The sequence below is a fragment of the Panthera tigris genome, chromosome X (assembly GCF_018350195.1).
Source record: "Panthera tigris isolate Pti1 chromosome X, P.tigris_Pti1_mat1.1, whole genome shotgun sequence".
Lineage (NCBI taxonomy): Eukaryota > Metazoa > Chordata > Mammalia > Carnivora > Felidae > Panthera > Panthera tigris.
In genome coordinates this window covers 26,361,474-26,479,729 of record NC_056677.1, presented here as the reverse complement: position 1 = coordinate 26,479,729, position 118,256 = coordinate 26,361,474, and the positions used below count along the sequence as shown (strand labels likewise).

The 118,256-nt window shown below is 46.7% G+C and overlaps 1 protein-coding gene and 1 long non-coding RNA gene across 2 annotated transcripts; one reads left to right on the top strand and one right to left on the bottom strand.

Moving 5' to 3' along the window:
• Positions 1–31,125: 31,125 nt before the first annotated feature.
• LOC102970612 lies at positions 31,126–109,100 on the bottom strand. The gene is made up of 5 exons (XR_006213434.1): positions 109,039–109,100; positions 107,478–107,648; positions 105,435–105,552; positions 53,749–53,949; positions 31,126–31,704 (listed from the first exon to the last, which is right to left on the bottom strand). It is a non-coding gene; the product is annotated as an uncharacterized LOC102970612 (long non-coding RNA).
• LOC122235368 (ferritin heavy chain-like) lies at positions 44,938–45,812 on the top strand. Its single transcript, XM_042974468.1, has one exon. It carries the CDS (start codon positions 45,104–45,106, stop codon positions 45,650–45,652), a length of 549 nt encoding a protein of 182 aa, XP_042830402.1. The 5' UTR covers positions 44,938–45,103; the 3' UTR covers positions 45,653–45,812.
• Positions 109,101–118,256: the final 9,156 nt, after the last annotated feature.

Sequence of the window (118,256 nt, the reverse complement as noted above, 5' to 3'; positions counted from 1 at the left end):
ATCCACCCACACGCCCATGAACTTGGTTGCCCTACTTCACATTTCTCTACAAGCAGTTCCACACAGGTTTGTAAGGGGGAACGGAGACGGATTCGCGCGTTCCGAAAAGTACTCCAAACCCTTGGCTGGTGGACGAGGAAGGTTAACGATACAAAGATTGTTCAAAAAGAATAACCCAAGAGGACTAACTGGTAGGAACAAGCTTTACTCTTTCGTGTTCTTAGCCTTTCATTTTTTTTTAATCATTCATTCAATAGAAATCACCGTGTGACCTATTATTTTGCAAATCTGTTACCTCTTAGGTCAAGTGTTAACTTCTGGGGAGTGGGTTTTGTGTATTATTTTATTAATGATGATTAACATCCAACATGGCTTCTCATGCTATTTCTACCTCACTTTGGTTTTGGGGTGTTCCTAATAATCGTGCACACATGCTTTCACCCACTTGTCTCCTGCGTCAACATTTTTCTCGATTTTTTCCCCCCGTTGTAATTTCCACAAGAAAACCCAAAGCTCTAAGGTAACAAAACGACCTGAAGATTCGGTTTTAGTCTTGCATTTTTTTCCTTTCTGTGACACCGGACTTTTTCCTTTACCCACAAGTTTGGTTTTTTTGTTTGTGTGTTTGTTTGTTTAACCATGATTAAACACAAGGGGTTGTGTTACTTCCTACTAAGCGGTTTTGAGTTTCCTTCTAAAAGCAGAGGTAAATAGAGTGCATAATTTTAATCTTTTTGTTTTATCTTTTAGACATTAGTTCTGGAGTGAGTCTGTCAAAATATTTGAATAAAAATTGAGAGCTTTACTGCTGCATTTTAAGCATAATTTGGACATTACTTCGTGTTCTTTATAACCACCAAGTATTAAACTGTAAATCATAATGTAACTGAAGCATAAACATCATGTGGCATGTTCTGTCATTGTTTTCAGGTACTGGGTTCTTACTTGAGTATCATGATAGATTGTGTTTTAACACCAACACTGTAACATTTACTAATTATTTTTTTAAACTTCAGTTTTACTGCATTTTCACAACATATCAGACTTCACCAAATATATGCCTTACTATTGTATTATATTACTGCTTTACTGTGTATCTCAATAAAGCACGCAGTTATGTTACAAAAAAAAAAAAGTGTTGAGTGTGGTGCTTTGTTTTTCATTGTTAAATATGTAATACAGTCACATGGTTGAAGAGTGAAAAATCAAGAAAGCCAAATGGTGAAAATCCCCTATTCCCATGCCATCCACACTGGCCTGTGAGTGAATGTCGCTTTCTTGTGTATCCTTCCACACTACCATTATTGAGAAAGCAGTTAGCAAAGATCTGTGCCTCCTTTTGTTCTTTTACTACACCTAAGATCGCTTTCTATGCACCCAGTTATATACCTTGCTTTTATGGGCTCAAGAGAGCCACATTCTTAATTATATTGAAACATTTTTTTCCGTTTCAATATATCAAATGCTTTCTCGTTGTTGTTGTTTTTTTTTATAGCTAATAATATCCCAGTGTATGTTAGTGGGATAGTATTTAGGCTGTCCTCTTTGGTAGGATGTGTGGGTTGTTTCCAGTCTTTTCCTGTGACACGGAGTCCTCCACATCTTCCATTTCATCAGGACACCTGTGCCAAACTTGGGCCGGGGGACACATTCCTATAGCTGAGATTTCTCGATCAAAGGCGGCATTTGCTTCTCACGACACTTCCTCACAGCTGAAGGGCAGTCTGAGCGACGAGGGTCCCACCTAAAAGGGTATACCTCAGAACTGGTTCTGGGGAGGATAGCCCTCCTACGCCCAAGTCACGATCACCACAGAAGGAGATCCCCTCACCCCTGCCCCAACTGCAGAGGAGGCTAGCGAAAGGAGTAGCCCATCGGCTCCCCTTAGGACGGGTCCTTTTTGCCTCTGGCCAAGATTCCTGGAGCGGAGTTCCCCAGCAGTGTTCACATGGCAGACAGAGGTCCAAAGACGTTGCGAAGCACGCTCTGGACGTAACAGGAGATGGTCAAGCTTATTAAGAATGATACCAAGAGAGGGGCGCCTGGGTGGCCCAGTTGGTTGAGCGTCTGACCCTTGATCTTGGCTCAGGTCACGATCTCACAGGTTGTGGGTTGAAGCCCCACGTCAGGCTCTGCACTAACAGCACAGAGCCTGCCTGGGGTTCTGCCTCTCCCTTGCTCTCTGCCCCTCCTCCGCTCGCAAGTGCTCCGTCTCTCTCAAAGTACGTAAATAAACTTTAAAAAATAAAAGGGACCATACCGAGTACGTATGGCATCTCTGATAGGAATCGCTGCTCAGTTTCTTCAGGTGGGCCTGAAGGCCACATACACCGAGACTAATTTTCACCATATTGCCATCAATCATTTAATCCCTCCCACCATAACCTCCCCAGACCTGCGTTGGTTTCGGAGACTGGCTGTTTTGATGGACGACTGCACGGGGAGGACTGTGAGGAGGGCGTTTGGCTCTCCGCTCTCCCCTGGGCACAGGCCGGCGGGGAGGGAATCGTTTCGCTTACAACGTAGAATGGATCACGCTGGTGCAGGTTGTGCGCGAGCAAGCAAAATGCGTGTTTGGGGGAAAGTACCAAGACGAGTGGCTGTCTTCTGCGGAGCCGAGCTGGGATCTCCCTGAATTTGCAATCCTCTGACGGGGGAACGAATACAAAAACCGGCGCGGTGCACGTGCAAAGACTTCCCTTCCGATGAAGGGTGGCAAGGACGTGCCTCGGATTCTTTCCCACGGTAGCAAAGCCCCCAGACTGGGAACCACAAACACACTCTCCATCACTCCTTGGGCAGCAGGGTGCCGGGAGCTCATGAACTCCCTTGATGACCTGCGAGCAGCAACACATCTGACTTTCCATACGAAACAATATTCTGTGAGTGTGGGAAGGGGGGGGGGGGGGGATGTCCGAGCGTGGCTTTCATAGGCAGCAAAGATTATGTAGAGTAACACACACACACACACACACACACACACACGCACAGGATCAAGTTTCAGCTCTTCCAGGACTATTCTAACTCAAGCTAAAAGAAACATGACGAGAATAGCGCCAAGAACCCCTATCTCCCCTTTATCCCAATTCGACAACTGTTTACACATGGCACCATTGCCCTTCTCCTTCCATATATAGTCTATTTGCCTCCTGAACCATTTTGAGAGTTACGTTTCAAGCATCATGCCCCTTTATGCTTAAATACTTCATGTGAAGTTTCTGAGAACTAGAACATGCTCTTGCATAAGCACCTTATCATTATCAGAATAAAGACACTTCACACATTCAACAAAGATACCATCTACACGGCCATATTCAACTGCTGTCAGTTTGCAGTGTCTTTTGTAGTTCTGCGTGTTTCCCTGATCTGGTCTAGGATCTAAGTCACGATCTTGTGACATTTAGTCAGGTCTCCTTAATCTTTGATGGGGAACGGTTTCTCCGCCTTTCTTTGGTTTTTGGTGTTTTGTTTTTTTTTTAATTTTTATTATGTTTATGTATTTATTTTTTGAGAGAGGGAGGGAGAGAGAGAGAGAGAGAGAGAGAAAGCAAGAGACCGAGCCAGGGAGGGGTAGAGACAGACCGAGAGAGAGAGAATCCCAAGCAGGCTCCGTGCTGTCAGTGCCGACCCCCAGGCGGGACTCGAACCCACAAACTGTGGCATTATGACCTGAGCCAAAACCAACAGTCAGATGCTTAACCAACCCAGCCACCATGTTTTTTTTTTTTTTAATGTTTATTTCTTTTTGAGAGGAAGAGCAAGCATGTGAGCAGCTGAGGGGCAGATGCGGGGGGGGGGGGGGGGGGCGGGGCACAGAGGGAGACAGAGACCAAAAGCGAGCTCTACACTGGAAGACCTTGATTTTTTTTTTTTTTTTTTAAGAGTACAATCCAGTCACGCTGTAGGATGTGCCTCAATTTTGATTTGTCTTTTGCGCCCTTCACGATCAGATCCAGGGTGTGTGTTTTAGCAGGACCAGGACATGAGGCATGATGTGCCCTCAGCACACCGTAGCAGGAGGCACGTTATGGTGGTCGGTGCCATTCTCTGTGATGTTCACTTTATCCCCTGGTGAACGTGGGATCTCCAGGTTTCTCCGCTTGGCATACATTTTGAAACCTCATTACGCTTAAACCTTTGGGTTCACCTGGGAAATCGCAGTGTTTTCCTAGGTGTTCGTGGACACGATCTGTGTCAAATAAGCACAGTCACTTGCAGAGAGACAATGCAGACTTGCAGAGATGGCAAGAGAGCAGCCTTCCGAATTCACCTGCTCCCACGGACACAGCGCATCCACAGCTACACGCAGGACAAGTCCCCCTCAAAGAAACCCGGAAACTAGCCTAGCGGCTCCTATACGCGTCAGGCCAACGAGAAAAACGACAGGAGAGGCTAACACACGATCTCGCCACAAAGCCCCATCCCTCAACGTGGCGAGACACACAACCAGGAGGAAACTCCCAACCCCCGGCTTCTCCCTGGGGGGGGGGGGACGGGTGGGGACCCCACATCTGGCACCCCAACTTCCTTGAGAGCTATGGGACCCCAAGACATCTGGGTTTGAGAGCCAACGGGGCTGATAGCCGGGAGACGCACAAGGCTATGGGGAACTAGGAGACAGGTGTGAAAGGGTTCTAGCACACCCGGCACGGCCGATCCCCTTGAAAGAGGCCCCGGTGCTTATATTAATAGCTGTGGCCCAAGGGGCACGCTTCTAATTTAACGCACATCCAGGGACTGACTGGATGACACTCCCTGGAGAGCCGGGAGGGCGGCCGATGCGATTCCCGTGCTCGTCCCCGGCCTGGCTCCAGCCGGCCGGGATCTCCCAGCAAGAGCTCCTGCTCATGCGTGGCACTCCGCTTGCCGCGGCCACTGGCCAGGGGACGCCCCTCCGTCCTCTGGCCCGCGGGCCCAATGGGGCCCCCCTTCGTGGGTGCCACGGGCCCGTGACAGACAGAGAAGTGGCTCTTCACCAGCTGTCCTCCCGGGGTGAGGCACAGAGGCGGCATACAGAAACATCTGGTCCTTCCTTAAAAGAGGCCCATTTGTTTATCGTAATGGCCCCACGTGGCCTGAGAGACCGGCTGCTAATTTCACGGACGTGCGGGGGCAGACGGTGATACTCTAGAGAAACCAGAGGATGCCATCTCTGTGCTGTCCCTCTGTTTCACTCCAGCTCACCGGTGTCTCCCATAAGTCCCAGGGCTTAAGAATACCATAACTGGGGGCACCTGGGTGGCTGGGTGCAGCATCTGACTCTTGATTTCGGCCCGGGTCACGACCTCGTGGTTCCCGGATTCAAGGGCCACATCCGGCTCTGTGCAGACACTGCTTGGGATTCTCTGTCTCCCTCTCTCTCTCTGTCCCTACCCCACTTGCTCTATGTCTCTGCCTCCGTCTCTCTCTCTCTCTCTCTCAATAAATAAATAAACTTTTTTAAAAATTTAAAAAAGAATGCAATAACTGAACTGAAACACTCAATAGTGTTCAACAGGGTCGATGAAGTGTAAAAAGACCCCCACGAACTTGGCAACAGGGCAGTGGAATTGATCCAGAGGAGCATGAACAAAAAACATAGAAAAGTCAAGATCACTCGAGAGACTTATGGGACACGGCAAGTATTAGGAGGGTCCTGGAGGAGGAGAGAGAAAGGGGCAGAAAACTACCCCAACCTCAGGAAGAGAGAGAGAGACCTCCAAATCCAGGACACCCAGAGAGTTCCAAAGAAGATGAGTTAAAGACAAGAGAACTCTTAAAACTGCAAGGGAAAAATAAATTGTTACATTCAAGGAAACGCCCGTAAGACCATTAGCAGATTTTTTTTTAGCAGAAATTCACAGGCCAGAAGGGAGTTTCATGTTATATTCAAAGTGCTGAAAGAAAAAAATTGCCAACCAGAATACTCTATCCAACAAAGTTGTCCTTCAGAAGTGAAAGACAGAGTTTTCCAGAGAAGCAAAAGCTGAAGGAGTGTAGCCCCAGACGGGCCTTCTAAGACACGTTAAATGGACTGCATAAAGCTCAAACAAAAGGGCACAGATGAGCAACAGGAAAACCTGAAAGTATAAATCTCACCGGTAAATGGTAAATAGTGAAGAGTTGAATTCCGAGTAATCTAATGTAACAGCGGTGGGTTAATCACTTACAAATGGGTATACAAGACAGATGTAAATTGTGACATGAATAATATAAACTGGGGGGGTGAAGGTAAAAACGTGGAGCTTTAGAATGCATGTGAACGTAAGTTGGTAACGACTGAGAATAGACTGCTATAAATGTAAGATGCCTTATGGAGGCCTCCTGCTGACCAGGAAGCAAAAACCCGTAGTCAATACACAAAAGATAAAAAATAACGAAGTTAAGCATACTGCTACAGAAAAGCATCATATCACAAAGGCAGAGAACATGCGAAGAAATGAACAAAGGAATTCCAAAACAACCAAAAAACAATGAGCCAAGTGGCATTAAGTCCATACCTATTAACAAGTACTTTAAATGTTAGGGGACTAAATTCTCTAGCTGAAAGACAAAGAGTGCCTGAAAAGATTAAAAAAAAAAAAAAAAAAAAAAAAGATGGGGCACCTGGGTGGTTCAGTTGGTTGAGCGTCCGACTTCGGCTCAGGTCATGATCTCGCGGTCTGTGAGTTCAAGCCCCGCATCGGGCTCTGTGCTGACGGCTCAGAGCCTGGAGCCTGTTTCAGATTCTGTGTCTCCCTCTCTCTCTGACCCTCCCCCATTCATGCTCTGTCTCTGTCTCAAAAATAAATAAATGTTAAAAAAAAAAAAAAAAAAGACAAGACCCAATGTTATGCTGCCTACAGGAGACTCACCTCAGCATTAAGATACACAGAGGCTCAAAAAGGAATGGACAAAAGTGTTCCACGTCAACGAAAACCAAAAGAAAGCTTGGGTGGTTATACAGGTAATGAACACAACAGACTTTACACCAAAGACTGTAGTAAGAGACAGAGGTCATCGCATAATGATAAAGGGGTCAATCCGACCAGATACAGTATTTGTTTCTATTTATGCACCCAACATAGGAACGCTGAAACATATGAGGCAAGTATTAACAGACTTAAAGGGAGAAACAGCGATACATTAAGAGGAGGGGATTTCAATCCCCCCCTTTTACCAACAGATAGATCGTACAGACAGAAAATCAATACGGAAACATTGAGCTTACACGTATATTAACAAAACATCCCATCCAAAAGCAGCTGAATACCCTTTCTTTTCAAGTGTACATGTAACATTCTCCAGGATAGAGCATACATTAGTCAATAAGACAAGTCTTAATAAATTTAAGACTGAAATCATACCAAGCATGTTTCCTAAACACAGTGTTATTAAACTAGAAATCAGTCATGAGAAAAAAACCTGGAAAATTCACAATTATGTGGAGATTACACAACATAGCAAATTCAGGAAAAAACTCACTACTAATAAGAAGATGAATCAGTAATCAAAAACCTCACAATAAGTAACAGTGCAGGACCACATACCTTCAAAGGTGAATTCTACCAAACATTTAAAGAAAATTAATACCAATCTTTCTTAAACTCTTCCAAAAAAATAAAAGGGGAGGGGCGCCTGGGTGGCTCAGTCGGTTGAGCGTCCGACTTCAGCCCAGGTCATGATCTCGCGTTCCGTGAGTTTGAGCCCCGTGTCGGGTTCTGTGCTGACAGCTCGGAGCCCGGAGCCTGTTTCAGATTCTGTGTCTCCCTCTCTCTCTGACCCTCCCCCGTTCATGCTCTGTCTCTCTCTGTCTCAAAAATAAATAAACACTAAAAAAAAATTTTTTTTTAAATAAAAAAAAAATAAAAGGGGAAATACTTCCAAACTCATTTTACAAAGCCAACATTCACCGGACCCAAAAACCATACAGTGACCCCGCAAGAAAAATCAATTATAGACCAATATCCCTCATGAACACAGATGCAAAAATCAACAGCAAGATATTAGCAAACCAAATTGAGTAATACGTTAAAGGATCATATACCATGATCCAGTGGGATTTATTTCAGGTCCGCAACCACGGTTCACCATCCACAAATCAATGTGATAGACCACATGAACAAAATGAATGATAAAAAACCATCTGACAATCTCAAAAGATGAAGAAAACACATTGACAAAATTCAACCACCATTTATGATAAAAACTCTAGGGAGCAGGTGCTATGGACAGAACATACCTCAACATGACAAAGGCCAATATCACACTCAGTGATTGAAAAAAAAAAAACAATAAAAAACTCTTCCTCGAAGATCAGAAACATGGCAAGGAGGTCCACTCTCACTACTTTTATTCAACATAGTATCGAAAATCCCAGGCAGAGCAGTAGGTCAGAAAAAACAAAATTCAAGGCATCCCCATCAGAAAGGAAGAAGTGCGGCTGTTTCTATTGGCAGATGACATATGTAGAGAGAGCACTAAAAAACCTGAAAAAGCCCACCAAAAACTATAGGAAAAACCCCCAAATTCAGTCAAGTTGCAAGAACAAAATCAGCGTACACAAATCCGTTGTGCTTAGCAGAAAGAGAGATCAGAAAACAATCCCCCTGACAAGAAATAACAAGTGTTGGCAAGGAAGCGAAGGGCAACTGCGTGCACTGTGGTGGGAATGTAAATTTATACAGCCACTATGGAAAACAGTATGAGGTTTCTCAAAACCTTAAAAAGAAAACTACCAGGGTGTCTGGGTGGCTCAGTCAGTTCAGCGTCCAACTCTTGATCTCAACTCAGATCATGATCTCACGGTTGGCGGGATGGAGCCCCGTGTTGGGCTCTGTGCTGACAGCATGGAGCCCGCTGAAGATTCTCATTCTCCATCTTTCTCTCTCTCTCTGCCCCTCAGCCACTCACACATACGCTCTCCCTCTCTCTCGAAATGAACAAACCTTAAAAAAAAAAAAAAAGTAAAAAGAGAACTCCCTTATGATCGACCAACTCTACTTTTGTGTATTTATCTGAACAAGATGAAAACAACCAACTTAACGTTTATTTATTTTTGAGACAGAGAGAGACAGAGCATGAACAGGGGAGGGGCAGAGAGGGAGGGAGACACAGAATCTGAAACAGGCTCCAGGCTCTGAGCGGTCAGCACAGGGCCCGACGCGGGGCTCGAAATCACGGACCGCGAGATCATGACCTGAGCCGAAGTCGGACGCTTAACCGACCCAGCCACCCAGGCGCCCCGAAAACAACCAACTTAAAAAGCTATCTGGACCACCATATACGCACCCTCCTTGTGGCATTATTTCTAACAGCCAAGATACGGAAATAACCTAAGTGCCCCTCGATAGACGAACGGATAAAAAAAAGAATGAAATCTTGCCATTTGCAACAACGTAGGTGAAACTTGAGGGCATTATGCTAAGTCAGTCACGCAGAAAAAGACAAATACTGTATGATCTCACTTATAGGTGGAATCTAAAAAGAAGCCCGGTGCTCATAGATACAAAGATAGATACACAGAACAGACGTGTGGTTGGGGGGGCAGAGAGTGGTGAAGGGGGTCAAATTTTCATTTATAAAATAAGTTGCGGGGATGTAATGTACAGCACAGTGACTATAGTTAATACTACCGTGTTGCATATTTGAAATCGCTAAGAGATACATCTTCAAAGGTTTCATCGCAAGGGGAAAAAAACCTTTGAACTATATAGGGCAACGGATGTTAAGTACACTTACTGTGGCGACCATGTATTTTGTGTTCTTGGACTGGAAGAACTAACGTCCTTAAAATGTCCATACTTCCCAAAGAAATCTGCAGATCTTTTGAAAAAAATTTTATGTGTATTCATTTTTGAGCAAGACAGAGCATAAGTGGGGGAGGGGCAGGGAGAGAAGGAGACACAGAATCCAAAGCAGGCTCCAAGCTCCGAGCTGTCAGCCCAGAGCCCGACACGGGGCTCGGACTCATGAACTGTGAGATCGTGACCTGAGCCAAAGTCAGCCGTTTAACCGACTGAGCCACGCAGGTGCCCCAGAAAGCTCCAGATTTAATGCAACTAAATTCCAAAAACATTTTCACAGAAATAGAACAAACAATCCTAAAATTTATATGGAACCACAAAAGACCCTGAAGAGTCAAAGCTATTTTTGGAAAGAAGAACAAAGCTGGAGGCATCACACGCCCTCATTTCAAACTAGATTATGAAGCTACAGTAGTCAAAACAATATGGTACTGGCATAAACACAGACATATAGATCGACGGAGCCGAACAGAGAGCCCAGAAATAAGCCCACACATATATGGTCATTTACAACAAAGGTGCCAGGAACAGAGAGTGGGGTAAGAGCAGTCTCTTCGGCAAATGGTGCTGGAAAAAATGGACAGCCGCGTGCAAGAAACGGGACTGTTATCTTACAGCATATTCATCTATTAAGTCAAAATGGATTAACGGTTTGAACCTAAGACCTGAAACCACAAAACTCCTAGAAGAACATACAGGGAGATGATATCCTTGACATCAGTCTCAGCAGTGATTTTTCAGATTTAACACCAAAAGCAACGCCAACCAAAGCAAAAATAAACCAGCGGGACGGCAAACGAAACCGCTTCTGCACGGGAAAGGCAACCATTAACAAAATTACAGGGCCACCTATGGAAGGGGAGAATTTTTTGCAAATTATACATCAGATAAGAGGTTAATATCCAAAATATATAAAGAATTCATGCAATTCAATGGCAAATATATACATACATACATACATATATATCTATATCTATATCTATCTATATGTATCCCCAACAATCCTACTTAAAAATGGGCAGAACATCTAAATAGACACGTTTCCAAACATGCCACAGAGATGGTCAACGCATACATGAAACGGTTTTGAACATCACTAAGCATCAGGGAAACGCAAGTCAAAAAATCACAATGAGCTATCACCTCACACCTGTTAGCGTCGTATTAACAAAAAGACAAGCAGTCGGGCTGGGTCAGAAAGCCAGCAATACCCGTGACTGTTGCTCAGGGGAGAGGTCTGAGAAACAGGAGTGATACTCTCCTAGAATTCCAGACACCTCAGACATTCCCCTGCTGCTAGGATAAACACGGGCCCTGAGACTAACGGGACCGTGAATTTGGGTTGCTGTGGCTTTAAATCTTGGCAGACAGCAGATGCGGGGGGAGGGGGGGGAGGGGGGTTCACCCCCACCCCCACCCCAGGGGACCACGCCAGAAGCCTGGCTGCCCAAGGTCCTTTCGCCTCCTGGAAGGCACCAGACTTTGGGCTGGCGCAGCTCAGTCCTCCTTTTTGGCTTTGGGTGTTCGCACCCCTGCAGGGCCTTTGGGCCACATTCCGGTCTCTCACACCTGGTGGGGCCTCCGGAGCGGGTCGCCTCCACTGTGACTCCGATGGGGCGTCAAGGGAGGGTGACTGGAGTTTGCCTTTTAAGTGGCATGAGCCACATTCCTTACGAATGAATCTGGGAGAAAGGCCTTCCAGGCCGGAGGCCCTCGGGCGTTTCTCCCCCCCCAGAACTCTCTTGCTGTTCGCATGGGGTCCCAGATGCCAAGAGATTTGACTGCCTCTGAAAACAACGCCCCGGGCAGCGGCGCCTGCAGCTTGACTCCACCCTGCTCTGAAGCTCAGGGAGCCCCAGGCCATCCTCTCCCTGCCCCCCTCTCTGGACCCGTATTTACTGCCTGACGCCCCGTCACGCCCCGCCCTGCACCCATTAGCCAACTGGTGGAGTGTGCGTCGCACACGGGGACGGGGAGCGTCTCGAAAATATTTTGGTACCGTACAGCGTATAACACGAGGCCGTGTCTTCATACCGTTCGCTGCGCAACCCAATTTTAAAAAGACACATTTTTTTCCATGGGACCCTAAAGCCAATCTCGCCAAACTGCCACAAACATTTTAAGCACTTGAACAAGTTGTCGCTAAACTCGACAAAGCATTAAAACCGTGGATTAGGTATCCTTCACCCGTGTGTTTTATCCTTACCTTCTGAGGCTTCCAAGACTGACTTGGTAAGGCAGAGCTCCCCAGTGGTGCACGCCAACACGTCCCCGGTGTGGCGACGTCTTAAACCTTGAAGGCTTGAGGGTGGCCAGATGGAGCCTGTAACCTTCAGCCTCCCGCAGTTAACCCAGGACGCCCTGCAATTAACAAGCAATCTCTCGGTAAGCCGTGCAAACACTTGGGACGTGCACTTGCGACGTGCAAGCACTTGGGAAATACTGCACTGGGGGAATACGTGAACCCCCACGAGTCGAGGTTACCGGTTCGCCAATTCCCGTCCGTACTACAACTGAACATCCGAGGCATGCTGACAATTTTCATGAGTCAGGTGTCTGTGGCTAAGACGGGTAACTCTTCTTAAGCCAGAAGACGATCAACCTTCAACCCGTTTTCACAGTCAAGACAGCAACAGGGGACTCCAATCCATCAAGGAAGTTTCTGCATACATCCTTCACACCCCGGGGTCCCGGGTTTGATTTCGCCTTTAACTTGCCTGCATAACCGCAAGCCCCTATACTAGGGCTCCGATTAAGTCCTAGCTCACCAGCCTCATTCATGGTTTATGCTGGTTGTCTTTACAGATTTTTTTTTTTTTAGTTTAGTTTTTGAGAGAGAGAGAGAGAGAGAGAGAGCGAGCGCAAGCAGGGGAGGGGCCGAGACAGAGGGAGAGAGAGAGAGAATCCCGAGCAGGCTCTGCCCTGTCACTGCAGAGCCCAGCGTGGGGCTGAAACTCACAAACCGTGAGATCACGACCTGAGCGGAAGCCGGGAGGCAGACGCTTAACCAACTGAGCCACCCAGGCGCCCTTGAGAGAATTATTAGTGAAACCTTTTCACTCCCAACAATGTCCTGGTTAGTGGAATCAACTGCCTGGCCACCTACCTGTAATCAGGCTGCACCTAAATTGTTTCAACCACAAGAGTTTCTCAGTAGACATGGTTTTAGCCTTTGGGGAAGGACCATTCATCACACACGACTCTCCCCCACTTAGCAGTCCCCCGGTCATTGGGATGACACAGTCTCCTCAAGCCATTTCCAGGGGCCTCTTAGGAAAGAGGCAGGGAATTACCAGTTCTCTTTCCAACCCCGATACAGGCTGTATTCTTTGCATATTCTCCCGCACGGGCGGTCTCCAGCTCCTGGAGACATTTTAACGGCGTTAGTTCCTGCATACTTTTCCTACTTTGTCCAACCCTGTAGTCACTTCTCTAAAGTAATTTCATGACACTACCCCAGATAGAAACGCTGACGATCTGAGAAAAGCCGCGTAACAGAGATGGTTTCCGAGGGTGGAGAAAGAAGTTATCCCCATTCCTTTGCATTCACTGAAATGTAACCTCTGACCTCAGTGCATTTACAACTTGTAGCTACTTACAGCGCAGACCTCAGTGCTCTGGCCGCTTTCCCCCTTGTCTTCAGGGCCAGCACTCCCACACCCCAGCTTCAGAGGAGGCCGGCGGGCCGGTGATGGCTCACAGCCGCGTCCCTCTCTGGGCATCGCCTTCGGCCACAGGGAACGGCCTTGTGCAAGGTAACACCGCCTCTCTTGGAGCGACAGCCTGGGCCAGTGACTGGCTGATGGGATGACACAAAAATCTAGTCCCCCGGTTTCAATTTGGGACAATGTTGACGGGCCACCCCAGCTCCAGAGCACCCCGCGGGATCCGCTGGGGCCTCAGTGGCAGACACACCTCGATTGACCTCCTCGGCGCCCCCTGCCTGCCTCACTTCCTTCACTGTTTCTCCCACCAGCTCGCCCAGGAAACCCGCGCGTGAACAATCCCAGCAAACTTCCTGCAGCTGAGTACTCCGTCCGCGAAGACACTCCATCTCAGAGATCGATTCCAGGGAGGGCGGCCCCAAACCCTGCCCTTAGCTTTCCTGGGAAACAGCCTTGCAAACCGAGAGTAACTTAAAACCATTCTACCTGTCTCTCCATCAGCGGACCGTCAGCCGCTCCGTCCCTCTGCTCCTAGCCCTCAGCCTGGCCTGCAGTCACTGCTGCCTTCCTACCCCGCAAGGTTTCCTGTCGCCGCTCGGGCTCTGCACATCAGTGTCCCTCCCTTCCTCCGTACTGAGCGGAATCACCCTCCTCCTCCAGAGTTTACTCACTCGTGGTTGCTCCCACCAAAACGCTTCTGTGTGATGTGAATGTCCGTGCGCTTCTATTTTTACAGTCCGTCCCCCCTGTGGTACGCCCCCGGGCTCACTCTTTGAGCCACTTGTCTTTAACGTGAATGCCAGCTTGGTAAACTCATTCAGTCTCAGGGCTATAAATACCTTCAATATGATGATGTCTCGGGTTGACGTCTCCAGCCGGAATTTCGTCCGTGAACTCCTTCCTTGCAGGTAGATTCAGCTGCTTCCTCAACATCCCTACCTGGAGGTCTCCTGGTCGGGCTTCTCTAACTTCCCACGTCTGAAACTGAGCTCCTGAGGTACCCACCACAACCACCCCCGGCCACCATCTAGAACGTTCTCTTCCCCAGCCGTTAATGGCAACTCCATCCTTCCAGTTTCTCAGGCCAAAAAGCATCATGGTCCTCGACTGTTTTTCTTTCTCATTCACATTAGCAAATGCCGTGGGCCCTGCCTTCATCATATATCTAGAATCTGGTTACTTCTCCCCACGCCTGCTTCCCCTGCTCTGATCGGAAACGTCATCATCACGCTACTGGATCATTACAATAGTCTTCAGCTGGTCTCCCAGCTGCTACCTTTCCTCCTTCACCCTCTGCTTCACACAGAGTGATCCTTTTTGTTTATTTATTTTTTTGAGAGAGAAAGAAACAGAGCACGAGCAGGGGAGGGGCAGAGAGAGGGAGACACAGAATCCGAAGCAGGCTCCGGGCTCTGAGCTGTCAGCACAGAGCCCGACGCGGGGCTCGAACTCACGGACCGTGGGATCATGACCTGAGCCGAAGTCGGATGCTTAACTGACTGAGCCACCCGGGGCCTCCTGCAGAGGGATCCTTTTAAGGCATGATCAGATCTGGCCAGTTTGGGGCTTAAAGCCCACCAACGGCTCCCCCAACCCAGAACAAAAGCTCAAGTCCTTGTAGCCATCTGCAAGGTTCTAACACAGTCTGACCTGTGCCTCTGTCCCCAGCCCTGCTACCTGTCCCCTCGTCCACTCTGCTACATGCACCTTACTGCCACCTTACCGTTTCTGAAACCACCAGTTCTGACCTCAGGGCCTCTGTGCTGGCTGTTTGCTCTGCCCCGGAGGCCTGTTTTGCTGGCTTCCTCACTTCCGTGGGGTCTTTACTCAAAACTCACGTTGTTGCAACAAACGTCTGGGCCCAACATGGAGCCACTTCTGCTCGGGAGCCACGTCAGCAGACTGAAACTTAGATCAAGTTTTGTGCTCCTTCAAATGCTCTGCTTGGCCAGAAACACAGTATATCCGGTCAGCCAGTCCCCACCTGCCAAGCCAACTCTGGGCTCTATACTTGGTTCCTCACTCCTTTCTCTTTATCCTATAAAGTTTCCTGCCTTCTGCCCGATTCTGCTCTTCTCTGGACCCTTGGAAATGGGGGCCACCCACTTCATAAAGGGTAATGGTTTGTCTGTTTCACCTAAATTGTCTTCGTGAATCATCTTCTTAAGTGTATTTATTTATTTTGAGAGAGACAGTGCGAGTCGGGGAGGGGCAGAGAGAGAGGAGACAGAATCCCAAGCGGGCTCCGGCACCGTCAGCGTAGAGCCTGACGCGGGGCTCAAACCCACGAAACGACGAGATCATGACCCGAGCCGAAACCAAGAGTTGGGCGCTTAACCGACTGAGCCACCCAGGCGCCCCTTTCTTTCACCATCTGTTAACAACCTTCTCAGTCGCACCTATCCTGGCCACTGTTAGAATCGCAAACCCCAGGGCATCTGGGTGGCTCAGTAGGCTGGGCATCTGACTTCGGCTCAGGTCGTGACCTCGGGGGTCATGAGCTCACGCCCCGCACGGGGCTCTGCTGACAGCTCAGGGCCTAGAACCTGTTTCGGGGGCTGCGTCTCCCTCTCTCTCGCTCTCTGCCCCTCCCCCACACTCACTCTGTCTCTCAAAAATAAACGTTAGAAACCATTTTAAGAACTGCAACCCCCAAACACTGTCTGCACCCTGTCCCCACTTCAGTTGACTACATCACATTTATTACCAGCTGGCATACTATAATTCTTTACTTCTATATTTGTGTGTTCTCTGTCTCCCCTAGCTAGAAGGTAAAGTTTGTGAGGGTAGGGATTTGGGTCGTTTTTGTCCACTATGATACGCCAGAGCATCTAGACCTCCCGGCCCATAGAACGTGCTCGGAGTGGATGAAGCTACTAGGGAGGAGAGAGAGTACAGGTTGAAAAGTCACATTTAGGGATCTCATCTCTAGCTTTTCTTTCCCAGGCATTTGTCATGTTCTTTTCATGGAGTGGTGTTCAGGGCTTCAGGACGAAAGAGACAGCCGCAGCCACGTTCCGGCAGTCACAGTCGTGACTGCTCAGGAAGTAAGATCCTAAGAGGAATCAGTAAGGGAAGTGGAATTTCGTACAGAAGGGGAAAAAAAAAACTAACGAGGGTGATTTAACGTCCTACATTAAAGACGATGACGAGTTGTTCTCCAGCCCTGCTGAGGAGAGAACCACCCCCCCCCCTCCAACCCCCAAAAGAGTTTCAGTGAGAACTTAAAGAATTTGGGAAGATATACGAGGAAGAATTCAGTAACACCCACCCTGGCCAAATACTGGTTGCAGTGGATTCATCTTCCGTTGGAAGTTGTTACAGGAGAAAGGATTCCCCTTCAAGTCTGGTCCTACTCGATAGCAACGTGGGTAAAAGCTAAAACCAGAATGTCTGATGGCCTCAGAACAAATCTTTCCCTCCTCCGCCTTCTTTGGCCGGACGTCTTCTCTAAGCCTGGCCTTTTCCGCATATGACAACACTTCACAGCCCACCTCGCAACTTAGCACCCTGCAGCCCATTCTGGCATTTTGATCAAACACAGCTCCGTAAGTAATGTTCAAGTCTTCCTTGAATCTTCCCTCCACCTCCTCCCATCCTCCCACCATGTTTCACTTTAACATGTTTGGCATCCCAGCTCCTAGATACAGAAAACAGATCGGCGGTTGCCAGAGGTGGGGGCTGGGGGGGGGTGGGCAAATGGGTGAAGGGGGACAAAAGGTACAAACGTCCACTTATAAAATAAGTAAGTCCTGGGGATGTAATGTACAGCCTGGTGACTGTAGTTAACAAGATTTCAAAGTTACTAGGAGAGATCTTTTTTTATTTTTGGAGAGATACAGAGAGGGAAAGCAGGGGAGGGGCAGAGAGAGAGAGAGAGAGAGGGAGAGAGAGAGAATCCCAAGCAGGGTCCACGCCGTCAGCACAGAGTCCGATGCACGGCTCGAACTCATGAACCATGAGTTTGTGACCTGAGCCGAAATCGAGAGTTGGACGCTTAACCGACTGGGCCAGAGATCTTAAATGTTCTCATCATAAGAAAAAAATGCATAATTATGGTGACAGATGGTAATGACACTTATTGTGGTGATCATTTGGCAGTGTATACAAATGTCGAATCATTATGTTGTACATCTGAAACTAACATGATGTTACAGGTCAATTATGCCTCAATAAATAAATATTTTCAGTATCCGCAAACTGTATATAATACCCTGATGTACTGATGCAAAACTCAGCCTATTTATATATGTACAACATACAAAAATTTTTGTAAACGGTTGTAACTGTAAAGTAGGGGTTCGTTTATTTTAAAGGGGTTTTTTCTAACTCCGAAAATACAACAGTCTAAACAATTATGTCAATATTCATAAAATACGCATTTACTGGGTTTGTACTTCACGCCAGGCACTTAGGATATGAAGTTCAAAGGCGGTTGGTGTGTAATTTCCAGTCTACTAGAGGATAGAGGTAAGAAGTACTTGCTCTAGGGGCGCCCGCGTGGCTCAGGCGGTTAAGCCTCCGACTTCGGCTCAGGGCACGATCTCACGGTCCGTGAGTTCGAGCCCCGCGTCGGGCTCTGTGCTGACGGCTCGGAGCCGGGAGCCTGTTTCGGATTCTGTGTCTTCCTCCCTCTCTGCCCCTCCCCCGCCACAGGCTCTGTCTCCGTCTCTCTCAAAAATAAACATTAAAAAAAAATTCTTAACAATAGTTTAAAAAGGAAGTAATTGCTGTAGGTCATGATTAAGCTCACACGAGCTAGGAGTGGCAGTACCAGGATCGTTCGCTAAGGAAATACGGAGAATCGGGCAAAATTCCATAGGGAGGACCCCTGCACCGGGTCAGACACTTACATTTGCCAGCACTATGATAATATCCTTTCCTGCGTTTTGTTTGGAAAAGCCCCTTTTCCATTAATTTGATCTTTAGAGTGAATGAGCGTTCCCTGCAGTATCCGATGGTCATGAAAAGATCCTGCGTGGAATTGGCACCAGATGTCTAACAGAGTACATGCAGCCCAAGGATCGTCATTGCCAACACAGAATTCCCCATTTCTGGTCACATCTAGCAAGGATTATTTAACAGAAAAGCAGCTTGAATCCAGCAACGACCCTATCTGAATACCAGCCCAAGAGCATTGCTGTACAACAAAACACACATAGTAGGTCCTCACTAATTTTTGGTTGGATTTCATTCTTACATAAGTGAATCAACAAATTAAACACATAACGTATGCCTGTATTTGATAAATTGATACAACCCCTCTTTCATCAAAAAGGCCGGGTATTTGGAGCTTTCGGTCAGACGTTGCAGATTTCTAAACGATAAAAAAATTAGAGAAGAAATGAATGATTCATATTAATAGCAAGAATTGTTATGCTAATTGTGAGTTATTTGTGCTCTGTACTATTTTTTGCTTTCTACTGAATAGTCATTATCTTACTCCATGTCTCTCTTTCAAATCATTTGGAAAACAAAAATGAAGACGCTGAATAAGGAGATAGGATCCGACATCTGCATTCTGACGTGTCAAATCAAAGGGACCACGGAAGTCCTGCCCAACTTAAAAACAAGCGGAGTGACAAAAGTTTCTCTGGAAAACGGTGCAGTCAGGAGAAGCCAGGCTGGGCTGCAGTAACAAATAGACCCCACTATCTCAGTTGCTAACCTCAACAAAGATTTCTTTCTAGGCCACATCACAGGTCGGGGACCAGTCTCCCAACATCTTGCAACTCCACCATTTCAGAAGCCTTTGAGTCCAGCCACACGGAGCAGAAAATGAGGATATGTAGAAAGCACATTTGTGGGAGGCACAGATCACTTCTGTTCATATTCCCATTGGCCGGAATTCAGTCACAATTTCCCAAACCCACCGCAAGGAAGGAAGCCTAAGAAATATAGTCTTTCTGGGTGCCCAGGGAAAGAAAATGGACTGGTGAAGAGGTAGCCAGTCTTTGATACAAAGGGAAAGAACTTAAAACACACTTTGTATGCAAGCAGCGTTGTATACTGTGATGAGGTTCCCGAGTTAACCCACCCAAAATGCAACTGAAAATCAGTGCTGATAGAGTAACACCCCGGTGACACGAATGTCACCTCTCTGGCCATCTTGTCTACCGAGGCCCAAGTTGAAAACTCGTTAACATAATAGAGGTTCTGCATTCTGTACCTTCAGTCATCTTTTCTTCCACATTTACTGCACCTTCCTGCGGCAGGCGCTGATCTGGGCACTGAAAACGGGAGATAAGATCCGGTCTTTGCTCCCAGCGGCGATCACAAAACCAACCCCCGTCAGACCGAGATAAGAGCCAAGGTGTTTTCAGAAATTGCACGTACATCGGTAGGGCTGGAACAGAGTGGGCAAGACAAGCGCAGCAAGGTCCATGGAACGAGACGCTGTGTGTCATGCTGACAGTTTGGGCCTTAAATGGGAATCCACTGAAAGAAGTGAGGCAATCAGATGGGTACTTTTGAAAGACCACTCAGACCGCCTGCTGTATGGAAAATGAACTAGGAGGACACGGTGGAGAGGGATGTGGCCGCTAGGCAGCTGCCACTGTTTTGCCATCAAGGACGTTTTGATGTGGACACCTTTGTGCAGGGGGTATTTTCCACGGGGTGATTTTGAGGCAGAATGAAAAACAAATCATTAGACATTCTCTTTCTCTTTTCAGAATGAAAATTGCTTTGTTGCTTTTCCCTCTGATTATGTGCCCATTGTGAAATATTCAGACAATACGAGGAGGTAGAGAGGAAAAGTAAAAATCACTCATAACCCAGTGCCTGGTGAAGACCACTGTTGACATGTTCAGTGTATATATTTTTATTACTTTCCCCAAGCATACTTTTTCTAATAGAAATGTGATAACACCGTAAACACAGATATAACCTGCTTTCTTTGTTTAGCAAGCAATTCGGAACATTTTCTCAAAGCACTAAGTCTGGCTATCATAATTTTTAATGGCCACAGAGAATTCCATGGGTTGGATGTCCGTGTATGGTGGTGGCTAAGAGTATAAGCTCCACATCTGAATTGTCTGGGTTCTTTTTTTTTTTTTTAATGTTTATTTATTTTTGAGAGAGAGAGAGAGAGAGAGAGGCAGGGGCAGAGAAAGAGGGAGACACAGAATCCAAAACAGGCTCCAGGATCTGAGCTGTCAGCACAGAGCCCAATGTGGGGCTCAGGGTCACAGACCACAAGACCATGACCTGAGCCAAAGTCGGATGCTTCACCGACTGAGTCGCCAGGGTGCCCTGAATTGTCTGAATTGCAATCCCGGCTCCAAGCTAAGGGTCGGCAAACGAAATCTGTAAAGGGCCAAATAAATGTTAGAGATTTTGTGGGCTATATTGATCAGGGTCCTCCAGAGAAAGAGAACCAACAAGATATACAGATAGATAGAGACGCAGAGATACAGATCTATGTAGATATCTACAGAAAGATAGATCTGTATCTCAATGTCTCTACCTATAGATATCTATAACTTTGTGTCTATAGATAGATACTTCTATTTCTGTCTCTGTCTCCTTATCTATATATTTCTATATGAAGAAGAGAGATATTTTAAGGAATTAGACCACATGATGGTGAAGGTGCAGAATATACAGAGTGGGCCAGCATGCTAGAAACCCAGGGAACTGTTGCAATCTGAAGGCTGTCTGCTGGCAGAATTCCCTCTTTCTCTATGAATTGATTGTAGGAGGCCTACCCATTCCACGAAGGGTAACCTGCTTTACTCAAAGTCTAGCGATTTAACTGTCAATCTCATCTGAAAAACGCCTTCACGGAAACATCTAGAATAACGTCTGACCAAATATCTAGAGACCGTGGCCTACCCAAGGTGACACATACAATTAACCATCCCATGAGCCACGTGATTTCCGTGGCGATCTACTCACCTCTTTCATTGTGGTGTGAGGGCAGGTATATACCATACGTAAACAAAAGGGCATGGCTGTGTCTCAACAAAACTTTATTTAGAGAAACAGGTGGCAGGCTGGCTTTGGCCCATGAGCTGTAGTTCGTTGAGTCCTACTCTTGGCTACTTTCTAACCGCGCAACCTTGGACGGGTCCTATCCGTCCTTTAAACCTCAGTTTTCTCATCTGTGGGAACCGGGGATGATCATAGTTCTGAGTTCAAAGGGCTCACGTGCGAATCAAGAGACAGTACCTGTCGAACACCTGGCCCAAGACCAGGCACGTGTTAAGTGCCCAACGAATCTTCCCCTCATTGTCATTTGTGCATGATCTACTGACAGAAGTTTTTAAACACCTTCATTAGGATATAATTGACATACAATAAACTGCGTATATTTAAAGTATACAACTTGAAGAGCTTTAACAGATCTATACTCTCATGAAATCATGACCACAGTCAAAGACGGTGAATCCGTCCATCACCCCAAAAGCCTCATCCGCCCCTGGGACTCCTGCCTATGTGTTCAATTACTTCCTTAGGATAAAATGCCACATGTAGGATCCCTGATTTGTAGGGTACGTTCACTTCGTACTGTTATACATGTTGACAGGTTGCCTTTCAGAAAGGTACCGGTCGGCAATGACTGTCTCTCCTCGCTTATTTTCACTTGTTACGTTGACGCCGTTTCCGGATGGACCCAAGGTAAGGCCACGTGCTCAAGTCGCGAGTGTCGAGTGTGGGCTCGCATTTGACACATCCGGAGACGCTTACACAGCAGGTGATGGGCACTAGATGACGACAACGGACATCCACGGAGGTGGTGCTCCCTTGAGGGAACAAGGTCTGAAATTCCAGCCCAGGTGCGTGATCCACTGAAGGAGCATCCTCGCTCGGATTCTGCCAGACGCTGACTCGGCTGCACAACCAGCCAGTCACGTGATCAGGAGTAGAGGCGCATCCAGCAGGGAACAAGCCTTCCTACCTCTTAAGGACTTGCTTGCTAATAACTGTTTGTACGCTTGCGGGAATTTGGAGAAGTGGGTTTAAAATTTAATTTCATAGTTGATCCACCAGCCACTCCCAAGGTGGTGAGGACAGGTACGTACGGCCACCACCCAGCTTTAATATGTTCACTAAAGGACCTTGACATTTGCTGGACTGCCCAATTGGTTAAGATCTGTTCGCAACATCTTTCTTGTCCCTGCCAGTCTGAAAGGGAGATTATGCCTTATTGTTTTCACTTGCATTTTTATTACTAGTTAGGTCGAGTGTCTTTCATATGGCTGGTGCCTTCTTTTGTGAATTACTTGTACATATCTTCTGACCATTTTTATACTATGGTGTTAAAAGCTTTCTTATCGGTTTGTAAGAGATCTTATTATATTAAGGACATTAGTCTTCTGTCATAGGAGTTGCACATGTTTGCCCGTTTGTCAAATGTTTTAACATTGTTTATAGTGGGTTTTTTTTTTTTCTGAAGTAGCAAAGGTTACCAATATTTTTCTTTATGGTCTCTGGCTTTGGTGTCACGGCTTAGACGTTTCTCCCCCAAGAATATATAAATAATCACATAAATTTTCTTCTAAGGGTAAGAAGGACTGTTTTACACATTCCTTGGGAAAAAACATGTAACAGCTGAAAGTTTAATGGTTTGTAAAAAGTAGTACTCAGAGGTTTAAAATTGCCTTTCTGATGGGACGATAAAGTAGCAAAAATGGGTTTTGGCGTAATTTCTGAAATTTGGCCTTCTTGCTCTGCAGACACTCCCTCTCTCTCCCTCCCTCTCTCTCTCTCTCTCTTTCTCTCTCTCTCCCTTCTAACTAACTAATTCAAAATAGAAGGGGAGGTAAATTGGGGAGGCAGAAGACTCAAGAATATAGACATAGGACCCTAACCTTCACCAATGAGACACATCTAGGCCAGCCTTTGAATCAGAAATCGGTGACCCTTTCAACCAAGTATTGGGCTGTAAAATAAAAAATAAGTTTACAAATAACATAAACAAAATGTCTAGAGAGAGAGAGAGGTTGGTGGTCTAGAGAAGCAGACACTGCCCGAGTCACTGCGACAAGGTCGCAGCAGATAAACCCAGTTTCCAGAAGCATCAGTGGCAGAGTCGCCTGCAGCTGTGCCCACGCCCAGCATTAGTGATGTGATCAGGGCAGCCTGTCCCCAGGAATGGCGGCGACGTGGCCTCCACCAGAGCAGTTCTGCTGGGTGATTGCAGCCCCACTGGAAAGCATGTGAACCTTCAGATGTCTCTCCTGGCTGAAACTAACAAGAGGGGTGACGTTGTTTGCAACGAAGAAAACTGAAGGGTGTGGAAGCAAGGGCAGGAGTGGCTACGGAAAATAGAACCTCAGGGCACTGGGTGCCTAGGTTGGTCTTGCTGGCCTGGTGGGCCTGGGGGCGGTGAGAATTCACCCAGCCTCGGCCCCTGTCAGGGGCTCTCACCTAGCGGTCCTTACTGGGCATCGATTACGAACAAGAGCTAGATTGGCTCTACCAAGCCATACCTCCCATCCCCCAAGACCAACCCACTCACGAGTAGTCGAATACTGTGAGACGCTTACCAGTCACATATTAGCGGGAAGGAGAAATCCCCACCCTCTGTAGTGAAGCAGCAGCAGGCCAGAGTCACAGCGATCAGATATACTTCTAACCAGCTTTTTAAAACATTTGGCCATCGTGGTGACGTTACGCATCAGAATATTCTATGCGTACCAGAAAGTGACTCAGTGTTTATGACCGTCTTTTGCCTGAGATCCTGGAGGACATTCAGGGCTATTTGTATCCCGGGAATTGGGATTCTAACATGGAACTTGCGAAAACTTGCATACACACATATAATTAAGACATCTGGCTACATTATGTTGGAAATGTGGTTCTTTGAGCCCGAAAGTGTTCATTTAAATGTGGGCTGCACCGAGGTATAATTTTTTTAGAACGCAAATCATAATCCAGTCTTAAAAGACAGTATATAAAAATGTGTAAAAATGTGTAAAAAAACAATGGTCTTGCCTCGACAAGTAGACCCTCACCCCAAACTGCTAACGATAATACGTATTAGATGTTCGAAAAGCTCGTGAGATTATTTTCTAATAGAAACTGTTCAGCCCATCCTACCTCTAGGAAATTGACTTAAGGATGAGGTAATACTTTAAGTAAACAATTTAGGAAGTCGATCCAAATTGCTCAGAGTGCTTTGCAGACGTGAGCTAATTCCGCCTTGTAAAGAAGCTTGTGTAATGGGATTCATGTCTATGGTTCCCTTTGAAACTGTTTCTGGCAGGTGGTGGTTTGCTGAGGGAAAGGTATCTGTGGTAAGGCACGGCCCTCCCCAACCTCAGGGCATCTTTAGGGATCCCGAGACGATCCTCAACTTTTGCGGACAGACTTCCTGATTATATCATAACACCTTCCTGCCTCCGTCTCTTGGGCCCTCAACTCGAGGAAACAGCTGTGGAGGGACGCGTATGGGGGAAAACACCTTGAGGGAAAGGAGGCTGGTGATTGCTATGGTTTAAAAAACACGCAAACAAACAATATCCTGAGACCACACAAACTTGAGCTATTTTGGCCATTACCTCCTCTGAAGCTCACGGCTCAGTCCCTCCCTGGGAACTGCTCTGTTGAGAGTCGCTTTCTCATCCAAAGCTGTGCCCGCTTCCCGGCCGCAGCCTGCATCCAACGCCTGGCCAATGCGGGGTAGGCCTGAGGGCCCTGTTCCCTCGCCTCAATTTAGGAGGGCTCTGAAGGGCCACCCGAGGCCTACAACTCCCCATGGAGGTGGCTGAGGGGTCTGCATCACAGTTTAACTTCTCCCTCTGCCCGGCCCTGCTGCCCTCATTCCCCCCACAAGTGTATCTCCCTAGATAATTCCTCAGGGAAGTTCCGGTCCACTCATCTCCATCCTACAGCCTGTTTCCAGGGAACCTGACCTAAGACACACCCATTTGAAGGACAAGGTGCGCGAGGAAGAGTCGAAAAGATAATCTTACGGGTCTAACTAATTCTTTTACATTTTTATTGCCTATAATTAACTCATCTCTGAGGGAAATACTGACTGGCCTTGAACTTTGACTCATGGTTACTGCAGGCCTGGCCTGGTGCCAGATAAAGGTTTCGTTCAGGATTTGCAATTATCGAACCACAGCAAAGCCAACAGGGTGGGGGCAGGACACTAAGGGTTGGGCCTGTATTAATTCCCGAGGGAATTAATGTCAATTCCACTAGGAAAAAAAGAAGGAAAAGAAAGAGAAATAGATCGTTGGATAAATCCATAACCACATGGTGAGCACCTACAGTATAAGCAATTGGTTACCAAGAAAGAGGGAAAAACAACACGCCTCCCCACCCGCCCCAGAAGCCCACAGTCGAACTGGGAAAACAAGCAAATACACTACTAGAGAAAATGTGGTAGGTTAGTAATGGGGGGGACGTAGGGTGTCATGACAGAACAAGAACACCTAACCCTGTCAAGTGTAGGGTTAGGACAGGAGACAGAAGAAAAGAAGTGTCCCCGTGGAACAAAAGAGACGAGTCACGGACGGGGAAAAAGAGGACTTCAAGAAAGCGAATCCAAGGAAATAGTACTATCTACAAGGCAAGAGGAGGAATTTGCAGGAAGCCATTCTATTTATAAAGTTGCAAAACTGGAAATAACCCAAACGCTCAACAATAGGGGAAGGATAATAATAGAATATTGCAAAGTAGTCTAAATGGAAGTAATGCACATTCCACCCATTTGTGGAAATGTGATGTGAAGTAATATTAAATGAGTAACGCGGAAATGGTGCCCGCTCACTGGGCTCTGACTCTATGAAAACGTGTGCCTTGATAAACAATGACCAAGAAAACTCTGCGTACCAGAGGAACAAGAATTTAATGTGTCATGTGTCCTTTCTGCCCCTTTTCCCCTATTTGAGTGTGTCACCTTTCTGGCCTGATTTTTAAAAATATCCTCCTTTCCCCGTTATGAAAGCCTTATCCATGCATGCACCAGCCTAGAAATATTTTGGAAGCCTTTTAGAAATATTCAGAAACTCCTGCTCTTAACTACAACGAGAAAAAATAGCAGTATCACCCTGAGGAAAGACCAGCATTTTAGACTCTGTGGATCTTTGACTTGGAGTTGAACACTTTGAAATGACATAAAGGACATACGTATTTTAATAAACAAGAAAGTGACAACCTTTGTAGAAAGCCTCCTCGGTAACATATCAACAGCTTTTTTAAAAGTGTACATTCTTCGATTCAGAAATTGCAATTCTAGGCTGTACCTAGTGCTGTGGTGGCAAATGTTCAACAATCAGATCTCTGGCGGAAAAGCCTTGGATCTGTAGTGCTTGCCAATTTCTATGGTGCAAATACCCCTCTCGTGGCCAATTCCAAATTACCAATGTGATGTCAAGAGATATGCACACATGCGTCCACACAAAGACTCGTACACAAATGTTCACAGCAGCATCATTCAAAATGGCCAAAAGGTAGACGCAATCCAAATACTCATCAACCAGTCAATGGATAAGCGAATTGTGATATTACAGCAGGATTCTCGCACAGAGAGACGGGACCGCGAGGCTCTCTTCGTCCAGGAAGCAACAAAGACTGAGTCCCGGATGCAGCAGGGTGTAGCCTTTTATGCAATGTCTACCTCTTTGTCTCCCATATACGGTGACACATGTCGTCTGAGTAGACACGGTCCAAGTCAGGGTTGTGTCGGAGTTACGCCATCGTGTGTAGGAGTTGATGGGGCCAAGTGCACGTTGCCTTCCTTTGTGCTGAGAAGGCCTCCGCCACGTTCCTTAGGGAGGGGCTCGACCACAATATATGCAATCAATGCAGTACTACTCAGCAGCAAAAAGATAGGAACTATTGATGCAGGCAACAACCTGGATGAACACCGAATGGAAGAAAGAGGCAAAATAAAAGTACGTATCGTACGATTCCACTTACATACAATTCGACACAATGCAAATTATTGTGACCGAAAACTGATCAGTGTTTGTGTGGGGCGTGGGAAGGAGGCAGAGGGAGGGACTGCCAAAGAGCAAGAGAGAACTTTTGGAGGTGACGCCTCTGTTCATTATCTTGCCTGTGGCGATAGTTTCCTGGGGATACACCGATGTCAAAATTTAACAATCAATCCACTTGAAATGGATGCAGTTTACTGCATGTCAGTTACACCACAATAAAACTGGTTCAAGGAAAAAGACCACTCAGGGTCTTCTGTACTCCTATCCCTTGCGATCTCCTTAAACTTCTCATGCGCCCAGCCTAACTTCCAATGGCTAACACCCCCATCTTTGTGGGAAGTCTGCCCTCGGGCTGCCTGAACCCACATTGTTCTACAAACTAGGTGAAAGTGCCCAGGAGTTAGCGACTCCCACCTCTCCCACCTCTTTGCCCCCCGTACCCTGGGCAGCCTTAAATGGCTGACAAGTACAAGGGCATAAATGCCCAGCACCCTTGAGCCTTGGCCAGGATAATTCTGGGGTGGACTGTTAATCCAATTGGGGTTAAATTCTAGAACCTCCTCACGGTAGCTGGCCTCATAAGGACCCCAATGACGGGCTGTCTTCTATTCCCTTTATCACTTCTCCACTGCCCTACCCGGGTCCATGCACCCAAATAAATTACATGCACTCCAGTCCTTATCCCAAGGTCAGCTTCTGGGAAAGGCCAATCTAGACAGGGTCAAAGGTCTCGTGAGGATTTCCCCCTGGAAACTAGAGGAAGATTGATTTGAGGATTTGAGTTTGAAGGACCTTTGAAGATCCCTTTGAGTTAAAGCACAGTTTCTAAAGCTAACGTCTGGCACAAAAAGGTTTTCGCAACAATGGATGGGTAACAAAAACAAAGCATTAAAGGGAGGTCATTGTGATCTCTCTTATGTTTCTGAAAGATAATACTGGAAGAGACAGAGAAATTCTAGGAAGAGGAACCACTGATTTAAAATATCAAGATATTTGGGGGCGCCTGGCTGGCTCAGTCACTGGAGTATGCGACTCTCGATCTCAGGGTTGCGGGTTCGAGCCCCACTTTGGGTGTAGAGATTACTTTAAGATAAGATTTTTTTTTTTTTTAAAGATACTTATGTAAGTTAGGTTTGGAAAAAAAATAAGTGGCTTTCAAGGTCCTTCTCCCCAAACGAATACCTGCAACTAACATTCGTTCTTACCAGGCCCCTTGTCTCAGCCAGAAACTGTTCCAAGGGGTGGGGGAATAGGGCATTGAAGAAGACACATAATATCTTTGCTTTCGTAGCACACGTGATCTAACAAAGGAAGACAGGCAATAATAATATTAATATTAATGCAATATTAATACAATATACAAGACAGGCAATAATAAATAACCGCAAAAAATATCAGAGTGATCAATTATTTGCAGAGAATTAAAATCGGGTGAAATGAAGGTAAGGGCTGATGGTGTGCCTGCTTTAGGTTTGACAATATCACACATTTGATTGTTGTTGTGCAAACATCTCCCTCATGGGAAGAGTACTTCCCCTCTCCAGTGATGTTGGCCGTGTGAAGCGATCTGAACCATGTGGAGGGAGCAGTGTGCGAGTTCTGAGTTGGGGCCGTGGAGGCTTGAGGGTTTTCAACTGCTCACCTGGGAGGCAATGCGGACCGTAGCCCGAGACAGCGCGGACGGCCGCCCCAACCGCCACACGGGCCTGCGAAGCAGAGATTCATGCTTGTGCATTTTGAGGTGGTCTGTGACCGATCGTCACAGTCAGGGAAGCTTCTCTGAGGAGGTGACGTTTCAGCTGAGATCTGAATGGTAAGAAGCCAGTCCCGTGACGGCTGTTCCAGGCAGGAAGAACATCTAACGTGGGTAAAAAGATGCAAAGGTGGGCACCAGCTTGGCATGCTCAGGGACTTGGAAGGCCACGTGTGAGGCTGGACTGTGCACGTGGTGGAGTGGAGGGAGGGTGGCACGAGACGAGAACGAAGGGGAATCAAGCACAGGCCAGAGGGACCTGCAAACGGGAATAAGGAATTCGGTTTTCCTTACAGGTGCAGAGGAAAGCGCCGAAGGATATAAGCAATGTAGTGACCCAATCGCACTGATTTTTAAAAGATCACGTGGGCTGGTGGGTGGAGAATCGACAGAATAAGGGACTTGCATACCTTTCTGCTAAACCAGGATGCAGTCTCGGAACCTCCCTCGACCCAGAGTTCCTGAACTACGAAACAGTTACGATCTTCATGCCAACGTAAATTTAGGGGTTGATAGACAACTAGATACAATCCATACATAAAATAGCTTAGGTACCATTTCACGCGTACGTAACAAGGTACCCCAAAACTCAACGGCTCAAAACAACCACCACCATTCACTGACTCACACATCTGCAATTTGGCCAGGACTTGATGGGGAAAGCTCATCTCTGTTCCGTGTGGAATCAGCTGGGGGGGGGGCTCCACCGGGGGTTGGAGGATCCATTTCCACGGTGGCCCCATTCACAGAGCCGGCAAGTTGGGGCTAACTGTTGGCCGGGGGCCTTTGTTGTCGTCCACCTAAGACTCTCCAGGTGGCCACTTGGACTTTCTCACAGCTTGGTGGCCGGGTTCTAAGAGCAAGCTTTATAAGAGGACAAGCCCCAGTGTGTAAATGCTTACCAAGCCTCTGCGTGCATCGCACTTGCGAGTTTCCCACTGGCCGCATGTAGTCACAGGCCAACCCCAGAGGCAACGTTGGGGGTGGGGAATATCCAAGGGCATGAATACCGGGTGGGTGCAATCTCTTGGGGGTCAATGATGTCACAAAACGAAAGCCAGACCAAATCAAACTTCAAATGAATCGGTTTTTTGAGAGAGAGAGACAGAGACAGAGAAAGGGTGCAAATGAGCAAAGGGCAGAGAGAGAGAGAGACAGAGGGAGAGAGAGAGAGAGAATTCCACAAGGGGCAGAGAGAGAAAGAGAGCAAGAGGGAGAGAGAGGTGGGGCTCACCCAGAGCGGGACTCATGTTCACCCAAAGCAGGACTCGAACTCACGACCATCAGATCATGACCTGAGCCAAAGTCAGATGCTTACCAGACTGAGCCACCCAGGCTCCCATAAGTGAACTTTTAAAAGGAACCCACAGATGGGGTGCCTCGGTGGCTCGGTCCATTAAGCATCTGACTCTTGATTTCGCCTCCAGTCATGACCTTACAGTTTGTGAGTTCGAGCCCTGAGTCGAGCCCTGAGTCGAGCCCAGCCTTGGGATCCCGGCTTGGGATTCTCAATACCTCGCTCTCTGCCCCTCCCTCACTCCCTCTCTCCCTCTTTCTCAAAATAAAGAAATGAACTTTAAAAAAATAATAAAATAAAATAAACCCACTGGTTTTCACACTCGCTCTAATAGTCAAGGGGAAGGTTTGTGGTACAAAAAAACAGGTTCATTTTTCAAAATCTCTTTGCTATAAATAACTGCCTAGACTTCTTTTCAGCACCTATGGCATTCACCTTTTTTATATGTATCTCATTCATGGTTGCAAATACATAAAAATGTAAATACTTAACACGATATAAAAAGACAACAGGTCATAACGGTGGTTGTTCATTTTCAGAAAGTTAGAAAGCACGAAGGGAGGAAAGAAAAACAAAAAAAAGACGTAGTTCTTGTTTTTTTTTTTAAAGTTTATTTATTTTTGAGACAGAGAGAGACACAGCATGAATGGGGGAGGGGCAGAGAGAGAGGGAAACACAGAATCGGAAGCAGGCTCCAGGCTCTGAGCCATCAGCCCAGAGCCCGACACGGGGCTCGAACTCGCGGACCGCGAGATCGTGACCTGAGCTGAAGTCGGACGCTTAACCGACTGAGCCACCCAGGCGCCCCAAAAAGACGTAGTTCTTAACAGCGTTCCAAGGCAGAATATCAGACGGTGGGGGGATTTTTCCTCCTCTTCGCGTGGAAGTTTCACATTTCAGTCAATGCAGACTAGATAGCGATCCAGCGCCTCTGCAAGCTTATAATGCCATCCTTTGTGGCGTTCAAAGGGAACATACTGGTCACCCTTGCTTCCCTTCTGTCCTCTTTCTGCACATGTCTGTCTGCAGTCACCGCAGCTTTCCGTACCTGACGCAGCTCCTTTCACCTGCCAGAACCACGCTTGACACGCGGAAGACCAAGGACCGTAGTGCGTTCCATTCTCAACCCCTGGAGGACCGGCGGTTTGGCTTTAATCTTTCGCGACATCAAGGATTTCTATTGAGCCTGAGCAGAGGAAGAGGGAGCTTTTCTGTAACCGTGCCCTGCCACTATTTTGACCATGAGCTGTTAACAGGAGATGAGCGAAGTCAAGGCCGGCCAACCCCGCGTGGTGAGTCAAACCCCACTCTCGCTCTCACGCTCCTCCTGGAAGAAAGTAAAGTTGGGACAGTGAAAATCGATTTCCTCTGACTCAATTGACCAGAGAGCGATCTGGTCTAGGGTCTAGGGTCTAGGACCTACCTCTTCAACATTTCTGCAATATTCCCTGAGGGAAATAAGCGGCAACAACTGCAGGGAGTACAAGTTAGGTCGGGGGTCCCTGAAATCTGATACCTTGAATTGATCTTGTATTTTTTTTAATCAAAGCATAATTTACATACTGTAAAAGGACAGATTTTAAATATACAGCTTGATGAGGCTTTAACACCACAGTAACTACCATCCTCATTAAATCGATGAATGTTTCCCTCATCCTGGAAAGTTCTCTTACGCTCCTTGCTAGTCAACCCCCCTGCCAAAGACAACCACTTCCTAACTTTTATAGCCATAGCTTAGTTTGGCCAGCTCCTGAACGTCACCTAAGTCGAAATATCTAGTATTTTGCGTGTCTTAGACTTCTTTTGCTCAACACAGTCTGTTAGAGAGTCATACGTATTGTTGAGCGCATCTGTGGCTCGTTCCTTTTTATCGTTCAGTATTATATAACTGTATGAATATACCACAATTTACTTATCCATTCACTTACTGATGGACATTTGAGTTATGTCCGGGGTGAGGATATTCTGAATGAAGCTGCCATGAACATTCTTTTATCATTCTTGGTTTTCTTAGATATTACTGCTTTCTTTTTTTTTTGTTTTTTAAGTTTATTTTTATCTATATTGAGAGAGAGAGAGCACAAGCTGGCGAGGGGCAGAGAGAGCGGGAGAGAGAGAATCCCAAGCAGGTTCCGTGCTGTCAGAGCAGAGCCTGATATCAGGCTCCAACTCCCAAACGGGGAGATCACGGCCCGGGCCAAAGTCAGGAATCCGATGCTTGGGGCGCTTGGGTGGCTCAGTCATTTAAGCGTCCAACTCTTGGTTTCTGCTCAGGTCATGATCTCACGGTTTGTGGGTTCAAGCCCCACATTGGGCTCTGTGCTGACAGTGCAGAGCCTGCTTGGGATTCTCTCTCTCTCTCTCTCTGCCTCCCCTGCTCTTGCTTCGTCTCTCTCTTTCTGTCAAAATCAATAAATAAACGTAAGAAAGAAAAAAAAGTCAGACACTTAACTGACCGAGCCACCTAGGCTCCCCCTACGGTCCTTCCAGTGTACGTGTGGTTCTATTTCACATCCTACATACTTAGGAGTAGAATTTCTGGGTCGTGGGGTAGGTCCCCACGTAACTTTATAAGAAACTGCCATACCATTTGCCAAAGCGGTTGTACCACTTCACGTCCTCACCGCTTACTCACCAATACTTGGCGTTGTGTTTTAAAAATTCTAACGCTAGGGGCGCCTGGGTGGCGCAGTCGGTTAAGCGTCCGACTTCAGTCAGGTCACGATCTCGCGGTCTGTGAGTTCGAGCCCCGCGTCAGGCTCTGGGCTGATGGCTCGGAGCCTGGAGCCTGTTTCCGATTCTGTGTGTCTCCCTCTCTCTCTGCCCCTCCCCCGTTCATGCTCTGTCTCTCTCTGTCCCAAAAATAAATAAAAAACGTTGAAAAAAAAATTTTTTAAAAATAAAAAAAATAAAAAAAAAAATTCTAACGCTAAAATAGGGGGCACCCTAGGTGGCTCAGTCGGCTGAGCACCCGACTTCAGCTCAGGTTATGATCTCTCAGTTCAGGAGTTCAAGCCCCGCATCGGGCTGTCAGCCTGCCAGCACAGAGCCCACTTCGGATCCCCTGTCTCCCTCTCGCTCTGCCCCTCCCCCGCTCTCTCACGCACGCTCGCTTGCTCTCAAAAATAAATAAACATACAAAAAAATAAAGCTAAAATAGCATCTCGTTGTTGACACACTGGACCGTTACCTTGAAAATCTGGGGAGCCCGAAAGTTGGAAGTAGAAAAATGTCAGCCCAAGCCCTTCCCGGTCAACCCGGATGTAGGGGCAGATGTACGGCCACACTCAACTCCCACTCTGCCTGGGTAAGCATACACTTGGCGTTTCAGAAGCAAAGGGCTCTGAAAAGTTGACATCACACTATATTCAGTAGAACTGAGCTACCTTCCATCTTCCATTGCCCCTTTCCCTCTAAATCTCAACGCGAGTATTCAACCAAATATATGACGGGTAACTGATCACTACTCTGACCGAAACGGGCTGAAATCGCACTTTCCACGTATTGCCTCTTCCACCCAAAACCACGTCCAAATTCACCGCTGAAATGAAACCCATGGATTTATTGCCACAGGAAAGCCGGAGGCTAAGTTGTAAACCCTAAAAGACAGCCGTCCTGAAACGACTTTGCACCTTCACCGGCCAGCGCTCCCGAGTACTCATCTATAAAACGGGTGTGCCCAACCTGGGAGTCGCTGTATCGGCTGAGAATGGATTAATTATGAAGAAAAAAAAAAAAAAAACCTTCAAACTTTCTGGAAAAAGGTTTCCTACAAAATACAAGATTTTTTTTTCTTTTGCTTCACAACTATGCTTTACTTTGCGTTTAACGAAGAGGAAAAGATAACGATAAAAAGGCAAAGGCAGGGTCCCGTGGCTTTGGTCTTCCCTCGTTATTTTATATTTTGTCCTTTCTGTCTGGCTGTGTCTACTCCTACGTCACGCCCGTGGACTGACCTTCACTTCCCTCAAGTGGGACAGATAGCAGCTCTCTTTAGGATAATATCTTCTTTGCAGAATAGATCCCAAAGGGTCCGTGAGCTGAATAAATAAGCAATGAAAAAGAGATCGCACGAGAGATGAAGAGGCAGAGAGAGAGAGGAGCGGTGCCCTCTCTTCAGCTGAGGTGTGACAAGCCTTGGGAACTAGAGCCTATGCACGTGGCACTGCGACAAGGGAAGAGCTCGGCGCCGGGGCCGCTGCTGTCCTGGCACATTTCGAACGCCTTCCTCGGCAGAGCGGACGACACCAAGGTGCACAGCCTATCCCCCTACCGGGCCTCCCTGTGCATCCAGTCCCGATCAGCTACCTACCCCGGGAATTCATGACACTCCCGGGGGGCAAGTCCGGAGAGCTACGGGCCCAGGGCAAGGAGCTCAGGGTGCCGGTGGCCTCTATGCTAGAGAACTTGGGAAATAAAACTACGGAAACCGTTTGGAGTGTTCGCCAAATGCTCTCGGGTCACCCCTCCCCAGGCATGTGATGAGGTGGCATTTCTCTGTCGCCTCGGAAACCAGAGCACGTGATGGTCTTTGGCCAATGAAACGTAACCACAAGTGACACGTGTCACTCTAACGGCCCCTGTGCAATCCGCCATGTTTTTGTTCCACCACTGCGGTGACACCGCCGTCATCAGTCTGGATCTCTGCGTGGCAGTAACGAGCGGGTCCTGGTCACTGACGCGCCACGGAGACCTAGCAAAAGCAAGACCCTGTGCTTTCAGGACCCTGACGGTAGGCGCCTCCTTACGTTTTGTGTCCCAGGCACTTCTCTGGCCTCACTGGTCCTGAGTGAGAATTAAGCTCGTATCGAGTTACCACGCTGAGATCGAGGGTGTAGCTCACGCTGCCTGATGACACATCCCTGGTCGGGACTAGAAAGAGGAGAGAGACACTAGCACTGGGCCTGGGCTTTCCGTGACCTGGAGGCCCCAGCTCGAAAATCAGGTCTGTTTTTGCTCGTAAGTAAGCCTTGACGTTTGGGAAAATACAATCACGTGAAGTAATCGGATTAAGTGAATTTACAGGGATTCCTGTATGGGATAGGCACGGCCAGGGGGAAGAAAAATGAGCAACTTAACAACATCATTGAAGATGGTCCCAGGGTAGATTGTACAGAAATAGAAACGAATAAGCAAACAGCCTGGTCCAGATTCAGATCGAATGCCTGCGGTGCTCTTCTCAGGACTCGTTAAAAGCAGTCAAATTCCAGGGCGCCTGGGTGGCTCAGTCGGTGAAGCGTCCGACTTTGGCTCAGGTCATGATCTCGTGGTTCGTGAGTTGGAGCCCCACGTGGGGCTCTGTGCTGACAGCTCAGAGCCCGGAGCCCGCTTTGGATTCTGCGTCTCCCTCTCTCTCGGTCCCTTCCCCGCTCCCACCCTGTCCGTCCCTATCTTTCAAAAATAAATAAACATCTAAAAACAAAAGTAGTCAAAGCCCATTTATAACCTGCACACGGATCTGCCACGACGTACCTGCTGGGGTCAAACCAGGCTCTTCACATACACAGCAACGGGGACGGGGTACTTGCTTCTCCCCCAGCAGAGCCCGGGAAGCCTGCCATTCTCTCTGTTCCTGAGCTCCAGGCACCCGCCTAGAAGCTTCCATTTGGCTTCTAAATAATCACCTACTTAAGTACCACATGGTGACAACATTGGGTTCTTTGGACTCACAAAACTGTGATGAGCTCTCAGGCCTTTTCTAAAACATCAAAGTAACGTCCCCGTGCTGTGCACCTTTAGATGCGTCAGGATTAGGGTGACTGGCATTGCAAGTGGCCTTAGGGGGGAGACGGCTCAGGTGCCTGGAGAGTGGGCCTAATGAGACCATGGCGGAGCGCCAGTCCAGGTGGGTCAGTTAGCTTCACACAGAGAAAACCCTTCGCAGCCACAAACTACACCCACGACTGCGGTCTCGGGACAAATTCGGTCAAATTAGCCACAAAGGAGCCTGGATAAGCAATGCCTACAGCTTTCCACAGCCCATCGTTGCTAACGGAAAAAATGAGTCCTCGCCCTCCTCTCGCTGGTTACGTCACCTCTCCAGGGTCCCGGCCACTGACATGCTACCTTTCATAGACGATCTTCTCTAAAACACGACTACTTTACAACAGGATAAATACCCACGAGGGAGCTTCACTTCGGCACAGGTCCCGGACAACTTTTTTTTTTTAAGTTTATTATCTTAATTTAGCCCCCTCGCCTGAGCTTCGAACCCAGCGGCCGCCGTCCTCCAGTGCCCCTTGGATGTCCCAGATCTCGCAGAGCTCGGTTAAAACCCAGGTCGCCACCTTCTTCGCCGTCCTCCTTGGTCTCCGGCATTCGCCCAGGTCGAGAATGGTGAGCCAAAGCCTGACGGCTGGGCGTCCGATTCCTCTCTTTCCCTCGTTACCTGCGTCCATCTTCAAGGGCTATTGATTTTCCACCTCAGTGACATTCGTGTCCCGTCCTTCCTCTCCATTTCCCTCGCCTCTGTGCCACCCCGTGCCTCCCCTCCCCCCCACCCCCGACCCCGAGTCCCTACGGAAGATGCCTGGCTGTCCTCCCCTTAGTGTCACGGCCCTCTGAAATACCTCTCACTCATGCCAGAGCAGTCGGAGACAAAAATCCGATTTGGACATTCTTCTGTTCTGAAAAGAACCTTCAGTTCTGCTGGGGTGTTTTTACTCATCAGCTCAAACATCACCTCTCGGAGGGCATTCCTGAACTTCCTTCATCCTTTTCCTTCCTGTGTGGAGCCATTATACTGACCCATATATTTCTGACCCTGGGTTTCAGTTCTCTTCTGCTACAACTCAACCCCCGTCGCTGGCGAAACATAGTGGTTTAAAACGACAACCATTTTATTATTATTATTCATTTTATAATTATTATTATCATTATTATTCAGCTGGGGCCGTGGTCATCTGAATATCTAAAATGTCTCGCTCATGGCTGCCAGCTGAGGTTGGCCGTTGGCCGGGAACTCAGCCTCTTTTCCCCTCCTTGTTGCCGCTTCACGTGGTTTGGTCTTTTCACGACATGGTGGCTGGATTCAGAGGGAGACTGGAATTCAGAGGAGGAGGGCGAAACTTCTGAGCGGAAAGAAGACAATTCTCGCCATCCTCTTGGAAGTCCCAGAATGCTGCTTCCGACACGTTCCATCGGCCAAGGTAGTCACTGGCAGCAAAAATAAGTGCCAACTCTAAATGAGGAGCAGCGCTCTGGAACTGGGAGGGAAGGAACCGTTGGAGCCATGTTTGGAGACTAGCTACCACATTCTGTTGGTTTGAGTTCGTTCTATCTTTAAAATTCTGAAAGCCCCTTAAGGACAGTCACTATGTTTTACTAATCTCTCTACCCACAATTCTTTGCACAGATCCTAGAACATGGCACTTAGAAGCTTAATACACATTTGCTGACTGTATCAAGCCTATTAAATCAGATTAAATCAGCCCATGGTCTTTGAGCACCTGGCCTGTGCTATTCTGTCTTGTTGGGTGCTCTGGAGGTGAAGAAAGGGCATCTGCCCTCCGAAAGGTTATAAGTCAGGACGACGCTGCACCAAAGGGACACAACAGAAAAGGAGAGGATTAAGAGTTCAGCGCAATTGGGGCGCCTGGGTGGCTCAGTCGGTTGAGCGTCCGACTTCGGCTGAGGTCACGATCTCACGGTCCGTGAGTTCGAGCCCCGCGTCGGGCTCTGTGCTGACGGCTCAGAGCCCGGAGCCTGTTTCCGATTCTGTGTCTCCCTCTCTCTCTGCCCCTCCCCCGTTCATGCTCTGTCTCTCTCTGTCTCAAAAATAAATAAACGTTAAAAAAAAAAAAAAAGTTCAGCGCAGTTGAAGACAAGCCAACGAGGGGTGGTCTGTGATTGACTGCCATGCTGATTGCGTGGGCACCAAACCCTATAGATCTTCAGAGAAGTCTGTGTTCACTTCAGACAGAAGAGATTTTAGGTAGGACATGGGGTTGAATCTGAGTGCGAATGTCAAGCTAGGACCTGCGATGCAAAACATCACAGAAACAATTATATAGAAATGGGACCACACAAGTTGTTATTACTTAGTACGCTAACACACACACATACACACACGCTGGTAAATGTTTTTCAGAAGAATTCTTGCTACAATCACACTCGAATAAGTACATAAATAACACTGGCCAACAATGTGAGTTCTAAATAATTTTTTTTTAAATAAGAGAGGGGTGCCTGGGTGGCTCAGTCGGTTAAGTGTCCGACTCTTGATTTCGGCTCAGGTCACGATCTCGCGGTTTGTGGGATCAAGCCCTGCTTAGGATTCTCTCTCTCCCTCTCTTACTACCCCTCTCTCTCTCTTTCTCAAAATAAAATAAATGAACATTAAAAAATAAAATAAGAGAAATGGATACAACATGCATGGCAGAAAATTTTGCTCACTGGATACCACATGTTTTCCCTACATTTCCCAGCCTCCTTGAAGTTGGTTTGGGCTGCAGTGAATATGATTTCTGGTCCAGGGCAATAAAAGAGTAAGTGGGAGGTCTCCATGCTTCTTGTTTCCCTCCGTGCAGTTTGAAGTGAAGAATTCTGGGAAGGTGCAACTAAAGGGTGGAATTTAGCCTGCATTGGTAAGTTAACCATTGGCGAAGAGTCACGAAAGAGAGTCACTTCACCTGCTTCGGGCTGTGATGTGAGCAAAAAATACATATTGTCTTCCGCCATTGAGTTTTTTAGGTCTGGTTTGTTACTACAACATAGCTTTCCCTATCCTGACTATTACACCTTGTGTTTTCTATGAAGGAATGGAAGGTCACAAAATAAAAATTATTCATCTCCTATTTAGAAAAGATAACAAGCAAAGAAAACTTTTAAAATCTCCTTTTGGCTATCTGCAATTGAGGGTTATGCCTTCCTGTCTGGGAGTAAATGATTAAGAGGTAGCTAATTAGTCAGCATCTATAATCCCTTGCATACATTCACTGGACCCACCCATGCACTGCTGTGCAGAGCAGTCTGAAACAGCTCTGATCAGGAGAAGGTGGGCAAGGAAGGACAAAGGTTCACTTGAAATAAACAGTTAATCCTCAAACCTTACTAACTCAACATCTTCCCTAACCAGACTTTTAAAAAAAATTTTTTTTTAACGTTTATTTATTATTGAGAGACGGAGAGACACAGAGCGTGAGTGGGGGAGGGGCAGAGAGAGAGAGGGAGACACGGAATCCGAAGCAGGCTCCAGGCTCCCAGCTGTCAGCACAGAGCCCGACGCGGGGCTCAAACTCACAAACCGCGAGATCACGACCTGAGCTGAAGTCGGACGCTTCACCGACTGAGCCACCCAGGCGCCCCCCAACCAGTCTTTTTTTTCAACAGTTTTTTAAATGCTTGTTTGTTTATTTGGGGAGAGAGAGAAAGGGGGGGGGGGGGGGAGGTCAGGGAGCTAGGAGAGAGAGAATCCCAAGCAGGCTCTGCGTTGTCAGCACAGAGCCCGACGCAGGGCTTGATCCCACAAACCTCAAGATTATGTCTGAGCCAAAATCAAGAATCAAAGGGTTCAGGGAGCCACTTAACCACTGTGCCGCCCCCCGCCCAACCAGACTTTTTAACATGGCTACCGACAAGTAGAAAATGACTCTCTCTGCTTCCTCTTTCCTGTTTCTCTAACAGGCCTCCTTTTTTTTTTTTTTTATTTTTATTTTTTTTAACGTTTATTTATTTTTGAGACAGAGAGAGACAGAGCATGAACGGGGGAGGGTCAGAGAGAGGGAGACACAGAATCTGAAACAGGCTCCGGGCTCTGAGCTGGCAGCACAGAGCCCGACGCGGGGCTCGAACCCACGGACCGCGAGATCATGACCTGAGCCGAAGTCGGCCGCTTAACCGACTGAGCCACCCAGGCGCCCCTCTAACAGGTCTCCTAATTCGGTGAGGGGTAACCAAAAGATCAATCACCTAAGGAAACAAGGGGGCCAGGAGCTAGAGAAATCCACAGGCTACACAACTGGAGGCTGAATCCCGAGTGGCAGCTTCACCTGGGCTGCTGTTCTGTTGCTTGAGACTGTTGTCGATGAGGGACTTCATTTCTTCTTGATTTCTATTTAGTCTCTGTGTTCCATTGATTCTCTGGGCCGAAGCAATGTGGCGCTGCATACTGGATTGTGGGTCCTCATGCATTTCTTAGGCTGTGCATTAAACCTGACCCAAAGAACACCTGTTCTTTGGGGTAAATTCCTCCGACGTGAGCAATGATTGCAGAAAGCCCCTCCTGAGAACGGTCCCTACTTCATCCGGGGAGCTAGAGCTACAAAGAGGTAATAGGTTTGCCTCTTCCTGATCTTCCCTAAAGAGAGAGAGCCAAGAAAATACGTATCCCAAACTCCCTCTCCTCCTGCCTTCCCGTCTCCTGCCAGTGCCGCCCATTGGCTGAGCTCAACCAGGGGCCAGACGGCCAGGGCCCCGTGGATGCCATCCATACAAGCCGGGCTCCAGAGCTCAGAGGAAGACGGAGAAGGGCAGAAAAGAGCACTGGAGACGCACATGGAGAATGTGTAGCACGCTGAATAAAACCGAAAGGTGACAACTTGAGAGCAAATTTACGTTCAGCTCAACTACTGTCAGTCATCAGCTGACACACACCGGGACGCACGACAGGCGTGTTTAAGTGGAGCGGCCTCCGCTTTGCCTCTCAAGGTTGCGATCTCCCTCTCCGCCCACCCCACATCAGAACAGTGAAGAAGTGGAGACCAGAAGGAGCACTCCCCTCTTCAGAACACAACGCGTGCGGGTGTTGGACGTCGCATCGGTACCCAACCAAACAGGAGCCCTCACCGAACTTTGCTATGCCCTTCGGTTGAGCCAGCCAGATGCGCGAGAGCTTCCCTACTTCTGATCACCAGCTGGAAGGAAGCTTCTCTGGAAAACAGAGTTCATGGCCCAGTCCCAAGTATTCTACACCCTCAGTATCTGTGGGTCCCAACACGCTTTTCAGGGCTGTGACTTAGGAAGCGTGAAATCGCTGATGATGGGATCCTTTCTCCTGGCTGCAAAAGCTCACGTCCCTACCTCCTTCCAGGGTTAATTTTAGCCAGATCATGCCTCTCAGCCCGTCAGATCCCCTCAAGTCTCTGCTGACCACTTCCCCTGCCTGGAAGCTTTCAACACTCCCCTGGTTCTCAGCCGCTTCTGGTTCCGTACAGACCTTTACTGCTCATGCTTACTTCTCTGCCCTCCCTAACATGCCCTGGGCCAGCCTCAGCCCCGCAGGGATTCCAGTGTCCCCTGGATGAGGTCCCTCCTGTGGCCCGCTCTCTATACGTGCTACCTTCCTCCACTGGTTTGCTTTGGCTCCCTGTTTTCCCAGAGTTACACTCGGCCTCCTTCTCCTCAGAGATGCTCTCACTCCATATCCCACTCAGGGATGCTATGCCTTTAGGTCTCCAATACTTTTCAGGATTCACAGCTCTGGTGAGCACCCCCCAAGAGTGCTTACCCTACTAAGTAAGACAGCTCCTGTGGGGTTTGTTATGTTCCCGGTGGGGTGGGGATGACAGTGGGGACTGTTAAAGGATAATTAAAGAAAAAGAAACTGAAATCTCTCGCAAATATGAGATACTACAGGTCAAAGATTTTATTGAACTCATTAATTAATGAGAAAACCAGTAAGATGTTAGCAATGATTCAAAGGAGAAGAGCCCTATTTGGCTAGGCAGGAAATAAGGGATGTTGAGATAAATGCACCCAAGTGATGCAAAATGAGCCCCGGATAAGTTGCATTCCACTCAACGCAACTCACTTGCATTTCTTTTCTTTTTTTAAATTTTTTTTAACGTTTATTCATTTCTGAGAGAGAGACAGAGTGTTAGCGGGGGAGAGGCAGAGAGAGAGGGAGACACAGATTCTGAAGCAGGCTCCAGGCTCCAAGCTGTCAGCACAGAGCCCGACACAGGGCTTGAGCTCACGAACCGAAAGATCGTGACCTGAGCCGGACTCAGATGCTTCACCGACTGAACCACCCAGGCACCCCTAGAACTGGAAGTTTGAAATGTGACACCTGAAACCATAAAAATCCCAGAGGGGAGGGGCGCCTGGGTGGCTTAGTCGGTTAGGCATCCGACTTCAGCTCAGGTCATGACCTCACAGTCTGTGAGTTCAAGCCCCACGTCCGGCTCCGTGCTGACAGCTCGGAGCCTGGAGCCTGCTTCCGATTCTGTGTCTCCCACTCTCTCCACCCCTCCCCTGCTCACACTCTGTCTCTCTCTCTCAAAAATAAATAAACATTAAAAAAAAATTAAAAAAAAAATCCCAGAGGGGAGCAGAGGCAGTAATTTTTTCTGACGTTGGGCATAGCAACATTTTTCCTGATATGTCTCTTGAGGCAAGGGAAACCAGAACAAAAACAATCAGGATTACATCGAAATAAAAAGCAGGGCAAAGGAAACAATCAGCAAAACTAAAAAACAACCTACTAAACGAGAGAAGATACTTGCAAATGACATATCTGATAAAGGGTTAGTATCCAAAATATATAAAGGTATATAACTCAACACCAAAAAACCCCAAATAATCCAATTAAGAAACAGGCAGAATACATAGACAGACATTTTTCTAAAGAAGACAGACAGACGGCCAACAAAAACAGGAAAAGATGCTCAACATCGCTGAGCATCAGGGACATGCAAATCAAAACCACAATGAGATATCACCTCACACCTGTCAGAAAGGCTAGAATCAACAACACAAGAAACAACAAGTGTTGGTGAGGATGTGGAGAAAGGGGAACCCTCTGGCATCGTTGGTGGGAATGCTGACTGGGGTAGCCCCTCTGGAAAATAGTCTGGAGATTCCTCAAAAACTTAAACATAGAACTACCCTATGATCCAGCAATTGCACTACTAGATATTTGCCCAAAGAATGCCAAAATACGAATTCAAAGGGATACATGAGCCCCAATGTTTCCATGTTTAGAGCAGCATTATCTACAACAGCCAATGAAATATTACTCAGCCATAAAAAAGAATGAAATCTTGCCGTCCGCAACAACATGGATGGATCTAGAGGGTATTACGCTAAGCACACTAAGCCAGTCAGAGGAAGACGAATGCCATATCATTTCACTCATGTGTGGAATTCAGGAAACAAAGCAAACGAACAAAGAAAAAAATAGACAAACCCCAAAAATCAGACTTGTAACTATAGAGAACTGATAGTTACCAATGGGGAGGTGCGGGGTGGGGGGAAGTGGGTGAAACAGGGGAAGGGGGTTAAGAGTACACTTATGATGAGCACTGAGTACTGCACAGAATTATGGAATCACTATATTGTATACCTGAAATTAATATAACAGTGTATGGTAGCCATACTGGAATTGCAATTTTTAAAAAGAAAAGAAGCAGCCAAGAGAAAAAGAAGATATACAAACGGCCAATAAGGACATACAAAGATGCTCAACATGCTTAGTCATTAGAGAAACGCGAATCAAAGCCACAACGTGATATTACTTTGCAGTAACAGACAATAACACTGTTGGAAACTTCACACGTCATTGGTGAGAATGCAAAATGGTGCAGCCGCTTTGGAAAAGATGTGGCCGTTCCTCAACATATTAAACACAGAGTTGTCATATGACCTAGCAATTCCCTCCTAGGCATAGTCCCAAGAGAATAGAAATATGTCTACGCAAATACCTGCACACAAATATTCATAGCAACACTATTCATAATAACCACAAAATGGAAAAAAACCCCAAATGCCCATCAACTGATGAAAGGATAAAGAAAATGTGACATATCCATATTATGGAACACTATTCAGCAATGAAAAAAGGAAGATTAGAGACATTCTGCTAAATACAGAAATCAGACACAAAAGTCCACATACTGTAGGATTCCCTTTATTTGAAATATCCCAAATAGGCAAACCTGTAGAGACAGAAGACAGATCAGTGGTAGCCAGGTCTGGGGAGTAACAGCTTATGGGTACGGAATTTTCATTTTGGAGTGATGAAACTGTGAAATTAGATTGTGGTGATGGCTGCCTAACGCCATGAACAGCCTATAAACCGGGTAGCTAATCACTTTCAAAAGGTCGAGTTTATAGTATGTGAATTGTATCTCAAGAGTTATTTTACGAATGTTTGACAAATACGGATAAAAAAAAAAATCCGGTGGTTTTTTTTTTCACGAGATATATTCACAAACCACAGCAATATATTAAAATATATTAAATATATATTTTAACAAGAGTTATGTTTTTATTTTTATTTTTTTAGGATTTATGGCTTTATTTTTTTATATATGATTTACTGTCAAATTCGTTTCCAGACAACACTCGGTGCTCATCCCAGCAGATGCCCTCCTCCATGCCCATCACCCACTTTCCCGTCTCCCCCCGCCCCATCAACCGTCAGTTTGTTCTCAGTATTTCAGAGTCACTTAGGGTTTGCCTCCTTCCCTCTCGTAACTTTTTTTTTTTTTTTAACGGCTTCAAGACACTCAGCGCGCAGGCGCCCCGGACCTCGGGCACGGATGGAACCTTGAACGCGGGGCCCCGCCCACCACCCCTCCCTCGCCTTCGTGACCACGCCCCTTCTCGTAACGGATTCCAACCCCCACCTCCCGAGTAACGGACCTCATTCCAGCCGCATCTCGGAGGCTGCCGCCGGGCCTGCCTGGTCGGCTACTCTGAAAAAGCGCCGGAGACCCGCCGCCACCGCCTTCCGCCCTCGTTTCTGAGCCGCCTTCGCCTTCGCCTTGGTGCCAGCGCCGCCAGCCATGGCCACCGCGCCGTCCTCTCAAGTGCGCCAGAACTACCACCCGCAGTGCGAGGCCGCCATCAACAGCCAGATCAACCTGGAGCTCTACGCCTCCTACGTGTACCTGTCGATGGCCTTCTATTTCGACCGCGCCGACGTGGCCCTGGAGAATTTCTCCAAGTTCTTCCTGCGCCAGTCCCACGAGGAGAGCCAGCATGCCGAGAAGCTGATGCAGCTGCAGAACCAGCGTGGGGGCCGCATCCGCCTCCGCGACATCGTGAAGCCTGACCGCGACAACTGGGAGAACGGCCTCAACGCCATGGAGTGCGCCTTTCACCTGGAGAAGAGCCTGAACCAGAGCCTGCTCGACCTGCACCAGCTGGCCACCGACAAGAACGACGCCCATCTGTGCAGCTTCCTGGAGACCAACTACCTGCACGAGCAAGTCAAGGTCATCAAAGAGCTGGGGGGCTACATCACCAGCCTGTGCAAGATGGGGGCCCCGGAAGATGGCTTGGCAGAGTACCTCTTTGACAAGCTCACCCTGGGCAACAGCGACAAGAACTGAGTTGGGACTGCCTTCCCATAGCCACAGGGTGCATGGTGACTTCCCCTGGTCACCATGCCGGGCATGCATTTTGCAGTATTGCTTTTGCAAAACGTTCCAGTTTCTTCTTCCAGTTTTCCATAAATAAATAAAGTTATTTTGTTTCAATAAAGTTATTTGGTTCCTAAAGAAATAAAGGTCTCTGGGTGATTCGTGTGCAAATCTCTCACCTTTTAAGTTTTTAAACAGGTATCCAGGAGTCTCTCCACCCACCCAGCCCCATCCGTATGCAGCTCAGGATCCCCAGAAATGGAGGGAGAAGACATTCTGTGGGACCCTAGAAAAGACAAACCAATCCCCTGATCAATGGTTCTGAGGATGGGGGCGGGGTGGAGTGGGGTGGGGTGGGGTGGGGTGGGGTGGGGTGGAGTGGAGGGGGGTGGAGTGGAGGGGGGTGGGGTGGAGGGGGGTGGGGTGGAGTGGGGTGGGGTGGGGTGGGGTGGAGTGGAGGGGGGTGGAGTGGAGGGGGGTGGGGTGGAGGGGGGTGGGGTGGAGGGGGGTGGGGTAGGGTGGGATGGAGTGGGGTGGGGTCGGGTGGGGTGGGGTGGGGTGGGGTGGGGTGGAGTGGAGTGGGGTGAGGTAAGGTGGTCTGGGTGGTCTGGGACCCTGGTGTCGGGTGGGTGCATATGTATGATAAAAATATAAAAGGGGAGGGTGGGTGATGGGTATTGAGGAGGGCACCTCTTGGGATGAGCACTGGGTGTTGTATGGAAACCCATCTGACAATAAATTTCATATTAAAAAAAATTAAAATTGAATAAAATTTAAAAAATAAATAAAAATAAAAATATAAAAGAACATGGTCTAGAATTCATCATAGTAGTTGTCTCTGGGAACGAGGTAGAGGGAATGGGATTGCGCGTGGATCCACTCTAGGCTGCAGTGATTATGGGAAATGACCCTTAGGCCGCCTCCCTCAAGGACGGGGGGTGTGACGAACTAAAATAACAATGGCGCTTTGCAAGTCCAAGTCCTTTTATTTAACATTGGCGTATTTTATTTTTATAGGACCCTCGGGAAGTAAGAAGGGCAGGTGTCACGAGCAAGTCTTAACCTGCGAGAAAAAGGGAGGCCACACAAATACATTACAGACTGTGGACACGAACATCGATTTTCCGATGCCGTGTTCCATTGTTTTGTTTTTGTTTTTTTTTCCTCTTGCCCCACAGGTATATCAATGGGTTAAGCAAGACTGTGTGGGTAGACTGGAAATCCAGCCAGATAACCAGACCCGGAAGGGAGGGAAATCCCCAACACTCTTAAAGACAGCCCTGATCACTCTAGTCCCTCCCCTAATTACAGGGATGCCTTGCAGTCTCGGGGTGGGGACAGCCTCTAAACCTCAGCCAAACCCTTCCCCTACGCCAGGAGTCCTTAGAACCAGTGACAGAATTTATAAGGGCTGGAGCTAGTCGGCACCTGTACGCCTGACTCCCTCCGTCCAGGCAGCAGCCAGCCACGGCGTTACCTGAATTGGCACCGAGCACCTAGGAAGACCTCAGGACTGGAAATCCCCAGGGCATACTCTCCATCCAGATGGCTTCACTCTGATGGCTTCTGCACAGGCACGACAGGATGTATTTTTTTTTTATGTTTATTTATTTTTTGAGAGAGGGAGAGGGAGAGAGACAGAGCGTGAGCAGGGGAGAGGGGCAAAGAGAGAGGAGGAGCCACAGAATCCGAAGCAGGCGCCAGGCTCCGAGCTGTCGGCACAGAGCCCGATGCGGGGCTCGAACCCACGAACCTCGAGATCATGATCTGAGCCGCGGTCAGACACTTGACCGACTGAGCCACGCAGGCGCCCCTGGGCACAACAGGTTTGAAAGGGGAGGCTGCAAAACATACCTGTTCGGCCTGCACATCCAGCTCAGCTGCACAGAGATAGCCTGAATCCTAGCCACACACAGGGTACCCGACTGTACGAGCCGAACCATGGCCCGTTGTGGTCTCTTCCCTGGGATGTAAAGCTGACCCCAGTCTGGTTCTGTCTTGGCCGCTGGGCGCCCCCTTTATCCCATCCTTCCCTTTGCTGTGATTCAGAGGGACTCCCCGAGATAATGCGGAGAAGTCCGCTTAGACCTACATCCTCTTGCTGTACCCGGAAACGAAGGATTTCCTCGCCCTCGAGACTCAAAGAGAATTGCGATTACACTCCAGCGCCTATTACGAGTCACTGCTTGTGCTGTAGCGTTTCACAGCTTTTCTTTAAGCACCCCGGGCAGGGAAGTCTAGAAACGGTGGCAGCTCAATTGTTGCCCTCCTTCTTGTTCTGCGGGACAAGAGGAATTTTCGAAATCCCCTCCTTTAGGTTCCATTTTGGGGTCCACGAGCAGCCTTTTGAACACGTGGGGCGGTGGCAGAACGATGCGACAATTCACGCGACGGCCACTGAAGTTTCCGAGGGTCCTCTTCTCCCGTCCGGTGCCGTCGCGTTTTCCCGCCCTCCTCTGCCACGTGCCCCTCAGAAGGGGTGAGCGCCCTTCAAACACCACCCTGGTGGGTGCACCCCCTACCTGCGTTCTCACAGCCTTCCAACCCCCCCGATCGCCTGACCTTCAGGACGTCTGAGTGACTCGTGACTTGGTCTCTTCCAGGCCCGGAAAATACCACCCCGAGACACACAGCTGGACGCGTGTCAGCCGTTGGCCGTTGTCGTGGTCAGTCTGTTGCTTTAAGGAATGATGTCGGAAATGAGAGCTGTTGCTACGGGTACGGGGGTCGCAGGCAATGATCCCACCAGGACAGACTGGGGGGAAGATGATAAAACTGATAACTTCATCTCAGGCTCAAACACGGATTCAAATTAACCGCGTTGAAAGTCCTCACTGTATCACAAAAGAAAACTTCTTAATAGACTGTTGTCACTGACAGCTCGTACTTCATTTTCCAGAAAAAGGAAAAAGCAGGTGTTTTTCCCCCCTCGGAAACGTGTGACAAGAAGTACCAAGCACCCGCTAATTGCTTCTGACTCCTTTAAAATGATGAACGCTGTTATTACGCATCATTTGCTTGCAGTCCTGAGTTCAGATTCAGAGGGATATTGATGGAGAATCCGCTTCAGCAAGGCTGAGGTGAAGGGTAAAATGAGGGTCGTTAGCAAAGTGTTAGAACACCGAGAAGGTCAAGAAAAAATGACGCCTCGACTGACTAGTCAAGGAGGATCTAAGAGTGGTGTATGTTACGGTGAGAAAGCAAAGCAAGAGTGGCTAACCTGTTTTTAAGAATCGTATGTCAGTTTGCAGGCGCCCGGGTGGCTTAGCCCGTTAAGCGTCCAACTCTTGGTTTCAGCTCAGGTCACGATCTCATGGCTCCATGGGTTCGAGCCCCGCATCGAGCCCCGCTCTGCGCTCACAGAGCCTGCTTAGGATTCTCTCTCTCCCTCTCTCTCTCTGCCTCTCTGCCCCACCCCCCCGACTTGCGCTGTCTCTGTCTCTCTCAAAATAAATAAATAAACGTAAAAAAGAAGAATCCTATATAAGTTTGGATTGGGTTCAGTTATGAGTAACAAAGCTCACAAAAGCAGTAGCTTTAAAAAGATAGGGTTTCTCCCCTGTATGTAAAACAAGTATGGAGGAGAATAGTTCGGGCTGCCGTGGGAGCTCCTTCCAAATATGATTTCACTGATTCCAAGCGGTACATTTTTTCACATCTTCGACATCGGGATGCATCTTACAATCGCTGTTGGCCATAGCTGTCAATGCCTCAGCAGGCACATCAAGATTCGACAGAGTGGCATTGTTGGCCAGGAACAAAATCCTGGGGGTATTTTGTCCTCCAAAAGAGGACTTTTGAGAAATGCTGCACTCTTTTTTTTTTTAATTTTTTTTTTAACGTTTTATTTATTTTTGAGACAGGGAGAGACAGAGCATGAACGGGGGAGGGTCAGAGAGAGGGAGACACAGAATCTGAAACAGGCTCCAGGCTCTGAGCTGTCGGCACAGAGCCCGACGCGGGGCTCGAACTCACGGACCGCGAGATCGTGACCTGAGCCGAAGTTGGCCGCTTAACCGACTGAGCCACCCAGGCGCCCCGAAATGCTGCACTCTTGATGGCACAGAGGATGACAGCAAGAGCCATCAACGATGCAGAGTACAAAAGCAATTTAGAAGAGTTCAGATTTGGTTTTTTTAAATGATTTTTTAAGTTTTTTTTTAATGTCTATTTTTGAGAGAGAGAGAGAGAGAGAGCAGGGGAGGGGCAGAGAGAGAGAGAAGGAAAGAGAGAATCCCACGCAGCCTTTGTGCTGTCACTACAGAGCCGGACGTGGGGCTCAAACCCGAGAACCGTGAGATCATGACCTGAGCTGAAGTCAGCCAATTAACCCACTGAGCCACCCAGGTGCCCCTAAAATATTTTATGTTTTATTCCAACTTTATTGAGGTGTTATTGATGTACGGCACTGTATAAGTTTAAGGCATACGACATGACTTGATAGGCGGATGTAATGTGAAATGAGCACCACAATAAGGGTAGGTGACACCTTCATCACCTCCCATAGTCGCCTTTTTGTGTGTACGCATGAGTGATCCACTGACAAAAAGGTATGTGTCTAAGTCAATGTACAAGAGAACTTCTAATAAGTATAATTTGAAAAACCTAAGGAAAATCTAACGGAGGGGAAAAAAAATTGCGTCCGAATGTGATAGCATCTTCTTGCCTTCTTTATGGTGCATAAGATAACGGTGTGCCTTACAATTGAGACGTTTGATTTGATAAAATGTATTTGTCTGTTGCTCTCTGGGACAGAGCTTGCTTCCAGTGTTGTTTACCTCACATTCCAATATGACTAACAGAGCTCCAAGCATGACATCAGCACACCAGGAAGAAGACATTTATCTGATCTGTTCGTGGCAGCAAAGGGAGCGTGGCCTTCTGGGAAAGGAGGTTCGAGAAAAAGAAAATGCCCCACTTACCCAAGAGGCTAGGAAGAGAAGTGGGGATCTTGAAGGTGTCAGGAAGACGGAGAACCCGATCATAATCATTACAGCCCAACTCATAATGGCGTTACGGTTGGCAGAAAGGCACGCTCTGGCCCAGAAGATTTCACATATAAAAACGTGATAGGTCCAGGGGCGCCTCGGTGACTCCATAGGTTAAGCGTCCGACTCTAGATTTGGGCTCAGGTCATAACATCATGGTTCTGAGTTCAGGCCCCACATGGGGCTCCGCCTGCTTGGGATTCTCTCTCTCTCCCTCTCTCTGCTCCTCCCCAGCTCTCTCTCTCTCTGTCCCCCTCTCTCTGCCCCTCCCCAGCTCGCTCTCTCTCCCTCGAAGGAACTAAATAAACTTAAAAGAAGAAAACATGATAGGTCCACATTGAACGAAGCAACTTTAATACCAAAACAATGTCTGCTTTTTTCCCTCCACTTGTTCTGCCAAGTATGTGAATGTGTATGGAAAATGGAGAACAAAGAAATGAAGGAAAAGAGTGCCCTGTTGATTAAAAAGCCATATACGGATCATTCTCTGGGAGACGGTTAGCTTTACGCGGAACCTCGCGAGACGGGGGAGAGCTGGCCTGACAGATGTCAAGAAGAGAGTGTACGACGTGAGACCAGTTTTCCGAATCTGGGCCTGACTGACGGGGACGAAGGCCAGAGAGAGAGTCCGCCTGGTGTGAAGGGAAGAAGTATACAACTCAAGGTCAGCTGATAAAAGACGAAGCATTCGGGACGGCTGAAGGCCAAGCATGAAGTTTTTAGGTTTAACGAAAAGGCCATTTGAGGCAGCCACAGATTTGGATCTGGGCTTCAGGAGGGGGTTGCTAAATCCCTTCTTGGAGAAATCCTGGGCTAATGAGGGTGCCCGGCGACAGACGCTTGGGATGAATATTAAAACGTGAAACCTAATGATCTTGCGTTTGAAGAGGCAGAGAGAGTATTCTCTCTGATGAGGCGAGCGACATCAAAACGTTCTGTACAGGGGCGCCGGGGTGGCTCAGTCGGCTGAGCGACCGACTTCGGCTCAGGTCACGATCTCGCGGTGCATGAGTTCGAGCCCCGCGTCGGGTTCTGGGCTGATGGCTCAGGGCCTGGAGCCCGCTTCGGATTCTCTCTCTCTCTCTCTCTCTCTCTCTCTCTCTCTCTCTCTCTCTGCCCCTCCCCGACTCATGCTCTGTCTCTCTCTCTCTCTCAAATAAATAAATAAACATTAAAAAAAAAAAAAAGTTCTGTATAAGGCCTTGCTGTCCGTTCGCCTTTCATACCAGAGTTTCGCTATGGTTCCAATTTGCCGCTTTGGAAGAGTCCAAGTCCAGACGTCAGAACGTCAGAAGTGCCGGGGGAGCATCCAAGCCTCCCGTGGTGACGGCACAAGCGTCTCAGCGCAACATCGAAGAAAGGCGGGCCCCGCACCCTTGCTCCCAGAGAAAGAACATCACGCCCCGCTCGGGCCCGTCGGGCCGCTCTTAAAAAGCCATTCGCTGTTTGTGTCAGACACGAGGAAGAAGGAAGTTTTATCAGCCACCCCCGAGGTTTACCAGATGCCGGCACACCTTCTCCCGCCAGGCCGTTCCCAGGGAACGCGTGCGTGTCCAGACGGAATCCAGCAACGACGGGGAGGCTGGACGGCGGGCACTCACCCGTGTGCCTCTCCAACGAACAACACGTGACCACCGTTGCCCGACTTGACATCTCTCCGGGCAGATGTGAAAAGGGGTCCCCTGGAAACTCCCCAGCCTCCAAAACTGACGCCTTACCAGGACGGTCCGCCTCGCCCTGGCAAGGTCTAACCTCAAGCGGTCTTCACCTCCGCTTCCGTCTGTCGCCGCGAGAACCGGACTGCCCAGCCCTTTCCCGAAACACGCCTCTACCTTCACGCTCTAGTCCCCACGAGGCTGGCCACTTCCCCTGTCCGTCCCCTTCTCTCACCCTCCCCCAACTCTTGAAAGCCTTCCCCTGAGCCGTTTGGAACTCAGGGGCCATCATTAGCACAATCTCCTACATTCGCAACCTCTTTTCTGAACGCTGTCTTCTTCACCTTCTTGCTCCGTGGGAAATCAGCAATGCCCCTAAGCACACTCCTTCTGGTGCAGCCCCACTGAGTCATAGCCATCCCCCGCCCCCCCCAGTACCGCTGGGCCTGAAAGTAAGACAGGTGTCCTCCTTCTTCCTTGTCCACACTTCCAGGCCTTTCTTCCTCTTGGCCCTCTGCCCTTAAATGCCCCAGCTTAGAATCGAATGCCACCACATAATGGCCCGACACGATCCTTTCTTGTTACAGTTACCTAGGGACCCCCACCCGACATTTCTCGACTATCTTAGCTCCTGGCCAACGGCAACCTTCCCCAGTATTAGCGCTGGCCTAATTCCTGGTGATTTCAATATCCACAGAGATGATCCCGCCACAACCTGGCCTCTTACTTTCTTGCTGTTTCTCCTCCCACCATCTTGTCCTATCTATTCGGCCACTTATTGCCATAGTCATATCATAAACCTTGTCACCCGCAATAACTACTCTCTTCTCGTAATCTCTAGTTCATGTACCAGACTCTCTGACCACCACTTCCTCTTTTTCTAGTTCATGCTCCCTGGTGTCCTGATGCCAAAAACAAAACAAAACAAAACAAAACAAAATCCTTTAACTCTGGGAAATCCTATCAATTGGTCCAACGGCTTTTTCACTTCATCTGAACTCCTTGATCTCCTGTATTTTCTGAGGCTGCAGCCCATGGTAAGTGACGATCCTCATTCCCTTGTAGGTATGTCCACCCCACCTGTTCCTCTGGCATTGTTGTACTTGCTCGGCAAAAATCCCTACCCTGATTATATTCAATTCTCCCCTAGACCACACCTGCACCCATGTAACTGAATGTGGCTAGAAAAAAGCCCAAGCAGACTGACTGAATGTCCTTAAACTCAATGAGTAGGACTCTTAAGTGGTCCCTTAGTAACACCAGCCATCCATACTGTATGTCCCTATTCTACCAACTCTACCAGTTATGGAAAAAGGACAGGACCTTTGTCTGTAATTCTCCTCTGTATCTGTTAACCTTGGCTATACAGCAAGCCATCCCAGTAAATAGCGTCTTAAAGGCGGTAATCATTTTATTTGCTCACGATTTTGTGGGTCACCAGTTGGGTCGGGATCAGTCGCGCGGTTCCTCTGCTGCATTTGTGTGGGGTCACTCACGTGGCTGTGGTCATCTAGTGACTTGAATGCGGCTGGCTGGTCTAAGACGGCAGTTGGCACTTGCTAGTGGATGGGTCACATGTCCCCAGCAGGCTAGCCTGAGCAGCCTCAAGTGGGGGTGGCAGCTCCTAGAAAGAGGCATCTTGTAAGCCACTGCTTGTATCATATTTGCCAATGTCCAGTTAGCTACAGAAAATCACATGGCCAGCCCAGAATCAGCAGAGGAGAGGAATGTCAAGGGTCTTATGCGCTGGGAGTTGTTACTGGAACAATCTACTACCCTCTCCAGTCTCTAACCACTCACACATCCTCCCAAACCTCACTCTCGGCTGGTAACCTTGCTTCCCATTTCACTGAACAAATACAAAGTATAAGGACATCTGAAGACTCCCATCTGCCACCATACCTACCACCCACCAGCATGTGGGCCCATTTACTCTACTGTCTCTCCTACTACCAGATGAACTCTCCATGCCCCTATCTAAGGTTAACCCCTAAAGCCCATCTCTTCTTGTCCACTCAAAGACTTTCCTTCTGTGTCTCATCTGGAGGTACTCAGGCTGATGCAGTAATCTGGTGGCTTTAATGGACATCGTGGTCTAGGACGGCCTCACTCCCTTTTCTTTTCTTTTCTTTTTTTTTTTTTTTTAATGTTTATTTATTTTTGAGACAGAGAGAGACAGAGCATGAACAAGGGAAGGTCAGAGAGAAAGGGAGACACAGAATCTGAAACAGGCTCCAGGCTCTGCGCTGTCGGCACAGAGCCCGACGCGGGGCTTGAACTCACGGACCGCGAGATCGTGACCTGAGCCGAAGTCGACGCTTAACTGACTGAGCCACCCAGGCGCCCCCCTCACTCCCTTTTCTACATCATCACTTGCTCTCTCTTCACTGGATCATTCTCTTCAGAACAAAACCATGATATCTTTTATCTTACTCTAAAATATCCCTCTAATTACCCTCTGGCTACTGATTGGTTTCTCTGTTCTACTTCATGGCTAAATTCCTTGAAAGTGCTCTCCATACTCACAATCTCTTCCCAAACCCATGCCTATCAGGCTTACGTGTCCATAACTCCACCAAAACGGACTTTGTCGTAGTCTCTAACTTCCTCTGTACCGATAAATCCAAGGGTTAATTCTCAGCCCTCATCCTCCTTGAACACTTTCTTGAGTTGACCTTCAGGATATTTCACTCTCCTGGTTTCCTTTATACTTCTCTGGCCTCTCCTTCTCGGTCACCTGCTCCTTTAGTGATCAATTCCTCTTCATCATCTCCCTGATATCTTAGAATTGGAATGTCCCAAGGCTCGCTTCCTAAGGCTTTTCTCTTCACTGTGTACATGCACTCCTTTGGCAATAGCATCATTTTCATGCATATGAAATGTCCTCTGTACCTCAACCTAATCTTCTGTTTTGAACTTTAGACCCGGGTACACAAATACCTACTCGAACGCCTAACAGGCATCTTAAATTTGACGTGCTGCATAGAACTCCTCATACTTTGCCCCAGAACTTCTCTACCTACAATTTTCTTCATCTCAAATTAATGGCAATTTCCAATTTTTTAGGACAAAGGCCGTGATGTGATCTTTAATTGCCTTCTGTCTCCTATAGTCCACATCCAAATTATTAGTGCATCTCATGAAAAATATACCCAAATTTGGATCCCTCTCGCAACCTTTAGGGTTACTACCCATCTCCAGCCTACCAAACCTCCCACCCAGGTGATTGCAATAGGCTAAGTGACCTCCCTGCCTCTGCCCTTGTACTCTACAGTCTATTTTCAACACAGAAACTAGACTGAGCTTTTAAAAACATAAGTCAAATCAGGGGCGCCTGGGTGGCTCAGTCGGTTGAGCGTCCGACTTCGGCTCAGGTCATGATCTCGCGGTCCGTGAGTTTGAGCCCCGCGTCGGGTTGTGTGCTGACAGCTCAGAGCCCAGAGCCTGTTTCGGATTCTGTGACTCCCTCTCTCTCTGCCCCTCCCCTGCTCATGCTCTGTTCTCCCTGTCTCTCAAAAATGAATAAACGTTAAAACAAATTAAAAACGTAAGTCAAATCACATCACTCCTCTGCTACGGTGGCCCTCGCAGCTCTTACAATCTGCCTGTCCTATTCCTCTATTCTGTTTCTTCTGTACTTATTTTTTATTGCTCGCCTCCTTGCTCACTTGGCTCCAGTGACATTGCTCCCTTTATAATTTCTAGGGTGACCCAAGCATACTCCTTTGTTAGGGTTTTGTATCTGGTGTTCTCTGTCTGGAACACTGTAGCAGTTAGCTTTTGCTGTGTAACAAACCGATCCAAAACACAATGGCTTAAAATAACAATGGTTGCCTCTCATGGTTCTCTGGGTTGACTGGACCGTTTTTGCCTAGGCCAGCTTGGCTAAGACGAGATCGTCTAGGAGAGGACTTGGCAGGCTATAGGCTGCCAGCCAAATCTGGCCTGCCACCACCTCTTTATGTAAATAACGTTACGCTGGAGCACAACCATGCCTCTATGTTTACGTATCATCTGTGACTGCTTCCATAGTATAGTAGGAGTGGCTTGATGTTAATGGGGCAATATTAACCCGCTTAGCCATATGTTTCTCATCATCCATCAGGGTAGCCCAGGTTTGTTTACATATGGTGGTCACAAGAGTTTCTGAGATCAATTGGATCACATTTGATATTGTCCCATAGGTCAAAGAAGAACACGTGGCTAAGCCTAGAATCAATGTGGAAGGGCCTACCCAAAGATGTGGCTGTAGGAATGGGAATTTTTGTGGCCACTTTTGCAAACAATCTACCGTCAATATTATTCCTCCTTCCTGAATTGTTGCCTCACCTCCTTCCACCCTATGCGCCGCTATCACTTGTCTAGTGAGCCTTCCTTGAACTCCCCTTCTCTATTTCCTATGCCCCCCTCTTTCTGTTTAATGTCCCTCTGTAACAACTATCACTTTCTTACCTTACTTATTTGTTCTGTTCATTGTCTGTCTTCTCCTTCTAGAATATAAAATTCATGAAGGCAGGGATTTTTACCTGTTTTGCCCACGGTTTTATTTTAGATGCTTAGAATACTGCCTAGAACAGAGGAGATCGTCAGAAAATACGTTTGACGGAATGAGTGAATGATCGGATGCTCTTTAGGATTTGAAGCAGGAACAGTCCTTGCCAGCCACGACGGCATTATTGATGTTTCGGTCTACAGCCCACCAGTTGTTCTTCTTAGGGAAGCAGTGCCAGCATCGTGATGGAATGATGTATATTAAGCACCGTGAAAACACCAAGAGCGTAAGAACAGAATTACCATTGCTTCGCTTTTCATTCCTTAGATAAGTTTGGTCTTAAGTCACTCAACAGGTAACCGTCACTAGTTATTATATTAAAGCCTCTTAGTGGAGGGCAGGGCACTGCAATGATCTATTTTGGCAGAGTAATTTCTTGGAGGGGAGGTTATTCCTAAGACGACGCGCCGGCCGCATTGAATATACCCCATACGCAACCACGTTGGGATTTTTTTCTGCCTGCAGAATTAAGTTCTCCCAAATTAGTATCCCTTTTGCCTTTGAAGCATTATACACTCTTGACGGGTTTAGCTACATCTTGAAAGAGCATGACTTAGAAAAGGGTGACATGAGGGGTGGGGGTATCTAGGCAGGAGCCAGAATGTGAAGCATTTTCAGGAACAAGTTGTGGAGGAATTTGGCTGGGACAGAGGAGCCATATGATGCCATATAATACAGCAGGAGTGTGGCAAATGCATGGGAAGTGCCATGTTTTGAATTATCATACAGCATGATCAAGCCCCGGGTCCACCAGATGTCCAAAGGAATACATGAAACCGGAATAGTTTGGCAATATGTGAACTTTCCTTATGCATTTTGGTTCTTGCATTTATCCGTGTTACTGAATTACATATACTTTCTTTTTCATGCTAAATTCGGCATAGTTTTAAGAAACTGAAACCACCGTGGCAATAGATTTTTTTATGTCAATAGTTTCATCAAGAGCAGAATTCGGGCTTGTGGGATTGTTGATCCGCTATTATTTATCTACCACACCACTTCCTCGGTGGTTATTTATGCCTCGTCTACAGCTCCCAGACATTAAAATGAAAGGTCTTGAAACTTATGGGAGAAGTTTAGAGGGAGAGCTCTCTATATCTTGTGAAATAGACAAGGTCACTGCCTAGTCAACCTTTCTTACAAAAGAGTTCAGTGATAACAGCCAAATTAGAGCCCTGGTCAACCGCAGCTGATGATGGGCTCTGTTGATGGGTGCCCTTGGCTAGACCTGAAAGTGATGTCCTGAAAAATGATTACACTTCTACTCAATAAGCCAAAGATGGATCCGTTAAAAGCTGAGCAGGAAGGGGGAATGAAAGTTTAAACAGAGCCTCTTGATCAGTTCACATATTTGACCTCTTACTCTCAGTCATGATCTCTAGTGTATCTATCATAGTTGTTCACGTGCAGAGGGTGATTCCAGTGCAGTTTTAGATACACAGCGTTTTTTATTATTGAGGTCCTTATAACCTTAGAAAGATATATTTATGTATGTGAACCAACGAATAATTCTTAAAAAGCCAAGGAGAGAATACTAGAACTATATGCTATTCATTCGTTCAATAATTATTTATGAGGGCTTCATTACGGTCAAGTACTGTGCGAGGTGGTAGGCGTTCTACCCTCAAGACGTTCATATTTAAGTTGGAGAGACCAACATAAAAACCGATTATGTGAGTGCTATGTTCGAATTACGGACCCACAGAGAAATGGAACGTTATCTTGCCTTGGGAGTGGTGGGTATCCTGGAAGCTTCCTCGGGCACGGTGATACCTGAACAGAATTTTGAAGATTGAATAGGAGATGTTGAAGAGAAGAAACAGGGGAATACATCGCAGATGGAGAGAGTGGTGTGGGCCACATCGACCTTCCCATGTTTAGGGTAAAAGTGGAGAAGCGTAAGGCAGAGGGTAAGGAAAGAGAAAAGATACTGGAAAAGAACCAGGAGAGATCAGAGAAAATCTGGCAGTTCAGCCAGTTAAGAAGAGAGGAGAGAGTGGTGTTGAGAGATATGGAAGATGAGAAATTGTAGTTCGTGGTGACCAGATGGGCAGGAAAGGAAAAGAAAGGAAAGGATTTTGAAGGATAGTGTTTGGATTTCTAGCTCTGGGCACTGGATACAGGGTAACATCATTGTTAGAAAGAGGGGACCGAAGAGGGGTATGGGGATGTTGGGACAAAGCAAGGACTCTTCCCAAGTTCAAGATGCCATAGGACATGTAGGTGGAGCTGAAAAAGGAATGAAATGTGGCAATTATACATTTAGACTACATGGAACGAAAGGTGAGGGGTAAATGTTCCAATACCTAATTCCCTTCTGCCTTTGTATATCCTGGCTCCTTTCCTGCAGGAAATCTCCAACCAAATGATAGGAAGATAAAGAGAAAAGGCTTTGTGGATGGTGTGGAAGGTGAATGGGAACTGGAAGAAAGGCCGGGATGTGAACAAGCAGAAGAGAGAAGAAAAGTCAGTTCAGGGAGGCAACGCAGAATCAACGAAGGCAGAACACTGGTACCAAGCAAGGCAAGGGCAGAAGGTTCAAGATGTAGAGAAGAGGAAAATGAACATTACCAAGAGGATGGCACTGGATTTCCTAATAAATTTATTCTCTGGATGGATGCTGGGAAGTTTAGACTTGAAGCATTCAGCAATTAAAAGCCATGGTAGGTGTCCGAACAGAGGAGGAACATGATATGATTCATATTTTAGGAATATGGTCTGGAAATAGCATCCAGGAGAAAAAGTAGGCTCAAGTGGGGGCAAAGAGATCTAGCCAACAGATGATTGGGATCTCCCAGCACCTCCAGCTTCTTTGTAGGGGGAGGAAGAGGTTCCAGGGCTTCTGCTGGCACAGCTGTCCCGTCAGGAATATGGCAGCCTTTGCATGACTGGGATCGAAAAAGGTCATGCTAGATACTCCTTGCAAGGGGATCGGACCACAGCCTTTTTGAAGAAGCAGGAAGAGACTCATGAGTATTTCTTCCTTTAGAGAAATACAGAAGCAAACAAAAATCAAGATTGCAGTAATGACTATTTTTACCCAATTACACATGCATTACTAAGTGTCACAAATCCCATGAGCTGGAAGGTGTGATTTTCTGAGTCGGCTGCTGTGTTGAGATGAGAGGAATCGCTCACTGTTGATAACACTGTTGGATGTTGCTAATGTAATTACAGTTTCCCGGACTGGTCTCAAAAATTAAGGTTCATGTATTTTCGATTTCCCTTTTCATTTTGGAAAGATAATAATAATAAAAATGTACAAACTTGCTTGGTTTGACTTTACACCCAGTTTCTGTGACATTTTTATTGTGTCTTGTATGGAATGGATTGATTTTTTTTCCCCAACTTGTCTTTGAAAATGTCATTTACACAAAGAGATTGAATGCTCTTAATTTGTTTAGTCTCCCGAAGTGATGCTTCTAAGTGGGCCACGATCATTCAGTAAATATATCGTGTGAAGGAGGACGGTATGAACAACCGAAAGAATTATTCATAGTGTGCGGGGAACAAAAATGGATAAAAGGAAGCTACAGAGCAAATTGGACTGTAATGACAGAATAAAGACAGATCTAGAGTAGTCACATTCGTGGTTCTATTAAAACACAGAGTTAATTTAGAGAATTTCTACGTGTCTTTAGAGCTTTATTGTTGCTGTTATGGTTGCTACTGAAGTATATATATACAGGAGTGGCTCAACATAACTGACATACATTTCTCGTCCATGCTTCTTTGAGCATCGACGGTTGAACTTAACGGAATTTCTGCTTCAGAGAATTACAAAAGACGATGATAGGATTTAAAATGTTTCCCATTTCCTGTCCCTTACCAGTATTCCTATTCTTTTTTTAAATTTTTTTTTTAACATTTTTATTCATTTTTGAGACAGAGAGAGACAGAGCATGAACAGGGGAGGGGCAGAGAGAGAGGGAGACACAGAATCTGAAACAGGCTCCAGGCTCTGAGCGGTCAGCACAGAGCCCGATGCGGGGCTCGAACTCACGGACCGTGAGATCGTGACCCGAGCCGAAGTCGGACACTTAACCGACCGAGCCACTCAGGCGCCCCCAGTATTCCTATTCTAACACAGCCTCCACGTTGGGATCTTAAACTTCCTAATTCATTATAATTACGTGTGTCGCAACGACTGATAACCATAAATCCAGCAAGTTTTAAGATACTCCGTAAAGGACAGGTAAATGATCAGAGAAGTAACTGTTTTAAGCGGCATTTTTAGGCATGTAAAATTCATGAACGATCTGAGAGGCCATATACATGGACCACGTGTTCGGCATCTACAAAGTGTTCTCGCCTATAGCATCTCACGGAAACCTGTCACTTTTATTTGAAGCAGGCCTTTAGTGTAGCATGGTCCAAGGGGCTACGTTAAAAATGGTAACTAACTATGTGGCCTTCACCGTGGGAACTCCTTTTCCCCCCTCATGTCATCTTAAGGTACCAACGTTCCCTGGAACGGACCTTGGAGACTTGGGAGAGAGAAATCTGAGGATAAGGACTTGTTCAGATCGTTTCCTTTAATACAAACTAACCAATCACCCTAAGTAATGTTTTCCAATCATGCACTGCATAGGGAGGGGAGGCCGAATAGAGTTCAGAGTCAGACTTCCTGGGTTTGGATCTACTTGCTGGCTGACCCTGGACAAATTAATAAATCTCTCTGTGCCTCAGTATCCTTCTCTATAAAATAGGAGTAATAATTGTCTTGCCTTGCAGGGCTGTTGTATCTGTAAAATACTTCACATGCAGAGTGCAGAGTAAAAACTCAATAAAGGTTAAAGAATAATGACAGATAAGAACCCGACACCTAGCATTCTATCCTTTGCATAAAGTAGTTCCAATTATACTGAATGGACACTTCGGGTTTCTACATAATAAGAAGAAATTCATTATCCATAGTGTAACTTAGAGCCCTCTACAGTCCTACCGAAAATAAATTTCTCTATGCAAGTTCTTGACATACGCATAAAACCTGGCTTATTGGCTCTTGCAAGAGAATTTTATGGACCGTAATGCAGCTTTCTCAAACCGACAAAAGCACCCATGTTCCCAAGGCGCGTGAGCCTCCTCGGCGATAGCATAACGTCCAGATCTCTATGGTGGAAACACATCCAGAGTATTGCATCCAGCTCCGGAGGCTCGGTTTTGTAGAGGCCACTGACAAATGGCGCAATCTAGAATGTCGAAGGACATGAAAATCCACGTTATACGAAAAACCATCCAAAGGACAGGGATTGTAGCCTCTAGAAAAGAAGAGCATAGAAACTGCCCAGAAACATCAAAGAGCTGTCGCAAGTAAGAAGAATTGGACTACTTCAGGAAGTCAGCAGCAGCAGGGGATGAACACTATGGATCATTTTGCACAAAATATCGGGCAGTGAAACGGGCTGCTTTCCGAAAGGGCAAGTAGCCATAACTAAAATGTATTTATGCCAAGTTTGGACAACCGACTTAAGGAAATGATGAAGACAAGACTCCATCTTTGTTTGGGAAACAAGAATTACAATTTCCAGATCCTGGAACCTAAGATCTCTTCTAATTCTAGTTTAACAGGCTTCTTGGTTGGGGCGCCTGGGTGGCTCAGTCGGTTGAGCGTCCGACTTCTCTCAGGTCATGATCTCACGGTCCGTGAGTTCGAGCCCCGCGTCGGGCTCTGTGCTGACAGCTCAGAGCCTGGAGCCTGCTTCAGATTCTGTGTCTCCCTCTCTGTCTGACCCTCCCCCGTTCATGCTCTGTCTCTCTCTGTCTCAAAAATAAATAAACACTAAAAAAAAAAAATTTAACAGGCTTCTTGGGATGCATGCTTCCGCCAAGAAACGGAGATATGGTCAGCATCCTCTGTGCCACCGTGACCAGGATATTTTTACCAAGAGGCTAATTAGAGCTTCTGAGAGAATTGGATAAGATTTTAAACTTCTAGTGCTTAAGTTCACATTTGCCATGGTTTTAGTTTGGCCCTGCGCTAACTGGAAAAGAGGTGCCGTTGAAAGGAAATGAATGCATCCACAAGGCCTAAAAATCCCTGGAGGAGGAGACATTTGCCACCTGTCTGCATCATTTTATCTCATTTGATCCCTTAGCAGGGCCGGTAAGACCATTATTTCCATTGTACAGATGAGCTTCTGATGGTTAAGCGGCAGAGTTGAGACAGGAGCACAGACCTTCGGACTCCAAATCCAGTGCTCCTTCGACGTGCCCCGCTCACTCACTGCTTCCCGTTGTTGAGTCCACGTACATCGGAAGACCAAAAGCAGAGACAGACAGAAAAAAAGAAAAAAAAAGCCTCTCCAATTAAATTCAGTGATGAAGGAAAAAAGAAACCAAGTAAATGCTCTGCCAGAAAGAAACCTCACAAGAAAATACGGGAGCTGGAAATTCAATTAGAGAAAATTGTAGATAGATTCTTAAGAATAAAACGCAGAGGGATTAATTAAAGAAATAACATTAGTTAACGAAAGGGGTCAAGGTTTAGAATCGATATATGCTTGGAGTTGGAAGCAAGACCTGTCTGAGATCTGAGAAACTACGAGGGAGTGGAGAATTAGGAAAGGGACGCAGACAAAGCGAATGAACGGGGCGAACGAAAAGCAAGGATCATCAAGAACAACATAAAAATGAGCAGAGCTGCAGCAGCCAACGGAACAGTAGGGCCAGCAAGACAGGCAGGAGGAGAGGTTAAGCAAAAGGACACCCGAAGCTGGCAAAAGCACGATTAAACACAAATAAAATGCAAGACGCAAAAAGGCAGGCATGGAAGCCGGAGCCTGAAGCGAGAACAATAGGTCTGTGTTTGCACATTGTTTTTCGACGGGGGTAAATGCTATTTTCCTTTTCTTTCGGCCGATTTTCTTCCCACTCTGCCGCCCTCTGAGCTCTCCAAAAGGGAAATGCAGAGGGTGTGAAGGGGATGAAAAGTCAAGCTGCATATTTTTAGTGTGTTTCCAAATGTCACTGAGAAAGCTACCGCAGCCTACTTGGTATGTAACGTGTATTTTAAAACCGCTAAACCGTGATAGTCAGGATGATGGCACTAGCTAGCATCAGGGAGGGGAGAGCCATGAGTCAGATTTGAAAAATATTAAATAGTGGCCGTTAGCGTCTCAAATTTTGGGTCTCCAACAGCACTATGAGTCCGTGTTTAAAACCGCGTCGTGTTGTTCGAAACTGATCCGTTGACAAAGAACTTTTAGACCCTGGGATAAAAAGAAAAAAAAAAAAGTACCCTATAACTAAAGTACAGTATTATCATATATATTAGAATGAGCAGAACGGTGCTTTTGAACCTGTCTCAGCGTATCATCCAAACACCCGCCGGCTGCCAGAGAGAGATACTGATGTCGTGAATCAGGCAACTTGACCTGCCCTTGGCCACCCCATCAAACATGTGCTCCAGAAGCAGCTCGTCCCCCAGGAGCAATGTCCTCAGAGAATGTCCGGGACAAAGGAACTTCTTTCCATCATCGACGTCAGGGATGCTCTCCGCTGAGAAAGGGTGAGTGTGGCTATAAAGCGGACAGAGGAGGGGGAAGGGGGCGAAAAGGGATACGAGAGAAGCTAGTACAGGATTCAAAAATGTTACCACCTACGTAGCCTTGAGCAACTTCCTTAAACTCTCTAACGCCTCGGTTTCCTTATCTGTTAAATGCGGGATGAGAAAGGTATTCACCTCAGAGTTACGGTAAGAATTGAAGAGCACAACATTTAATTGAAGAGCACCAACGTTCGTTGAGCCCCTAGTATATGCCAGGCACGGTGCTGGGTACCGGGGATGAGCGTCTGTGTTCAGTGAGACATCTCTCTGCCCTTGCAGCCTTTACAGTAGAAAAGACATCATGCGGAATGTGACTACCGCATTAATTGTCTAATTACATCTGTCATAAATGCTATGAAAGAAAAGTCCAGGCTGCCAGGAGAGAGTGGACGAGGGGACTTGATCTAATTTAGGGCTTCCTCCCGGAAGTACGTTTTGAGCTAATTCTGAAAGGATGGACAAAAACTGACCTCTCAAGGGCAGGGGCAAAGCTTGAAGTAGAAAGACAGAAGAGCACTGCAAAGAGAGGGAACAGTATATACGAGGGCTCAGAAGCAGGACTTCTAGAAAGCAGGTAACTGAGAGTTTTTGTTGCTTCCTCTACCCGAGACCTTACTGTAATGTAACCAAGCCAACCTCGCTGGCAACCGGGAAGAAAAAGGATAGTTCCCAGTCGCTTACTTCTTGCCGGAAAGAACAGCCAGAACAAATCGGAAGGAAGCCTCGGCTTGCCCAGCCTATATCCCAAAGTCCGTTTTGTCAGAGGGAAGGAAGTGACAAAAGTCCATCCTAGAACCCAAAGTCTGAATCTAGTCTGTGGGTTAGAATACACATGGGGGTTTACGGTTTAATTGTGCATGTAGTTCTGGGCCACGTCTGAAAGTTCACAGATGAAAAGCATAGAAATGCAAGCGTGACACTGACTATTGAAACGTCTCCCATGCCAGAGGGAACCAAAATAATACATGGGGCTTGTGAGTCAAGCCCACCTTGCGACGTGAGAGTTAACGCTGCTAGTGTGTTTATATTATAGACTTCATCTTTAAGGCTCCGAGATTTGGTCATAAAATCTCTCCCCAGCCGAAACGTGGCATATAAATAAGGTCTCTGCTTAAGGGTTGAATTGTTCTGTTGCTCTTTTAAAGCTGTCCTTTCACCGGATACAGCTCTTGGGTGACTTTTTCACCACCCACTTTTAACTCTTCCTGGTTAGGAAAAGCCACTACCAAAGTCACCTGATCCTTGCTGCCTACAACTGAGAAGTGGGCAGAACATTAGACCTTTCTGCAACGTGGCCAGAAAAAGAGACATGGGTACAACGGGAAGAAGGCTATATGGCGATCAGAGAATAATTCCAACGCTAAATTCCTTTTAAAACTCTATTCCCACTCAGTGTTCCGTAGGATGGTAAAGCTCTGATGAGAACACGACACGTATCCAGTTCTAGAAAGCAAAAAACACAACCTAGTAACTGTCTGAAGGAAAATTCAGTATCAAGCATCGATCTCTCCAGAGTATAGCTCGTCTCCACTGAAATCACCATGAAAACCAATAGCAGGAGGGTAATTTTTTTCTCTCATTTTGCCGACTGAATGGGCCGTGGACTCGGTGATTGGGGCTGCAATTTTGTTGCCGCTAATTTTTTTTTCACTTTTAATTTTGAAATAATTAGAGATTCACGGGAAGTTGCAAAAATAGTACGACACAATGTGCCCATCACGGGGCTTCCCCTTGTGGTGACATCTTACAAGGCTATCACGCATCGTCAAAACTGGGCGATGAAATGGCCTAAGTTATCAGACCACAGATCTGATTCCAATTTCACCAGTTTCTGCCTGCAATCATTTTTCCACGTCTGTGTAGAGTTCCGTGGCATTTTGTCACACGTAGGAACGTGCGACATCACCACCACAAAGGAACTCCCTTGAGCCGCCTCCTTTTTTTAGTCACACCTCCTTCCTTCCTTCCCCTTCCCTCACCCCTGGAAACCGCCTGTCTGTTCTCCATCTCCAAAAAAATGTAATTTTGCCATTACAAATGTTATGTAACATTGAGGAAGTTACATAAGTGAAACCATAAAATGTAAGGCTTTTTGAGACTAGCCTTTTTCACTGAGCGCTATGATCTGAATGTTGTGCCCCAACTCAACCATATTCTCACGCTGAAATCCTAGCCCCCAAAGATGAGGCTGTTAGGAAGCGTTTGGGAGGTGCTTAGATCATGCCGGTAGGACTGTTGTGAACGGGATTCTTGCTTTCATAAAAGAGATCTCACGGGGCGCCTGGGTGGCTCAGTCGGTGAAGCGTCTGACTTCGGCTCAGGTGGTGATCTCACGGATTGTGGGTTCGAGCCCCACGTCGGGTTCTGTGCCGACAGCTCAGAGCCTGGAGCCTATTTCAGATTCTGTGTCTCCCTCTCTCTCTGCCCCTCCCCTGCTCACACACACTCTCTCTCTCAAAAAAAATAAATAAACATTAAAAAAAATTTTTTTTAAAAGACCTCACTAAGGTCCCTTGCCCCTTCCTTCATGGCAAGATGGTTCAGGCTATGAACACAGAAAGGGACCTTCACCAGAATGAGATCGTGCTGGCCCCTTGATCTTGGACTTCCCAGTTTCCAGAACTGTGGTAAGTAAACTTCTGTTGTTCATAAGCTACTTAGCTTGTGGTATTTTGTTACAGGAGCCCAAATGGATTGAGACATTGGACACAACTCCCCTAAAATCCATCCAAGTTGTTCTATCAATAGTCAATTCCTTTTTATTGCTGACTAGTATTCCATTGGATTGGACGTACCATAATGTGTTCAACCATTCACTTGGTGAAGGACGTTTGGGCTGTTTCCAGTTTGGGGCTACAAATAAAGCTTCCATGAGTACTCACGTATATGTTTTTTACGTAAACATAAATTTTCATTTCTCTAAGATAAATGCCCAGGTGTGTGATGATTGCCGTACTGCTTTCTAGAGGATTGTACAACTTTACGTTTCCACCAATTACGAAAGATCCAGTGTCTCAGCATTCTTCTTTTGTTTTGGGTTTTGGGTTGTTTGTTTGTTTGTTTTTTAGGATTTTATTTTTTCAGTAATCTCTACACCCAAAATGGGGCTCGAACTCACAACCCTGAGATCAAGAGTGGCACACTCCACCGACTGAGCCAGCCAGGCGCCCCTATATCTCTGCGTTCTTGCCAGAATCTGGTATGATGGGTAACGTTCGTTTTCGCCCTTCTACTGTAGTGGGACCTTCTCGTGATTTTACTTTGCCTTCCGCTAACGGCCAGGGATGTCGACTAACTCTTCATGCGCTTCCTCGCCACCCGTTTATCTTCTTTGCTGAAATTTCTGTTCAAGTCTTTTGTCCGTTTTCTAATTGGACGGTTTGTTTCCTTACCGTTGAATTGAGAGAATTCTTTATATACTGTGGATGTGAGTTTTTTGTAGCACGTGTGATTTGCAAATATTCTCTGTCTTTTCGTTCTTATAAGAGGGGCTTTTGTAAAGCAAAAGGTTTTCATTTGACGAAGTCCAACGTGTCCATTTTTTTCTTTCGTGGCGCATGCTTTTGGTATCACAGGGGGACTAAACTCTTCTTCAGCGGATTGAAAGGCCACCATTCGTGATAATGAACACCAGGTATTATGCACGTACCAGGAACCGGGAACTGGGTTAAGCCCTTCATAAGCATCGCCTACCTTAATCTTCACCTCAGCCCTGTGGAGTCCACACGATTAGCCGCATTATGACAAATGAGGTGACGGAATCTTAGCTGGGTCAGTCACTTGCTGAAGCTCATACGGTGAGGAAGTAGTCAAGACTGGCTTCAAACTCAGGTACGTCTGACTCCAAAGTACATGGTATAATGGACTTAGGAAAAAAGACTGGGGAATGTTAACTGAGACAGGATTTCCTCAGGACTTGGGGTGGGATACGGGAGGTGGGAAGGGTCATAAGGGAAAGACTGGACTTAAGCCATCCAGCAAAACGGTGTAAAGAAGGAGCAGTTCCTGGCAAGCAGCAGTGACGAACGGCACGTCGGCACTGACCGGGGGTAGAAAACACCAATGACATCCCAAGTTCGAGTCAGCACTTTCGCATATGAGCACGAACACAGGCGTCCTTTCCACCGGCAGACATTTTGCCCCCCATCAGATATATAAGAAAATGGTCTTGCCCAGCATGAAGGAGGACAATGCAATGCTTTCCCCCTCCATCTTGAACTTGGAACGAACGGACGACAGCCAAGGCGTTCCCTGTGGAATGTAGGGGGGCTTCTCCGGAAGCTGTTTGCATATTGTGGTGAAGAGGATGAGAGAGGAGTTGGTATCGGGGGGTCTGGAGCCGGAGGGGCGGGCGAACCATGAAGAATGCGCATATGGCCGTGCTCTTGAACCCAGGAATCGAAACGACTTGGCTCCAAAAGCCAATAAACTGTGGCATTTGTATTAATTTCACTGAGCTGGGGAGCACGCACTTTCACTATCAGCTGAGAGATGTGAAATTTAGCTGACCTATGCTCACTCTCAGTGATTGGAGTCGGAAGCTGCCCGACGATGCAAGATCATCTCGAGAGGACAGTGGTTCTCAAAGTGCAGCCCCGGGACGGCAGCGTCAGCCTTGCACTGCGGTTGTTAGAAATGCCAGTTCTCAGACCCCACCCCACATCTACTGACTCCAAAACTCCGGGGATGGCCCCAGAAATCTGTGCGTCTAAAAGCCTTCCGGGTGACCGTGGGGTTTTTTTTGTTTTTTGGTTTTTTTTAATGTTTCCTTCTTTATTTTGAGAAAGAGTGAGAGAGAAAGAGAGCACAGGGAAGGGGCCGAGAGAGAATCCCAAGCCGGCTCCATGCTGTCAGCGTGGAGCCCAACTCGGGCCGGGCCTCAATCGCACGACCACGAAATCACGACCTGAGCCGATATCAAGAGTCGGAAGCTTAACCCACTGAGCCACCCAGCACCCCCCCCACCCCCACCAGGCAATTCTCATACAGGATAAAGTTTGAGCACAGAAGGGAAGCAGAAGGAGGTTTATAATGTGTATCAGAACTAGTTTCAGCTGCATATAAAATGTAGAACTCAGAATATTAGTGGCAAAACACAGCAGATTTATTCTTTTATGTCGAAAAAGTCTGCAGGTTGGCCACCCTCAGCCCTGCCTCTCGCCCCGAAGGGCGCGTCACAGTCCAAGACGACCAGTCAAGCTCTAGCACTCGCATGTCACATTCAGAGGAACAGGAAGGAACAACAGAAAAAAGACGGAAGGGGAAACCCTCCCAAATTAGGCCGTGACCTTGAAGCAGAAATCCCATGGGACATTTCCGTTTACATTGAATCGCCCGGAACTTAGTTACGTGGCCTCGACTGTGCGCAAAAGAGGCTGGAAAACGCGGCCTTCGATCAGATTCAGGGCAGTGTTTGAACCCCTTGAAGGCAACAAGGGTTCTTTTCTAAAGGAAAAGGGAGAAGGCGACATGACACCCGTGAGCCTTTGCCACAGACCCCTCGGAGGCAGCTGGCAGAATCCTGGAAACTTGGAAAACATCTTGGTATCAGCCAAATCTTCACATTTCTACACTAATCCGTTTAAGGCAGTAAGTATTTTGGCCTTTTAGTAGGAAGGCCCTGGTCGTAGATAATAAATATTAGGATCTTCAAATATGTTGAAGGAGAGAGGTTGGTGGTGGTGTCGTAAGATGCCAGCCCAGGGTTCTAAGAAAGTTTCAGGGCAAACGTCCTTTAATTATGATAGAAGCAAGTGGTTGGCTTCCCCCAAAGAGAAGTTATTCAAACGAGCTTTTCTAAACTATGTTTACAAAAGAAAGTCCCGGGGCACCTGAGTGGCTCAATCTGTTAAGGGTCCGCCTCTTGACTTTGGCTCAAGTTGTGATCTCACTATTCGCGCGATCGAGCCTCGTGTCGGGCTCTGATTGCACAGAGCCTGCTTGGGACTCTCTCTCTCTCACTCTCTCTCTCTTTCTGCCCTTCCCTGTGTGCTTTCTTGCTCTGTCTGTCAAAATAAATAAACTTCTAACAAGAAAGAAAAGAAAGAAGAGAAAGAAAGAGAGAAAGAGAGAAAGAAAGAAAGAGAGAAAGAAAGAAAGAAAGAAAGAAAGAAAGAAAGAAAGAAAGAAAAAGAAAACCCCAGCCCTCACTCAGAAAAATGTACAATAACTTGTCCTGCACAGAACATGGCCCCTAAGCTTTGTTTTCCCCAGAACGGGGCTGGAAAGCGGACGCCCAGCCAAAACAGGTGAGGTACACCAAAGAATCAGTGATCAGCAACATCTCTTAAGTTCTCAAACTTCAGGTATTTCTTCAAACTCGTTAAAAATGCAACTTCCCAAGCCCTAAGCCAAAAGATTCTAATGCTACAGAACAGAAATAGCATCTGTGAATTTGTGGGTTTATTTCAAGTACCCCAGCTGATTCAGATGGACCTTTGACCAACTCTAAACACAAGTCCCCAAATGCACACGATGCCACGGCAGGCAACATACGGAACAAATTCATTCAAAAGCTGACGCTTGCACCTTCCCCAACATACAGCGAAGTTAAAACAGCTGGTTGATTTGATGAAAAAGATCAGATCAGCTGTTTGATCAGATCAGTGTTGAGTAACTTTAGTTAAAGCGGGCAAATCAGGAAATTCTCCCCGCCCTGAGCCCACCATTAACGGATGGCTGCTCAACAGCAGGAAGGACAGTGACAGCGGTGCCACCAGAGATAAGGGCTGCCCCAAGTGCCACCAGGGGTCCTCCGTTGCCCTGGGCCCTGTTGCTTTCAGCCTTAGAGAACAATGAAGGTTCCAGCTGTGACCAAGTTCTCATTTTACTTTGAGGTCCTGGGACAGGTGCGTGTCGCTGGGTGCTGGGAGCCTTGAACCTCGGGAGGAACAGACAAGAGGTGAAGTCCGGAGAGCCAAAAGGAACACTGGGGAGGAGAGGGAGGGACCGAGCGGGGAAGAGAGGGTCCCTCTGGCACAAAGCTGCTCGGTCTTCAACACACAAACGCTGGCCACACAGGCGCACACACGTACACGACCCCTCATTATTTTTCAGCTACCACCTATCCGGACCAGCGGCTGTTAAGCCCTGCGCTGCTCACACGAGTCAGAAGAGTAGATGTTCTAGTCTAGCCAAGATTAGGAGGTGTGCTTTGTATCACTCCAGCTTGCAGCTACGATTTCACCGCAGCCACAATGACAGATGAGCGGAAAACACCCCACCCTACGCCCCACGGTGGTTAGTATAGGAGATGAGCTGCAAACACCATAAAAACAGAGTAAAGGCACACGTTTTAAAATGGATGCTGGTCGTTCGGGTTCAAAAAGGAAAAAGGCACCTTTTCCTTTTCAAAAACGAGAAAGAAGGAACCAGCAGAGAAAACCATGAAATCTACAAAGACAGAAGCCACGAAGGAAAAAGGAGACACAGCGGACGGAGACCCAACGGGGGAAGCAGCATAAAAAATAGGAGAGAACGTGCCAAAATGAAAAAACCTTAAGAAACCGGCCGTTTGATCACCATTTTGACGCAGAGACTTCAAGAGGACGTCTCGCGTTATTTGGGAATTACCTACCACGTGCCACGTTTTAGATCCTTCCTTGGAATTGTTGGAAGAAACTGTGTGGTGGGCTTCTCTCCACATTGACACAACGGACTCGGATGAGGCGAAGCCGTAACAGAGAATCATTGTACGTTTTGTCCCTGTCTGGGGACACACCGACAATAGTGCTAACACTGGAAGCTCGCAGCAATTTGGAAAAGACTGGAGGGGTTGAGGCATGACCAGCCCTTCTGCGCCTCTTGTGCATATAGTTGGTCTCTAATGACAACAGCTGTTGCCTACCAGGCCTGTCACTCTTTCCAGTCATGATTCTTAGGCTTCTGAAGAATCTGGTATCTTCTCCCCCTCAAACAGAGCTATGTGCTTTCTTTTTTTCTTTTTTTTTTTTTTAATGTTTATTTATTTTTGCGAGGGACAGAGTGGGAGCAGGGGAGGGGCAGAGGGAGAGAGGAGGAGACCCAGAATCCGAAGCAGGCTCCGGGCTCCGAGCCGTCGGCAGCGGAGCCCGACGCGGGGCTCGAACTCACAGACCGCGAGATCACGACCCGGGCCGAAGTCGGACGCTCAACCGACTGAGCCCCCCCGCAGGTGCCCCAGAGCTATGTGCTTTCTGAAGTGCTGATGCACATTGGACCATCATTTCTCAGGTATGGGCATTGACCGTGCAAGTCTGCCAAGCACAGTGGACACAATTTCTCCCCCTCGCGTTGATGTTCCTCATCATCAGGTCCTACGGCCTGTCAGGATGAAGAGATCAAAAAATAACACTTACTGAGCACCTCCCGGCCACCAGGCTCAACGTTTCCTAGGTTATTCATTTAATCTTCACTCCAGCCCTCTGGGCGGGGGTGGGGGGGGTGTCTTGCTTATTACCCTATTTCGCGGACGACAAGACAAAGTCTCAGAGAAATTAATCACTGTCCCAATGCTATGAACTCGTGGATCTGGAAAGCCAACCACAGGAATTTTATTGTCCACTGGAGCATAAAAATGTACCATGCTAGGAACGCCCAGTGTCATAAGCCAGTGTGGATTCAGAACCTCAGGTGGATCCCTGGAATTTGAATTTTTTTTTTTAACGTTTATTTATTTTTGAGACAGAGAGAGACAGAGCATGAACGGGGGAGGGGCAGAGAGAGAGGGAGACACAGAATCGGAAGCAGGCTCCAGGCTCTGAGCCAGCAGTCCAGAGCCCGACGCGGGGCTCGAACTCGCGGCCTGCGAGATCGTGACCTGAGCCGAAGTCGGACGCTCAACCGACTGAGCCACCCAGGCGCCCCTGGAATTTGAATTTTAACAAGTGCCAGGAAACGACTCTGATTCTCATTAAATTTGGGAACCACGTGATATAAGAAACAAACAAAAAAATGCTGAGATACCGAGCATATGCTTTTAGAGCTAACAGTATAACAGAGAGTTTCTCTGTGTTTTTTTTTTTATACTTCAGGCTGCTGTGTGGGGCAAGGATGCTGGTTAAGCTGTTTAGATTCTGTGAGCCACTTTACTTATCTGTAAAATGGGAACCGTAGTTTCCATCCCACATGATCGCAGCGAGGATAACGCACGTGAGAACACTTGGCAAGTTCCAAAGAGCTGTGTGCTTGATCGCAAAAATGGCCCCAAATCATCCCCCAACCCCTAGATCCACACACGTGCAGTATTAATGTCGCAGCTCTCCCCATCACGGCGTGTTCTAGTCCTTGAATGTGATTTGCTCTTGCCAATGGGACAATAGCCAACATGACTCGGACAGACGCGTTTAGTCCTCGCACGCTGAGGTTTGCCCTATTGCTATGCTTGGGACCCTAAGGCTACCTTGTGACTGACTCTCAACTCGCCTTCTGGAAGTTAAGAGACCACAGGAAGAAGGACTGTAGTCAGTCAGCTACTGGCCAATAGACAGTCAACAGCCAGGCACATACATGAGGCCATTCTGGATCACCCAGCCACCTGCGAACTTTCCAGCCAGCTGTGTACTCAGGAAGAAAACCCACAGAAATCCGTAGAGCCAGCCTAGACCAGAAGAACTGCCCCGGAAGCCCACCAAATTGGGAGCTAAATAAATGATCATGGGGGCGCCTGGGTGGCTCAGTCGGCTGATCGTCGGACTCTGGGTTTTGGCTCAGGTCACGATCCCAGGGTCATGGGATTGAGCCCCGCATCAGGTTCCATGCCTTAAGCGGAGCCTGCTTAAGATTCTCTCTCTGTCTCTCTCTCTCTCTCTCTCTCCCTCCCTCCCCCTCTGCCCCTCTCCCCTACTTGCACTCTCTCTTAGATTGATAGATAAATAGAAAGAATAAAATGATGGTCAGAGCCATCAAGTTTTGGAAAAGTTTGTTACACGGCATAAGCTATCTAATACAGGCTCTATGCATATGCTTCCAGTTGGGTTGTTTCGTGTCTAGAGCATGACTTCTGTAGTTTACTAAGATGCTGCCCAGAAGGGCTTTGCACAGATGGGCAGACATTATTGTGCTGATCTTCAGGCAAGGTCTTTTATCACATGGGTACGATGTCCCCGCACAAATTATCTGACAGTCTCTCCTGACAAAGCGCACTCTGGACGCGGCAAGGGACCGAGATGAAGGAAACCCTCCCTACCTCCCTCTCGGTGTTTCGAGAAAGGCAGTTCAGCCGCCTGGTGCGGAAGGACATAGAACCTAAATCTTGCCCAAGCCGAAAAGCTTCCCGGAGGATCAGAAACGTCCTGAAGCCTGAATCGAGCGCCCCCACTGCCGTACGAAGTGTTACTGTGCAGAATATATTAGATAAGCCTGTAATGGTGAACAGGGCAGGATTGCACTACCCGCCCAGGCTCACTCCGGGAGTCTTTATACTATGATTAAATGCCTTTGATAGGCAGTTTCAAAGTGTGTTGTTCCTCTTGCTGAACATTTTGGCGAGAGAAGACTCATCATCTGTAAACATTATCTGAGAAGCCTCATTCAGTGGAACAAGGTACAAGGTTTTCTATCAACCTCATATTCTGCAACCTGAAAAGTAAGTATAAAACCGAGAATTTTTTAAATCTCCCTTTCCTTCCCCCCGGGAGATTTAGAGATCATGCAATGAATGAATACAGCCGTTTTAGCATTCATCTGACACAGCAAATTGCAACTCACTCTGGGAGTAACTATTTGCAAGGCTGATGCATCACATTCAAATCACATACTCAGTCTGAGCTCCCCCCCCACCCATGCACACTTTATTAGATGGTTATGGTGTTATTGTTGGTTGAGGATAACCACATAACCCACTTTCTTAAATCCTTCTCCAAGCTGTATTGAATCAGGGGGACGTCTCAGAACACCACTGAGTAACCCAAAATAAGTCTCAGGCTCCTTCTGCTTTTTATACACAGGCTGGAATATGTTCATTTGCATGGAAGAATTTCAAATGCCTTTTTTAAAGCCTAACAGATTTCTCTGGATATAATTTGGAATCTCAAGCTCATTCAAGAAAACCAAAATTTGTCCAAATAAATGATCACCATGAAGTCGATTAATATGGGTTCTAGAACCAGGATCTAACTGAAATTTTTCTCACACCAAATCAAATGCCACTGAACCGTAGTTGGCTAACCATGAGCTTTTATTTGGCCGACAGATAACAAAAAGTGACCGGAGTTGTGTCGGAAATACTTAGGAGCTGGATACACTCCGTGGCTGAAAGCGATCCAGGCACCAAGTGACGAAGGAAATGAATAACGAGTAGAGAGAAAAGAAAACAGGAAACCATCGCATGGACACAAGAGAAGAGAGAGGCGTGCCGACGATAACCGAAGCAGGAGCATGGACAAGGTCTCCCCAGGGCATGTATGGACTAGCAATACAAGACTGCCAAGGACCAAACTCCAGGGAGCACCGATACTAAAAGTATAGGCTGAGCCTGAGCCAGAGAGGGAGTGGCCAGAAAGGCGGGAGGAGAAGCTCGAGTGGCCCGTATCACCGAACTCAAGGAAATGGGTGTTTCAACACAAGGAGGATGCCAAGAGAGCAAGTGAGAACTGAGGAGAAGGGACTGCACTGGGTTCCCCGACACGAGAAGTCACTGGTGACTCTGGCCCGAGCAGTTTCTGTGGCGTGGTGAGGGCAGAAGGGAGACCGTAGTGAGTCGGGGAGGCTATGGCAGGTATTAAATGAAGACAGCAAGTGTGGACAAGCCTTTTAGGAAAGTTAGCCCTCAGGTGTGTGGGAGGGAATGGGGGAAAAAGAAGAGGACGGAGAACATGGAATGAGAAGGGCTTATTAAGAGGAGAAAGGTCTGGGGCGCCTGGGAGGCTCGGTCAGTTAAGCGTCCCACTTGAGTTCAGGTCACGATCTCGCGGTCCGTGAGTTCGAGCCCCGCGTCGGGCTCTGGGCTGACGGCTCGGAACCTGGAGCCTGCTTCCGATTCTGTGTCTCCCTCTCTCCCTGCGCCTCCCTCACTCGTGCTCTGTCTCTTTGTATCAAATATAAACAGTAAAAAAAACTTTTTAAAAAAGATTCTCTCTCCCTCTCTGCCCCTCTACCTCGCTCATGTGCACGCTTGCCCGCGCGCTCGCTCTCTCTCTCTCTCTCTCTCTCTCTCTCACACACACACACACACACACACACACACACACAAAAGAGTAGAAGGGCTTAAGTGTTTTTAAAGGTTGATAGCAAGCAGGGACATCTCTTCTATCCTCACAGGTGGAATGAGAGAGAAGGGGGCAGTTACAGAGATATGTGTAAGTCTGGTGGGCAGAAATTCTGTGCGCTCCTACCTGGTGACCTTTTTTCTCAGTGAACTAGGAACCAGGGTATCTCTGCAGAGACTGAGGGGTGAGGGAGAGACCAGAGATAAGGTGAGAGTGAAGGTTTCCAACAGTCACAGCGGAGACCGAGAAGGACGGAGTCGACTATGGAAACACGGAGGGACTTCTAGGTGCCACGGAGGGCAGTCGTGGGTGAACTCACGAGTCACGGGCTAATGGTCGTACCAGTGGCGAGATTTTGCCCAGAAGCGCTCAACTGTTTAGATGTAAGCAAACAGCAGAAGTTGGGTCCATGCGAGAATAGGGTTTTGGCACGTGGATTTGACAGAAGGGATAGAACAAAGACGTTAAGAATCCCGGCAGGGGAGAGGTTAGGGTGACAGACCGCCAGATGCACGCAAAGCAAGAAAGGGAAGACAGGAGGGAGCCAGGATCACGCAGGGAGAAATAAGTGGGTCGAGCGACGATCGCTCCCTTGAGGTTGACCAACAGGGGTAGAGGAGGCAACTGAGGGAGGCAGCGGGAGGGGACGTTTAGGAGACCGTGGTCAGAGCGGACGATGCGAACGAAGGACACCAGAAGTGGGTGCGGTTCTAAGAGTGACAAGTTCTACAATAAGGCCATGGAACGCGTGACTGGAGGGGAGTATAGGCAAAGGTCACAGAAGAAGATACGCACCTTGAAAGCCTAGGGGTGGCTTGTTATCTACACAGGCCATGGAGCTCAGAGGATGATGGCAGGGCTGGGGTGTAGAGGAAACAACAGACAGTCACTGACTGAGGGAGAGTGACCAGCAAGCCGGACGCTGACAGAGATGAGGACATTGAGAGAATGGCAGTTACCCCACCTGAGTCTCAGAAGCCCCGAGGGTGGAAAATGGTCTGGAAGAAGCACGAAGAGCCAGGCGAGGACCCGCCCCCCCCCTTTCAACCTGACACCCTGTGAATGAGAGCTGGGGGACCACCGCCTGAAAGACCCACAGGGGACGAGGCTTCAGTTAGGACTGAGGGAGAGCGAGCGAGGATGTGGGCAAACAGAGCACGGGATCCGAGTTGCAAGCTTCCCGGGGCGGAGGGGACGGCGTGAGCGGACAGGAAAGGTAAGTGGAAGGAGTCGCATATCGTAGCAAACAGGGACCAGAGAAAACCGGCAGAGGGGCTTTGACCGTCTACAAAGTTTTCAAAGAATTTACCCCAACTTTCTTTGGTGGCTGAGGAGAAGGGGTAGGGCTGGCTCTCCCGGAACCCAGGCATCACACATATGAACTCTAAGGTCACGCGGGAATAGCATTTCGTTTGAAGCACATGAAATCGCTACTATTCAAATCGCTACCCAAATGATAACGGCACAGGCTTCAACTTCAGAGTATCTGCCTCCCGGGGGCACCTGGGTGGCTCAGGTGGTTAAGTGTCCGACTCGTGATTTCGGCTGAGGCCATGATCTCACGGTTCGTGAGATCGAGCCCCACATCGGGCTCGGTGCTGACAGCTCAGAGCCTGCTTCGGATTCTCTGTCTCCCTCTCTCTCTCTGCCCCTCCCCCACTCATGCGCAGGTGCGTGAGCGCTCTCTCTCTCTCTCTCTCTCTCTCCCCCTCTGTCAGAACAAATAAATAAACATTGAAAAAAAGAGAGTATCCACACACAAAAGGGAATGACACTTTCAGCAGTGGCCTGGGACGAATGCGCTCCTCCCTTCTGTTAACGTAAGATCCCATCGGTGGAGCTCCAAGGGCAGGTGGGGCACGAGAGGAACGCCCGCTTCCCAAGGACAGACCTCAGGCTGGCTCTGGACCACTTGGCGTCCAGAGAGGAGAGAGGGATCCAGCGGTGGGGGCGAGACCGAACAAGAGGGCTACGTGGGACCTGAGGACAGAGGTGGAGGAAATGAGAGCAGGTCTGAAGAGCAGCAAAGAAACAAGGTGACAGGTGGCTGGAGGGAACGAGATCAAAGGAAGAAACAGCAAAGGAGAAACAAGGGTAAAAACCTCAGAAGGTGCCTACTATCAGAAACAGCATCTCCTTTTCCCCAGGAAAGGAAGTGCCCCCTCCCCCAAAACCAATTACAGTGGCGGACAGGAAAGGCACGGTGCTCAGTAAGGAGAGAAAAATGACTGTAAAGCAGTTTGCAAGAATAAAGAGTTATATAAAGTCCCAATAATAATAAATCACCTTGCCCGAGGTATGAAAACCTTAAAAAAAAAACCCGAAAAATCAAAACGTGGAGAAGCAGAAGGCCTCGATGAGCTTCCAGAAGGTTTGTATGCTTGCTTGCAATTCCTCCCCCTCAATATCTCCAGCCGGGCTCTGTAAGAGCAGACCTCAATCAGGTTTTCAGGTGAAAAGGAGCCGAGACCCCGTTGAAAGCTGGCACCCCCAACCCGCTTGTGCGCCCCCCCCCCCATGTTCCTCGGAGGAGGGCAGAGACTCTGGGGGAACCTCTTTACTGACTCTGGCATCTGCCTTCTGGAATACTCCTGCATCTGTTTTGTGAAGGTTTTCTTTCCTTCTTTTTGTTATATAAAACAAGATTGGAAAAATAAGCTTCGTTCCAAAGAAAGAAAGAAAGGAAGGAAGGAAGAGAGAAAGAAAGAAAAGGAAGAAAGAAAAGAAAGAAAGAAAGAAAGAAAGAAAGAAAGAAAGAAAGAAAAGAAAGAGAAAGAAAGAAAGGAAAAAAGAAAGAAAGAAAAAGAAAGAAACAAAGAAAAAGGAAGAAACAAAGAAAAATAGGTCTTTCTGAATTCTCGGTACTGGAGCTCTGTTCTTTATATATCTACTTGTTCCATTGTTAAATAAACCCACATATTTAAGGGTGACACATTCTCCTAACTAGTGCCTTGTCAGGCCCATGTGCCTTGCTAAAAATGGACCTTGATGACTGCTGTTTCCATTTTTTTTTTAAGAAATAATTTGATTATTTTTATCCTGCTCCTCTCGATCACCACTCACAAGGAAATGGTTATTTTTTTTGCAAAAACCATTTTTAAACACGCCAAGAGCTCCAACACGTACAGACAGAAAATGTTCTTCAACACATGTGTATAAGTCACACACACATACTCCTCGCCTTGTGAAAATTAGCTTTAAATTTGGAGTCAACGCTCTTCTGCAGTAAAACTGTTTTCTGTTCAACCTCTTACAATATTATGTGCATCCCTACATCTTACTTTGTGCAGACCTGAATATCTCCCAGAAAATGGATAATTTAATAAAAGCGGGTGATATGAATCACCCAGGGACAATCTGAATTATTATCTGCAGATAATTCATTATGCACATATTTCTCGCGAGATTCTTAAATCAGCAGGGCTTCTTAAGCCGAGACTTTCAAATTTTGTCTGTAATAACTGGAGACTTGACCCATAAATCAGCAAATAGGCCAGCAGGCTCGCCACATGCTTCACATTTCTTCTTGGGAGGAAAAGGCACTTAATTATCCGGAGGTCACAGAAGGAAAAAATGGACATGAAAGTTGTTAGGGGTTTTATAGCAAAGTACCACTAATTTCAGCAGTGTCTTCAAAAAGGGAGCTTGTGAAAAGAAGCCAGTGAAAACACCTGGAATCAACCTAGGCGACTTATGCAGAGGAAGATGTTTTGAATGTTTACAAGAACCATCTAGCAACCAGCACTGCCTCCCATTAGCAAGAAGACGCTTGTCCGGCATTTGACTCTTTTGTTTCATGTTACCCATTTCGCAGATTAAATTTCTAATATGGAAGACATGGGAACCTAGGACTTATTTTCATCAATGTATAGAATGTTAATAAAAGGATCAAGTTCATCCTTTACTTCTAGTATCTTACCTCACCCCTGCTTCACGTTCTAGAACCTCTCAGTTACGATTCTGCCCTCTTCCTACTCTTCAGTTCTTTCTTTCTTCCACCCACCCCCCCCCCCCCCGCCCCATGGTAAAAAGCCACACTCCATAAAGGACCCCATATTGACATCATAGTGCCGTGTGACGATGGTGTAAAACTCCGTGGGACGTAGCCCCAGGAGACTTGGGTTCAAATCCTAATGCCCACTAGCACTGGGCTCCCTGACGGGTTCGCTCGTCCCCCAGCTGCTATCACTGTAGGAAGCTACCCGCTCATGGCTGTCTTCTTCTCCAGGAAACTGCTCTCAGACAAGTGGGAGTCCCTTGTCCCAGGACATTAAGGCCCCCTCCCCTCCCAGGGGCAGCCACTAGCCAATGAGTGATGCCACGAGAGTACCAAAGGCCGACTATCTCAAGGGAGGACCAGTTCGTGGTGCTTCGTGTGCCCCTGGGGCTCCTGTGGATCAGGCAGAAATCAGCCTCTAGTCCAGACCACGTCCTTGTTGGGCTCTCTTCCTCTGCCCTTTTCCACTTCCCTTCTCCCCTTCGAAGAGCGCTTGCTCAATAAGCCACTCGAACAAGAGCCCCCGCTTCAGGCTCTGCTTCTAGGGAACCCGACCTAAGATGCACTTGGACCCTGGACACTCACTTGACATGTCCGTTAGCAGGTCCCTCACATGCGAGACGACGATAATAAAACACACCTCACGGGACTGTCGCACCGGTTACCTGAGAAAACCTGGGCCAAAACCCTCGCTCACCTACAGCGCTATTTGAGTTTAAAGGATTATTGTGACCTCATGTAAATATCGGGCTATGTGTAAATTACCCTGCCCACAGGGGGAGCGGACCTTAATCAAAGAGCTTCCTCGCTTGGCCTCCAGTCCCTCTCTTGCTCCACTAGGTCTCCGGGGCTGGCTCCTAGCCCTCTGCCCAGCCTCTCAGTCCAGGCAGCACATGCAGCCAGGGAGAAGCACAGGCCACCTCGTTCAATTCCAAGTTTATGCTGAGGTTCCCCAGATCCCGAAGACTCCAAGCACTAAATCTCCAGCTTTGATCCCTCTCTAGGACACCGGATTCACAGCCCCTAGTGTCTATTTAACAACTCCGTGGGGCTCTGCGACAGACACCTGACGTGACATGGCCAAAACACGACCCTTGGGTGGCCGCCTCTCAGTCGGCTTCCCCACCACTGCCCGCCTTCCCCCATCTCAGTACACAGCTGCCTTAGAGAGAAGTGCTCAAGTCAAAACTCTAGGAATTAGACCTGATTGCTTTTTTTTTATTCTCTCAGCCTTTCTATCCAATCTGTCGGTAAGCTCTGCCAACTCCTCCTGCAAATCCCACTTCCCTCCATGTCCGTCACCAGTGACATAATCCAGGTCACCATCATCTTACTTGAACCACTGCACTCTGACAAATTCACTCTCCTTTAAAATATCAAGGTCGGGGCGCCTGAGTGGTTCCGTCGGTTAAGGGTCCAACTCTTGGTTTCGGCTCAGGTCATGATCTCACGGTTCATGGGATAGAGCCCCCCATCAGGATCTGTGCTGATAGCACAAAGCCTGCTTGGGATTCTCTCTCTCCCTGTCTCTCTGCCCCTTTCCTGCTCTCTTGCTCTCTCTCAAAATAAATAAATAAACATTAAAAATAAATAAAAATAACATATCAAGGTCATGTCACCGACCTAGCTTAAAACCTTCAGGGGCGCCTGGGTGGCGCAGTCGGTTAAGCGTCCGACTTCAGCCAGGTCACGATCTCACGGTCCGTGAGTTCGAGCCCCGCGTCGGGCTCTGGGCTGATGGCTCGGAGCCTGGAGCCTGTTTCCGATTCTGTGTCTCCCTCTCTCTCTGCCCCTCCCCCGTTCATGCTCTGTCTCTCTCTGTCCCAAAAATAAAAAAAAAAAAAATAATAAAAAAAAAGTTGAAAAACAAAACAAAAAAAAAAAAACCTTCAAATGGTTTCCCGCCGTTCTTAGAGCAAGCTCTATCTCTCTCTCCTTCTCCCTCCTCTCTCTCTTTCCCCTTTCCTTTCCTTCCTTCTCCCGCCTGATACACACCACACACACACACACACACACACACACACACACACACACACACTATATACCAGCCACATGGCTTTCTTCTTGTTCTTTGAAAATGTCAACATCATTCTTGCCTCAGGGAATTTACATTTGCTCTACCTTCAGCCAGAAATGTCCCTCCCTAAACTTCCGTGGCAGTCTCCTTTTTGTCATTCTATGTTTGTTTTACTCTTCCAATTTAAAGTAGTTACCCAGGCATACTCACTCTAGCACAGGACTCTGTTTTAATTCTCTGGAAACCCCTTCTCACTCTTTCTTGTTGACTTGTCCATTTGTGTACTACCCATCTTCCTCGCTACTCTAAGGTAGTTTGGGATCTTGTTTATTTCGTTCACAGCTATATCCGCTATATCCCAGGGCCCTAAAACACTGACTGATACATAGTAAGTGATCACTAAATGCAGTTTTTAGATGACAGATTCATGGATGAATGAATAAATGGAGCACTGGCCCCAAGCTCGGGTTCTAGCTCAGCTATACCATTTACTAGCCGTGAGACCTTGGGCAAGTTAAGTGACCCTTTCAAGGGCACTGTGGATGGGGTTTGCCAGGCTGGTGCTGAAGGGGAACAGGTAACAGGTTTTAACCTCCCAGAGTGTAGTGGGGCCTTAAAACCTCCTTCCTGGGTCCTAGACTCACTCTGCAGTACATATGGTAAAAGTTTACTCACGGGGTAGGGTGACCAATCGCTCCGTTTGCCCAGGCAGGACTGAGGGTTTCGGGGCACACAAGAGTTTCAATATTAAAACTGAGACAGTTCTAGCCAAAGTGGGCCAGCTCATCACCTCCTGTGAGGCCTAACACCTTCAAGGCCTTGAAGCCCCGTGGAGGAAGTTCAGTAAGGAAAGCAGGGCCTGAGTGGTGAGAGGGGGTGGTGAGGAACCTGACAGGCTGTGGTGCCGATTATGAAACGTCCTTGGACAGGTTTGGATCCTGTTGAGTTTTATTATTATTGCTATTGTCCTACTTTTTAATTTGAAAAAGTTTCGACTAGAGAAATCAACAAGAGTCCAAATAACTTGCTTTATTATTCTCTCTCTCGGTTTCATTTTTTTCTGGACCATTTGAAAGCAGACTACAGCTGTATGCTTCATAATAACCCTTTAATATTTCAGTGTGGATATCCTTAGAACAAGGAGAAGCTCTTATATGACCATAATTCAAATTTAAGAAAGTTAACGTTGACACGATACTTTTATTTAATCAACAGTCTATATTCCAAACGCATAAACTGTCCCCAAAAGAAAACTTCCACTCCAGGATCCAGTCCAGGATCCCATATCGCGTTTAATTTTCATCTGTTTTTATCCTCCTATTCCTCGTCTTTGGTAATATTGACTTTTTTTTTTTCTTTAGAGAACCTGCCAATTATTTTATAGAATGTCCTTCAGTTGGGATCTTCCTTATATTTAGAATGGGAATAATAATATCCACCTCACAGGATTAAATGAGATTCTTTCCTAATCTTAGTTTACAGAATAAATAAGATGGAATTTGAGATATGCCTAGCATGTGACAAGAGCTCAATAAATAATGGATATTAGGGTAACATGGAAGAAAGGGAAAAAATGGACTTTGCTAGACATTTCTTTGTGGAAGGGTTTTGGGTTGAAAAAGTATACAAAAGGGAATCACTGGAAATGAAGATAATGTTATAAAGTAGAGGCCTACTTTCATAATGTATTAGCTTTTTCATTTTTATTCATTAATTTATTTAGCAAATATTTATTGAATCCCTAAAACGTGTCTGGAAACCTCCGGCAAATTTCTTCTCTCATCTACAAGCTTATGGTTTCCTCTGCACATGAGGATTATTAATAATATTTTCAAATAATTTCTGAAAAGACCAGATAAGAAGAATATAGATCTTCAGACAGTTTCAAAACTTGAAAGGTCTATACACATATAAATAGACGCTCATATTCTTTTTTTTTTTTTAATTTTTTTTAGTATTTATTTATATGAGAGAGAGGCAGAATGTGAGCAGGAGAGGATCAGAGAGAGAGGGAGACACAGAATCCGAAGGACGCCTAGGCTTTGAGCTGTCTGCACAGAGCCCGAGGCGGGCTCGAGCTCACAAACCGTGAGATCATGACCTAAGCCGAAGTCGGACCCTGAACCCAGTGAGCCACCCAGGTGCCCCAATGTTCATATTCTTGATAATGATATTCGGTATCAGGACCCTTCAGGTTGAACTTGAGAAGCGAGTGACCAAAAACCCTAGATTAGGATGACAAAAACTGTTTTTAAAAATAGACACATGTCAGGGCGCCTGGGTGGCTCAGTCGGTTCAGCGTCCGACTTCAGCTCAGGTCATGATATCGCGGTCCGTGAGTTCAAGCCCCACGACGGGCCGTGTTGACAGCTTGGAGCCTGCTTCGGATTCTTTGTCTCCCTCTCTCTCTGCCCCTCCCCGGCTCATGCTCTGTCTCACTCTCAAAAATGAATAGATGTTAACAAAAAATTTTTTTTAAATAGACACATGTCCATGATGTTTATGCTGAACTAAAACTGTGTTGCACCCCCACTGAACAAATGACCATGGGAACAGAAAGTGGGTGTACAAGGGTAGATGGGAAGCAGAGGAGGACCACCTGACACCATGGAATTGTTCAAAGTCAAGGCGCGGCTACAGAGGGACGATTTGGATTTGGGCACGTCACAGTCAAGGCTATAGAGCGAACACAGATGACAGCAGTGACTCAGTAGCACTTGAACTCGATCCAACACGTGTTTCATAGACAATGCTTTCTCAAAACACCTTGCTGTTAACTTGCAGACCATACATCTGTCTCTGCAAGACCCCAAGGCTTTTTCTTCCCTGGAAGTCAAGGAAACCAGTCATGGGACTCTTTCCTTCCACCCTACCCAGCATTTCATGTCAGAAAGACCAGGGTTCAAATTCAAGCTTTCCAACTGACTCTCCGTGTGAATTTGGGAAACGTGCTTTACTTGTCCAACTATATTTCCTCATTCGTAGAATAGTGATTACTTTCCAGATTGGCTATCAAGTGACTCTTAAAGTGTGTTCCCAAATCAGCAGCTGAAGCATCACCTGGGCACTGGTCTGAGATACAGATTCTCAGGCCTCACCTGAGAGCCCCTGAATCAAGAATTCTGAGGGCAGGGCCCAGCCATCTGCATTTTAACAAGCCCTCCAGGCGATTCCACCGGGCTAAAGTTTGAGAACCGTTGTTGTAATGGATTGAACGATGTGATGTATATAAATAACTGGCACAAGGCCAAGCAGCCACATCACAGAGTAACTGCACAGTAAGTTTTACTCCCTCCTCCGCCTCCCCCACTGCCCACAACCTCCCAACACACGGAAGTGTGGATGCGTGCGTGCGCGTGCACACACACACACGCGCGCGCGCCTCAATAATTGCTTGGAATACTGTACGTGAAAACACTATCGTTTCAAGATTACATACATTAAGAGCTGGAAGTATACCTGTAAACCTTCATATGGCCGGGGGCGCCCAGCTGGCTCAGTCAGTACAGCGTGGTACTCTTGATCTTGGAGTTGAGAGTTCAAGCCCCACCCTGGGCACAGAGATTACTTAAAAAAAAAACAACAAAACAAAACAAAAACTTCATATGATGGAATGTAATGCCTTGGTTCTCACATCTTGCCTACGTGAAACTGGGAGGAAAGTTCATCAATAAGAAAGGACTGTGTCAGGCAAGGCCACCTGCCCTTAGGTGGAAAAGCTGGGGGTCTTATCATGCAGATTACCTCATCCTCCTTTTGGGGAATGGAGAGGCCCTGTGTGACAGATGACCCCACCGGTGCTGACCCGAAAATTCTTGACTGGCCAGTAAAAACTACATTTCTAGGGGGGGGGGTCAAAACTGCCTAAGTACCCTAATTAGGTTAGGTATTAAGCACCCCCCCGCCCCCCCCCGTTGGTGATGTGGTCTAGCTTAAGTGACTCCATTTTGGGTCTGTGCTTTTGTTTTTGACAGTAATTAATACTGACGGACACCTGTGTGACAGAAACTGTTTGGGGAGGAAATTATCTTGACGAATCCGGAGACTCCACGAACATCAGCAGACAAGCTACACCAAAGGATCAGGAACAAAAAGGCTTGGGCGCCTAGGTGGCTCACTTGTTTTAAGTGTCCGACTCCTGATTAAGGCTCAGGTCATGATCTTGCAGTTCCTGAGTTTGAGCCCCACGTCGGGGCCCCGTGCTGACGGAGTGGAGCCTTCTTGGGATTCCCTCTCCCTCTCTCTCTGCCCCTCCCCTCTCTCAAAATAAATAAATAAGCATTAAAAAAAAAAAAAAGAAACAGAAAGGCTCACAGATCAAATTTCAGCGCTCGAATCACATAGTTTGAGTTGACTTAGAAAAAGAGAGAAGTAAAGGGAAAGAAACGGAGTGGTTGACACATTTGGGATCGGGTACACGTGGGATAGAAGGACCACGCCGCCTGAAACAGGAGTTACGCCAAATGTGTACGTCCTGTATCCCACTGTCACATCACCTACTGGTGACGTGGTTATAAAGATCAGAGTTAAGGGGCGCCTGGGTGGCTAAGTCGGTTAAGCGTCCGACTTCAGCTCAGGTCACCATCTCACGGTCCGTGAGTTCGAGCCCCGCGTCGGGCTCTGGGCTGATGGCTCAGAGCCTGGAGCCTGCTTCCAATTCTGTGTCTCCCTCTCTCTTTGCCCTTCCCCCATTCATGCTCTGTCTCTGTCTCAAAAATAAATAAACGTTAAAAAAAAATTAAAAAAAAAAAAGATCAGAGTTAAAAATGAACAAGGAGACTCAGCAAATGGAGATGACCTAGAGACAAGGCACTTGGGTGGCTCAGTTGGTTAAGCGTTTGGCTCCTGCTCTCGGCTCAGCTCATGATCTCACAGTTCATGAGTTCCAACCACGTGCCAGACTCTGTGCTAACAGAGCGGAGCCTGCTTGGGATTCTCTCCCTCTCTCTGCCCCTCCCCAGCCCTCTCCCTCTCAAAATAAATAAATTTTTTTAAAAAAGAAAGCACCTGGAGGTAATATATTCTTGCTCTATCGGTGAGAAAGGGGGACAAGTATGCCTGGCCACTTATAATTTGCCACTCTGCTGCTTTTGTCTGTGTGTCTCAAACAGAGGATATGTGGGGCCAGAACGGGAGTCACTAACGGGTAGCTGACTTAAGAAATCTACAATTCTTGTGGGTATTTAGTCTGACTGGGTCCTTCTTGTCGATGTTCAATATATACGCTCTACTTGCCTTACCATGGCTAATATGTCTCAATCTATTAGCAATCTCTAGCCTATTTATGTCACCTATTGCCTTTATTTCCGTTGTTCTCTGTAGAGCATAAGTAAATATTCTCAAATAATAAAGGAAACACATAATTTAGGTACTACGTAGGAGGAAGTTTCCACATATCTCATTTAATTCTTACAGCTTATTTAATGAGGTAAAAAAAAAAAAAGACGTATGTTGGAGCACTGATTCATACGAGAAGAGCACAATGGTCTATATAATGAGTCAATGGCTTGGTGACATGGAGGGCACATGCTAGGGATTCTAATACGGAAAGCTGGGCTTAGTCGGTGAAGGATTCATGGAAGAGTCGTTCCTCCACCAGAGCTTGAAGAACGTGAGGAAAAAGAGAGTGGGGATATGTAAAGAGAGATCACTGACAGGAGAACAGACCCCACATTAGGCAGCAACAAAGATGCAGCCAGCTACGAGAAGGAAGTGACAGAGAAAGCCAAAATGCTCACAAGACAAAGTTGAACTTGCTTCCAAAAGGTGAAGCACTTTTTGAAGATGCACTCCCAGTAGTAAAATAATGGGGGTACAGCCCCCGTGGTGGATTGCTTTACTGCGCACAATGTTTGCTGCTGCTCCCTGTTTAGGATTCTACATCCCCGCCCTGCTGGTGTCGGCCTTGGCCAATAGTCTTGCTTGGACTAATGAAAGTGATTAGAAGTGATGTGCCCACTGCTGACGACGGGTTTAAGAACTAGAGTGTTGATTCTACCATATTTAACTTCCTAGCAATCCTCCAGAGAGAGGATGCCCACTGAGCCTTGGTTCTGGAATGAAAATAAACTGGAGGCTACGGTCAGCCCAATGTAGACAAGAAGCACAAGTAAAAAAAAAAAAAAATTGTAAGCCACTGAGATTTGCAGGGCTCTTGTTACTATATTATAACTGAGCTCACCGATACAGCTTCCAGTCAGCATTGTTTTGGAACTTTTAGCCAATACAGTAAGAGCAAAAAACAAAATGGTTTTGGATCGATAAGGAAAAACAAAATTCTTTCGATATGTGATTGTAACTTCCGATGCAGAAAAATCGAGAGAATTTACGGATAAATTATTAGAATTAATAAGATGGGCTGGCAATCCGGAGCAGAAAAAAGATACTGGTGTGAGTGTTCGCCGAGGGTAAAAAAGATGAAATGGGGGGGGGGGGGCGGTAAAAATAGCCTGGGTGAATGAAGACGTGAAAGGGGAAAATGTACGCAGTGGGGAAGTGAGAGAGACAGGATACATTATTAGGAGCGAACATGGTAGAAAGAACGGCTCAGTTGGGGAAAAAATAAAAGATGGATTGGCGAGATTTCTGAATATGAACACAAAATACGAAAACCAATCGATTTTCTATGCCCCGGGAAAAAAGTACTTAGAAAATACAATTTTTTTAAAAAATTGCCATTTAAAATGAGCAGTAGAGACAAACGTTTCCAGGACTAAATCTAGCAACAGATGAGTATGTTCCTTATGGGAAAATTAGAATCCTAGATAGAAAGACAAAGATGACTTAAATAAACGGAGACAGAGAGCCAATTCTTGTTTTGGAAGATTCAGCATTGTAAAGATGTCAACTCTTCCCAGGCGAATCCATACAGTCAATGCTCTTTTAATCAAAGGCTCAGTGGGGTTAGGGTGGAATTTGACAAGCTGATCCTAAAATTACACAGAAGAGAATAGGACCAACAATAACCGCAGCACTCCTGAAAAAGAAAAATAAGGTGGAAAGACCTACCCTAGGAGCCATCAAGTCTTATTTAATGGCTGTAACGTTTAAGACAGGGTGCTCCTGACAAATGGATGCGGACGTGTCACCAAAGAGGAAATAAAAATGGCCATAACACGCAAAGATGCTAAAATCACTAATCATTCAGGGAAACACAAACGGACTCTACAAAATACCATTTTGCACAGGCGAGAATGGCAAGATTGGAGTCAGGTAATAACGAGGGTGGACAAAAAATGTAAACCGACACGCGCTTTCAGCCGCTGTTGCTAGAAGCTCATCGATTTTGGAAAAGCGAAGTTGAACACGTACATATCTATGACCCAGTAGTTCCCACTTGTAGATATGTAAGCTAGACAACTTCTTGCACACGCGCGAGGAGGTATAGAAAGAATGCTTACAGCAGTAAGAAATCCAATCGTCTACTGGTCTAACCGGGGAAGACTAAGCAGTGTATCATTAACAGATATATTCACACCGAGGTAAGAAAACCCCTATGAAGCAAATGAGCTGATCGGCAATCTCAAATCCAGGCTACTGTTCACGTGGAAGGTGAGCAACACGACCTTCTAAGGGGGCTTCTAAGGTGGTGGCGATGTTCTATTTTTGAAGCTGGGTGGTAGGTCCAGGAATGCGCACTTGATTATTATTATTTAATTTGCACATATACCTTTTACACCGTTACATGTGTAGTTTACGTGTATGGTATAGTTCACACTATGTAGAAATTACAAAACACATAAAAACAGACAATTTTAAAGGGCGGGGTAAAATAAACTAAACAGTCTTTTAACTAATGGTATCAGAAATATACTTCTGGTGAACTGTAGTTTGGTTTCATGTTCTGAACACTTAGCTTTTAATGTCTCGCTAATCACGATAGCTTCACGTTAGCTAATTTCTGAAGACTCGTATATACTCAGGGTGACGTATAGTGTTAATGATAGCAGGTGTCTATTAATTTTTCAAATGGTCTTCTCTAATAATCTCAGATTTGGGGATAACTACTTGTTAGGTTTCATAAAAGTGTCACATTTTTACCTCACAATATGGGTGATGAAAACCTAGTTCGAACGAGGACGACGGTCAGCTCCTAAGTTTACTTGTATTAGTCTTGGTGTTTTCGTCCATCTGAGGATTCTTTGTGAGAATCTCCTGAGGTCCCTATCAGTGTCTCAAGAGTTTATTTAAACTTCTTAATACAATCTCTAAATCCTCTCAAGCACGAAATCCTCTCAATTACGAAAACTGGTCATCGTTTCTACTAACTACTGCTGTACAACTATGCCCAAGGACAGGAGCTTAAAACAGTAATTCAGTATTATTCAATATTAAAATTTTGTCAGTCAGCAATTTGGACAAGGCACAGTGAGAACAACTCATCTCTGCTTCATGATGCTTGGGACGTCATCTAGGATGAGTTGACTGGGAGACAGAACACCGGGGCCACCAGCCATCTCCCCACACGGCCTCTCCATTTGCATAGCTTGCGCTTCCTCACGGCATGGTTGCCCGAGGTTCTAAAAGTCCAATGCAGAAGCGCTTAGTCTCTTCATACGCGAGCCCCACAACTGGCACAGAGTCACTTCTATCATACACTGTTGGTCAACTAAGTCACTAAGCTTGGATTCAAGTGGGAGTACAGTTAGATTCCATCTTTCAGACGCAGAAAAGAATCGGCAATCACATTTAGTTCCGTAGAAACACGGCACCAAAAGGGCGCCACCATAAACCCTCCTCACTGGAGAACTGCACATCTCCTCCCAGAAGAGACGGGAAGGTCTCATACGCTGACCCACTAAAGAAACTAGGGTCAGTCAGTTATCAGCAAAACCCGTCTCCTTTCTTTTTTGACCAAAATAAACACAATTAGACATTCCTGCATCCCTGTGAGGAGTCCCCACTGCTTTCTAAGGATAGGCAGCCATTGTGGATGCCTGGAAGAGACCAGGATCGCACTGAACGGAGAGATGTGAATTGGCGATTTGCTACGGCTCCACGACCCATGCAGCTGGGCTGCAGAAACTTGAACATTTGAAGTTAAGTGCTCTCAATTGGTTTCCAAATGCCGGTCTCTTGTTTTCGGCACAGAGTTGGCCTGGCTTAGAGACATGAACTGACTGCTAGGTGCGGCTTTAGCAGTCCTGCTGCCCGCTCTGACAGGTGGATGGGTTCCTTTCACGGAGCCAGAGGCCCCACAGCTGCGAATAGTAATTATACTTGTCAGCAATGCATTCCCCTCAGGAAACTCCTGCTGCTTCATTAGGGCTAATTGCCAATAGGCAGTGCAGTTTCCTAGAAGAGGAGGGGACATAAACCCACGGGGAGTTGACAGAACAGCTGTGTGAGCTCAGAGAAGCCAGATGTGGCCATGGGCCATTACAGTGTAGCTGAGGGCTGCTGAATTCATCCAACCCAGTCCTGGAAGCAGAAGAAACGAAAGAATTCGGTGAGGTAGGCTAAACTCCTCTCCATCTTTACTGTCTTACCAGCTTTTGTGAAAAACAGGAACACACCTCGCTGGACTTCTGACTTGAACGATCAAAACACAACACCTCTATTCTGAACAAACATATCTTCCCTTCCGCTGGGGGACTGAAGGCTTCTCCTATAACTAGTTTCATTCATTTATCCATTCAGTACATATTTATATACCTCCTATGTGTCTGGATCGATGCCTGCACTCAGGGTACAAGACGAAGTGCTCTCTGTCTGACGGGAGACAGATCGTATCTAGAGCCTTGCAAGTTAAATTAAGGACTGTGGCTTTGTATTAATATGAAATGAAAAGCCACTGAAGCAGAGAAGTGCCGTGATCTTACGTCTCAAAGTATCAGTCTGTTGACTCTGTTGACAGTGACTGCAAGGGAGTGAAGGTAGAGGCAAGAACACCCATAGGGAGGCAATGGCAATGAACCAGGTGAGAGACGATTGGGGCTCAGAGCATCGTGGTTATGGGGAGGTAATGAGAAGGAAGGGGATTGTGAATATACGTGGAAGGTAGAATCAACATAATTTCCTGATGGACTGAATACGGAGGGTAAAAAGGAAGAACATAGATGGCTCCAAAGATCTGGGGCTAGGTAACTCCCCAAAGGATGGAGTTGCCATCAACTGAGATGGAAACACCAGCAGTAGAGCGGGAGGAAACCAGGAGTTCCATTCGGAATGCTGACTTTGAAAGGTCTGACGTCCAAATGGAGATGTCAAATAAGCAGTCACACGAGCATGCCTCGAGTTGAGGAGAGGGGTCTGGGCTGCAGGTAAATCTGGGGTCATTGGTACACGGACAGAATGTCAACTATTTCAAGATCAAATGAGTTCACCAAAGAAGCAGGCGTAGACAGAGGAATGATAACGACTGAAAATGGAGCTCGGGAAAGGAGGACCTGGCCAAAGATACTGAGAAAAAACAACCAGGGCGGGAGGAGGAACCCCAAGGGCGCAGGGTTTCAGAAGCCACATGGAGGAAGTGCAATTAATGGATGAGGGGCATTCGGCTCTGTCTCATAATGCTCGCAGGTCGGGTAACATGAGACCTGAGAGGTGACCGTTGCATTGGTATACAGAAAACTCTCAGCACTTAAAACGAAATTTTTAGGAGCACCTGGGTGGCTCAGCCAATTGAGTATCTGAGTCTTGATGTCAGCTCAGGTCAGGATCCCAAGGTCCTGGGATCGAGCCCCCCATCAGGCTCCACACTCGGCGTGGAGCCTGCTTGAGATGCTCTCTGTCCTTCTGCCCCTCTCCCCGGTTCAGGCTCTCTCTCTCTCTCTCTCTCTCTCTCTCTCTCTAAAAAGAAAATAATCGTAAAAAATAATAAATAAAATAAAATGACATTTTTAACAGTTCTGTCTCGGGCTTTAACGTCAGTAAACATGTTTGCAATGCTGACTCCAGAGGGAGTATGTCTCCCCCATACAAGGTAACCTGGTTCTGTTTTTCAGGTTTTTAAAAATGATAAACAATAAAAGTAAAAGCTTCCTTTAATTAGGAGGGGAGCTAAGGTACAGCTGAGGCAAGAGCTGGGTTGCACATCGTAGTTGAATAAGGAGAATGGCCCACTTGTCTAGCTTCTGATACAAATTTGATCATATATCCTTCTAACAGTTCACTTTCTTCCTGTAGCCCATACCTCCTCACATCTGCACCACGTCTCTCTTAGCACCTCCCCAATGGTTTCCGTTTGTCTCACAACATCCAAGGCCTCCTTAATCCAAAGTTGAACTTGGATTATCACTGAATCCACGTCAAGTATAGAGGGTACTGGCTGAGAGTCTGGATTCCCAAACTATGCTGCCTGAGTTCAAATCCCAGCTCTACGTGTGTACTAGTCAGTTACCGCTGGGTTACGCTGCCTAACAAACAAATGTTGATTACAGCAACAAATACATATTTCTCCTTCATCCGACGTGTAGGTAGCCATAGGTAAGCTGCCTTGACTATGATCCTGACTCTGGGTCGTGATAGGCTCTGTACCATGTGCCTTCTTGACTGAAGGAGGGATCTTGATTTGAGAAATACATGTTCTAGTGGAAGACAGCAGAGACTAAACTATACTCTGCAAACACTCTTAAAGCTTCTGCTTGGATGTCACATCCACTCATATTTTTTTTACTAAATAAAGTAAGTCACATGGTATGGTTTCTACCAGCGATTCCTTCCTTTTCTGGATGTATATGCTGCTATGTCCATCAAAAAGCGGGGCCTGTTTCCCATCCTCTTGAATCTGGACTGGCCTTGTGAACTTGCTTGGACCAACAGAATGTGGCAGGAAGGGTCACTTGAGGATTTTTTTTTTTATTTTAGTATTATTTTTAATTCTACTTTTTTAAATTTACATCCAAATTAGTTAGCATATGGTGCAACAGTGATTTCAGGAGTAGATCCCTTAGTGCCCCTGACCCATTTAGCCCCCCCCACACCCCCTCCAGGAACCCTCTGTTTGTTCTCCATATTTATGAGTCTCTTATGTTTTGTCCCCCTCCCTATTTTTTATATTATTTTTGTTTCCCTTCCCTTATGTTCATCTGTTTCGTCTCTTAAAGTCCTCATATGAGTGAAGTCATAGGATTTTTGTCTTTCTCTCACTGACTCATTTCACTTAGCATAGTACCCTCCAGTTCCATCCACGTAGCTGCAAATGGCAAGATTTCATTCTTTTTCATTGCCGAGTAATACTCCATTGTGTATATATACCACATCTTCTTTACCCATTCGTCCATCGATGGACATTTGGGCTCTTTCCATACTTTGGCTATTGTCGATAGTGCTGCTATAAACATGGGGGTGCGTGTGTCCCTTCGAAACAGCACATCTGTATCCCTTGGATAAATGCCTAGTAGTGCCACTGCTGGGTCGTAGGGTAGTTCTATTTTTAATTTTTCGAGGAACCTCCATACTGTTTTCCAGAGTGGCTGCACCAGCCTGCATTCCCATCACTTGAGGATTTTTTAAGCCCAGCTCTTAAGAAGGCTGGCAGCTTCAACTTCCTGTGTCCTAGGGCACAAGTTGGAAGAAAATCCAGACTGGACAACAGAGTGAATAGAATCCATGTGAAGGGGAGTCCTGAAGGATAAGAGGCCACCCTGGCCTCAGCTAGATCCCAGCTGAGGTGGGTACACGAAGAGACCCTAAGTGAGACCAGCAGAGGAAACTCCAGCTGAGCGCCAGCAAAACCACAGAATCATGAGGACTAATCAAGTCGTGTCTTAAGCCACTAACTTCTGGGGTAGTCCGTGGTGCGAGAACAGGTGAGTGAAGGACAGGGGTCAAGTCCCCAGTCAACAGAGCAAGAAGGAGGTGTGTGGAGAGGAAAGTGAGTATGTCCGACGAAGAGTACAGTTTAGCGCAGCCCTTCAGGAGCGCTGTGAAGTATTTCAATGCTCTGTGCGTCACCTGCTCCTCTGTAAACGGGAGTGATTTCTTTACTGCAACCCTCTCATTGTATTGTGTTAAAGTATAAGGGTTAAATAAATAAAGGCATGTGACACATTCAGACTTGGCACAAAAGTTAGATATGTTCTGTTCGACCCCTAGTAAGCCTCTGTTTCTTGCCTTTGTGGTCCCCATAAGGTGCCATTGGGAACCTGGGACCCTCACCCTCGTCCAGATCTCTGCCAGCCACAGCCGGTTCTCAAGGAAACGCAATACCACTCGAGTTAGTTATTGAGCTCTAACCAAGTTTACATTCACACACTCCGTTACTGTCCCTAAAGCCCCTTTTCTACGTAAGGGAAGCTGTCGGAGCCGGATCACACACACTGTGTCCGAGACAACCTCCCATCCGCCCAGATGTAGGGCCTGGTACTGGACCCCAATCACCCATCAAGGGTTCGTCTCTGTGATGGTCCCTTTGGGGATTTCCATGTCCCTCCCACTGACAAACCCCCACGGGGACTATTTCAAACCATGGAAGAAATAAGACAGAAGGCACAGTCTCTTTTCTCCCAGAAGGTTCTTCGGTCCCTGAGGACATTTGCCCACCTCCTGCCCAGAACCAGCTCTGTGCCGTACTGAGTACTGGGAGATAGTGCCTTTACCAGGACCTAAAGGGATATGGGTAGTTACTTTTTGGTAGAGAAATTGCGCCTGTTTTGTTTTTTTTTTCTTCTTGTTTCAATCTCTTCCTTTCTCTTTCTCCCTCAGAAAATTCTGTGTAGCTTTCTATTTTTTTGTACTGTAGGAATGTATTATTTATAACTAGAAAACGATAAATCAAAGGAGAAAAGAATGTGAGCGTTTTTGAAAAAAAAATCCCCCCAGTGGTGTCTCAATATTTGAACATGCAACTCTATTAAATTATGCAAACTTAAGGTTGCTTATCAAATTCCCTGTAATTCATGACATGTTAAATTGATGTTGGAGTCTTGACCTACTGAAATTGAATCAAGGCCTATACACACACACACACACACACACACACACACACACACACACACCAAATACTTCTTACAGTCTAAAGGGATGCTTATCAGCATCTCTGAATCTATCCTGATAGTCACTGTATTTTATGTGCAGAACAAATCTTCCCCTCTAATACTTAGGCCCAGGGCAGAACGGAGCCACCCATATCAACGCCTGGTTCTCTTGCTCTTTGAAGACTTAGCCTTAAATACGGCCGGCTATTTTAAAAGGTAAGGTTTTTCTTATTCAAGTAATATATGACGAAGCCAACAGATCAAAAGATGTTACCATTGAAAAGAGAGTTTGTTACTCACAGATCCCGGAAAGAAGGGGCACGCCACACCGCGCAGGGTCGCACAGGCACAGAGAACAGCCGTGGATCAGGAGGCAGAAAGAGGAAAGAGACAATGTGGGTAGAAGCCTTTACTGTGGTTTTCGCTGCAAGGACAGGATAAACAGGTTTAGGGTTGCCTAGTTTGGATAATCTCTGCAGTGTGGTCTGGGGCTGTCCTGAGTTGTCTGATTGGGCCCCGGGGTGATTAGGACCTGGGAATATCAGCCTGGAATGGAAGAGGTATGGGGTCTGGATTTGTTCGTTTGCATATGAAAGGCACACTCCAGCTCGAACTGTCGGTTTTCTCCAGGAATTAGCCAACCCTGGGAGGGACCATCCCTTTCGGGTCAGCTGTCCCCCACCCCCACCCCCACCCCAGCCCCTGATTCCACAGCATCGAGAATAGAGACAAAAGAAAGAAAAAGAAGAGAGAAAATATCACTAATACATGAGCCTTGATTAGGGACCATCCTGATGCATCAGGCGAGTTTCTATGTCCCTGTTCCTCATGGAAAGGAAGGGGGCTAGAGGGGGCCACAGTCCAAATCTGTCCACCGAAAGCAAAGGCTCACAAGGCTCTCAAGTCAGAGGGCCCCTTTCCATATAGTCCCGGTTTGGGTGTTGTTTTAAAGAAATTTGTTTCTTTCTGAATTAACAACTGATCTAGATGCACACAGTACTAATTAATACTTAAATATTTGTTAAATAATTTAACTAATGAATGGGTGCAGAAAAGAGGACATCTGGGGAAAAGAGTACATGAGTACAGGTGTCTAATTCTCTCTCCATTGTTTATGATCCTTGGAATTTTACCAACCAAATTTAAAATGGAAGAACACTGTTTGCTAAAATTAGTGCTGATTCCCTTCCCTGGGCCAGGACTAATTTTTTTTTTTTTTTAACAGCTTTGCTGACAGATGACTTACATACTAGAAATTTCACTGATTTAAATGCACTAATTCAGTGGTTCTTAGTATATTCACAATTGTACACCATGCATCACGAGCATCCCAAGAGATTCTTAGAAGTATTTGCTAAAAGAACTGAGACTTTCTTCCAATTCAGAGGGAGGGGGTCCAACGTCAACTTAGCATGTTGTGAATTACAGGGAATTTGAAAAGCAACCTTAAGTTAACATAACTGGTGTTGCATGTTTAAATACTGAGACATCGTTGGGGACATTTTTTTTTTTAAGCCTCACATTTTTTCTCCTTCGATTGTTTTTTAGTTACAAACAATACATTCTTATAGTATGACATAAAAAGTTATACAAAATATTCTGAGGGAGGGAGAAGGAGAGAGGAGGGGGGGGAAAGCCAGGTGAAGTTTCTCTATCAAGGGGTAACTACCGTTATCATTTTAGGTCCTGGCGAAAGCTCTGTCTCCCAGTACTCACTACGACACAGAGCTGGTTCTGGGCAGGAGGTGGGTAAATGTCCTCAGGGACCAAAGAATCTTCTGGGAGAAAAGAGACCGTGACCTCTGTCTTCCTTCTTTCAGGGCTTGAAATCGTCCCAATGGAATTCTGTCAGTACGAAGGACCGCATTTTAGGAACATTAGAGGTGGAGGGAGGTGCATTCGAGGAAGATTAGTAAGAGAAATCTACAACTTTACGAGAAGTAAATGAGGGATGATTATATATGTATTTCCCATAAACGTTGAGGGAAAGCTTGGGGAATAGGTTAAAAAAAAAGGCAACGTATGAATTGAAACGCTCATATATTACCAGTGGGAATATAAAATGGCACAGCCACTACGGAAAAGTCTGGTGGTTCCTTGAAAAACTGAACACAGAACTGTCAAATGACCCAACAAATCCACATCTAGGTATACACCTCCAAAGAACTAACAACAGGTGTCCAAACAAAAACTGGTACTTGAAGGTTCGGGCAACACTATTCGCACCAGCCAAAAGGTAGGACCAATCCACGTAAATGGGCATCTCTTACAAATAGAATAGTACAAGGTGTGGTCTTTTATGATTGAGGGTTTTTTTTTTTTCATTTATTATAATATTTTCAAGGTCCACGTTGTAGCACGTGTCAGAGCTTCAGTGCTTTTCGTGACTGGATAATACTATGTGGTACGTATCTACTACGTTTCGTTTATCCAATCATCTCTTGATGGTCTTGGGTTGTTTATACCTCCTGACTAAACACATTTATACGAAATGTCCAGAATGGGCAGACCACGGAGAGACAAAGCTGATTAGGAACTGCCAGAGGCTGGAGAGTGAAGGAGCCAGGGGCAAGTGGGGGTGGGAAGTGACTTCCCGTGGGCACAAGGTTTTCTTCAGAGGCGATGAAAATGTTCTGCAATTAGATTACGGTGCTTTCATGGGGAATATATATATATATATATTTCTCTTACTAACCCTCCCTCTAATGCATCTTCTTTCCCCTCTATTTTCCCTAAAACACAGTCTTAGAGAATGAAAGAAGGGAGAAAGAAAGGAATAAGGAAGCAGGGGAATGCTGGAGTAATTCCCGCCCTACACAGTTTGGGTTCCTCTGACGACAGAACTTGAGGTAGGGAGGCAGGTCATTTGTTTGGGAGTGGATCCCAAAATGGAGGAGCGAAAGTTAAGGGAGAGAGCGAGAGGGAAGGAGAACTGGCCGCTGTAAAGGTGCTTTACACAGCTTACGGTGACTCCATTCCATGAAGACCACCAAACGGCCCATAGAAGACCTTCCAGAATCGTCCACCTGACAAGCTGGAGTATTTATGCACGGGCTCTTGTCCCCCAGGGCTTGATGGTGGCCCCAGGAATGGTAACTCATGGGAAGTCCTTCAGTGGGCATTCAGCATGTCCCTGGTATTGCGGAAGGCCTGGGGCAGAAGGGAAGGAGCAGTAACAGGTGTGTCGGTGGGACAATGGAGCCACGTGCTACATGCCCTCTCTCACTTACTACGGGATTCTTTTATTTATTTATTTTTTTATTTTATAAATTGTTTTTTTTTAACGTTTATTTATTTTTGAGACAGAGAGAGACAGAACATGAACGGGGCAGGGGCAGAGAGAGAGGGAGACACAGAATCGGAAGCAGGCTCCAGGCTCTGAGCCATCAGCCCAGAGCCCGACGCGGGGCTCGAACTCACAGACCAGGAGATCGTGACCTGAGCTGAGGTCGGACGCCCAACCGACTGAGCCACCCAGGTGCCCCTACGGGATTCTTTTAAAATTACTTTTGCTGGGGCACCTGGGTGGCTCAGTCAGTTGGGGATCCGACTTCAGCTCAGGCCATGAGCTCACGGCTCATGAGTTCAAGCCCCGCCTCGGGCTCTGTGCTGACAGCTCAGAGGCCGGAGCCTGCTTCAGATTCTCTCTCTCTCTCTCTCTCTCTCTCTCTCTCTCTCTCTCTCTGCCCCTCTCCCACTCACTCTGTCTGTCTCTCTCAAAGATAAACAAACATTAAAATTGTTACTAAAAGATTGTTTTTGCTGGAATAGAATTTCTATGCAACACAGAGGACAGATCATAATAAGACACAATGGTGAATTGTGACAAATGTATATGCCTGTGAACACACCGCCTCATTTAAGACATGGAACCTTTCCATTATCCCCAAAAGTTCCTTGTGCCCCTTGTAGCCAATCCCTGCCCATGACCTCCCCCAACCCAGTCCCCATCCCAGCCAACAACTGTTCCGATTTCTGTCACCACAGATTAGGTTCAACTGTTTGAGAACTGCACATAAATTCAGTCATATATACTAGGTACTCTTGATTCTGGTTTCTTTTGCTCAAAGACACCTTCTTTTTTTTTTTTTTTTAATTTCAGGAGAACTTAGTGATTCGTCATTTACATATGACACCCAGTGCTCATGCCAACAAGTGGCCTCCTTAATGCCTATCACCCATTTAGCCCATCCCCCCACCCACTCCCTTCCAGCAACCCTCAGTTTGTTTTCTGTATTTAAGAGTCTCTTATGGTTGCCTCCCTCCCTGTTTTTATTTTTCCTCTCCCTGTGCCTGTTTTGTTTCTTAAATTCCACGTGTGAGTGAGATCATGACATTTGTCTTTGTCTGACTGACTTATTTCGCTTAGCATAACACGCTCTAGTTCCCTCCACGTTGTTGCAAATGGCAAGATTTCATTCTTTTTGATGGCTGAGTAATATTCCATTGTATATACACCACATCTTCTTTATCCTCAGTTGATGGACATCTGGCTGTTTCCATAATTTGGCTATCGTTGATAGTGCTGCTATAGACACTGGGGTGCATGTGCCCCTTCAAGTCAGCATGTTTTGCATAAACATCTAGTAGTACAATTGCTGGGTCATAGGATAGCTCTATTTTTAATTTTTTGAGGAACCTCCATACCGTTTTCCAAAGTGGCTGCACTAGTTTGCATTCCCACCAGCAATGGGGTCCCCTCTTTCCGCATCCTCGCCAACATCCGTTGTTTCCCGAGTTGTTCATTTTAACCATTCTGACCGGCGGGAGGTGGTATCTCATTGTGGTTTTGATTTGTATTTCCCTGATGATGCATGGTGTTGAGCATCTTTTCATGTGTCAGTTGGCCATCTGGATGTTTTCTTTGGAAAAGTGTTCATGTCTTTTGCCCATTTCTTCACTGGATTATTTGTGTTTTGGGTGTTGAGTTTGATAAGTTCTTCATAGATTTTGGATACCAACACTTTATCTGATATGCCATTTGCGAATATCTTCTCCCATTCTGTTGCTTAGTTTTGTTGTCAACAAAACACTCTTGAGAATCACTCCTAATGTTGCCTGATCAGTAGCTTATTCCTTTTCACTGCTGATAATGGCAAATGATACACCACAGATACACCACAATCTGTTTATTCATTATCCCACTGATGGAAATTTGGATCATCGCCAGGTTTTGGCTAAGATGAGGAAGACTTATGAACATTCTTATGTAATCTTTTGTGGCAATTTTTATACATTTCTTAGGTTTTTAAAAATTCCTTTTGAATACATGGAGTTGTCTTGTCATGTAGTTACTCTCGTTGCTTCCTAAATTTCAGTGGAAGACAGAGAAGGGGCCAGGAAGAGGCAAAGGAAAAAGTCAGGCTCTGCTGTGTTTCCCAGAAGGGCCATCACATCCCATGGCCAATCGGACATTTGTTATAAGGAATGTATTTTTTTTTTAATTTTTTTTCAACGTTTTTTATTTATTTTTGGGACAGAGAGAGACAGAGCATGAACGGGGGAGGGGCAGAGAGAGAGGGAGACACAGAATCGGAAACAGGCTCCAGGCTCCGAGCCATCAGCCCAGAGCCTGACGCGGGGCTCGAACTCACGGACCGCGAGATCGTGACCTGGCTGAAGTCGGACGCTTAACCGACTGCGCCACCCAGGCGCCCCAAGGAATGTATTTAATATATGCATTTAATCCTGTTGTATGAGAAGTAGTCAGAATACTTCTTTAAAAGTATGCCCTTACTATCAAAAAATATGAGCAACAGATATCCCTGAGTCCCGCTATACCTTTAACATACGCTCAAGGTATCCAGGGTTTTGGGTTCCTACTTTCTTCACTTCTGTAAAATTTGAATTTCCTATGAGTATGCCTTATTTTATAATCAGAAAAACAATAAAGGTTCTTGAAGTCTGTTCAATGTGGGTGAATCTCTAAGAACATGCCTCCTCTCCCTCAAAATCACCATTATGATGGAATTTAATGATATCCAACACTATATATATATATATATATATATATATATATATAGTATGTATTATGTGTGTGTGTGTATATATATATATTCATAAATAAAGAGAAAATATTACACATTTGACAGAAAAAAGTCTTGAACAGCCTGGAGCTGAGAAGTTATCAAATTATGGCCCCATTACCCTCTCCCACAAGAAATGACTAAAATATACCAAATAAGATCAGCATAATAAAAAAAGCACAAACAGTAAAGATTTTTAAGTGTAAGAATCAAGATACTGTTTTATTCAACAGATGAAGTCAGAGAATCGAAAGTACAGACCATTAAAGATCCGAGTGATTTCTCAGCAGACATTTTGTTCTTGGGTGTTCTCTTAACCCCGGCCCTGCCTTCTAGGTGGTCCGTAGGGTCTTGCCAGGAATCCCCTCCAGGCCCGGGCTCTCCTTACACTGCCCTAAGACTCTGTTCCTCCCCCTCAAGTCCCCACTGTTCCACCTCCTAGCCTTGTCACCTCCATTCAAACCCTCTTTCCTGTGCCACACGCACTGAGTTCTCCTGACTGCCAAGTTTATGAGTTATTAACCCCCCTGGGAGACAGACAAAGACCCTTCTTCTCTCTGCAGGAAGCACATACATTTCAGCAGTAGCCTTCCAGCAGCATCTCCCCTGCCTCCGTGGTCTAACCTAAAATGCTAGCATGGGCGGTGGGGGTCCCACGCCCTCTAGGAAGAGGGTGCTTATGGCAGCGCTATTTAAGGGCCAGGCAGAGCTTCCAGTGACAGCATGCAGACGACCACCTCCTCTGCTTATGGCGTGTCCTGCCTCTACTATTCACCCTCAAGGATGGAGACCCTACGGCAAAAAATCAGGAAGAGCCATTTTTTAGCTGCTGCTGGCGCACAGCTGAGAGTTGACTCGGTTCTCGCTATGGAGCCGGGATATGTCATGCTTGGAAAAGCTATTGGCGCAGGGGGTGATCTCATTAAAATCATAAAATAAACTAAAGCAATCAACACTGCATCCTTGGAAAGCTGGAATGAGGCAGGAGCTCAGAAATTGCTGGTAGGCAAAAAGATCCTTTTTCACAAGGCTGGGGGGGGGGTGGGGGGGTGGAGATTCCAGTTCCAATTCTTGCACTTAGGTGTCTGAATGCGTGCGTACCCGTCTAATCACGTACCTTGCTTCTTTGGCACTCACGCATACAAGATAATCGGCCTTGATACGTTAAAAAGTCAGCATCACCCAGCAATTTCCACCTTTGGTATATACCCAAGAGAAAAACTTAATGTATTTTCATGAAGAGACACGTATAGGAAGTTTCATAACAGTGCTAGTCATAATAGCCTCAAACTGGAAACCGCAAAACAATCAGCAATAGGAGAATGGATAAATCATGCAGCGACGAGAATGAATGATCTTCAACTTTGCACATAATACGGGTGGAGCGTCATACAGGCCTCATGCTTAGTGACGGAAGCCAGGCGCAAGGGAGCACAGTACAGGATGACATTCACGTAAAGCATACACGGGCCGGTTTAGTATGATTTTAGGACTCAAGACAGTGGTTACCCATGGAGGCACGTGGTGACCATGCAGGAGGCACCGGGAGCTCATGTTCTGTTTTGTTTTGTTTTGATCTGGGTGCGGGTTTCGTGGGAGCAACCTGCTTTGAAAGCTCACTGATGTGCACCTTTGTATGTATATTATAACGTAATGAAAATTCATTTGACAAGCATAAGGCTTCAGTTAGGCAAGATGAACACGCTCTACAGATCTGCTATGCAACACTGTACCAACAGTCAACAATAACGTATCCCGCTTAAAAATCCTAACGTATACGTACGTATAAAACGTACGTATACGTTTTATATGTATACGTATACGTACGTTTTATAACGTAATGAAAATTCATTTGACAAGCATAAGGCTTCAGTTAGGCAAGATGAACACGCTCTACAGATCTGCTATGCAACACTGTACCAACAGTCAACAATAACGTATCCCGCTTAAAAATCGTAACGTATACGTACACGTATAAAACGTACATATACGTTTTATACGTGTACGTATACGTACGTTTTATAACGTAATAAAAATTCATTTGACAAGCATAAGGCTTCAGTTAGGCAAGATGAACACGCTCTACAGATCTGCTATGCAACACTGTACCAACAGTCAACAATAACGTATCCCGCGCTTAAAAGTCTGTTAGGAGGGGAGGTCGCATGTTAAGTGCACCTGCCGGAGTAAAAAGTTTTTAAATGTGGTTTGGTCATTAGACAAAATTCTCAGCATCAGACTGTGACAGATGCCCAGTGACTGTAAATTGCAGGGAAGGAAATCTAGAGTAGCAGCCAATGGTTGAGTGGTATAAGGTATGTTCTGTGGCTGATACCTACTCAGGAAAGAACTTGCAAAAGTAGAGGAAAGGAAGTGTGTCAAGTTTTACTACGTCCCTTCTTGGAAAAACCACAATATACCAATACCAATACCAAAAACGTCTCCCGTCAACAGACTTAACCAGCAAGAAAGAAGGTCACGCGGCAGTGCGGGACACAACCAACCCGTGGAATTTCTTCCCTCCGCTGACAGCCGCAAACAGTATCATTATGTTCTTATTCGAAGAAGCAATGAGAATCTAAACGCAATTGCTTTCCCTTGTGTTTCATGTTGATAACTGGCTCCAGATCCTCAGACTGGAACAGGACAACATGTCTGAGGTCTGTGGGTAGGATCCTTGAGCCCAAAAGGAACGGCCCGGAGCAAAGACAAAGGATGGTGAGGGTGGCAGCTAGAAAGCAGTCTGGCGCTGCCTCCAACTGAGAGCGCTGGACGGAGGCTTGAAGGCAAGCAGACGCCGGCAACGGACTGGGGGAGCGAGATAGGGACTTTGGGGAAAGAGGACTAGGAAGCCAGCAACTTACCAAATTCTCCTGTTAGGCAGGCCCTGGCACCGACTCCCTGGGGGGGCCACGTCCGCTGCTCAACACCCAGCCAGCCAACATGCCGGTCCAGACACGCACAGGTGAAAGTCCTCAAACGCTAGGGCCAGAGGAGACGGGCAGGCATTCAGAGAACCATACACGAAGAAGACAATTGAGCATCATCTCATACCCGCACAGCAGAAAACTCTCTGATGCGGGGCGCCTGGATGCCTCGGTCGGTGAAGCGTCCGGCTTGTGATGTGGGCTCGGGTCGTGATCTCACAGTTCGTGGGTTCAAGCCTGCTTGAGATTCTCTGTCTCTCCCTCGTTCTCTGCCCCTCCACCACTTGTGCTGCCTCTCTCCCAACATAACTAACTTTGTAAAAAAGAATCCTAAAAAAAAAAAAAAAATCTCTGATGAAACTGTGACAAGGATAATGAGGCTCTGTTGAGTTAGTTTTTCCTCCCAAGAACAAAGAATTCCTTTGGGATAAGCTGGGTACCTTTGTAATCCACCAATCTCCTAACTCCCAAGGTCCCTTTCCCCCACAGCATTGTTTCTCATGCTTTCAGGCTCCACAGATCCCCTGGAGATCTTGGCAAAATGCAGATTCTGACTTGTGGCTCTGGACTGGGGCCTAAGATTCTGCATTTCTAGCAAATTCCCAAGTGACCAAGTGATGCTGATGCTATGGGTCCGAAGATCACAAGTTGAGCAGCAAGATCCCAAAACAGGGATTTTTTTTTTTTTTTAATGATCATAGAAGCCTGACAGAATGCTCTTACCAATATTTCCCAATTGTACTTGAATATACACTAATAGTCTCTGGAAGATACAAAGACACTATCGACAGTGATGGTGGGGGGTGGACACTGGCTGACGGAGAACAGAGGTGGCAGAAATACCATTGCCTATATACGATCTGTACTTTGTGATTCACGAGCCATGTGAAGATATAGCCACCCTAGAAATTAAATAAATAAATTTACAGCAGGGAGGGGGGAAAATAAAACACACCAAGGATTCATTTATTACATCTGGTTTGTTCCTAGGGAGTAAAGCGGGCACCCGTATCATCCGTCTCAACGTTTTGATTCGTTCCGTAACGTGGTAAAAGCAAAGCCTGCGCCATTGTGTGGAGAAAGAATTCGCATCCAGGAAGCACTAGGCTTGATCACAAGGGTCCCTCGTCTTGTCCTGCAGGCACTGAGAGGGAGTGCTGTCACCAAGATGTGGGGCGGTTTCAGTGACTAATAACTAAATGGCAGGCTGCATATTTCAACGCAAGCACATATCTAAGATATAATTCATTAGTAAGATAAAGAAGCCCGTTAAGGTCGCAGCTCCATCCAAGTCATGGATTTTCCGGCGTTAAGCGTCACCAAAGCCAAGCTGTTAGGATCAGGCACAGGACTGACACGCACACGGCACTGAAGCCTGAGTGGGAAACTGAACACTCGGTTGGAGGGGGGCGTATGTCCTTTAATCAAACCACTGATTTCCAAATACATTTCGGACAGTGATTTCTTCCACTTATGACGTACTCATAAGCAGAGAACTTGACTAAAAAGAGTGTTAAGGGGGCCGGATATTTACTGGTAAGCTTTTTAATGAAGGACGGTATGCAAAGAGAAGTGCACAAATCAGAAGTATGTACGGATTGGTGGAATTGGTAAAGGAATCAAGAAACAGAACATGTTCAGAACAGCAGGAAGCACTCCTTGTGTTTCCTTCCAGTCCTTAACCCCCACCCCAAGGTAGCCTCTATTTTGACTTCTAAGAGCACAGTAGCCATGGCTGGTTTTGAATGGGACAGAACGGAATCATACTATTTTACTTGTAAGATTTTAATTAGCACCCTCGCGATCCCCGGTTCTAATCAGCAAGGGGTACGTCTTTGTCTCTACGCTCAGAAAGGGGTGGCCGTGCGTATCGGGCTGACTAACTCAGCGATCAGAGTACATCCATAAACCACTGCGTGCTATTTTTTTTTTTTTCCAAAGGACTGCATGAGGGAACGTCATGCCCCCGAATTACAATACCTCTCTATAAAAGGACACATCCCAGGACAGCATCTTTATCTCCATTCTCTTTCCAAGTCATCAATTTTAAATTACCAAGTGACCCAGAGGCACTGCAGCTTCCAGGTCCGCAATCTCTTCTGAGTCAGGAAGGAGAGCGGAGGGGATAAATCTTCCGCCTGTCAACAAACCCTGAAACAACAATACCCCTGTTAGCCTCCTTAGGAAGAAATTCCATTCTCTTATACTCTGGGGAGGAGAGAGGCTGCAGCTGCGGAAATTCGATTATCTCCTCCGCCGGTGCAAGATGGGGCAAGACCAGGGGTGACTTCGTTTCGGATTTAGTGGGTGACTAAGTGGGGTGCTTGAGGGAGGACTTTTGGGTGCGGGCGCTCTGGGCAGGGAAGTTATATAAAGTGGCACAAAGAAGAATTCAGAAGAAAACGCTATACAGGCACTTGATCAAGATATTGACACAACACAGACTCGGAAATCTATGTACCATGGGTGTCAGGAATCAGGGCTATTTATGAGCAAGCAAAGGATACTGGCTACCGAAAAGCACTTTTACTTTGCCACTTTTTCCCTCAGAAAATCTCTCGGGCTGAAGCCTACCTCACTCCGTGTCAAACCCAGCAAGACTGAGGAGGGAATAACAGCCATGGGGAGGAACCTGAAGAACAAAAGCCCATTTTATGATCGCGGGAGGGATGAAAGCTTCCTTCGTGGTCCAGAACAAAACCGTCACGGCTCTAGAATGTAAGGGTTTAAGACAAAATGTTCACCCACGTCAAGTCCCGTTACAACATCCAGATGCATGTTACAGAGCCCGACGTCTTGATTAGGTGGCACGTGCCATCTTATGTGAGGTCACGAGAACCTACTGGAGGCCGAGGCAACCCGCAAGGCTTTCAGTCGGCAAACCTTCACAGTTGGCATGAAATGAGATGCGTTCCCTGATCTTAGGAAACTCACCCCAGGGTCGCGATGAGCATCACCTGGGAGTGGAGTTGAACTGTGGACGCCCGAGCCCCTCCCCACTCCGGAATCAGGACCTGCACTGGGACAAGATTCCCAGGTGGTTTACACCCACGTGTACATGGGAGACGCTTTGAGCCTAAATGAACTCTAGTTCAGTTATTCTCAACCCTGGTCACACGTCAGAACATCCGGGAGGATCTGAAAAGCCCTGCTTCCCCCTAGAGCAGTGTGTCGCAAGAGGAACCCGGGTTCACAACGTGCGGGGGGGGAACAGTGTTGGTGTATTCCAGGATCCGCAGGTAGAGCCGAGTGGGAAGGGCGGCGGGAAAGGCTGTTCCAGGGCGACGTTCAGGTCACTGGAACCAGTAAGGGTCTTATTTGATGGGGAGCCACTGGCGGGTTTTGAACTGGTACTAGCTTGTAAGCCTTCAGGATATGAAAAAACTCAAGCCCTGACCCCATTAAAAAGCAAAAGAAAACCCCTACATGTTAACTTAGCGTGGTTAGTCTATGAATGGAGGGTAGAAACCAAAACTTCGTCAGGATAACAGAAATCGCAGAGAAAAATGAATTAAGGAAACCCACAGGCTGAAGTCCTTACCTGGTGTTGCAAAACAGTTGATCAGCTGGCAGCGTGGGAGGGAGCGGCAGCGGGAGCAGGAGAGAGGAGAGGGAGAGAGATTTGGGGACCGGGAGTGGGAGCGAGCGTGCCAGAGAGAGCGCCCCTCCGCGGATAGGAGGTTATTTACAAGGGAGCGTAATAGATCGGACACTTCCCAGGCTGCTTCTGGGGCGGCGCCCTCCTCCGCCTCCAACACTTCCTTTTCTGCCAGACCTCCAACACTACATCCGTTTTTGCCAGACCCTCGCTAACGTTCCCCTGAGAGAAGTCACTAACCTCAGTTATGTGAGCGCTGGTAGAGTCTGTGTGCATGGCTCCTGTCCTCATCCTGAAATGGGCCAGCCTCCCTTCTCCCTCCAAATCCCGAAAGTCATGATTCTGGCAGCGGGGGATGACAGAGCAGAGTCAAAAGTAGCGAGAGATGGAGAAGGGCAGGGTGCGAAGTCTGGGAGATGACTCCCGGAGACCGTTGGTGAAATCCACCAAAGACAGCAGATAGCCTCCAACCCACTTCTCCCCACTTCATAGATTTGGGAAACCGAAACCCAGCAAAGTGACGCATCGTTTGTTTGTTTGTTTGTTCATTTATGGTCAGAAATGTAGAGGTAGTTTGTGGCCAAATCCAGTGTGGAACCCAGGCACTCAATGCACCTGCCCTGCCTCTGAGGAGTGCCAAATGCCCTCTTCAGGAGTGACGTTTGCCCCCAGAGAGCCGGACACCCTCCTGCCCTCTGAGCTAGAGTCTGGATGTCTGCCCTTGTCGCTGTCCTTGGAGCTTCCGGGACTAATCCCAAAGATTCTCGCTGGAGTCAGGACAAATCCAAGAAATATATGGAAATGTCAGAGGACCCTCAGAGGCTGTGGAGTATAAGGAACTCTTAACTGGTGGAGAAAGTCCCAGAACTTCCCCAACTTCAAGGACCTGAGTCATTTCAGCAGGCCAGCAGGAAACCCCAAGGAACCAGAATTTATAAGACGCTTCACGGAGGTGGCTGCCAGCCCAAGAAGGTCCCCTAGGGCTTGGCACGATCACATGTTACCTACGGCAACCCTGTACCCCATAAACAAGCCCCAGCAATCAGCATGTAGCCCAGCAGGCTTCACAGACTTGTAAATAACGGCTCCCACAGTCAGGCACATTCTGGCAAGAGCAGCGCGATTGGCTCCCCGAGGCAGGAACCACTCGGGGCCCACCACCGGGGCACCTACTCTAGCTCGTGCTGCATACAAGCCACTCTCAAATGTGGCGGCTTAAAATAATAAGCGTTTATTAATTCTCCTGATTCTGTGGATCAGCAGAGAGGTTCTTGCGCCCTGGCCTGCCTAGGGTGGTCTCTCTCACGTGTCTGCCAGTTGGCAGGGTGGCTGGCCTCAGGGCCACAGCTGGGATGGTTTGTCCGGCCCATCAAGTCCAGCGGGCTAGCCTAGGCTTCTGCGCACGGCGGGCTCAGATTTGCGAAGAGCACCCAGAGAGGGCGGACTCCAGAGGGAGGCCGGAGGCTCTTGAAGATTCTGTTGGTGTCGTATCGGCTACCTTCCTTCGGCCAAGTCCACATTGAGGGGGTGGGAAACTCTCTTGCTGGGAGAAGCAGCGAAGTTAACTGCTGTAGAGAGAGAACATACAGAGATGGGAGGAGTTTGGGGCCTTCTCTGCAATCGATCCCACTGTCTGTGGCAGAAGAAATCCTCTCTAGACGCACTTTCTTCGAAGTCCCGTGTGCGTAAACCTTCCCATGAACGACACACGGCTTCTCTTTCTTGTTTCGCGGTCGCTTGCTTTGCCTCTGCAGTGACTGGGTCCTACAGAGACATCACAATATTGCAGCATGAGAATATTCTAAAAAAAAAAAACTAGCTAGTAGCGTTCCATATTATCTCCTGATTTATATATTGCATCCACATGCGAGTTATTTTTATCCTCGGGGTCATTCATGCGTACAGCAAGTGAAATGTTTTAAAATGCATTGTTTTTCTATTAAAGATATTTTACGGGACACTTTTACTCAGAGAGCCCGCTTTGTGGGCAGCGGCTTTCTGCCCAATGGCAACGCTACGAATTATATTTAGCAAATCAGCATGCTGTAAGACAGCAGCAGACTAGTTAGAAATAGAATGCTTGGCCGGTTGTTTATTGCTTGTATCATATATTTTTCATATATCAACGGGTGGATGTTTAAAGGTCAGGACTGCATTTACACTTGAGTTGTCTAAAATAAGAAAGCCGTAACCGGGAAACTCAACGATCTATTTTCCTGCGCATGCTCCATTTTCTCTCGGGCCACGTCCTCCGGTGCTCAGATAACACACAACCTAGCATGCATCCTGGGCTACGGGAGCCAAAGAGGCTGCACTGGTTTGTTTTTGTTTTTGTTTTTGTTTTTGTCTTTTTTAACGTGGCAAGTTCCTAAGAATAATTGGGTTTTCATTGGTGCCGGTGACATTCGATGTATTTAAATTTGGAAAGACCCTGACCTCGGTGTTCCTCCTTTCTGTATATGTCTAGAATTTTATGAAATAGCTCAAATGCAGCCCATCTATTCCAGTCCTAAAGAGAACAGAGAAAAACCACCAGGGATCTGTTCCAAATGCTGATCTCCTCTTACAAGTAGTTCTCTAGGGAGTATGTAAATTCACCCTTCTATCGCCCAAAAGTATCCATGGGGCGCGCCTGGGTGGCTCAGTCGGTTGGGCGTCTGACTTCGGCTCAGGTCACGATCTCACAATCTGTGGGTTCGAGCCCCGCGTCGGGTTCTGTGCTGACGGCTCAGAGCCTGGAGCCGGCTTTGGATTCACACCCTGTCTTTCTCTCTCTCAAAAATAAAAATGAAAAAAAATTAAACATGTTCTCTTTTGAGCGTAAATATGTCATTGATGCTATAATACAAGGGTTGCCCAACTTTTTCCATAGAGGGCCAGATGACACACATTTTAGGCTTTTCAGGCCAGCCGGTCTGTCACAACTCCTCGGCTGTGCTCTTGTAGCATGAAAGCCGCCTGGACAATCTGTAAGCACAGGGAGGCTGTGTTCCAATAACACTTTATTTATGGACACCGAATTCTGAATTTCATCTAATTTTCAGCCGTCACGAAATATTATTCTTTAAAAAAAAAAAATTTGCAACCATCTGCAAATGTCAAAACCATCGGTAGCCCTTGGGTTGTACAGAAACAGGCTGCGGGGCAGATTTGGCCAGTGAGCCATGGTTTACCAACTCCTGACCTAGTGCATTAATTAACAGAGCAATCATCTGACAAAGGAAGCAGGGATTTCAGACTGGAGCTCTCCCAGCTCCGTTTTGGCATGTCTATTTTCTCTATAAATACATTTCTATGTGAAAGCTGATTTCTTGAAAAAATTTTAAGCGACTCTTTTATATACAACTGCAGGGAAGAATCGCTTCGTTGTGCTTCTGTATATTTTTTTAGGTAAAGATAAAAGCCATTTGATAGCAAATGAGTTTTCCCCCTTCTTTATTTGCGCATAATTTTGTGGGTTTGGGTCTTTCCTTTTTGCTTATTTATTCCTGGCAGAGCTTCAGATGTCTTTGTCTGAGTGACGTGACAATGATCTGTGAATTGGCAACGTGCGTAATAAATCACTAAGTTGTGGAACAAACTCATTCTGATAATGGCAGCTCATTCCTCGGTCTCAGAATCAGCACATTCCGTCCCGCGAGACCTTCCATTATGCATTGTAGTCCCAGCCCTGGATTGTCTTTGATTATGGTATATCATAAAGACCTGTGTCCAATCTGCTCCTTTTTGATTTTCCAATTTAGATCTCAAGAAGTGAATAAAATCAATGTCAGCATTTTGACAGTGGCCGTACTGCAGACTTGGTTCAGCATTTTTTATAACTTCTGTTGCTTCGTATTCTGATGATACACAGAGAATGTTTCAGGGTTTGCATTTCATCTCATTGGATTGACTGTTTCTGTCTGAGAGAGAGGAGGCTGAATGCCTCCACAACCAGATAAAACTGCCCCCCAGCTCGTCTCAGTCGAGATGAATTAAACTGGACTGATGAATCTTTTAATGTTATTTTGCCATCCGGTGCCTTCTGACTTTTTGGCAAAAACATCGTTCTGGATTTAGTCAGCAGCAGTTTTCACTTTTTAGGTGGCTGTTTGAATACTACAGCTATTTTGATTTCCTTCCCCCACAGTCAAGGCGATATGACATCGGTGCCTTCCGAGCGGTTAAAGGCTCCCTTGAGGTTCTTTCGAGGCACTTCCACTAAGGTACTATTCACATCCTCCTTCGTTCCCGCGTTACCACCTAAAGAAATCGCACAAATCTCTAGTTTTCAGCGCAAACCTTTTCCTTCTTCAGGTTAGCCACGAATTCAATTCAATCCAGTGATTGCTGGAGACTTAACTGGGCACCGGGTTGGGAGCTATGTATTGTGAAAGGTGCAGATGGGAGTGTGAAGGTGTCCGATCTCAAGGCGTTTATGCTTGTCCTGAGGAACAAGAGCTCAAACACCAATAACAACCCAATGGAATCGAATGTGTGAACAGGGTCTTAGGCGGAGGGCTCTAGATAACAGAGAGATTACTCACTGCAGGCCTCATAGCATCAATTTTGAGTGTCCTGGGCTGTTCATATTAAACTACTGCTATCATTTATCTACTTTGGTCTGATAAATGAGTCAGCCTCTTTCTGCTGTGCGATCAAACTATGAAACTTGTTTTTAAATGTTTGAATGTTTATTTTTGAGAGAGAGGAAGGTGGGGGGAGGGCACAGAGAGAGGAAGACAGAATTCAAAGCAGGCTCCAGGCTCTGCACTGTCAGCACAGATCCCAATGTGGAGTTCGAACCCACAAACCGAACCGTGAGATCATTACCCGAGCCGAAGTCAGATGCCCAACTTACTGAGCCACCCAGGCGCCCCTGAAACTTTAAACCATGAAATTAAAAATGGTAGTCTCATGGTGCCCGGGTGGCTCAGTTGGTTGGGCGTCCGACTTCGGCTCAGGTCATGATCTTGCAGTTCGTGAGTTCGAGCCCCGCGTCGGGCTCTGTGCTGACAGCTCGGCGCCTAGAGCCTGCTTCGGATTCTGTCTCCCTCTCTCTCTGTTCCTCCCCGCTCACATTCTGTCTCTCAAAAATGAATAAAGATCAAAAAAAAATTTTCTTAAGGTATTCTCTACACCTACCAAATGTCCTCAGTACTCAGCATTCTTGCAGGGGGAAAAAGAAGGGCTAAAAACTGACATTGTTTGAGACAGGACCGATTTTCTGTTTTCACTTAACCATTTAGTGCAGGACAAAAGTTTGCTCCTGAATTGCACAAAAATTAAATCCCCCGGCAGGTTCAGCTTTGTCTAGGAAAGCGGAGGGACAGTTATTAAGGATCAGAGGTGAGATGAAGTAACGGGGCTAAGAAGGGAGTAAGCGAGGTGACGTCACGGTAAGCAGTGGGCCAGAACACAGGTATACACATCCACCGAAAAGCTAATCCAGAGACCCCAAGGGCAGACATTCAAAGAGACTGATGGAAAAAAGCAACGCACCAGAGAATCAAATCAAAGACGAGGAAGGACCTTGGTACACAGAATCAAAGGCTTGTCCTCACCTAGAACTTTTCACTCTTCCGTGAAACCCTGGACCAAACCCCTGGGCTGTCTGGAAGGGCTGATGATTACTAACATCGGACTCCAGAGAAGAGAAAATTAAGAGGATGATAGTTTCCCAAAGTTTCACTTCGCCTCTTTGAGCCTATCACCACAAAGATATTTTTTAAAGACAGCCATTATCTGTCTGGGTGGCTCAGTAGGTTAAGCATCCAACTTCGGCCCAGGTCATGGTCTCACAGTTCACGGGTTCGAGCCCTTCATCGGGCTCGCACTGACAGCTCAGAGCCTGGAGCCTGCTTCAGATTCTGTATCTCCCTCTCTCTGACCCTCCCCCATTCCTGCTTTGTCTCTCTCTGTCTCAAAAATAAACAAACGTTAAAAAAAATAAAAAAATAAAAAATAAACATTAAAAAATTATAAAAAAATAAATAAAAACAGACATTATCATTAATTAGCAGTGAATTTAGCCAACTATGAGGTTTAGCTTTTTGCACGCAACTTCAGCTAACGATGGATCCTGATACTCCTGAGAAGGGTCACGGGAATGCAGTGGAATTCAAGAGCTTCAAGCTTTTAGGGCTCACTCTACAACGACCTCAGTGGCCAATACGGAACTCGAAATCGGTACACATTTCCTTCTTCTCCCTTTGCAGGCTGGCACTGTTCGTCTTCCTTAAAAAGGACCTCATGTGAAAGGTCTCTGGTGAAAGGTAGTGCTCTGAGAAGTGCAGGTGCTGTTGGAACCGAGCCCACCCCCAGCAGCTCAGCCACAGAGAGTTGTGTCTACAGATCACAGCGAAATCGAAGAGAGAGGGAGTTGGCCCCGTGGACAGATCTAATGCACCGGCAGCTGTGAGTTCATTGTTTAAACACTTGCTGTTCCTCCGTGGTGATTTTTTTCCCCCCCAGAAACCAGCTCAAACCAACATATGACCCTTTTGTATAATCTATACAGACTGTTGGTTTACGGCAGAGCACTTGAAATTGAAAATACAAAAGCTTTCTTTGAGTGTTAGAACAAAACAGCTTCTGACTTGCTCTGAAAATGCACATTGTGGAGATCCTTATCTGGAGGGGCCTTTGATTTCCGGCCAAGTTTAGAGGAGGATGGTCTAATAATAACACAGCAAAGCAGTTTGAGTAGTAAATTCACATAGAGGTTTTCAGAGAACGTGAAGATAAAATCCGAAAGAGAAATTCTCAAAACAGTCCCCAAACCAATAAATTCCACTCCTGCACCTCCCCCAGCATAAAAATGAAAGCACAAAAGAATAAGCCTTTTTGTATCGGCAAGAGTAGGCTGTTTTCACACTCTCTCTTCTTTTTTTAATAACACTTCCCGGCTAGCTCTGATTACTAAAAAAAAAAAAAAAAAAAAAAAAAAATACTGATCGTAGAAAATTGGAAAATACCCATAATTCCCCCACTCTAAGTAACCGTTCTTTCTATAGACACCCATCCTGTATTTTTTTTTTTCAACTTTTTTTATTTATTTTTGGGACAGAGAGAGACAGAGCATGAACGGGGGAGGGGCAGAGAGAGAGGGAGACACAGAATCGGAAAGAGGCTCCAGGCTCCGAGCCGTCAGCCCAGAGCCCGACGCGGGGCTCGAACTCACGGACCGCGAGATCGTGACCTGGCTGAAGTCGGACGCTTAACCGACTGCGCCACCCAGGCGCCCCTGTATTTTTTTTTTTTTTAATGAAAGTTTATCACGCTGCGTGTACAATTTTGTAGGAGTAAGTTATTCCTGAAAAGGTAGCGACGGTCAGGTAAATCTTCTAGAAACAGCAACTGTAAAGGTTCGCTGACAACAGTTTTCACTTGTCTGATATACTTTGTCCCATGGCTTTGGCCAAATGCAATGCATCTTACAGGATCACAAGAGACAGTGGCACTTCAACAAAATAAGGAGGAAGAGTCAAGTTAGAAGCACAGAGAAAGAGGATGGAACCAAAAGCTGCTCTTGGCCTGTTGACGCTTCCTCTGGGTTAATTGGCAAAGAATTTCACGAGCCTCTCATTTCATCCTATTCTACCACCAAACCCATCTAACTCCCACTTATCTGGGCCCCCAAATGATCATGAATGCAATTGGACATGTGCTCTAGAAGACGGCTAAATCCACGCCAAATTTCTATGGCACCTGACTGTCTGTACGTGTGCACACACTCAGTTCTACCGATCGCCCCCAAAATTTTCTCTGTCTCACGAAGGGCAACACGAAGTAATCATGTGTTAGTTATAAAGGCTCCCATTTAGGGGCACCTGGGTGACTTAGTCGGTTAAGCACCCGACTTTGGCTCAGGTCATGATCTCACGCTTCGTGAGTTCGAGCCCCGCGTCGGGCTTGCAGCAAAGCCTGCTTCAGGTCCTCTGTCCCCTCTCTGTCCGGCCCTCCCCCACTGACGCTCTCTCTCTCAAATATGAATTTTTTTTTTAAGCTACCATTTACTAAGTACTAGCACTCGCGTCCCCTTACCATACTCTCCGGCGCATTCTTTCCCATAACATTTAGCACCCTTTAAAGACCTTATACTTTACTCGTCTGGTTGTTTTTTTCTATCTCTCCCATGCCATTGTCTGTTTTGTTCATTGACGGAACCCAAGATCCTCAGTTTCTGACACATGGTAGGGGCTCGGGAAATGCTTGTTTACTGAACAAACGCGTGAACGCTTTGCTTCGCCTTCACAACAACCCTATGAGACTGATGCTGTGAGTTCCGTTTTAAAGAGGAGGTTGCAAAAATATGCCTGTGGTCGCGTAGGTAGTAAGTAATAAAATTTTGGTTTTGAAATCAAATCTCTCTAGACTCCAAATCTTGTACTTTGTTTGTTTGTTTAAGAGAGAGTGCGAGCGGGAGAGAGGGGCAGAGGAGGAGAGACAGAAAGACTCTTAAGCAGGCTCCACACGCAGTTTGGAGCCCGATGCGGGGCTCGATCCCACAACCCCGAGATCATAACCTGAGCCAAAATCAAGAGTCGGGCGCTCAACCGACTGAGCCACCCAGGCGCCCCAGAATCTTGGACTTTAAACAGTGATGCCCAGACCACTGCCGTTCCATGAATTGTTACCGTCGAGGTCAGCGAAATTAAGAGTGAATGTTTGGAAACTTCTAGAACAGCCTGACATTGCCACAACAGCTAAGGGTCTATTGGTGGACTCGTCTCATGGAGCAGGGCGCAGTCCTACACAGTAGGAGCACATTACAATAGGTCATGTTTTAGGATTGCTCTGTCACCTGTCGCTCTACAGGGAATACAAATCAGAGGCAATTTAGGAATGTATTTCTTTTCGTAGTTTTTCATTTTTACAACATTTTAACTTTTAGAGATTAACATCATTAACTAAATTAAGGAAGTAAAATTTAGTGCTGAATTGCATTTGACAAAACAAGCTTCACTGGAACATTTTTGTGAAGCGGATACACCATTTCTGATTGCAGCAGGAGTAATAAACCAGATGATGCTAATCAAAGTTGAGCCCTGAAAAAGGAAGGCCGAGAGGAATTTGTAGTGGTTTTATTCACAAGTATTTTCCTTCAAGTGGTGAGTTCAGTTTTGTAGCCGTAACTGACGATAACGTGCTTCAAGCCAAGTGTGCTAGTTGTAGAGATT

Coding starts and splice junctions, on each gene's coding strand:
- LOC122235368 (XM_042974468.1), top strand. CDS start 45,104: ATGGCCACCGCGCCGTCCTCTCAAGTGCGCCAGAACTACCACCCGCAG.